Below are 141,518 nucleotides of genomic sequence, written 5' to 3' on the forward strand. Positions count from 1 at the left end.
CAGGAAAATTAGTTTCTCCTACTAGTGTCTAAACTGGAGCCAAAGCTGGAAGATGAGACACGTCAATTTTCCACTGGGTGCTTCATAGTATTTTATTGCCAGCATTGCACGAGACACACTTCCCCTGCATTATGAAATGGCATCAGAAGGATGCAGATCCCAGAAACACGGGATGTTAATTTACATCTCACAAGTATTGTCTGTCAAATGCAATGGCAGTAATTGCTTACTTTACATTTCTTAAACGTGCTAGCAATAAACTGAAAATATAATAGGATACACATATTTGGCAAGCTCTTTTCAAGGGTTTTTTATCAGTCCCACTGCTGGATTCAATTACAGGCGATTTGGACTTTTCATGCAACATCCTACTTTTTTAAAATGTCTACTTTCAAAATTAAAAATCCCAGAATAATTTGTGAAAACACTCAAGGTGTGTTTTCTTCCGATTTTTTTTCACGTAGTGTGAAATTGGATTTTTCATAAGTGGAAAATGTTGTTCTTGCTGATTAAAACATCTCCAGCATTTCTGGTTAAATGGGTATGTATTGAGCCAACGCAAAATGGAATAGATTTATTATCATCCTTCTCCTCTGGTCCATTGGAATAAAATAGCCAGTTGGTACCCAGCTGCTCTGCCCATTGCAGCTTGAGCACTGTCCAGACGGATACTTTCCCAACTTAATTCTCATAGCACCCAATGGTGAAGAGAGAAAACCAGGAGCCTGTGATTACAGGACAGCTTTTCTAAGGCTTGAAGATCTCTCACGTGTGAAAAAACTGACTTCTGGGATTCTCAAAAGCATTGTAACATCTACTGAAATAGATAACACCCCTGAGAACATTGCATTGGGCCATGTGGCAGTTTATCATAATTCCCTGAGTGTCACTCAGAGGACATCAGAAGCATTATGGTGTGCTTATCCTTCTGGTTTTCCTCCTTAGGCTTTGAGTTAAATTTCTTTCCTTAAAGATGCTCTATAATGAATGAAGCGGTTGCTGCTCATCTGAATAGATTATAGTGAAAATTAACAGTCTGAATTATCTCTCCTGGACCACCTTCCTATTTTTATCTGCTGTTGTTGGATGCAGTGGAGAAGCCAGCAGGTGAAAGTCCTGCAATGTGGTGGATTTCTCTGCTAAAAAGTTCCTGCACATCAGGAGGATTAATAGTAGGTGACGTTTTTAGCTATAAATCTAGGTTTCCAGGCTGGCTGTGCTTTGGCATGTGATCAAATGTTCCCTCTTCCTGCTCATTAATTTCTGACTAATGCCACCCCACCCACTGCCGATCCTCTTTTATAACGGGCTGTCAGTCAAGGCAGAGCTGGCGACCTACATGACAGTGAGAGTGTTTGGGCTCTGCACCCTCAGGGTCTGTGTCAGGCTGTCTTTCCAGCTATGGGAACACAGCACAGCTGTTCTCAATGCTTGTCGTGGTAGCCCTTCCATGCTTGGTCACCACCATGTGTCCCACAGAAGTTGTGCTGCTATGATAACCTGTGCTTTGAGCTGAACGTGCCTTTCCTTTACCTTTTTTCCCATCGCTGGTAGGTTATATTTTTAAAGGTCATGCAGGCACAGAGCAAAGTGTGAGCATTCTGCCTGTGGCAGCTCTGGGCTCCTGCTGGAGACATGCGATTTCTCTCTGGGAAAGGCAGGGAGAGGGCTGCAAACTTCCCTGCTAGAACCACAGCTGCTTGAGAGAGAAAATGTAGGAAGAAGAGAAGAAAAATAACAGAACATCACTGCAAAACATAACAGTCCTGCAGAGACAGTCACTTCTTGTTCAACCTTCATTTGCTGACTGATATCACTAGTGCCTCCCTGATGTGATATTTCAGTTTCCTACGGTACTCCGTGTTCATATGCCGTGTGTTTCTTTATCGTTTATCTCCACAGATGTGGACATAGAGGCAGTAAAAAGTGAAATGCCTTTGCTAAGGTCATGGAGCACATGTAGGAATTGGGAACAGGTGGTTTCTCTGATACTTTCTGCTTTGAAGCAGGACAAGGCAATGAATTTTGACCAAGGCTTTCCAGATGCTTTTAGTGGGGCCAGCACAGCAGCTCCAGCTCTGTTAGATGCTTCCCGCTTCCACTGTGCAGCTTTATGAGATGTTAAAAGAAAGGTATGAGTAAGGACAGTCCCTTAGGCAGAAAAAAACATTGTCACATGTATCTGGAAAATATAACCTTGGGACAAATGTTGCAGGGCTTACCGGTCCCACCTGAACTTCATGCTAGGCAGGACATAGGGTCCCACGTGGTGCATGGGACTCTGGGCACGGGGTGCATCCAACATACACCAAAATACTCCAATGGACAGATTTGGAGAGAAAAAGCGCTGAGATTTCAGCCTGGCAGCAGCAGCAGATTGCTGTAGCACAGGCCTGGTCCTTGAACTTAATCTCCAGTGATTTAGAAAGGTCCCCGCTTCAAGGAACTGAAAGTTTCTGGTGGGATCTTTTTGCTGCTGAATTTCAGAGACAAGGGACACTCCATCAGCCCCAACTGGGTAATCTCTGATAGTCATTGTGGACTGTGGCTGAGGAGAAGGATTCAGGTTTGCTAGGGTAGAAAGTGAGCTGTTACGGGGTGAGCAGGCTGAATTAAACCCAAAAGAATAAAATGAGCTGTTTTATTTTTGTACAAAATCTTTGAAGAATTAAGGAAAGGTCTTAATGAAAAACAAAATAACAAGGAGAATTAAAATTCAATATTCAAGGAATTAATAAGCATTGGATAAAAATGAGGAAGGTCTTTAATTTTCCTTTAAAAAAAGCACGGGTGGGTGCAAGGTGGGCCAAATGAACACATCCTAATGGGAAGGAGCCCTAATGCCTGCCCCGCTGCAGCCCTGGGCAGTGCTGGACCCACCGCTGCAGGAGGCGGAATGTTCTTCCTCCCATTTCAGCCCAAGAGGGAGGGATGCCTTTATGGCCAGCTGAATCATGAAATACACCTTGGCCTTTGCAACTAGAAAATTACCTTTAAAATTTACCCAGGTGACCCACTGGTTCCAATCTCTTGTGTACACAGCTACTGCTACTTCAGCTCCAGGGAAGGTTTGCCACTTTATGCAAGTAATGAATTGGGCTTGAAGTGTTCATTCATTGTGTCCTTTTGTCCCAGTTCCTATATGATCCAAATATTTTCATCTGCCCATATTCCATAAGGGTGCTTTCTTCCTGGACAGTATTTAGCACCTTTCTCAGGCTAGGGAAGCGATGTGCATACCTACGTAGGTAGCTACGCAGCCTTACTTTGGTAGGTACCTGAGGCTGCTTTTTTCCAGTCTGTGTTGTTTTGGAAGGGGGTTAAGATAAACCATAAATGAACTGCTCTAAAACACATAGAATAAGTATTCTTCCACAGCTATACCAGTATAACATTTATCCATAGAATGGAACATATATAAGTAGCAAAACTTTCCCAGAAGGCTGAGCCTTTGGTGTATTCCTCCCAGATGCTACCCTTCAGGTTTTTGTGGTTTGTATTTTTTTAATTCAAAGCTGACACACAAATGTTTTGGGCCACCAGTGAAACTATGATGAAAAGAAGAAGATGGAGAAACTCTGTTATCAGGCTGACCTTTCCTGGCAGAGGCTGAAAGGACTGACCCTGTGGCTTTGACCAGCTAACCTCAATGGCTTGAAACTATATTTTTTTGGCACGGATTATGGGAGTAAACCTGAGTGCAGGGAAGCCAGCAGATACTTTTCAGCTCTGATGGGAAAGCAGCATTCAGGCTTCTCATTAAGTGCAGGAATATTTTTTTGTGTAGTTTCTGTCAGATGTAAGGGAATTTGTAAAATCTAGTTCATGGATGCATGGGGCAGTACTCAGGAGATTAAAAAGAACAAAAAAAATGAGTAGCTTTCTTGCCCTTGTCCCTTGTGACTATAAAAATGTGCAAAGGAGAGCAGGGAGAGAGTTGAAAAATGCACCCAGAGTGGTGGGGATGGTCCCACTGCATCTGCCCCACAGTGCTGACATCAATGGCCATGTTACTGTCCTTTTCTTGTCTGGCTGCTGTAGCTGCACGACAGAACCAATATCTGCCTTGGGAGATCACTTCATAGGGCTTCATAGAAAAAAGACTGCAAAGACATCAACGGAGTGGGGCTTTCTGCTTTTTGGCACATTTCTGAATCTGATGCTTGGAGTTACAGGAGGGAGAGATGCGTGGCTGGAGATCTTAACCTGCCCACACTGCTGGCCTGCCTTTGATCCCCTCATACTGCACCATGAGGCTGAGGTCTACAGGCGGAACGTGAGTCTTAAAATCAGCTGCCATTCCACAGTTTGTAGATCAGGTTCCCTTTAAAACAGCGTAAGCTGTAAAGGGTTTAAAAAAGGAAAGGATCTGCCAGATTGGGCAAAGCCAGCAAAGATTTACAACCCGGTGGGTTTTTTTCATTTCCCTTTGTTCTTACATTAAATATTTTCTCTTCCAGCCACTTTCACTGGGCTACCAGCGCCAAACAAAAGGAACAGGAGCCCTCCAGGGGAAAAACCGGCAGTGGTTTGAGTCTTCCTTCACCTTACACATGCTCAGCTTAAGAAGTGATGACTTTTCCATCACGGGCCTCCTGGGTCTTTCAGTTGGATTCAGAAATTCGTGTAAAGCTCAAAGAAGAATGTGGGTCTGAAAGATCTAAAGCAAGCTGTGGAAAAACAGGAGTGAGGTGGAAGCTACCCAGCTTTCTATATTTGGAAATAAGAGTATGTGCACTCCCAGCAGCTGCAAGTAATTACAAGGGAAAAAAGGGCCTAATAGGTTCCAGCCCATCTGTGGTGCCACCAGGCTTTTGAACAGCCCAGGGTACGAATTGCAGTGGTTCCGAAATCTCATTTATAAGCCAGGGGCCAGCTGGAAATTCATGAGATGTACTGAAAATCTACAGCCATGTGCTACCAGAAGTATCGACCACCCCTTCAAGGAATTGCTGTCGGAAAGTCTTCGTTCACCCCTGGGGCAGCGACATCGGCAGTGTTTGCTGCTGCCACAGTTCTGTGCTGAGCCCGTTCTTGCATCTGTGATTAACGGATTTTAAGACAACTTTAGCAGCGTTGGGTTTGTTCCCTCTCTTGGAAAGCAAGTTTTCTGTTCCCACTGTGACCTGCCATACCTTAAAAGTTCAGGAGGCACAATACTAACAGGAAAAGGAGGAGTGTGTATTTCTGGGGGATGGCAATCTGGCATGTTGAGGTGCTGCTCGTGGGGCCAGGTCTGGGGTGACCTCATGATACCTACCATGCCAGAGACGGCCGTAAGTGTTGGGATGCCTGATGGTGTTAGGAACCCAAGACCTCTGGGGAGCCAAACCCTAGTTACAAAAGAATAGAGGAATGGCTCTGGAGTGTGTGCACATGGGGGGAGAATAAATAAATTAAATACAATACATTGTATTTGAGTAGGTTATGATGAAACCAATTGGTCTGGTTTGCCTGAAAGCAACCCCCAGCCCTGTGCAGCAGTACCCTCGGCTCCTGCTTTCGTGCTTTCCTGCCTCCCCACCCCTGTTGTGGCAAGCGATGGGCAGCATCAGTTCCAACACCACCTGGCTGCCAGCCACACATAACGCAGGGCTTTATTTTACTTAGTGTGAAGTGAACGTTTCTGGCGTTGAGGACATTACAGTGAGCTCAAACGTAGCTCATCTGCAGGGCTTGCACAGAGGGATGCTGTGCCCTCGGCCTCCATTGTTAATGCTGCTTGTGCTTTCCAGGGTGTGTTATCTGCGCGGAGCCACAGCTGACCCAAATACCGCCACCAGTTGTCCTTTTGCTCAGAGCCTATCATCATCAGAATCTGGGTGATCAGGTGCTGGAGAGAGATTTGCCAAGTGATCATCCTGGCCCCAGAGAGCCTAGTCCTGCTCTTTGGATTCTTGCTGAGCTCCCCAAATCACAACCCAACCCCTACAGCCCCTTCGAGCCTGTAGCAGGCTGGCTTCTTGGACTCCATATAGGAGCTGATGGGCATGGTGCCCACATAGGAGGAAGGCAGCCTGCGGTCCTGCTGCATAGCTGGAGCAGTGTCACAGAGCCCCTGGGCCAAGCATAAGGCTACAAGTGGCTAGAGGAGGATGCATTTAGCCATCGGAGAACTGTGGGTCATTTTAAATATAACAGAGAACAGATGTATGGCTTAAAATGAAAAGGTATGGTTTTATCTAGAAAAAGGGTAAGCCCTGGGGAAATTAACTTAGTGAAAAAGGAGGTATTTAGGACAGTCGGTGCTGGGAAGAGATCTGGAGAGGAGAATTTTCTCCCTGCCTGATGAAACTTTATACACTGCCATCTACGCAGGTAGACCCATATTTCAGGGAAGTGTTAGAGACCAGACAGATCTCCCTTCTAACTTCACTCCAGTTTCTCTCATCAGACATACAAGGCTCTAACAAAATATATTTTGGAGAAAAAGATCTCTGGTATGGCAGAACTGAAGCAAAATTACTTCAATTTTTTATGGCCTATGTTTCTAAAAATATAGAAGACTAATAGAAATCATAAAATATTCACAAAGTCAGTAATCCATGTTTACAGATAATGTTGAATTACGTCCGATTTAAATGGGAATTTAATGGATGTCTTTGAACAGAACGAGCAGGTTTCTTCTCAGAGGAGGAGGAGGTTCAGGGAACCACTAAAGCCCATCGTCATAGCCTCACCAAAGCCACCAGGCAGTCCGGAGCAGCATGTGCTGCTACATCTGCAGAGCATCTCCTGTGCGAGGAGCTGGATGCCTGCTTAGCTGGTGAGTTTGGCAGTGTGTGAATTTCCCACTATCCAGGAACATAAACCAGCACTATTCTGCACCAGCGGATAGGAGGGTCTTTGTGCCAGGGTGTCAGGCTAGATTGTGGCTTTGGGAGAGAGAAGCGGCTCTGAGGTCCCTCTCTGTCCCTGCATGGGCTGTGTAGCCCTGGGGTTGGTGTGAGATGGAAAAGGGCTGTGCTCCCATGAGGTCCCCATCAAAGGGTCCCAAGGGATGCACGCAGCTGGCTCTCTTGAAGCAAGCTCCATTTCATAGCAAAAAGCACTGACCTGGACTTGAAAACCTGGGATTTGACATCCAGTTCTGTCACGGACCTGCTGCCTATCTTTAGGTAAGTGGTTTCACTTCCCTGTGACGCAGTTTCCCACCTGCAAAACCTCCCTGACTGAGTTTTGCATCCCTTGGTGGGGGTGAAGAATTGCCCAGAAGGTACCTGTGACCTGAGAGCAGGTCACCAGCCAGCACTGCCCTGACTCAGGACACCACGGGGAAGCAGGCTGGCCTGGGACTGCAGGTATTGCTGGGGAATTGTCTCAGGAAAACTGATTAAAAAACATTTTAAAAAAAAAAAAAGGAGTAAGTCTTCTATGGTGACAGCATGGTAGCATGATTTCATTGGCTTTGGTCTCCCAAAATCCTGGTACTGGAAGTAGATATTTAGGAACATAGGCTTTACATCTGCTCAATATGCTTTTTGAAGACGTTTGCAAATCTACCTAGCTTTCAAAATGTTATGTTTTAGGATTTCTATGGTGGTCCATTAATCTAGATTGAAAGCCTGCTCTAGCTAGAGGACAGACTGGTCTGGGGATGAAATAACCTTCCTTTTTCCTTCTGAGAGCCGATATTTTCCAGAAGGCACAGGCTGTTAAGGATTTATTAGACTGTTTCTCTTTCCCTTCTCAGCTTCTAATTTCATAATCATTTTTAAACTGTTTGCTTCATAGGCTGCATTGTTTTCTCTCTGGTTATGTTTCTTTCACTCTGCACCTAGAAATGCATGAATGTGAGCTGAACTTTCCAACCCATCATACCTGAGGGAATCTGAAACGAGGTCAGACAAGTTCACCCATCCCTACAGGATAATCCTGCTGCTCTACCACATTGCTCCAAATGCTACAAGTTCCTGTTGGAGAGGATGCATACTTGCAGGACTGAGAAGAGAACTGGGGATATATTAAACAGAGACAGACCATGCACAGGAAAATCAGCAATCCTGCTGCTGGGGGTATGCGCATCGGTCATCCCCTCTCTGGGAAGGACACCGTGTTGGACCGCTCTGGTTTCCTTGCAGTAAAACTGGAAAGGACATCGCTGTAGCAAACCAGTCAGATGGGCCTTAATGATTGTCACACCGCTGCATGCCAAGGTCATTCACAAAGTCACTGGTGACAGATGGGGAAAAGCAGCTCTCCCTGCTTCAAAGGCACAGGATGCTGCCGTTGGAGCTCGTTTCTCTTCTACATGATGGGCCTCGGTGCTTGCCACCAAGCATGAAGGAAAATCTGCAAAGTAAGTCGATGTTTGTGGTTTCAGAACATGAAGAGTAATTTCCTTCACTGTTGCCAAGGCAGGACTGAAGGCAAGGAGCTGGCTCTCCCCAGCCAAGGACACCAGCCGGTGTTTGTCCCTCTTGTTCCTTTGCGACATAAGCAGTTCCCATTCCTGATGCTGGCTGTTAACTCCTTCTGGAGTGTCAAAGGACAACTGCAATATGCTAACAAGGTCCAGTCCTTCCCTTAAGAAAATAAGTAGCACTGAGGAGAGCATCATACTGCACCTGAAGCAATGCAGCAATAAGACACATGCACTGGCTGGAACAGACCTTGATGTTGGGTGCATATGCACAGAGTTAGGGCTGAGCCTGGCTCAGAGGGTCCTGGTACTTTCTGAATACTCTCTTAAAGAAGCATTTCCATCCCCTTTTGGATGTCCATCCTGGTGGCCCAGCCTGCTTAAGCCAGGCTCAGCAGCATCCACCGTTCCCCCTCTTCTGTGTTACACTTCCCCCATGCCCTCTTGGAGAGGATGGTGACACTGCTGGCAAGGACACGGGTTACTCACTTGTAACAGTGACAGGGGCTAAAAATACCCTCCAAGAAAAGCCTGTGGGGAGAGAGGCTAATGGCAGATTTGGCACAGAGACTGAGTATCTTCAACCAGTTCTTATTCACTCTTGGGAGCTGGAGAGGCCTCCCAGTCTTTCCCCCCCACGCCCCACCCCAGATATTTCCTGATGTTTTCCTCTTCTTCTTCTTCCTCCACCCTTTTGGATCTGGAGTGTTTATGAGAGGTAAGACAGTTGCCATTTGGCAAGTCAGGAATCCTTAAATGGGCCACCAAAATGCGCATTGTTCCCATCTGGCAGACATCAGTGAGATCAGGCAGGAAGTCACCCATCCTCTGCACTTCCCAAAGCATCCTGGCTTCTCCCAGAAGGGCAGGGCTGGTGAACAAGATAAACTCATGGGCATTTTGAGAAACTCAAGCAAAGTTCAGAGCTCCTTACATGCACCTAGTCTGTGTGAAGCCGGAGCTATTTTCCCCATTTTGGAGCTGATCTGCAGGCACTGATGCTCTATCTGTTCCGGTGCCTCGCCCTTCACAGGTTAAATCTTAGCACCTGGCTGTCACGGTGGGCTCAGGCACTCACAGCTCACCAAAGAATAACTTGAATGACACACTTGAACATCCAGCAGAGGAAGGATGGTGGCTGCCATTTGGTTATATGGTTGAAAAAGCAAGATTCTGGCATGGCAGCTCCACACTGTTGCTCTGAGATGAGGCGTAAGTGGGAGTACAAGTGTCATGAGGAGGAATATACAACTCTTCCCCACATAAAGAAAGCTCCTTCAGCTCTGAAATGCAGTTCTGGGTCAAGCAGCAGCAGGATTACTCATTTTAGCTTTACAATTCAGCTAAGATACAGTTCTAAACCAGTTTGGTCCAGCGTATCCTGGCTGAGAAAATTGCATCAACCAAGTTTAGACTGACTTGCTTTTTAAAAAAGGAGGAGCTGTATTGAAACACCCCTCCTATCCACCCCTCCTTAGTAGCACGTTAAAGTCACCTTTCTTCAAGCCAAATCTGTTCTCGGATCTGTCAGCGAAAGGAGACCCCCTTAGCAAACGAACTGGGTGACAGTCTTTGGAGATGATCCAACTTGCTAGCGAAGCTGAACGGAGAGCAAATTACACCCTCTCAAGCCAGGGAATGTTGTGGGTGACAGAAAAACACCCTGTTGGGGATGACAACTGTGTTTTCACAATCAAGCCAAAGCCTTGGGGTTACGGCAGGGACGGCTGAGACATCACAGTGAACCTGCAGTGAAGGAGAGCTCTGCACCCTCTGCCGCAGAGGTAACACTGGTTGAAGCTCTGGTCACAGCAAATGCACGAGGATGGCGGGTGATGTTCAGCCTAAACCACCGCACCTCCACAATCCAGCCCAGGCTGTCTGTTCATCTCACCCAGTGAGGCCAAGCCCCAAGCAGATGAAAACTGGTCCAATCCAGAAACTCCAAACTTATGTGAATATTTTGCACCTTTCATACCTCTGATGGGAAGCCTTGTACACATGGGATCCAAGTTTCTGACTCCTACTTCCATTGCTATGGTAAAGAGCATCAAAAGCTGGTGTATAGTTCAAAGCATTTGCTTTGACGCAGTCTTGAGTCTGCATGGATTTGGGTATTAAAGTCTCTTTCTTTTCAGTAATAAGTCACACTATGTTTGCAGATTTTATTAACTTGAACAAAGTAAGATAAATCTTATTTAGCTTTCATGATGTACCCACCATGCAAATGCCAACCAATCTGCATTTAAAAACAAACAAAACCTACCAAAAAAAAAGAAAGGAAGATACGTATTTTTAACTCTGATTCAATGCACAGCAGCAACCCCCCCTGTACATCATAACTAGGAGGGAGGAGTGATGCAGAGGCAGGGACAAACAGGCTTGGAGAAAAGAGCAGGGGAAAAAAAAAAGAAAAAAAAAAAAAGAGGAACTTCTTAAGCTGTTATTGCCACTGCAGTCTTCATATCTCAAACCCAGTACAAGAAACAACTGAATTACAGTAAAATAATTACTGGGCTAATGAGGGCAGACAGGCAATTGCAGTATTCCCAGAGTTTTCTTCCTTCCCTTTCCTTAAAATAATTGGTAAACAAAGTGGGTTATTTATAAATACAGACAGACCACACAACCCAAACCAGGACAGCTAAGTAGAGAGAATGGGAACAATTATTTGCCTGGGATTTGGGATTCATTTAAAGGAAAAGCTTCCTTCAAGGAAATGGTGCTGTATACCATCAAAACTATCTTCACAGCTTGCTATTAAACATCCAAGCTGCTTTAAAAATCTGCTCGGAGATGCTGAAAATATAGATTTAACTCCTAATGAGGTGTTAAGTGGCTCAGTAGTTTATTTCCTTCCCAGAGGCTAACTATCATGTCAGAAGGGAAAGGGCAGCTACCAGCCTTGATATTTCAGTGATCCCCATCAGGGCTGGAGGAATTATTATCACCTTGTTTGCCACAAGCCAATGAGCTCTCCTAGTTTCAGCAGCACAGTAGGGTGTTTTTTTTCTTATTATCATTCATTTTATAGCAGCCACTGTTATTTCTAGCTGGGGTTAAACACTACAGGAAGGATGACAAAAAAGTAGTCTGTGCTTGGGGAAGCTTGTCAGGCAATCTCAGCAAGATGAGGAGCTCCCACTGAAAGCCAGCTTGTTAGGCATTATGGGGAAAACATCCCCTAATGACATGGGATGCTAGCTACTTGCTGCTTTTTTTAAGCATCAGGTTTTCTAACTCAGCACAGGCCACCTCTAATCAATGTGTTTTTTAAGCCTCAGCTGTCAGCTGCTTTCGAGCAGAGCCTCTGAGAGCAAAGCTGGGAATGGTTTGCAGAGGCTTTTTTAGCACAGAGCAGGCTGAAGTCAGGATGAGGTAAATATTTAATTTTGTTTTGGTTGTCTTCTGTCTGTGTAGGTGCTGCTTTGCTGAGATACAGTCTATTGTGCTAAGCAGCAGGGTCTGTAGCTTTGTGTGGCTGCAGAGCTTTAGCTTCATTTCTCTGCTCGAGCTGCCCACGTGGTGGGATGAGGCTGAGTGCTAATGATTTCCATGATGAGGGCAATACAAGGTGTCAGTCTGTCTGCAAGGTGGGAAGCACTATGGAAAAGTTACTACTAAAGCATGCTGATAATAACGAAGTACAGGCAAGTCCTTGTTCTTTTGGGGTATTGCTTGGCTCACTGAAGAGCTGTGTGGGCTATGATATATGTTCTCCTTTGGTGATAAGGTAACGGGATGATTGTATCCCATCATGCTGGTACCTAATGCCCTGTGTGCTCTGAAGATGTGCAGCTGTGTACAGTCAGGTCTGCAGGTGGGATTATGAAGGGGAATGTGGAAACAGAAGCTTTCTACCTAGGGCAGGAGTCTGCCAAAAGGTGAATATTTAGATCAGAAATGTGTCTTCTTTTCTCTTTTTTTTAATTTCTCTTTCTTTCCCCCTATTGCTCACACTGCCTGTTTATAGCTGGTTTCTAGGAAATTGCCAGCATGAACGATTGCTACAGGTCTTGAGTCTTACCATGGGGTAGCTTTGGTGGGAATGGTATTAGCTTCAGAGAAAGAAAAACAGACCTCCTGGCGTCCCTGGGTTAGTAGGCTTTCTCTGTGCTGTGTTGTTTGGCTGAGCCCTGTTTTTCATCCTGTCGTACAACAGTGCCTGGCTCGGTGAAGATAACATCACGGTAACGGCTTGTCATACCTGTGTCCAATTATGTCAGTCTCGCAAAAACATCTCCAAGTGAACAAAAATAGCTTTGACAGTAGGAATTGTGGTGCTCTGTTTTGTGACTAATTTCAGTGCCTTGGTGTGATAACTTAGATGCTGTCACAGTTAAGACTACAGTGCCTTGGTGATAGATATGAAACTCAGAGCTAGGCTTATCTTAGCAATTTGTGTGTCTGAAATGGGCTTTGCCAAATGTCTCTTCCACCCTGTAGTCTAAGTAGGAGGAGATCTAACATTTTCCCTGCTCTATCATCACGGCCATTTAAAAAGTATTATTTATTTATTTTAACCCGTCTGTCCCGCAGTTCTCACTGCCTTTTGCAGCTGCAGTGTGGGGTATCTCTCCCTGAGGACAGCGCCAACAGCTCAGCTTAAAGTATCCTGGTGAAAATCCCAGCTCCTGTAACTCAGTAGGTCATGCAGGCTCTTAAAAGCCAGGTAAATGGAGACATCTGAAGAGGACTTCTTCCAGCCAAAAAAACCCCAATTGCACACACAGGACCACTCAGCCAGTAAAGCCAAAGGGACTATGCACATTCTGCAAGATGAGCAGTTGCTTGAGAGCTTTACTGCATGGAGAGTGATGTCTCATCTAATATGAGGTCTTCCAACTCATTCGGCTGCGCTGCATGATCTTGAATGACTCCACAGGTAACGGCACAGGAAGGGAAGGCTGGTGTACAGAGGGTCCCTTTGCCTTGGGCAGAAAAATGACCGCTGCCACAGAACTAGACCAAAGTTCTCCACGTTTGGACTACTCCTCATGCTCTGCAGTATGGTTGGATATGAGCAGCATGCCACATAAACATAGCTGAGGATGTTGGCATTCACTTGGTTGCTTAGATACTCAGTTATGGGGTTATAGGGTACCAGCTTCCAGGGGTATATTCCTTTTTTTAATTGCCTCTGCATTACTCAGTTGTACTCTGTCATTTATCACACTGCAGGAGATCATTTCTCAGCACCTGTGCTCCATTCTGTTGCATGTCACCTCATCTAAAATTAAACTCCAAAATAAAATAAGTATTATCCTATCTGTTGAGCATTAAGTATTGAATAGGGGTTTTAGCTGAAGAGTTAGATGCCACAGTTTACTCTAACACAGTGAAGGATAGAAAGGATAATAGGAAGACCTTGCGTAGCTAAGCTTTTTATTTAAGAAGCCTTATGGTATATAGTTTTATCTTGTTAATATAATAATCTGAGCCAGGTGGCCAAGACTTCACAGTTCAAAAATAAAAACATCGTGAGCAGTGATTCAAATGCAATACATGTCATGCCAAAAGCCAGTACAGTAATGTTTCATTTTCATGTCCATACAGAAATTTCAGTCTATGGATATTGCCTTGGAAAACTGGTGAGCTGGCAGGAGAGGGTAGTGGAGGAAGAAAATATTTGCTTTGACTCATGCAGGATAAATGCAGCATCTGGATGATATTTCTCGAAACAAATTGGTCTCCCAGTTTTCTATCCTGTCTGGCTTGACTTTACAGAATTGTCTATATGTCACATATGTAATGGAATAGTTCCAGGGGAAAGCCTGGGACGGATCAGGCTCTGTGATTCCAGGCATTGCATTTTATTCCCTAGTTTTTCAGTTGTACAAAGATGTTAATGGCGCTTCCAGCTGTAACAAAGATGCTACGAGGAAAGATTTCTGTGATGTTCCTGAGGTGCTTTGATTAGAAAGACTGGGGAAAGGACCTCAGCAGATGACTTCCAATCCCATGTTGTTAGTTTTTCATTTTTCAGATCTGCTCATTTTAAAGCGTGGTAGAGCAAGTACCTCTGAGATTTTTGTTCTGTGACCTAGGATCATCAGAAGTCTCCAAGGAAATACTTTGGCTGGGATTTTCCCAAAGGGTTCCCTCCCTGCGTGTCCTATCTTGGAAGTACAGGAGATGCATGTAGTAGGTTTGAACCTCACTGCTGGGAGAAAGGAAACATGAAAGGCTTTGTGTGATGCTGACCATTTTCAGAGATCCATCATCCCTTGCTTCTGTTGCTCCAATTCCCTGGCCACTGCCCTGCTTGCCACAGTCTGTGAGGGATCCTTCTGGGGGCTTTCTATATGGTGAGAAGACTCATTAAGGCCATACAGTCCTCAGCCCCACTCAGGAAAACATTTATTCTCAAATCTTCCAGGTAGTTTAGTTTCATTATTATTCATTACTGTCAAATAATTTCTTAAGTGAAGAAACTGAAAACCTGAAATCTCTCTAGCAGAGAGATACTTGAGGCATCTCTGTTCTTCCAAGGCTGAGGGCTCATTACAGAGGCAGTAGGCTGGGTACAGAGGTGAAGAGACAAAGCTCCGAGTGTTTAATGTCTTCATTAAAAATGAATGCATTTTATGAACGTTCTCTTCTATGTGTAATTTCACTTTGCTATGAATCCCAAGTTCTCAGCAATGTGAACCCCCTGGAGTATCATTCCCCAAGCAACACAAAGGCACAGGCTTTTATTGGACCTCCTAGGATTGTGCAGCTTATACTTTGTAGGAAACCCCACTGGGGTTGGAAGGGATAATAATTAAAAAAATAATAAAGTTTTTTAAAAAAGAATTCCTCAAGAAGAGCCTTGAAAAATATTCCATCTGGCCTTTATGTAGGAGATAACCAGGACCAAAGCCTTCTGTACAGCTGCTGCTCAGAGAAATCTCATGATTAAAAGGAAGACAGCATAGGGATTCTTCTATTAGCAGGGACTGTCCATGTATCCAGCTTCTGAATTCTCTCAGCTGGACACACTGACTAGTGTCTAGTCTGTTCTCAGTCTGACTGGTCGCTAGTCTCCCCAAGGTGCAAGCTTCTGAGCTACGTAGCTCAAGAAAAAAAGGTGCTGAAGGTGAGCAGCAGCTCTCTAGAATCACTCCTTGTACAGGCACAGCATTAGTTTAAATGCAAAAGAATAGGAAAAGATTGAGACTCCTGCTCAGATGAGCGCTAAGGTTAAATTGAGCATGGCTGATAGTCCCCAGACCTCTGAAAAGCGTGATCTGTTTTATCCCCATCATGGTTTTCATTATCAAAAAACATTCCAGGGAACAAAATGAATTTGAAGCGGTAGTTAAATTTTATTAGCTTCAACTAGTTTAGAAAGCTGGAGGCAGGGGCATTTTAAGATCAAACACACTGAATTTTTGTTTACAGTGTGGCATGAGGCAAGAAAAATGGAGGTGGTTCTTCACTGGGAATCCAAATTGGGATTTAAACTTGTGTGCATCTCATCTGCCTCTATATGAGTTCTGATTGATTCCCTCCCCCCCCCACCCCACCCCGTCCTTTCCTGACATTTTTAAGCATTAAATGTTAATGTCATTAAATGCTAATTTGACTTCAGACTCTAACAAACACAGCATGCATTTTTTTTCATGCACAGAAAGCCTCGCAAGAGTGTGGGAGTTTACTTCTTTTCCTTCAGTTTTCTCAAGTTTTGGAACCTCTGTTTCCAAAAGTGTATCCGGCACTGGGTGCATATGTACCCAGCCCGTGATGTGACCATGACAATGAAGAAGAGCATAGCTGTGGGACAAACTGTGGCTATTTTAAACCTGAAAACCTGGCCAGAGTGATGTATCATATGATGTGTGTTGACCCCTGGGCTATCCTATTCATGCAATTAGTCACAATCTGATCATTTCTTATAGATGCTACCAAATATAATGACCACAGGCCAGCAAGGATGGTTTCATTCAGTACTGAGTAGAATCTTAAGGTAACTTTAGTGTTTGAAGTCTGTCTTCTGAGGGATGGTAGATCCTATTTACTGTAGGAGATGGTGATCCATTTGGGTTACTTCTCTTCTGGGCTTTGCTCAAATGAAGAAAGGGTCCCTTTTCCTGAGGCAGAGCCAATTGTCCCTTTCTGTGCCAAAGTAGTATATCACACAATAACGATGGGGACATCATGGTGTCCGTGTTTGGACCTTGAGAATCAGGCTAAGGGAAAACATTTGGGTGCTCAATTGTGGTACTTTGTAAAAAGTAGTTGGCTGAAGTTAAACCCAACTATAATTGCTAGGACTCCTAAGCACACACACCCCTTTGCATAGTAATCATAGCAACAAAAAAGCCCTCAAACCTTTTTAGTAAGGAAACGTTCTATTGTTTCAATTTTTCTGTAATTAAAGCCTGCTCTTTGCATTAGAAAATCAAACTGCATTTACAAGATTAATAATTCCCTTGAGTTCTCTTGGCTTCCATTGTTCTGAAGAGATCGAACTTCTCCCTATTTGGCAAAAGAAGCCCACCAGTTTTTTCTCTCTTAAAATTAACCCCATACATCATGCAGAGTGATAGCAGAATAAAAGCCCAGTGATGTTGCTGGTTGAAGGCTGCCTTGCTTCTCCTTTCCCACAGAAGGCATCTCTCCTTCACTAGGGAGTCTCTCTGCTGGACCTTTTCAACAGAGCTTTGACTCGGGATTTGTGGATTTACTCGTACAGTATTAACAAACCTGTATCACCATCGCTGCAGAATCAGAAAAAAAATCTTAATTATTTGAGAGCAGAAGAATGAGGATTTTTTGCTTGGCTTTTTGATCCAGTTTAGATCACATATCATCTTTAAGTATCAAAAATAACATACGCTGTAAACTACTTCATCAGTTTAAAATGGGATGGTTATCCCAAGAGAACTGCCAAGAATGGATATGAAACTACCAGTCCCATACTATCCATCCTCTGTTCCTCTCTCTCATAGCTTCTGCAGCTCACCAAATTCTCCCCCAGCTCCTGTTTACCAAGGCAACAAGTCCAAGGTGACCATCTTCTACAAAGCTGCAGAATAATTTCTGTTGGAAGGGAGATCGTCTAGTCTGATTTCCTGGTCAAAGCTGCTCAGGGCCATGTACAGCTGAGTTCGAAGTACCTCCAAGGCTGGCGATTTCTCAGCTTCTCTGGACTCCTGCCCCAGGGCTGCACCACTCTCATGGGGATACCTGGGAGGGGGAAAGATTGCTCGGAGTTTTCTGCTGAAATTGAATACTTTTCCAGACTTTGTTTGATATTATTAAAATTAACCTAATTAGCCTTAATAATAATAACTAGGGCATGGTTAGGAGTGACAGACTTTGTCCACTTGCATCCCGGCATGAGAGCCCCTGTCTTCTATCTCAGCAATCCCAGCACTGAGTTTGAATCTTAACACAGCTTTAACATCTCAGAGGCATGGGCAAGGGGCGCATGGTTGACGGAGGGAACAAAAATCCCACAGCAGTGGGCTGGCATTGCTTTATGACTAGAACTGTGGAGAGGAGATAAAGCTGTGAGGATGCTGGGGTGCCGAGAGAAACCCTGGCACCATCCGGCGCTTCCTCGCCCAGCTCTCCCTCTGCTGCTGCTCGCTCTGAGTCCTGAACAGCTCTGAAGTGCACGGCTGGATGCCAAGAGAAAGGCAAGTAGGTGGCACAGAAGGTGGGAAATGAAGAAAATAGCTTCTCCTGGAGAATTTGTTGCTGGGTCTTAAATGCTTCTCAGTGGGCCTGACTACGACCATCTCTTGTGACAGCATCACGTGAGTCTGGGAGCTGCTAAGTGAAGCTGTAGGCAACTTAGAAGACAGCATGGAGAGCATTCGGTATCTTACCTGTGGGCAGCCCCTGTGCTTTATCCAAAGATTAAAACAGGTGAAGGTTCAATATCTGACCCTACAAAATGACTCAGCATAGTGAGGTGAACCCCTTTAGGGCTGGTTCCTTCAACAATGTAGATTGGTCAAAAATTGCAGGTTTCCCAAGCCTTTTTCCAAAAAAACCTGAAAGGTCTGGGGCTTGTTTTGTTTTTAACAGTGAACTTGGAACAATCGTTTGACATCTCAAATGTCCAAAACTTCTGGCAAGAGCACCTTTTCTAATCAAGGAAATTTTGTTTTGATATTCAATTTTTCTAAGAATTTTTTTATAAAGCTTAATTTAACACTTAAAATCAAGATTATAGTTGACTTTTTATTGAATGTTCCCATTCTGGAAAGGGAAACTGCTTGATGGAAAGGGAAACTTTTTGAACATTTTGATTTTAAAATGTGAGTTAGAGAATGCACCGAGAACTCCCTGGAGCATAGGAAGAGACCTAATTTGACCTTTATATAACCAGGTACTAGTTTTTATTGTTGTTTGGTTGGGTTTTTTTCTTTTTAGTTGGGTTTTTTTTCCTACGTGATTTAAAGTAATGACAATTTTTGTCTTGTCTTTTTTGTCGTTGGGTGGGTTTTTTTCATGCACCGTGCTCAGCCTGATCTGGGAATCTCCAGCCCTTCCTGAAATCCAAGGGGAAGAATGCCTCTGCCACTGCTGAGGGACTTGCAAACACCTCAGAGAACTTGACTCTGAGTCTTTACTTCGGCTTACAGCCCTGCGGTAAGGTGGTAGGATGTTTCTGCTGGGCAGTGCCCCCCCATCACACCTGTCAGAACCTCTGCCCAGCAAAACGAAATGAAATTCAGAACTCAATGAAGGTGAAAATACAGTGCCTTCCCTTCAAGTGATTTCTTCTCTAACAATGTTTCTTTCATGACTTGTGCTTGTGATACAGAGTCGTCATTGTGCCTTCAACAATTACCAGCTTAAATCCAAAGGGAATCTGCTAATTTGTGTCACTTTATCTAAAAGCAGCGAGGACAAAAGAATACAGACAGAGCAAAACTCCTTCCCCTTTTCTTTTCAATCTACCACAAAGACAGCGTGAGCCCTCGAGTGTTTGTCTTTGGCAGAATTAGCCCTTTCAGAACCAGATGGTATCGAGATCGATTGATGTGAACGCAGCCCAGTGGCCCTGCCAACCATCAGGGCACATGGTGCCTATCTCAAACACACCCCATGAAGGCCACGTGCTGATACCCTTCCTCACGCTGGGCAATCCCCAGCTCACCAGCTAGCTGTAATCATGCTAGAGAAAGCTGGATTTGGTGAGGGCAGTGCAGATGGCAGATGCTCATGCACAGCATGCAATGGCAGGCTCAGGTCCAAAGACTTCACAGAGCTGGGCCAGCAGCCATTAGAAACCTGCAAATCCCTATTGATATGATAGATAATGACTATATTCAAGTTCTCTAAAATAAAGGGAGACTATTCCAGGTTCTTTTTTTAACCTGCCTTTCTAAAACCCTACTATCCTATGCTATTAGGAGTAATGCCTGCAAACAATGGAACGCAATGACAAAAGCTGCGGGGGTTGGGGTGGGGGGTGGGGAGTAATAGCATAAGTGATGCCTTGGTTTGCTGAAAATCAGTCTCCCCATCCCTGTGCAGCATGAAGGTGATGGTGTACCTAATAGCAACTGCTTGCTTGGTTTGGGTAACTCCTACCTGGCAAATGTAGCAGTCTGAGAGGTGAGCTGTGGGCAGCCTGATGGCTTTGCCTTGGAGTGCTGGACGTCAGGCAGGCCAAGGGATTCAGCGTATCTGAAAGATGTCCCTGACACCTTGAAGCCCAAGGCATGGAGGTCACTGCAGTCAGCCCTATGTTAAGTATGGAGTGAGTTCACGTCCAGTTTGGGATGGTGGTACGGTATGTATATACTGAAGGAGCAACATTTGTCTTCCTGGAGGTGTTTAACCGCCACAGCTTGCGTGTGTGTGTGCATGAGGAAAAGCCAGATTCAGCAACCGGCACCTTTGGGATGGGGCCTTAGTCAGCTTAAGTGAGACATTCATCCAACCATTTATCTGAGCTTACCTTCCCCACTGAGCATCCAGCCTTTCTTCTGTCCTATCTCAGGAGTCACACTGGTGAGATACCAGCAGTCCCTGATGTCACTTGGTAGGTGGCAGGACAGGGATGCCTGGCACCTTGCAGCATCAGGAAACAAGAACTTCTCCTAAGTCACAGAAGGAGTGCCCCGTGTCCCATAATTGCCTGTCACTGTGTAGGTTAAAGGCAGGCATGGTCCATGACTAACGTGGGAAGAATGTGGCTCCTGTACCGGCTGCCAAGGGTGGGTGGGTGTGACATGGTTGTCTGCAGCATGAAATCAGAATTAATCAACTGTATGCTTCAGGACACTTGGGAGAAGGATGGAAACCTGACTTCAAGATACATAGTGAGATTGCTTTTGAAGCAGGAGGTGCTGAGAGCTGCTCCCGAACCACAGCAAAGTCTGAGAATCCATCGGAGGAAAAACAGCAGTCCCACAATATTCAAACAGTGTTTGCATAGAAATTACAGCCAACCAGTAGCTGCTGTGCTGTTTTCATACTGAGTCACACGAACAAATACACCAGGTGAATAGGAATGAAGGTCCCACAGAGCACGGGGAGCTCGTGCTACTGACATAACACTCAAGCTTGTGTAAGACAGTGACAGCTAATTCTCCTCCTGGCTCTTCAAACTTTGGGAAAGCCTCTCCAAAGCAGATGCTACTTGTCTAGAACAAGGTTTGGAGCTGTGGACATGACCTCAGCCATAACGTTCCACAGAGTAAAAAGAATGCTGGCATCTCATGTAATTTAAGCCCATATTTAGGCAGCAAACTCCACACCCCAGGCTATGCAAGCTTTATTCCCATCCAACAGTACTTCATAGTGCCTGTGGTTCCAATTGACTGTTTATCAGAGTGTATATTACTTGACATAAGCAAGGACTAGGATCTAGGCTTAAAACAGTAAGCACTCCAGGGCTGTCAGTTTTGTTTTGGGGGAACTGTTTGGGTTTTGCAGCTTGTACAACATCTGGCAGTAATTCATCAGTACTTTGGTATGGTGGCTTTAAGCATCATGTTCTTGACTGTAACTGTGTCACTGCATAACTATCTTCCTAATTGTGTTGTTAGGATTCACAGGAACAGCTAGAAACAGCCTTTGGTCTCTGCCTCATGGGTCACCTGCTGATTCCTGTTGATGTTATTGAGCTTTTCCTGCCCCACCTGCAGCTCGGTTATTCCTCAGTTTGAACGGATGCCGTGGATTTCTCTTCCTTAGGTATTTACCAAAACTCATCTTGTCGGTTTTGGCATGTCACCCTGACCTGTGAAGACTGTTTTGAATTTTGATCTCACCGAGCCAAATCCTTGCAGGCCCTCTGGCTCGGTGCCACCCACAAGCACTCTAAGTACACTCTCTTCCACACCCTCTGTCAGTAATCAGCTGTTTCTGTCCTATCCCTCAAGCCAGTTGCCCTATCAAAGAAAGGAGTGAGTCTGGTAAAACCGTGCTGGTGGGTTTTTTGGAGACCTAAGTATCTTCCAAGAACTTGCAATCCTTCTTTGTGTCAGGCTTTTTCCAGGGATCAAAGCTAGGTTTAATGGGTCCTTTATTTTTGGTTTGAAATAGCTCAGTGCTGTTCACCTCCAGGTCCTTAGGGGCTTGCTTGTCCTCCACTGGTCCAGCATCACTCAGATGCTCTGCTGCCCAGTCCCCCAGATGCTGCTGACCTGAGCTCACCTGTCTCCTCCAAGCAGCCATCCTGCAGGCCCTGGTTCTATAGGAAGACCCCTACACTGTCCTCCTTTCCTACCTCCTTTATGCTTTCATTTGGACAAACCTGGCTTTCAAATGGAGAACCACGCGAGGCAATTCCATCAACAGCGCAGGTCCGTCCACTCGTGTGTATCGGCGGAGCACCCTCTTGAACCATTCTGGGCATCCTCCCTCTGCCTTTAGTGGGATCAAACCTCCACAGAAGATGTGGTAATAACTAGGCAGCTAGGTGTCGCTTCTCAGGGAGGCTCCGCAGGGAAGTTCAAAGTCTGCCGGGAGTGGTTAAAGTCATGAAACCCTTTTAATTGTTGGTGCAGGACTTGAAATACGAGAAACAGATTTTCTCAAGAGAGTAGCGTAGAGATGCTCGTTTAAGCAAGATGCTACGGTTTGTGCAAAAAGTCTCAAACAAGACATTTACTGTTTTATAAACCAATGATGGGATCTTCCACAGAGCTCTAGCTTTACACTGAGGCTCTGTCCTCTGCAGATCTCCCCTGAGAACTTGGGGCTGAGGGAAACTTTGACTCTGGTTTATTTTCTTCTTAACAAACAGAAGTTTATACATGAAGAGGCAAAAAAGGGAAACATTGTAACATTATAACATCTTAGCACAAGTAAACAACACAGAGGCCTGACTGACCTCTCCTTACAGCTCAGAAAATTAGAAGAGTCCAAGTTTTGTCTCTCTGAATAATTTCAGGGTCTGAAGCACAACTGTTCATGTGAATGAGAAATAGAGACTGAACTCTCAAGTTTTTATAAAAAAAACCCACCACAACAACAACAACAAAAAAACCAAACTCAAGAAAAACCTCCCCCAAAAGCAAAACCCTCCAACAGCAGAAGTTGTAAGTAATCTGTAAGTCGGGGCAGAATGGCATTGGCTGCTACAGTAATTGCAGAATCACTTTGAGTTAAAAAGCTGTATGCATGAGTTCACTAATGTTGATGAAACTCTTTGAGAAGTCAAAAGTAAACACAAAAAGGTTTTTTTTTTCACATTTCTTTAAAATTTGTTAACAAGAAAATCAATTATGTGTAACTCCTCAGGTAACAGAAGATAACCAGCGAACTACAAATAAGGTATAAATGACAAATGATGCAAAATAATAATTTATTCATTGAAACAACAGAATGATCAGGAGATAGGCCTCAATATTAATCATTATTTCTGGCACTAAACATCAACGAGTTGTTATACTGCTTTTGAAATGCAAATGTTCAGAATGGGCTAGTGAAGCACACTCCCTGTGAAGTCCATGCTTCACTATAAGCGAGCTGACTTGCATCTTCAGTCCTGCCACCAAGAGGCAACACCTAAAGACATGTGAAGGGTAAGAGGTCCACATGAGAGGTGACAGTGGAGAGGCTGGCTGTCCAGCTGTTGATAAGCAAAGTGCTGGATGAAGTGCTGAATGCCATACTGAACGTCCAGCTTGTTGGCTTACTTTCCCTCTCCTTTTGCTTGGCCCCTGGGGGGCCTAAAATCTCATCACCCATATCTTTTTCAGAAAAATCCATTTGATGCTTGCTTCTGGGTGGCACCATGGAAAGGTTATGCAGGGTGAGAGCTTGGACGCCTAGCTCGCAAGTCACAAATTCTGACTCCCTGTTGCCAAATACACAAAGTGCTGATTTGCAGGCATTTTTACTAGAGGTTTGCCAGACTAGGCCTCAAAGAAAATATTAGTTGTGACACAGGTCTGCTGTATCCCATGTTTCTTATCTGGGAAGTTCAGAGATGCCACCACTGGAAGCCCACAGCAGGTGAGCTTCTGTAAATGTGGCCTTGGTGACTCTGCCTGGCATGAAGGAGGGACTGGATTGTTTAATTCCTTTCCAGCCCTGTGACCCATGGGATATACGAGTAATTAAGTGTCACCTCAGATGTGGCAGATGGGAATCAAATCCCCCTGCTGTCTAAGGAAACTGGAAACCACATCCCAAGCTCTGCTGGAGAATGTCTCCCCTAGCGTGGGTTCCTCTCATTTCCCTCTGGGATGAGCTGTCCCACCACGCACTGACGAGGCAGAATGGCAGGCCAGTGGTTGGGATCTCCTGTGGGAGGGAGAGGTCTGGGTTTCAGACCCAACACCGACCCAAATGAAGCCCTAATCCAGGCATGAGGATGAGTCACTCCTGCTCACCCTTCTGACTGTGTTACTCTGTAGGATGTGACACTGGTAACTTGGCAACCCAGCACCGGTGACATCACTTAATCTTTCTGCAACAAGACTGGCAGCCATATAAAATGCCTTACAGGAAAAAGAGTTCATGCCATAGGCACTGGATTCCTAAGAAAAAACTCATGCAATCATGTGCTCTGCTGCGCTGCTTATCATCCCCTCCCCAGGAATTTGATAGGCATGTGGGCTAATTTTACATAAATCTGACAGAGGTCAAATGTCTCAAAAATACAGAGTTCCTACAAGTGCCACAAAAACTGATGGACATGTAGAACAGAGACATCCAAACTAGTTGCCCCACTGATACTAATGGATACCCAGCATTATTGTTATACAGCAGAAAATCAACAGAGGAAAGAGACACCAGAAATCAGACTTTGTAAATCCCACCACTCCTGAAATTTCTAACTCCTACTTGTTATTACTTGTGTTTGTAAAAACACTGCATGTCTTCTGCCTCGGGCATCTGTTAGAAGTGTTACTGAAGATGTCCTCTCAGAAGGAAAATAATTATTTTAATAGCTTCTTTAAATAAAAATACTGGCACTGCAGTTAAAGAGCTGCCTTTTCAAGTCCTCGCCCGCTAAGGGCCCCGTGCAGCAGGTCTGAGAGCATTGCCCCTAGGAGCACGGCTGCTCCTCAGCCCTGAGCCCCTGGCTCCCAAAGGCGATGGAAGCAAAAGCTGGAAAAGGCGCTGCTATCACATGGTGGGCTGGCTGGTAGGAATTGCAACTGCTGTCTGAAGAGGCAGACTCTGTGGTATTTTGTTGAGCAACATCTCCTGGCTCCTTCTAGCCCTCATCATGAAACAGAGGTTTTGTTTAGAGTCTCTGCAATGTAGCTGGTGCATTTTGGAAAATGTGAAAATAGATAAATAGATTTTTTTTTAAAGACCATCTTCAAATGCTGAGAAGTGACGCCTTTAAAATGTAGTGGCCTGTAGGCTGATTCTTTGCATGAATTAAGCCAAAAGGCATTGCTCAGCAGCATCTGCACCCAGGCCGTCGTTATGGGTTCGAGCAATTCCATATCCTCCTTAAACACTGCATTTAAAGTACCACAGAACCTCCTTCCCAGGGAAGAAGTTTAGTTCTCTTCCTTCCTCTTTGGAGAACGCCTGCAGGGAAAGAAGAGTTTGAGGCCCCTGGAGCTGGAAAGTACATGATTCTACCCTGCCCTTGTGTCCCTCACGTGGCTGGCTGCTCATCCCAGTGCCACCCAGACGCCAAGGAGCCTGTGTCACTAGCTGCCTGAGGGGACACCAGGCAAGCTGGTCAGCCTAGGAGAGCTCTAGACAGTGGCAGAGCAAGTCCCAGATCAACAAATGGCTGCTGGGCAGTGACAAAACGACCGGTCTCCAGGCCGCTTGCTTCATAATGCTACCCAGAGATAGACAAAAACATTCTGCATGGTGGGTGATGGCTGCTCCCAAGGGCCCTGGGAGGTGTCCTCCTTTCTCCACCCGCTGCCGGAGCCTGCCTGGTCCTGCAAGGTCCTCCCCGGATTCGCACCCTCAGAGTGGCAAACTGCAATTTTGCCTTTGCTGAGAGGTTTTTAAGCCAGCCTTGGCAGGCAGCCAGCTGCTCCGTAGGCGGTGAGCTGCGGGATCCTGGGGAATAAGCCACCCGTGGTGTCTGGGAGCCCTCTAACCTGTTGGGGCTGACAGAGATCCAGGAAACCTGGATTTCTGGCCACTTGCCATGTTAGGTGCCGAGCAGCCCGGGGAGGCTACGTGCCAGCCAGCGAGTACCAGCAGACCATGATCGATCACTTCTTGAATAAATTTAAATATACTGAGCTTGGGGTTGGATCGAAGATAAAATCCAGTATCTACCTGGGTTTCACAAGATTTATTTTCTGTTGCCTATACTGGCTGTCAATAATTTTGCCATTGTTTTTTCAATCATTTACTGACTGCACCCCTTTTTTAGCTTTCTCATGTTAATGGATTGCCTAACACTGATGTCAAGCCAGTAACTAATCTTTTTTTTTTTTAACCTTTTAAAATATAAACCAAGCCTGTGCTTTTTCACATCTTTTGCACTTCCCCAGATACCAAGATGTGTCAAAAGTTGACTCAGAGCTCAGTAAGCTCCCTGTAGCTGTTATTTTCATAGTGCTGACAAAAAAAATAATGGTAAGGGGCTAATGGAGTGACAGACCCCCTTCTTCCCCCTGCACCTCACATTAGGATGTGCCATACTCCAGTTTAGGTGGCGGGACACCTGTTGCATCCCTCTGAGCTCTGCTTCCTCAGCTGCATCCAGTCTCACAAGTTATCTTGGTGCTGCAGGTTCAAAAAATTTTGAGTAGCTGCTGACAATAGAAAGTGCTGGGTGAGAAGGACATCTGTTATTTTCTTTCGGGAAATGCTCCTGCCTTCTCTCTGAAACACAGAAAAGCCGGTGCTGCCTGCAACATAGATGATGCCTTGGATAGATTTTGGTGCTTTTCAGCCTCCAAACTTACTTAATGAGCCTGCGTCAATTTGAAACAACCTGCTGTAGAAAGCAGAAGGGTACATTCTCCGTCGAGATAACAGCTTGTGGAGCTATTACCGTAATAATATTTTCCTTGCCAAGAATACTCATTTCAGTGGTTAATTGTTTCCAGCTCTGTGCTGGTATCATCCCAGCAGGATTAGGCCCAGCATGACTTCTGCTGCATCGGCCACTGTTACTGCAGCACAGAGAGCACTTTCCAGTAGACGTGGAAGCATTTAATCACCTAAGCAGGCACTTTCTCCACTCCAATAGTCAGCAGAGAGCCAATACCCTAATGCAGCCAGTACCCATTCCCGTAATGGTAATTTGCTAACTGTACTGCTCGGGCGAACAGAAGAGAAATGTGTGATCTGCAGCAGAGCACCTAGCGCAGATGTTAAAGCAGCAGTGCCCCTGTGCAATCGGAAAGCCTGGCGCAGCCTGCACCCACTTACGGACATCCAATTCTCTTTCCCTAAGAAGCCAAACAAATTCAACCTTTTGTTTGAGGTGAACTCAAAGAACTTCCATTAACTTGCCATGGAAAATACATGTATAAGCCACTATTACAAGCTGTTTAATTTTCATCAGAGGGCCAACCGTGAGTCTTGGTGCTGAAAAGATACATGCACCATATTCTAAAAGAAACACACATGTGCTGTCAGCATCAGGGCGCGTAGCTGGCATCTGCAAGCATACGTTGCTCTTTCTTTTGGTTTTCCTCCCCCTTCCTTTCGATTACACCCACAGATTATATTTTGGATTCATTGACATTGCAGTCGCTCCTGTGTGGGCACAGTCAAGCTCCTTCCAAATGAGCTCATTTGGCTACAGAAAGCACTGCAGGCAGCGCAGCATGGGACTCGATGCAGTAGAAACCGGGCAAATAACTTCAGTGGCTTTTAGCAACACAGGCTGTGGTGGGCTGCTGTGGCCCCCAAGGGCACACAGGGGTGATGTTCAAGCCAGCTCAGGTTCACGGGTGATACACAACCACGATTTTGTGCTGGATCGTGGCACGCTGTCGCAGGGAAAGGCTGGTAGACCAGGGACCATGGGCCAAGTAAGCAGATTGAACAGATGCAAAAGCATCGTTCTGCGGGGAGTTGCAGTTTGTCGTGCACTCTCACAATTGCTTGAGAATGAGGGTGGGGGATAAAAGGGAAAAATTAAAGGGGGGTGGGGCGGGGGCAAGGGGTTTTGTAGATGTATGAAAGCGTGCTGCCGGCAACAAGCAGGAGAAAGCCAGTGGAGGGGACTGATGCGGGTTTCAGGGGGTTTGCAGACACGCTGCTGCCCGCCCAGGGAACCTGAGGGGTGGGAAAGCTGCAGCGAGCGCCTGAGCACCCCAGACCCCGGCGCCCCTGTCGCCTGCATGGGTCCCACTGTGCCCGCGACCCCCACCCCCGAAAGCTGGTGGCCAGCAGCCCGACGGGGCGGCGCTGGGGACCGGCCCGGGCTGCCACCGCCGCCCCGCCGCCGCGGCGGGGGGGCGGTGGCAGCCCGGGCCGGTCCCCAGCGCCGCCGGGCGGGGACAGGGGCGGTCACGACGCCGGTGCCGCCCCGGGGGGGCGGTGGCGGCGGGCGGCCCCGCCTCGACCGGCCGAGGGGGCGGGAGCTCCCGCCGAGCTACTACTACCGGCGGCGGACGCGGGGCAGCGGCAGGAGCCTCCGGGGGCTGGAGCGGAGCGGTGCGGCGGAGCCCCCCGGAGCAGGAGCAGGAGCAGGAGCAGGAGCAGGAGGAGGAGGAGGAGGAGGAGGAGGAGGAGGAAGGGCACGGGGGCGCTGGGGTGTGCCTGATCCGGCGTGTGGGCTCGGGTCTGGCCGCAGGGTCCCCCTGGCGCGGAGCCGCGGGGCGTCGCCGGTGTCCCGCGGGGGTCCATGAGCGGCGGGCGGGCAGCGCCCCCCGGCCGCTCCCCCGGCTCCGGCGTTGGCGCGGCGGTGAGATGGGGGGCAGCCTGGGCTGCCACCGCTCCATCCCCCGCGACCCGGCGGATCTGTGCCACAGCCGCAAGTTCAGCGCGGCGTGCAACTTCAGCAACATCCTGGTTAACCAGGAGAGGCTCAACATCAACACGGCCACGGAGGAGGAGCTGATGACTCTGCCCGGGGTCACCCGGGTGGTGGCCCAGAACATCGTGGAGTACCGGGAGTACATCGGTGGCTTCAAGAAAGTGGAGGACCTGGCGTTGGTGAGCGGGGTGGGGGCGGCCAAGCTGGAGCAGGTGAAGTTTGAGATCTGCGTGAGCAGCAAGGGCAGCTCGGCGCAGCACTCGCCCAGCTCCCTGCGCAAGGACGTGCCCTCTGAGCATCACCTCTCCGCCACCAAGATCAACATCAACACCGCCACCCCAGCCCAGCTCATGAGCATCCGTGGCATCACCGAGAAGATCGCCAACAGCATCGTGGACTACCGGAAAGAGCACGGGCCCTTCAAAAGTATTGAGGACCTGGTGAGGATGGACTGCATCAATTCCTCCTTTCTGGACAAAATCAGGCATCAGATCTTCGCGGAGCGGTCCCGGCCCCCTTCGACCAACACCAACGGCGGCCTCAACTTCACCGCCAAGCCTCACCCCAGCCCCACTTCGCTGAGCCTCCAGAGCGAGGACTTGGACTTTCCTCCTGGAGGTCCAACCCAGATCATATCCACGCGTCCCTCTGTGGAGATGTTCGGGGGGCTGAGAGATGGCAGACCCGTCCTGAGGGTGGCTACCTGGAACCTGCAAAGCTGCTCCATCGAGAAAGCCAACAACCCGGGTGTGCGGGAGGTCGTGTGCATGACGCTGCTGGAGAACAGGTAAGAGGCAGCACCACACCTGTAGGCCCAGCTCCATGCAGGATTGTAGGATAATGATGCTCTAGAGTCCCGCTGTGATCCTAGTGGGAACTCCTGCCTTCCCAGGAATTATTAAATATTTCCCGCTTCTTGCATGGAACCCTGGTTGAGTCTTAATGCTGGGACTGTAGTGACTGTCCCTTGATAAGGCTGCTCTAGTCCTTGAAAGGTGGTGAACCTCCTGAGGAGGTATGTGTCTACACACACCTGGGGGGTGGTGGAGACCGAGCTGTTAGTCGGTCATGTTGGGCCTGTTAACGGTTGGTGAGGAACTCTTTTTCCCTCAAAAGCCTTTTGAACAAGTTGTGGAAGACTATCCTTCCTGCCAGAAGCTGGGGATAATAGCAGGGGAGGGGATGCTCAGTATGTGCCTTGTTTCTTACAGTGTTTCCCAGAGCATCTTAGTGGCACTTTGGAAAGCAGGATGGATGCGGGTGCTACATGTGCCTTCCCTCGGAGCTGCCGAGACCTGCCAGTGCCTCTTCTCCGGAAAGTCTTGTTGGGTGGTGACCCCCTTAACATCAGCATTAGGGCTCTGGTCCGCTCTCCCTCACATCTGCTCCTCAAATAAAAAAAATGCTTGAGAGCACAATCAGGATGGTTTGGGCTGTGTAACAAGCATGGAATGCCACAGCTCATCCTGCAGGGGTGACACTGCTCATTAACGAGTGGTCATGGGTCATCTGCTGAGCTGGAGGGACCATTCATCCTTGGGGTGCGAGACATGGGACAGCTGCCCAGGGAGGCTGTGCTGTCCCGGTGCCAGGCAGGCCCCTGATTTCACTGACCGGGTGGGCACGGAGCAAGGTCTGCTTGTGGTGCAGGAGAGTGGAATGGTACTTCTGGTGCTAATGGCTGGCAGCTGTATTATCTTTTTTTTTTTTTTTTTTGGTAAGGTAATCAGACAACAGTGCTGGGGATGCCTCTCTTGCTGAACTTTCTGCTTCATACAGAAATGTAAGAATGCAATAAGGATTTTGGAATAACTCTCGCCCTTTCCTTTCTGTGTGTGAAATCTGTCCCAGCTGATCTGGCATTTAGTTTACAGCATTGAGAAACTAACTTTCCTCTCTGGCTGCCATTCAAACTTCCAGCTGGAAGTGAGTAGGGGCAGGGGACTCCTGAACTTCTGCAGAAGGGATGCTACGGGGAGAGGAAGCGCTGATGAACTGTTATCTCTGGCAGTGCCGAGAGCTCTATCCTTTTCCAGCAATATGCTGAATAATGGCTCTTGTTGGTGTGGTTGCAGAAGGTCAGGCAAACGAGAAAGACGGTGACAGTGATGTGGCGTCCTGCTCTGCGGTACAGTATTTGTGGTCGGGGATACCTCTGCTGTGCACTGCTTGGGAGCCTGATGCTGCCGCATAGGAAACATCTGTCATCTCACAGCCATTGCTGTTCGGTAGCCAAAATGGAGATGCTAGCCCAGCGGGGGTATTCAGATGTTACGCTGATGGGCTTAGCATCTTTCAGTATTCCTCAACTGCTCTGCTAGTTCAGGTGCCCCATGCTTCCTCCTTTGCCACCGCTCTCATTTTTTATGGGCAGTTGGTTGTCTGGAGCAGACCTCAGGATGAAACCTGGTGGAGTCGGGCATCGGGGTGGGAGCAGAGGCAGACAGACCTGCTGAGGAAAGAAACATCTGTGATTATTGCTAGTCTCAGGATTATTGTAATAATCCAGTTTGGAAGGAAAGTGACTTTGGTGATTTATTTTTCTTTATTTACACACACATATATATATATATAAAAAATGTGAGTTTCTTTTAAGGACCTCATAAAGTAAAGTTTGTTTTATTTTTGCTGTTAAACAGCATGGTACTCTGTTTCCATCCGGTTTAGCAAAGAGGTACTTGGTTGTACCGGGTGGTGTGAAAGGTCCCTCTGACCCTTTGAAGTTTAAAAGGAGTCTGATACAAGCACTTGTTTTTGTTCTGTTTTATTGCACATATGCCTGCCATCAATCACACAGGAAAAGTACGATGCAATTGTTTTCTGGACTTGATCTTATTTGTGATAACATTAGAAGCTGGAAAGGGAGTAATGTCCATCCACAGACAAGCCTGCAAAACTTTCCTGGGAAAAGCACTGTGGGAACAGAAAAAATCAACACGATGCAGGGAAAAAGTATACGTTGGGAAAAGTCGTACTCAGCAGCTCAGGGAGGAATTTTCCCTTGCTTGTGCTAGCATTGCATTGCTGAGGTCAGCGGAGCTTTGCAGCTGTAAAACGGCCTCAGCTGAGGCCAGAAACTGCCATCTTTGTGTGTGTGAACTCCACGGTCTCCCTCCCAGCTCCGGTCATGTACCCTGGGAACTGATAAAATGCCTTGCAAACTAATCTTTGCCCAGGTAAATCAACTTCAGTTGATAATCAGCTGGAGAAATTCATCTCTTGCTTCCGCAAGCAAGAATACACCACGGCCCAGGGCTCACCAGCACTTCAGCCTCATGGGGTGTGTTTTCAGGATGCTTTGTGTGCTTGGTGGATGTCCCACATGTGGTGTTGAAGCCTCCAGCTATGACCCAAGCTGTTGTCAGGTGGATCTGAAGGCTATTTAGTCTGACAGCAGGCAGATGCTCTCATGAGCTATGCTGATGGACACCGGCTTGCTGATGCACTTTGTGCACAGCCACCCTCGTATACGTAACCATGCTCCTGCATGCCAGTCCCTCATGATCTGGGGTGGTCTCAGGAGCTGGAGTACTGCCTTGTTGCAGTACTTCTCTTGGAGGACCTGTCTAACCTAGCTTTTTAAGTCCAGGGATAAAGCACAGCAAGTCAAGAAGACTGTATTAAAACTGGGTAAAGAGCAATAAAGAATCTTAATTTGAGATCTTGGGGACTTTCATGTCAGTTGAAAGGCTGCTTTGAGGTTTGTTTTTTGTTTAGTTTTGGTTTGTTTATTTATTTTTGCCATGACCGGTTCTCAGTGAGTAGCTTTGAGGCTCTTCAGGCTCATTCAGGCATTAACAACGGGGATAACTACTGCTTATTTCCAGGTGATGGATAGAAGATGAAGGTCCTCCTTCTTCCAGCCCTGCAGAGCCTTTTGCACCGAGGGAAAAGCTGTGCAGGAAGGAAAGAGGGCAGTGCCTTCATTCAAAACAAACAAGAAGCAAGAAAATGTAGTCATGTAATCTGCTGAAGTGGGGAGGGGGGGGGCGGGGGGGAACAACCCCAAACCTACACACTCATGCCCAGAAGTGCTAAATTTCTGAAGAGCAGCAAAGGGAATGTGTACCAAATCAGTAAGCATGACTAGCACTGCTAAGCTATTTTGAAATTTGTTGCTGCAGTACAAAAATAATGAAATACAGCAAGGTCCTCACCCTCTTTCTCGTATTACAAAGTTCTATGTTTATCACAGTGTTTTGGAGTGGAGGAACGAGGTGTTTTCATTCAGAGGACTAGAGGGTAATTTTAGAAGAGATTAACATGATGAATGTGTAGGCGAGCATGATGCATGATTGGATTAAAGTATCAAATGTGGGGTGAATTTGCCCAAACTTGCGACGTTTCTTGCAGGTGTGGTTCGGCGAATCTGGGATTTGTTGGTAGGGCATCAGAACTGTCTCTGGGGCTGCAGGTCATCCCCCCTCCAGTCCCCTCCAGTTGACCTCCATTCCCCTCCAGTCCCCTCCAGTTGACCTCCATGGCCTCCCCATTCTCAGTGGAAGGAATGAAGAAACCAACAACTTCTCACCAAAAAGAATGAAGGGTTTGGGTGGAACAATCCAAAGGCAAGCTAGTTCAGGTCAAAGGCAGCAGGAGTTTTCATGGGGTGGATAAGTAGCCCCAAGTGGAGATGTTTCCTCTGGCCGAGGCTGGTGGAGGTACCTCAGAGGTATCCTGTACCCCAGGTCCGTAGGGAAGGGCACTCTTTCCGCTCCTCATCCATACCTGCCTCAGGCCTCTCCCTTCTGGCTGTGAACCAAGTTCATGACACCTCATGACTGCTCTCCCCAGCTGTTACATGCTGGGGTGACCGCATCAAGAAGCCTGACACAGGCGTGTGTAGCGCTGACTGATACACAGAGCATGTTTTAATTGCTCGAGTTTTAATTGCTTGCTTGAAAGTTCACTAGTAGCCATGGGCAGTGATCGGTTGCGCACCTTTGACAGCACGGTTTGCAGTGGGGGTTTTCCCACTGGCTTTTGTTATGCTTTATAACACTGACTGGTAACTTTGTGAAGACCTTTTAATTTATTTTTTGTCTTGTAAGCACACTTTGCAGTTTGTGTAAATGAAAATTGATACAGGGTCCAAAAGCCAGAACTTGCATTCTCAGGGGGGAAAAAAAAAAGGGGGGGGGGGGGGGCGGGGCAGGAGGGGGTGTGTGTGTGTGTGTCAGGGGTTGAGCCAGCTCTTTCCTTCCAGATGTCGAGCAGTTCAGACTGCTTTTTCCCTCTTGTGCTTGCTTTGGTCAGCTTCATGGTGCAGTTACATCTTTCAGATACAAAAAGTGTAAGTAACAAAGCCTTAACAGTTGCTGCAGCAATCACAGAGCCATAGAAGAGGCCAGGCTGGAAGGGGTCTCAAAAGACCATCTGGTCCAACATTTCATGGAAAAGAGAACCTAGATGAAATCATCGAGCACCCTGTCCAGTCGCGCTTTGAAAACCTCCAATGGTGGGGGCTTTCCTACATCCCTGGGGAGGTTGTTCCAGCGACTGACTGTTCTCCCTGTAAAAAAATTCTCTTACGTGTCTGTAGAGTAACAAGTACCAATATAAGGTTTGTACTGAGCACTAATAATTCGTCTTTTTCTCTTTTGGGCTTAGTTTCTCAGACAGAAAGCTTCCTTTAGGCACATGCCAGCCCTCCTTCCTCCCACCCTCGCTTTGTAACCGGTTAGCTGGTTTCACCTGGGTTCCGATAGAAGTGTAGAGGTCTCTCAAAGGTAAGAATTAACCTCAGCTTCCATGGCTCAGAGACCCAAATTGGTGTTCTGGGGGAAGGGTAGGTAAACCTCAGCCCAAAATTGCCTCCTGGGAGGCAGCAGGTGGACAGGGGAGCCCTCACTGTGCCACCATACTCAGGAGCTCTTCTTCCTACTCTGACATACCCCAGCTGGGTGTCCCAGGGGAGCGGTCACCCTCAGCAGATCCTCTTGTCACCTAAAAAAAAGGCAAGCTCCTGAATCGCCCTCCAGAGGAGCCTCTTATTAAAAGATGAGGAAAAAGCCATCTCATTCAGATCCCTGCACTAAGTGCTGGAGGCAGGAGAACCACGTTCCCATTACTCCCCTACAGTAAATACTGGGGTTGGGGTTTTGTTTTCCTCTCCAATCTCTTAGTCTGGACTGAGAGGTGGGGTCATTATGCGGGGTAATGATTTACTACTGGGGCTCGATGCTTTGTTTGGGAAGGGGTGCGGTGTGGTACCTTGCCTGCTGGCTTGTAGCCGTGTTTCCTGGTGGAATGACGGAAAAGGATCGCACTCCCCCAGAATGGACATCATAGTAGTGTCTCGTAGTAGTAGCAATGGTTGTACTTGCATGCTTTGGAGGCTCAGCACCAGCTCGTATTTGTTATTTCTACTGCAGCTCTCGGTGGCCTGGCAAAGCCCTGAGGTGTGTCTGTTTTATGTCTCTTGCTTTATACAGCCACTCAGTTTCTCTCCGTGGGGTTAATACTAGGCTGGAGCCTTGCCAAGAATAATTCCTCTGCAAGAAAAGATCAGGAAAGAGGGCCTGGCTTGAGTAACCTGACCGTGCTAATAAGTCTTAAACGGCAAAAGAACAAATACACCCTCTTCTTATGTAATACGGAGGAAATCCTGCCTCCTGCAACTTCAGGAAAAACTTCAGAAAAAAGGAATTGTTACATGATACCTTCTACGTGCCCCTCACAAAGGGATTTTTATGAGCCATGGAAATGCAGATGCATGTAAAGCCACCGTTAAGTTGCACTTTCTGATATCTCTGAGGACAGAAAGAATGGGGTGATGGAAGGGCTGTTGCGTTTGGGGTTTTGGGGTTGGTTTGTTGGGGTTTTTTTTGGCTTTGGGGTGGTTTATTTTGGCCTCCACCTGTATAAGATCAACAATATTTTACTTGCTGGAAACTAATGGTAGACTAAAACTGCCTTCTGCATACCATCTGGCAGGGGAAAGCAGCGAGATCTTCTGAGGTCAGACCCTGAATTACATGGTTTTCTGGTGAAATGAAACTCTACGGATTTACTCCTGTTCAGGATTTGGCCCATTCCTTTGTCTATGTGAAATCGCCTGAGGGCTGCGGAGCTCAGTGCTACACAGCATGACTGGCTTGCTGGGGGTTAGGGCTCCTCTGCAGTCCTGCTCCCATCTTGGGCAGGGATCCCAGCCACTCTCAGGACTGCTGCTGGGGGAACAGGAGATGTCAATTAATTAAATTAAGTTCAGTTTCCAAGCCTCTGCTTCATATGGGTGTGGTACTGGGACCTACTGCTTCTCCTGTAGGAGGTGGGTTGCTCACTCAGGATACTTTGCAACTCCAGAGTCTTTGCAGGAGGGATCACAAGCAGTGGGTGGACCTACAGCAAGATCATGAAGGGTGTACACCATCCCCGTGCCCAGACTCTTCGAGAAGGTGTCTGGAGCCATGTGCTCCACAGCAGATCTCGGAGGTGGATGTACTGAGCTTCTGATCCTGCCGGTCTCTGCCTATAGCTGTGGATCTGGTGAGCTTGCCACAGCCCCCACAGCTTTCCTCCCTCGGACGTGACACAGGAATGTCAGGCAGGCCCTTGAAATCACCCCTGAGTAACCTTCCCAGGGATTTTCCCATGTAAAGGGAGATCTGGGCATCTTGTTGACTTTGAACAACTGCCTCAGTGTATTCCTTGACCAGGGTGAGAGGCTGTATCTAACCAGCCATTTTTATCTGCTTTTAAGTTGAGAACGTGGCTGGAAGAACGGTACAGTTAAAAGCCAGTTTGACCATATAACATAAACCTTATTTTTCTTATTTTAAAAATCATAATTGTACCCCATCACTGTTACTTTTGCCTGACCAAAATGGAGCAGACCAATGGGTAAAACATTTGTTCATATATTATTTTTTCTCCTAACGTGTGCACTCGATACATCTGGCAGCACTTAATGACTGCATAGTTTCAATCCATGCCTGCTGGGCTATTCTGCACATTTATTTCTTGTCACTGGATTGATGTTGCAGATTGCAGGTATTTTGGTAAACCAGAGCTGCCAGTTTACTCCTGCAGATCCTTCAGGGTTTGCTGTGTTCCACGTGGCAACGATTAAATGGGTTGGCTGATGTACAGTAACACATCGGTGAATTGGTGAGTGATGCTGTACTGCCTGCTCCTGAATCGTGAGCATGAGCCATGAGACTATAACCTCATCCTGCCTTTTCAGGATCCAGACTTTTCAGAAAGCTTGTGCCACACAACTGTAGACAACAGACCAGGTATCTACACATAGGGGTCCATCCTGTAAGCAGAAGTCTTTAATGCTCTGTGATTCTTCTGTGGTTTGGGAACTTGCCGTACAGCTGCAGGAAGGACAGTTTTCTAGCTTTGGCTTTAAAAAGAGCAATAGGATTGTTCTTGAAGGCAGAAGATGCTGCTGCTGCTGTTCTTACCAGGAAAGAAAGACCAAGGGGTTACAAAAATACTCCAGGTTCCTGAGAAGATGTGAGCAGAAACTCGGTCAGTCCCTCTTAACTAGAAGAAAACACTGTCTGTGCAACAGAGTGCTGGTCTGGCTCACCATGAATACGGGTTTGCAGCTGTGTTAAACAGGGACATTTAAGAGAGAATCTGGTTTTACAGATTTAGCTGTATCCGTCTTGATGAAGCTGGGCTTCAGTGTGTTCCCTACAGCTGCATTGTTAGGAGGACCCTGCTTCTTCAGTTCCTAATTAGCGCTTCTCTGGGAGTCTTGCCCAAACAATTTCAAGGTTTGGCTGGATGAGCAGAGACAAGTTGATAGGACACAGATTACAGTGTGCATGTAACTTATTTTTAAGTCGCATTGTTCTTCATTGTCAAGCAGGTATAAACTGACAGACGGAGGCACGGCGTCCTTACGGCATAATTACAATATGCTGCAGTAATTTCTGAGCACTGTTCTATGGCGTGGTGATGGAGACAAGAACCGTGGCACGTTATTAATAACAGTGCTTAAAAATAGGAACTCAGTAGCTTCTTCCTTTTTTCTTGCTTTCCAGATTGTCTTATTTATTATTTTACAGGAGGGACTTCGCTTTGTTTGTGTAATAGCTGGCAGTCCCCAGTGATTTATCAGATGATAAAAGCACATGGTGGCTTTGCTGAGGGGAGGGTGAGATCTACCGAAGACCTCCACTCCTATGGTGGAGGTGTGTATGTGCTTTCCACCAGGCTTCGGTCCTGTCCACTCCCTCCTCTCAGGCCTGGGTGGTTCATGGAGGGTTCTGAAATGCTCTATAAGGTGCCAAGAGCAGGGTGGGCATCATATCAACAGCAAATAACTAGTGAAGGGAATATGTAGGTGTGGTAAAACAGGTGTTTTCTGTCGAGAAACTGTTCCGTCTCCCCCTTGGCATATGCAGCATATTCACATCCCAGTCAAACCGTGTGGCATTTTCAGATAGAATGTTTGGAAGTGCTTGATCGCTACTGGGGAGGATCAGCGCTGCTGACCTCCTTTCCATCCCCGCTTCTGGGGGGCTTGTGCAGGCAGGAGCCCAGCATCGGCGCCCATCTGTTACTTTCAGTGCCGGTGGTAAAATTATTAAAGGCCAGTGAGTAAGAGAAATACATTCACCCTGCTTGTGCCCCATGTGTATGCACATTCCAAAAGCTGAACTGTATATAAAAATATAATTTAAAAAAAAAAAAAAGTAATTCCTATGGAAAAATACATTGGGGATTATGTTGTCATTATGATAAGGATGGCTAGGAATACTGTGGTTACTAAATGCACTGTTTGCTGTGGAGTAAGCGCAGACACCTTGTGCAGAGTGGGTTGGAGTCCCTCTGTCCGGTGCTGTCTGGAAGGGAGCCTGGTGGCTATGCAGGCTGTCTGTCGCGCTCCGTGTCTGTCATGGGGCTGGGGGGAGCACAGTAATGCCCTCCTGCTCTCTGCGGGGAACATCCCATGGGACAAAGCTATTTCTGGGAGTAGTTCATGCCATAGGTTTATGGATATGAATGAGGAGGAGGAACTGGAAAATTTCCTTTTTCTTTGGTGTGGCTATTTTTTGCTGTGTTTTTATAGGCGTTTCAGGTAACGTGCTCGAGCCTCTGTGCAAATTTAGCTACAACAGCTGTCCAAGCCGTTCACGGCTGAACAGGTTTTTAATGGGTTACTGAACAGCTAATTGATCAACAAGAGTTTTGCTGTGTGCGGCGGCGGCAGCCTTCCTGCCCTGTATCCCTCCTGCTCACGACACCCTGCCAGTCCTGCAAAACCACCGTGCCCTTTGCTTCACAAGGCAGGGGGAAAGCATAAACCGCTCCCAGCTGCAGCGTAGGGAGGCCGCCACTTTTGCTTTCAGACCTGTCCTTTGACTCCTTTATATCTATGACTCCATTCTTCCCCTCTGCTTCCTTGTCGGTCCGTCCCTTGCCTGCCCGTGGGTGCGGAGGCACAGGCGTGTTCCCGCTGGCCGCCGAGGGCTGGCTCCAGCCTTGCTCAGGGTAAGTGCTGGTCAGTGCCCTCGCTCCCTCGCTCCGGCTCGGCTGGCGGAAAGGTTAGCCAGCTTTCTCCCAAACTGGAAGCAGCATGCTGTTGGATATGCACTGGACGTGAACATTGAAACCCTGTGTTTGGTTTTTTATCTACTCCATCTAAGCAAATAAGATTGAGTGCAGCTCCAGCTCAGTGACACTGAGTTGCAGGGTATAGTGGCAGAAGCAGCTCTAATTTGGTCTTGAAATATGAACTGTAGAATTCAAATGAGTTTGTTGCTTTTATGCGTGCAAGGTCAGTTCCATATGTTTGCTGTCAAACCTACTGCTCATAGCATATAAAAAGTTTATCTTACTCTTTTTTTTCTCCATCTATGCAGGCAAAAGTATGGAAAAGTGTGAACCCCTGTCACGGAGGATAGTCTTAGCTGGGAAGAACCCATATTACTTAATTTAAAACAGTTTGCATTTTAACCAGGGCTGCAGTTTTCCAGTGGCAGTATCATCTTAAGCTAATGTAGTTGTGGCTCTTCCGCTGGAGGCAGTGGTGGGATCCCACCTGCATGAGGACCACCTTAGGGAAGTCTTAGAGTTGTTCCCCTCTTGCAGCGTGTGGGGCTGATGGTGAGGCACATACTGGCACCACAACACATGGGAGAGGAAGTAACACTGTCGGCAGGAGATCTCCACCGTGTATAAAACATCAGAGCTGCTGCTAAATTAAGCGTTAAAATAAATGTTACTGGCAGGAAAATGCCTTTGCAACCTTTATACTGACCAGCCCAAGTTTACCTATGATTTCGGCAGCAATGGCAGTGCAGTTTTTGGTTATCTGTCTATATCTTCCTGCTAGTCCTTTGTACAGCTCCTTTCCTTATCTCCAGCTGTGTTTACACTCCTCTTTCATAACCAGTGGAGACTGCACTACCAGGCTGCCCGCTGTCCTCCGCCGCTGGCCACCCTCCTGAAAGCACAGCATTGAGCAATGAACAGCATGTGGCCCATGTGAGGGCAAAGGGGTTGGTGGCTCTGGCAGATAGCTCAGCCTTATTTCCAACATGTCTCGGAGGGATATCTTGGTAAACGTTGCCCTTTGGGCAGCAAAAAAACCCAAACCCAAAACCCACTAGGATTTCTTGTTTTAATTGCTTCAGAGTTCTCCAGTGCAAACTGGTGCCGCAGAAAAGGAAGATGTAGCTTAGAGGACAAGATAGAGGTTCAGGGATTGAACAGTCCTCAGTCAGCAGCTCATGGATTTAACAGATATGTGGATGTTTTTCATGCAGAGCTGTTGGCAGTAAAAATTCTGGAAGCGCTGTCAGTAGAGGAAAGTTGTGCTGCACAAGCAAACGCCACCGCTAAGCATGTGGTGTTTCCCATTTCTCTTTTAAACCAAAACTGCTTGGACTTGGCTGTGGTTTGACTTGCTTCTCCACCTATTTTTGACTTTTTTGTGTTTGTGTGTGCATAGAGTACAGCAGCTTTTCTGAGGAGCTCTGTGCAAGGATGATGGTGGCCCTCCATACTGCCCAGCTGTGCACTCAGATTTGGCAAAATGAAAGTGAAAGTAAGAAGATGGGCAGATTCCTGTGTAATGATTGTCCATATGTTGAAAGGAAATGGCCTCACAAATTGCCTCTGTCTTTGACCTGGCCTTTGAAGCTTGCTCTCCTAAACTGAACATGACCCCCTTCCTTGTCCTCTTTCCACTCCTACTGAACCTAAAAACTTTTCGTGGGCTTCGCTTGGCTTTTAAGTTATATTGCCACACCTTGAGTTCTTCCAGTTACTGTAAGTGCTGCTTGATTAAGCCTTTGCTTTCACACCATGAGGGTTGAATGGTATCATCTCTCCCCTGCGAGGCCAAGGACTTCAGTTTCCTTGGCTCATCCATGATATTTCCCCAAAAATCATTCTAACGCTGTCTTCTTCCAAGATGTGCTGCAGCTTTCTTTCTCCTCCACTAAAGCCTCTTGCCAAGCAGTTTGAAAATCATTAGCTTTTAAGATATCTCAAGTTTCAGACAAAACCTGCTGGAAAACTGCAGCCTTACACTGAATTTCAGGTGGTGTTAGGAATTGTGGCAAACAGAGGAGGCTCCTGCACCATTGCTTTAAAGGAAAAAAGTATTTTTTTGATTTCTGTTCCCCAGAGGCACATACCTTGTTAACTTCCTGATGTGTTGGACGTGGCATTATTTTTAACTTGCAAGAGCAGTTGTTTAAAAGGAGTTTGTATGTCCGTTAGGAGCTTAGCGGCACAAGCGCTTGGCATTTTTTTTTGCCATCTTCAGTTGAGCCTATCTGATTACACTGTATGGGTGCATGCTGCACCGACAGTTTACGGTGTCTCTTCCATATGCATCTCATCTTCCTAAAGATAGCGTCTGGAGACGTCAGCTCTATGAGGAGAGACTGATGAATTTGTATCAGAAGAATCTTTTTGTCTAGCAGCTCTTCAACACGGCGTGCTGTTCAGAATATCTCTTAAAAATAGAAAGTACTGGAGGGAGATCAGCTTTGTCACGGCAGTGTCGTTTGTCTTCAGAGCCCAGGTACAACCTGGTTTGGCTGAACCCTGGGCTTTATCGGAGAAAGCCTGAGATGCCCATGCAAGGCTCCCTGTGCTACAGTTTTTAAAGAACTTACTGGTGTGTTCTGGGGGACTGTTAGGAGTCTACAGCCAGATCAGCGCTAAACGTGGGTCCCCTCTTAGTACATAAGTGTTGTTTCTGCCACGAATTAAAGTATGGTGCTCTGAAAACTTCAGTTCTTCCAGAGCAGAGATTTGCCAGGTGACTATACTGTTGTTCTGGGGTTTGGGGAATTTTTTTCAATTTTTCCTGCTCATAAGACCTTCCCAGGGTCATTATAACCTAAAGACTCGATCAAATGTTGTTCATAAACTTTGCACCTGTATTTATTCACTGCAGGGCAATTTGATGTTATCGGGAAGTATGGGTCTTACAACAGCTTGAATCCACCATCCAAAGAAAGCACAGAGATTGTTGCTTCCATTTTTATTATTCCGAGTGCTTGGCTCAAGTTTCATCTCCCGGGTCTGCTCCTCAGAACTGGGATGCTCCTGGAAATGCTGCCAAATCCAGAAGTTTGTTCCCGTTGAGTTGGTGGTTAAATTTTGGGCAGTTTGCTTATTCCTTGTTTCCATCCTCCTGGATGCTGCATCCACTCAAACATTTCTGCATGTTTCCCTGTCACCCTATTTTTACATCCTGTTTTCCATACGGATGTTTTGCCTTACGGGTGCAATGAGTGGCAAGCCTGGTGCTTTTGCCTATAGGTATTAAATCATTGGTACGATTGTTTTTATAGATTGTTTCTGTGGCATAGCTTTAGGAGGCAGTCATGCTAACAAAACCTGTGCAAGGCACGCCTCTTCAAATAATGAAATGCTTTCTGTGGAGAAAGGATTGCTTTATTCTCAGAATAAGCAAGAAACAGGAATGAGGTCAGTGTTGTGAAAGGGTTATAATTTCTGCTCCATGGACTTTGCAGGCCTGCAGGTACGTAAGCACCTTCAAGAAGCATCACTGGAGCCGTCTTTATGTTGCTTTATGTCCGATATCGAAGCCAGTAAAGTAGCCAGCAGGACTCAGCACGCAGTGTTCTCACTTCTGCTCCCTGGGGTGCCCGCATTGCTGCCTTCACTGTTTCTCCATCAGTTTTGCGGGGTTAACCCCTGTTCAAGCTGGAGAAGGTCTGTGGCAGACCAGAGGGAGGCATGGCATTGCAGTGGCTGCCAGGGCATCAGGGCGAACTGGTGAGGAACATCTCCATGAGCATCTGCACAATCCTGTTTCATGCCCTGCACGCAGTTTGTTAAGAACTGCTTTGTCCACCTCAGAGCTTGTTACAAACCATGTGAATCATGTTGAAAGCTGCACGAGGCATAATTTTGCACCACTGTGTGCCACCCATCAAACACAATTTTCTCCTGTCATCCCTTTCTAACATACGATTGCCCTTCAGCTCCAGTTTTTGGAGATCCCTGGGTTTGGACAAGCAGGCTTTCTCGTTCCCACAGGAGACTGGTGTTTCTAAGACCGTTTTGTGTGGAAGCCTCTGACCTAAATAAGATTAAGGATCTGGACTACACAATTAGCACCCAGTGCCAGGGAAAAAAAAAAGCAAAGCTTGAGCCACCGTTCCCTGCTTTGCCAGGGCTGGTCTGTGCGTGGGGCTCTGCAGTCCTCTTGCATCCTTATGCTTTAAAGGCCATTCTTATGTCCAGACGTCTCCGAGCTTGGCAAGCAGGGGTGCTCAGTGACTGGGAAGCTTTCAAAACTCCTTCCTGCATGTCATTGTGCAGCTGGAAGCTGGGATTGCTTCCAGCTCACTGAAGACACTCCGACATTGTTCCCTTCTAATCCCCTCCTCCTCGCAGAGTATGGTTTTTCAGGAGGCTAGCATGTTCCCTTGTTGGCTTTCCACGCAGGAACACAAGCAGCGGTTCATGGGAATAATGTAACCCCGAATTAGCGATGAGCCAAGGCGGAGGGCAGCTATATGGTGTGACGGTGGTACGAGCCCTCGGCTCTACGGCACGCTAGCGAGGGTGCCCAGCTAGCCGGGCTGGCTCATGGTGATGCTCCCATTTATCTGCGTGCTGGCCCGCCATCAAGAAGCACAAATGTTCAGCGCAGTGGGGCTCTGGGGTTTCAGCAGGAAGAAGCGATGCCTCCCTCTTGACCCTGCCTGCAGTCGCTTGGGGGGGTGGGTGGTGATTTGCTTCTGGTTTGCTGTTGCTTTCCACGTGCAGGTAGCCAGGGGAAATAAAAGCAGGTTAATGGGACAGGGAGGAGGGTGTTTTCTACTGAACCAGCCTTTTTTCTTCCCAGGCCCAGGAACAAGGGGAGAGAGAGAGAACAGCTAATGAATATATAGATACATTCAAATGTCTTTACAAGGACATCTTCCAGTGCAGGGATTTGACCTTGGACATTTGGATTGCATCATTGATAAGATGGTGGCCTTGAGGTCAACTCACCTGATACCTGAAGGTGCTGCTCCAGAAGACTGTGCAGCTCTGGAGGCATTCACAGGCACAAGGAGAAAGAGCAAATGAAGGACAAAAAGCTAATTTATTCCAGCTAAGTTACTTCACCTTTTCCTGCCTTCTAGCAGGTCAGGAGCTCAGGTGAAGTGAGAACTTCTCCTGGCACACCTGGCTGTGCTGCTTTTTGCTCTGCTGCTCCTTCTGGTATTATTAGCTGTGGGTGTTTGGAATGCTAAAGGAGTTGATTTGAGGAGAGGGAAGCTGGGGCAGAGTTCAAGCTGTAGTCTGAGGCACACGGAGGTGTGATAGAGGAGCTCATATGTGCAGTTTAATAGCCTGGTTTTTCTTCAGGGTGTCTCCTGTTTATGAGAACCTGCAAAGAGCTTTAGCCGTGAGCACCAGCCAGCTCGACTGGGATCCCTAAACCAATGGTGCATGGATGTAGGAGCCCCCTTTGCAGGGTCGGGCCTAACGTTCAAGTATCTCCTGTTCTGAATGTCCACAAATGGTGAAGATAATCTCTAAAAAAACGACAGGATTAATTCAGAGCAACACTTACAAATTTTGCAGACTGTTGCGATCCATAATCTCACATTTTTTGCATTCATCCCTCAGAGCCGTGCCCTGTGGAAAAGGCTGCATGCACCGGAGAAAGGAAAGATAAGCCGGGAGGTGGGTGGGATGCTCCACAGCCAGATCCCACGCTGATACACATGGTCTGCTGTGACTTTGGGGCATGTCCTTGACTTGAAGGGCACAGCAGTCAGAGGTGTGTTGCTGCACCTTCTCCAGCTAACCCACATCCCTTTTGCCTCTCACATCCTGTAGACATGATGGGTGTTTCCCTTCTTGAAAGAGTGTTTCGGAGCGTTATTGTGCTTTGGGGTGGGGGAGGGGAGAGAGGAAAGCAAAAGCCCAACACCCTGGTTCCTCTGGCTTAGGAAAAAAGATGGTTTGCATGGCACGTGAGAGGTTTCTTCAGCATGGAGCTAGCGGTGTGGTGGTTCATGGCAATGTTGACTAATTTGTGACAGCAGTGTTTTTCTGCCAGGAGCGTGGGGGCTGATTACAGCGAAGTGTTGGCTCACCTCGTGGTGTTACCAAACTCCCTTTGTATGCTGACTTTATGCCTGTGCATGCCTGTGTCACCCCTGCTTACTCATCAGGAGAGGTTGTCTCCCCGGCACTGGCTTTCTTGCTCCGTGTCAGGGCAACGTGCATTTATTTGGGTGTTTTATGACTGAGCAGAAGTTCCACCATCGTTACCATGTATGCACACAGATAACGGCCTCTTACAAAGCTGGTAACAAGCTGAGTTGTCTTTGTCTTTCATAAAGTAGCAACTGGTGTCCCATCGCCCGGGTTTCTTTGCAGAGGCAGAAGTTGTACCGCTTGGTGCTGACTGCCCGTGTGTGCCTGCTCTCACTGCCTGGCCTGCCAGGCTTCGGTGAGTGCAAGGGCGGTGGGGATCATAGTGGTCCTCACTCTGCTCTTTGGGGCTGTGGGAAGAGAGGACCCTGCCATCCCACCCAGGGCCCTCCTTTTGCAGCGAAAGGAAGAGCATCACAGCTGAGGATCTGCTCCAGCGATTGCTTAGCCTCTTTTCTTCTCCATCCCGAGTATTAAACCGTGCTTCAGCCCTAACAGTAAACTTTTTGCCTGAACTATTTGTGCTTTCCTCTGAAGAGGAGAAGGAAAATCTCAAATTCCTCTTTCTGCTCCTTTCTTCTACCCTGCTTTTCTTTGAAAGCTGTCCTTAGCATTTTTCTGTGCAGTTGTGTCATGAGGTGTTACATAAGTTGCCATCTCCTCCCTGGGCTCTCTTAAAAGAGGAAGGCATGACTGCTGCTTCTTCTTGTTTGTAGCCTTTCGTCCCCAGGTTTCCTCATCCTCCTGTGTTACTACGTGGTCATTTGCACATGCAGTGCTGTCCGTGCAGCGCTGTCCCAAGCGGGACCACCCAGCCTTGCCTTCATTGCCTCACTGAGCATCCTGTGGGCTCAGTAATAGGTTGGCTTTGCCCTATAGTGTCACCAAAAGACTCCTCATTACCCCGCTGCTCCGTTAGGACTCACTTTTTTTTCCTTGAGCTCCTTCCCCTGAAGACGGTGCTGCTTCATGGTCTCCTTACTGAGCATGAGGTGCCAAACTGCAATCTCACACCCAGCTTTTTTCTGCTATGAGGTGCTGGTGAATGCTGCTGTGCTTGCTTCTTCCTTGTCATCATCCGTGACACAGCTGGTCTTTTCCTGAGCACTGGGGTTTGAGGCACTGGGGGGTGTGTGTGTGTGATTTTCTTTATCGTCTTATATGTATATGCCATAGTAGAGTTACCATTTGAATAGTATTGGATTGCTTAAACTAGTGAAAGATTGGTGAACATCCAAGGGGCCATAGGCAAGTCTGTTGTAGGTCAAGGTTGCTGCTGTGTTCTGGAAGCCCCAGGTGCCTGGCTGGCACCACTCCGGGGGAGTGGCCAGCTTGATGGGGGGACAGGAGCCTTCTGAGATGCCACTCCATGGGCTCCCCTTCATCAGGAGAAGGCGTGGAGGCTTTCCTTCTCGCTGGATATCCTGGCCCCCTGCACTGCAGACCAGAATCAGTCCCATTGGAGGAATGAATTAACGTGGTGCCTAGAAGCTTTAGTACTCTTACGTGTGCTGCACAGCGGTGTAAAGATGCTCTGCCTGGCCAAGGTGAATGGCAAGGGGAGTTGGTCGTTGGCTCAGAAAGGAGAATGAGTTTGGAGGCAGAGACCTGGAGTTTAGTCATGGAGAAATAAACAAGAAAACAAATGAAATCACCTTTTTGATGTGTGCAGGCTGTGAAGATATGCTAGTTATGCCCTATTAGAAGTCCGTTAAACTCTATTAACCTTTCTTACACTGCTAAGGCTTGCATAATATCAGCTGGTTTTTTCCTTCTCTTACACTAGTACAGAGGCTGTGTGGTGGGATGCTATTTTTCTCTTTTCTCTATAAAGCAAAAAAAAAAACACCCATGGGGTTTTTTTTGCCTAACCAAGGGAGATAAGAGAACTTCCTCTTATTAAATCCTGTGGCAATGCAATCCCAACCACATATTACGCGACTGAATTTAAGCACGCGGAGACATCTGCCTTTGGCAATTTTTATTTTTATTAGCGCGAGAGAGAGTCAGAGTCAGTGTTTCTGACTACATGAATCCTAGTAACCCCTAAGATGTCTGGCTGGATCTCTGCCTGCGCAGGGTTACTTCAGTTCAGGGAATTCATGCTGCCCGCGGCTTGTGGCAGGCTGCATCCACTCGCAGGCAAAGCACCTTACATCTTTGCCCTACTTGTGCTGCGTAGCACAAATAAGAAGATGGCGAGAATCATGTGTTTAACAAAATCTCCTTTTCATGGCATTTTGAAAGGCTTTAAGAAGATATTTATTTTTTTTAATCCCCAACGAGTTCACAGCCTTTTAAAATTAGAAGGATTTGGGGGTTTGCTTATAAGTTTACCTGTGTCCTCTCTACAGGAAAACCATTGGTGACAGAGCTGGAAACAGAAACGTGTTTATTGTCCCCTGTTACACATCTGGTGAAACAGATAGGACAAGTCCTCCTTGCTTTAGATCTTAAGCCTTGCTTTGGAGCTTAATGGATACTAGCAGACTGGGTAAAAAAAAAAATAAATTCCTCCATAGACACAACCCTCTGCAATTTATGTAATGGTCATTTCGATAACTTTCTATAGTAACTGTTTATGTACCTGCGTACTGGCTGTGCACTGCGACAGCTGTGGCAGTTTGCAGGTATCTGTGTTTACTGAGAGCTGTGTAATGAAATTAATGACCCTTTCCATCCTCTCCACCTGTCTGATTCCTTAGCGCTCTGCTTTCGTTTTGAATTTTTATTTATTTTAATTTGTTTTTTAAAGAGCATATGGCTTTTAAGACTAAGCTGTAGCTGTTCACAGTGTTTGGGGATTTATTTGACGTGCTTTGAGAAAGAGGCAGCCTACAACTGCTGCTGCTGCTTGACAGAGTCTTGCTGAGGAGGCGGCTGTGATGCTTCCCATTGCTAAGCTAGCACTGGTCACCCATCAGTTTTTTCCCCTGCCTCCACCACCATCATTAGCACAAACCAGCATTTGCAGATTGTAATAAAAATTATAGCTAGGAACAATTTGGGCAAATTAAAAAAAAAAAAAAAAAGGAAAAAAGAAGGGGTGTGCTCTACAGAAATCAGAGCAATGCTCCAAACAGCAAAGAGTAAACAGTGAAGTAATGAGTCGTGTGAATGCTTTCATGCACTGTTAAATGTCTACATGAGGCATTAAAATGGTCTAAGAGGAGAAGGCTATAGCTCTGTACCATCTCCATCTCTGACATCGTGTTGGATGAGTGTTGTCACTTCTCAGCAGCTTCAGGCGTATTCCCATCGCTGCGTAAGAAGCACGTGTTTCTGAGATCCTCCCGCTGGCTGCTTGTTACTCTTCCTCAACACCCAGAGCTTACCCAGGTTAATCTGGGAGCTTCTTGTCTGCCAAGTAAATTTTCTTCACTTAAATAGCTGCTGAATGCGGCTTGCTGAATGAGAGCGGTGACTGCTCAGACCGCTCGGTCCGCAGTTGCAAGAGAAAGCCAGGCTGTACGTGTTTGGGGCAGCGCCGCTTGCCGCCTCTGTAAAGCACCTGGAGATCCAAAGGGAATAGTGTATGAAGACCCTGACTTTAAAATACACATGCAGGAGAGCTGCTGCATGGTGGGGATGTGGCATGGGCAGAGGTCCACAGGGTGGTCACTTATGGCATCTGGTCGGCACTGCTGCCTGTCGGGGGAGGACGGAGCTCGGCCGTGCAGCCATCCCAGGAGGATGGAGGCAGCCAGCATGGTTGTGGTGCCGGCACTGGGAGTGGGTGCCTGGGTGGTGCTGTTGTGTTTCAGCGTGACAATGCTCTGCCTGACAATGTCCAGCCACGCCATGTTATCCCTTATCAAATTGGAGCACTTGGAGACTGGCACTGCGGTGCATTTGTTTGGTTTGTGGGTTTTTTTTATTACTCTGATAAATGCAGTGGTTGTATTTGTCATAAAGAAGTGAGAAAGTCATGACTGATGCCCTTAAGCTTGCAGGAGTTGTTCTAGAAATGACGTGGGTCCTGGGTCCATGGCTGTTCTGCCCCTTCACCCGGAGGTTCAGGAGGCTCCACTTTGATGGCAGCCTTCTTGAGCTTCCACAGTGCATTGCTGGCCCTTGCGACCGAGAAGAAACTGTGAGCTGCATTGCTGCTGTGTACAGTCCTCAGCTACAGGGAAGTCCCATTGTACAAGGGATTTTTGCAAACATTGACTGAAAGATGGTTAATCTGCTTTTGCAACAGTGCCGACTATTGCTAGCAACATAAGCTTCTGTGTATGTAACCCATATGATGCTCTTGGTTTGGAACTTGTTACTCCATATGTAAGTATTCCACAATTTAAAACTTCCAGTGATATCTTCCACAATAAGGACTTCATATTTCTCCTCTTCTGTAGAAGAAATAGATTATTTTAATGAGGTTCCTTAACTGGTGAGATTTGTTCTGAACTCCAAGTCATGAGATACTAGAACAAAAAGGCTGCTGTGACAAGTGAATGTAAAATAAATGAACTGTGCTATTTTCTAAGTACTTATTAGAACAAGGGAAAAACCTTCTGCTGTTCTTGCTTCAAGGGAATTTTTAAAATGGCACATTAATAAGCCCATGCCAGAAAATGCCACACTGGGTAGGAGCTCAGCAGAAACTCAAGTAAAGGATTAGTCGCCCTCTGCCTCCCCCATTCCTGAGGTGTGACTGCGTGACCGTGGTTTTGTGGTGGGTGAGACATCCCTTCTGTTGTACCTTTTGGTCAGATGTTTCACAACGGTGTGTGTCCTTCTATGGAGAGCGGCTTCCATCTTGACAGCAGCTTGGAGCCCAGAAAGTTTGGGAACCACCAAATGAGATGCTTGTATGGACAGTGGTGACATCCCATTATGTGAGATGAGAGCTGGGGGAAAAGCAGAGAAGCTGTTTGCCTTCTTTACAATGTGTCTTACTGTGTCCTCTGAAGAATCTGGCACAAGCTATTGTCGGGGTGGGAGGAAAAAACCTTTACTTGACCCCATGTGTCTAGTCAGATAAACCTATTCCTATGTCAACAAAGACCATTGTGGTAGAACGTATTTGCCACACAGGGTAATTCTCCTTTATGATGGGTAATAAGTTATTGCACTCTGTAACAGTATGTAATCTGGGGGAGTGGCTGCTGTGGCAGATGGTAGCCCTTCAATCCAGAAGATCCTGGAGAAACTCGGCTGAGTCAACAGAAGCTTTATGAGGTTCAAAAGGAAGCACGTAACCTCACACTGCAGGGTGAATGACCCCTTGCTGTAGTACAAGTGGACAGCTGGCTGGTTTGAGATCTTCAGAAGAGACATTAGAAGAAGCTTCCTCAATCATAAGTTGGTGCAGCACTGGAAGAGGTTATCTTGAGGCCGTGGAGACTTAGTGTTTTGGAGGTTTTCAGGTCTCAGCTGGGTGAAGCCACAGCGGACCTCATGATAGTGCCGTGTTGAGGTGGTTGTTGCATCGCACCGTCTCTTTCGACCAATGTTTCTGTGTTTGTGGTTCTGTAGTACTCCTAGAGACAGACACCCAGAATTTGGTTGATGTAGGATTCTTCTCCTTACCATGCAGTCCCTAGGAATTTTCTGGGATGTGGCAGAAAAGATGAATGGTAGCAGCCTGTGGAAATAGGCTTAGTCTGCTCTGCTATATGTTTGCGTTGCATACTTTCTTTGAGTGCTCTGTCCCTTCTGCTTAGTATAGCTGTGCTGGAAAACTCTGCCAGCAAACTGAGCGGAGGCTGGTTCGAGGACAGCCGTTGGCTGGGAGAGTGCCGACTCAGCTGGTTTTTCTGACTTTGAGAATTCAGGAAGGATTACGTTCTCTCCCGGATTACAGTTGCAGCTATGTGATGCATCCCCTGGAGGTTTAAATCAAAAACTTTCCGTGTTATTTTGATACTCAGAGCAAAGGCTATATGAGGTTGTGGCTTTTTGCTCATCAGAGGCTTAAGCTTCGTGTAGCACCCACCACACTTCGAATTCATTATTAAAGTAAAAGACAACTGGACTGATAGAAAGACTAGCTGGTCTGCCGTTTGGGTTGAAGTTATATAAATGGCACTCCAGGTGCCCCATAAGCTGAATTCCCTATTCTAATGCAGTATCTTGTGATGTTGTAGGTGAAACTGGTAGGATACTTTTGTAATTAACTCTTGGAAAGGAGGCTTTTAACTTTTTATCCTTATGTGGCAGGTGGTTTTCTTATCTAATTTGTGCTTTCTGCGGGCTCTTGCAGATGCGACCTCAGTATTGGCTGGTTGTTATTTTCCGACTACAATATGCTTTGCATTTCTGGTGACCTAAGAGTGTAGCATCAGTGTAAAAAAAAATTTTTTTATGGCTTGACATCAACTCCACTTGTGAGTAGCCTTACTCAGTTGTCTTCAGTGGTATATCTGACAGCTGAAGACTTGGGTGCATGAAAGACAGAGGAGCGCCATCTTCACTGGTATGTGAAACTCCGGTTTTCTGCCTTTGCTCCCTCTGGCCCGCTTCTTTTCACTGTTTTCCATTTCTTTACTTCACATTTTGGAAAGTGCAGTTGACCTTGGTTTTAGAAGGATGGATGGATGCTTGCATTCCTTCAAAGCTCAGGCATCAAATTGTTCCATTTTCTGTAATCTCGAAAGCAGGCTAGCCAAGTGACTGTTTTGAGGAAGTCTCATTTACTGCGGCCTTTCCTTTGCCATATTGTATAGATGCTGCAAAAAGACCCAGCTGTTGGCAGTGGATCCTGCTGCCATTCCTGTTTATGGTGCAGTAGACGGCTGTGCTGACTGATACGCTCAGCTCTGTTGATGTGTAAACTCGACATGAGGCTCAGCCTGTGCTGGAGACCTTTGCTGGAGTAGTAATGCAGGAATGTTATCTTGTCAACCCCCCCGGTTTTCCCCTTCATGGTTACAAGACCTCAGTCACCTTGGGAAAGTCTTCTCTTCGTCCTTTGATGCTTGCTCCTTGCTCTTGCAGAGCACCACAGCATCAAGGTCTTGCCACCAGCTTCATTCTAGAAGTGTGGTGGGGCTGGCTTCTGACCACACGGTGGGAAGTCCTTAAAATGGTCAGGCTGTCTGCTAATGCGGTTTCTGCTTCATTCTCTACCTTTTGTAATGATGCGCTTCATTTTATCCTTTCCGTCCAAATGTCTTTGAATTTGGGAGACAGCATAAGCTGCTTATGAAATAGCTGTAAAGTACACTTGACCAAGCACTGCTCTTGATTTCTGTAGCGTTCCTGTCCCCTCGTCGCAGTGCCTCTCCTCAACAATTTCATAGTGTCTGAGCACCTCTTGTTTATGTTCTCCTATTTTAATCCTCAATGTTCAGCCTCCTCCTCCATTTAAACAATTCCACCTTGGCATGAAGTCTTCTGCAGAAGATGCTGGTATGAAATGCACAATTGCTGTGGCACTCTGCCAGCCTCTTCCAAGCAAGCAGGAGCCAACTTTTGAGGGTCAATCTCTGTTAAGAGCGTACTATAAAAGACTTTGAAGTTCTGTATCCAGATTCAGTCAGGAAGCTTCGGCACTCTTTGCATAATGCCAGGATAAATGGTACTGTCACTCAGATGCCGCCAGCTGATTGTGGTTCTCCCACCAACAAACTGCAGCATTGCTCTTGGCCCTGTGTTTAACAAAACAAACTGGTTTCCACTGTATGTATGCCTTTGTAAGGTTTTTAACTGGGCAAACCCACTTGTCTGAGAGGAAGATGTGCATGTATGACACAGTAATATTGCATTAAGTTTCTGATGGTGAATAAGGAGGCTTGAGGAGCTTTCACACAAAAGCTTGATAGCTTATGGTTCACATACCTGACGGAGAAAGAGAAGCAAACTATTTCAAGTCATGTTTTATTGCTTCCCAAGTTCAAGTCTGTTTTGCAGGGACACAGAGGCAAATTCTTCAATTAGAGTCCCTGTTAATCACTTTGCCTTCTAAGGCCTCATAATTTTATTGCCGGCTTCGTTCTTTATGGCAGAACTAAAGTGTGGTGGTGTGCCCTTTTCCAAACATGCCCATTTGATCTAATTAAGGACTACTCAGTTTTGCCATTGCTGCAGTAGGGCAGGGTTGGATTGGAGAATGTGCCGTTTCTGGAACTAAGAAGCCCTACCCCAGCAGGGAATGATTCAGAAAATCCGGAAAAAGAGCCAAATGACAGAGACCACTTACACTATAACATAATGCCTATATTTGGAAGCTCCAAGTCACCTTTGATTTTTATGAGCTTCTAAATTTTTGCTTTTGGTCTTGTTCTCCTCCCTTGTTGGACAGATTTGAGTAATTCGGTGCAAGTTAAATAACTTGCCCATGTCCCGTTTTAATGACTCAGAAGAAATCAACGTTGCTGCAAACACAATACTCTTTGTGAGCCTCTCTGTTCCTGCAGAATTATAAGGAAACAGGCATCCTGTGAAAAATTAAAAAAAAAAATATCTTAAGACTGAACATTATACAGAGCATTTTCCCCATTTCAAAACTACTAAACATAAGGTGAACCGGTTTGAAGTGAGACATTATTACTCTTAGATAAATATAGTAAGAAATGCAACATGGAAGAAAGAAAGTACATTTTATCATGATAGAAGTTATACTAAAGGCCCACTCCCCTCCCTCCCCCTTTTCTAATATGGGCAGCTGGGTTTGGTTTGCTGTCTGTCAAAAGTGAGTTGAAACAACTTGTGTGTTTTTTGTGAGTGAATATAACTGTCATCAGATTATTGTCATGTATCGCTCGTCATCCCCCTCACCACCTTGTAGTAGTATTCTCTTCTGCTTCCTGAATTATCATATAGTGAAGTGCTTGGCACAGAAGTAATCAGTGAAGGAGTAGGTGGAAGTGGTGACAAGGAGGTCTCCTGGATCGTCACCCTGAGTTTTGCATGGTGTTGGAAGTTAAGCTGCATTGCCACTGCCTGTACCTGGTCCCTGTTAGCAGAGACAAGGCAAGGTTGCTGTGTTCAAGATACTTTAATATAGGTATTTGGTTTGCTTCTGTTTTATTCATTAGGCTATGACTCTATAATCTTCTGTTACTGGCAGTCTCAGGTCTTCTGTGGTTTCGCCTCATCCATTTGGGAACTTGGGGATTATTTTCAGATGCCTAGTCTATTTCAGACTCTCTTTTAATTTTATTTTATTTTTTTAAATCAACAAATAATGAGTTAGAACAGATTGATCCTTTTGAGCCATTTGTCTAATTAACCTTTGCCTCTCAGGAATCAGCTTTGGTTCTGTTCAATCAAGTGCAATGTATCCCAGCCTTTAATAACCAGCATTTCTTCTGAGAATCTTGGAAGTCTTCCATGACTTTTACTTTTCTAACTGCTACCACTCTGTTGGCATTGCACCTGTTTGCAGAAGGAGACTTGGGGAAGGGCAGGAAAGAATAATAAGAGGACACCAAGAGAAAAGTCTGTAGGATGGCCTATAACATTTAGCAAAGTGCTTCTAAAAAGTGCAGTTAGCTCAGGGCTCATGTCTTCAGTACTCTGCATCCCAAATTGAGAAGGGTTAGCAAACCGTTATGAACATAATCATGAATGAAAGGATTTATGCGCACATGGCATGCACCCGTAAGTGTGCCCCTTCTGCAGCTTCTCTGGCTTAAAAGTTAGAGGCAATCTTCAGAAAGGGAAACTTTATGCAAGTGGAAATGAGTAGACAATGTCCGGAGTTCTTCCCTCTTACCTGGAGAAGGAAAGAATTAGGCCTGAGACGTGATCCTCTATGTGTAGGAGGAGCTACACAGGCTCCTTCCCTGCTGTTCTTATCCTCTCTTATGATGGAACCCCCCAGAAATTGCACAAGTGTCCTGTTGAGCATCAGTGCCTCACAACCCAGGAGACACCTTTTCCAGGTAGATGGACAAGAAAAGAATGATGTTCCTTCTGCTAAAAAAAGTATAACAAAATAAAATAATTCAGTTCCTTCACTCAGACACTTTGGGAATTTTGAGCAGCTCCTCTCTTAAATTCACTGTGCGTGACCTGCTGTGCTTACTGATGTAGGAAATGTCTCTATGCACAGCAGTGTGGATTTTATCCCTTTGGAAAGAGCTTGGAACAAGTGTTCCCAAGGAGAAGGCCAAGGTGGCTTCCAGGTCTCATTATGCATGGGCATTCACATGCTTTCTGCAGCTGGCTGTGGCTTGGGTAATTTTGTGAGCATTTCTTACTCCTGTCAGAATGCTAGGAAGAAGTCTGCTGTTCTTGCAACCTCCCTTTTTGGTTTTGCAGTCATGCATTGGGAATACACAGTGTCCAGGGTTTATGAATCATCGTTCTGTTCCTGCCATGATATAGCTGTGCTGAAACCACACTATCAGCTGAACATAAATCAGGCCCTCAATGCAAAGTTCTTAGGTCCTGCAAAACGATGCACAGGGATAGGAAAGAGAGCAGCAAGGAGAGAGCTGCATGTGAGAGAGGATTGAGAGAGCATCCCTGGACCCAGGGAAGTGCTGAAATGGAAGAAGAGAGCAGAGAACTATTTCAGTTGCCTCCTGCCTGTTAGCCTGGGTAATGCTGCTGTTTCCCCCCATCTGCTCTCAGTAGTAACCATCCATAATTCATGTTTTCCCCCTTTTAGTTCCATTACAGTTTCCTTTCTCCCCGAGAAAAATACTTCAATCACTCACATAATGTAATAGGAGGCGTGAATGCAAACATCGGGGGAACAGTGTTCGCCTGGCCTGTGCTGCACCGCCAATTTGCCTGATGGATTTCAGCTTCTCTGCTCCTTCCATTTACTCCTGGTTCCCTTCGCAGCTGCAGTGCCTTGATCCGCTTTTGAGTTTCAAACCATTCTGCAGGCAAATCAATGATGACTAGACATCGAAGAACAGCTGCTTTCATCCGAACTAGAAAACTGCAAAAAAGTGGCCTAATAAAAATGTACATATATACATATAGTTATATATAAATATATATGTTTTGAAAATTACTTATAAGATTTATAATAGCTATTTAACATGCAAGTATATATAATGTCTTTATAGAAATATATATGTAAAATATATATATGCATATATATAAAGTAAATATAAATACGCGGGTTTTTTAAAAAAAAGGAAATGCAGCCCCCTAGTTTTATCTTAATTTGCACTTACTGTAGATGTATTTTTCCTGAGAATCTTCCAAATCATTTTGTTGTGTCATTAGCTGGCAGCTAGTCCCAAAGCAATATGGCATGGTATTCCCATCCAAGCCCGTCAGCTTACTTCATAAGCTCTCTGGTGGCTTCCAGCAGCCGTTAAGACGTGGCAGCGGACACGATTTTTCCTTCCATTTAAGGAGTGATTGAGAAGACGCAGATGCTTTTAGTGGAAAAGGGAGAAACTGATTTTATTTCCTTGTCAGAATTCATAGGGGTAGATGCAGAAAGTTTATGAGGCTGAAAGTCTTTAAGCATGCTTTTTTTTCTTTCTTCTGTCTGCTTTTGTTTTTGCTGGGGTTTGAATGGACAGGGTCTTGCAGGGAAAGACAACTTGGTAAATGGGATACGACAGCAAAAATGAGATGGTTTTTCACAGTGCATGCATTGATGATGGAATCACTGGGGCAAACAGTGCCAAGAAACCAAGCCTCAGGTCTCATTAGACATTAGCAGCAAGGGACAATTCCAAATGTGGAATTAAAAACAAACAAGCAAACAAAAAACCCCACAAACACCACGACACCATCCCCCAGGTGTCTCCTCCCCATTTGCTTAAGCAGCAAGTTTTTCTGTGTTTGTCACTTTTTGGCTCTTTCCCCACCCTCCAGGTACTTGCACGTGCTCAGTGCCTAAGCTTCTGCCTGGGCTTAAAACAATTAGCAAGCAGCTAATCACAGCCCTGAACCTCAGACGGTCAACAGCTGGCCGCAGCGGAGCAGTGCCACAGCCCTCCTGGTGAACACGGACCTGCGCCGGTTGCTGCCCCATCCTTGTCGTTGCTCACCCTGTCCCCTGGCAAGCGCCAAGGGAGAAGCAGGGGCTGTGGGTTGCGGTGTGAATGGCGATGAAACGGCGTGTGCCCTTTCGGTGGGAGAGCTGGGGACCGAGGTCAGGTGTGAGGAGAGTGGGCAGCTGGTGGGGAGTGCTCCCACCTAGGTGCCAAGGCCCATCAGCACAGCTCAGCTGCATTTCTTTTGTGCTTTTTTGCTTCCAACACTCGTGTTTCATGCCTATCTCTTTAAAGCAGAACTGATTTGTGAGTGAGGGAAGTTTGTGTGGATATGCAATATAGCTTTAGCACACAGATTTGATGACCCAAGGGGTCTTGTCCTGTTCTTTTTGCTAACTAACCCCAATGTGAGCCTGTCATCAAGCACTCCAGTCACGTGCATCCGTGCTCTACTCTTGGATATGTAAATCATCCACAAAACTTCGCTGTGGGCCGTAACATGGTTACGGGATCTTATCTCAAGAACAAAGAGGGAAAGTTTATGGACTGAAAGGGAGTGAGGAGGGAATGATTTAATGATATTCAAAATAACTGTTTGGAGTTGAGTGGTTTTTGCACAGGCTATTTATAATAATGTCTGTGAGCCTAGCTGAAGCGTGATTCGGTACAGCTGTATGCTGAAGACAGAGCCAGAAAACTAAGAGAAGTCAAATGACATTTCTTGATGTTGTTAACTTTAGTCAGGCTTGTGCGCTGACTAATAGAAAGCATGATTTTGGGGGGGAAAACCTCGGGCCTCAAGCAAATATGTACAAGTTTGCAAAGCAAACTGAGACTGATGCTCAGTTCAGGTCACTGCTGGATGACAGCCCCGAGTTGGTCATGACTGGCAACGAGCCCTGTGCCATCCCAGCCTGCAGGTCGGAGCCAGGCAGCGCTGGCTGTCTGGGGAGCTCTGCTCTTCCAGGCTGCGGAGGGAGGCTGGCTGCAGGAAGGAAGACCAAAGTGGTAGTAAATCTGGCTGTGCTGGCATGCCTGGAGACTCACCGTGCACCAGGTGTTTGCAGGCTAACAAGGTGTGGAGAGCTGAGGCATAGGTGCTGGGAATTCCACCTTCCAGCCAGGGTCTTGCTGCTCTACCTTTGCAGCCACCCTGCGTCACAGCACCGAGCAGCTTCTGTGGGATGCCATCGTGAAGCCAAGCGTTGGCTTAACTGCTTCACCGACTTTCTGAGCACTGAACTTAATGCTTCACATTTTCCTCATTTCCTCCTCTTTCCCATTTTCTCAAAATCACCAGGTTCTGCACTGGATGGGATCCTCAGCCGCACCCTAGATGCAGGTCACTGTGCTTGTTGATACAGGGCGCTGCTCTGGAGACCTTCTCCCTTGATAGTGGTCACCAAGTGACCGGTGTCCCTAATGGCTGGAATTCTACTGCTGTGCAGGGATGGTCCAGAAGCGGGCTGTAATCCTAAATCCTCTCTACCCCTATAGCAGAGCACCCTCCAAGCTGGTTTTGGAGGAAGCAGCTTCTCTCCCTCAGGTGAAGACCTCGGTTCATTCTGTATGGAGACATCTTGGATCTGCCTTGCATGGCAGTTGCTGTCTATCCTGTGTGCCTTGCTGCAGAACCATAGGTTTGCTGGTTTGCAGGCAGGTGACCCTGCAGTGGTTCTTAGCAAGGCCCTGGCATCCCCTGTCACAGGAGCAGCTGGGATTTTGTGGGCAATGTGACCTCAAGCTGGGAAGCGAAGCTCAATGTGAATAAAACACAATGATGGCTCATGGTGAATGGGGATGCACCAACCAGTAAGGGGCCTTATTGGCAAGTTTGCAGTATTGCAAAAGGTTGCTAAAAAGGCTTAAATTATTCCTGGCTATGTGGGATTACAGCGAGGAACCCAGTGCTACATGTTTTTAAGTAAGAAGACTTTGAGGAAAGGATTGCAATGCTACCCTGAGGCATAGAGTTGTGCTGTAGCTATAGGCGTTTGCTCAGCACTGTGACTAATCTGGAAACCAAAAGGAATTCCCTTAGAGGAGAACGCTGTGCACCACCCGCAGCCAGAAAAAGAGGGAGTCATGGGTTTCCTTGACAGCACATCATGTTTGCATATTTTTATTGCTGGAGGAGAGTCCTTCATCCTGATCACTGCATGTTTTCAAGTATTTTGAGTGTGCCTGGGGTGCCAGGATATTAATGTCAATAGCTTTGTTTAAGTAGATCATGTAAGTAATTGAGTCAGTGACTATTTTTAATAGGGCTTTAGATACAAGCAGGGCCATTTTCAGCAAGTCAGTGTAGTTACTTGTATTACGGGTTTCCTACCAGTGTACTTTAAAGCTGGCAGATAGAGCAGGTGCTCCAGGAACCAAAAGATTTTGTCAGGAAATATGATTTTTCTACAACTTTGTTCATAAGTTAGTGTTTGCATACCACAGGTGAGGATGAAAGCAGTGACGCCACGACATATAAACAGAGTACTTAAATGTTGTGTTGTAGATGGCAAGAGCTTGGGCTTCAGCTTTGGCTTTTGGTAACTCACTTTGCATTTCTGCTTTATCAGAGGTTTTTTTTCCCCTGCTCTCTCAGTTGCTGATTATATTCCCATTTACTCTGAAATCCTTTGTGAACACACAAGCTACAAACAGCATACATAGTTAGGAACTGCTTTCAGTGTTTGTAGGATTGCTGATGTAGTGCCTGAATAAGCAGCCTGATTTATTTTCAAAGCGTCAAACCTCCAAAGCAGCAGCCTTGAAAGAAGCTGCATTTCCAAGCCACCATTGTATGAGGTAGCACATACTAATGTTGCTTGGAATTGCTGGAAGAAATAGCATTAAATAACTGGCTATCAAGAGCAGTTTTCCAGGTAGTGGACTGTAATCCAGTGGGCAGAGACAGCATCTGTGATGGTGCTTCAAGGGGAGAAATATCGTGCAGCTGGCTGTATGAAGGCTGATGTTCGAATTTGCTGATTCCTTTTGACCCAGAAAAAATACTGGAGTCACCTGAGGACGAAAGAGTGAAGTACTGGGCAAACATTGACCTCTGAATATTTGTAACAGTGGAGGGAAGTCTTTTTCTCACCAAGAGTCAAACCCATGTTGATAGACATCATGTAACACTGAATTCAGATTTGCTTCTGGCCCGGCATATGCAGTATCTCTACAGGACGTAAACGTTTTGTATGGGTTTTTCACCTCTGAACAAGAGTACAGCATTCCTGTAAATATAATGAGGTAAAGCAAAAAGATTCCTGCTCCCTGTTTTATTGCTTGCTTCTGTGCAACTCTGTACACTTTGTTTTAAATAAAAGCATACCAGTTGAGGGAGTTGTTGTGGGGCTTTACTGGTGTAAATGGGAAGGAGGGTAGGTTTGTACAGAAGGATGATAATCTCTGATGAAAACAGCACTTGCATCTGGGTCAGTCTGTGTCTTTCTTCTGCGGGTGTTGAGTGTCAGATAATCCACGATTAATGTTCTAGAAATAAATCAGTCAATCGGTAGAAGCATCAGCAGCCTGGATTGATAAATTCTACCTTTTGATGATTAAGCAATGGAAAAGTCGCTGGCTTCAAAAGGAAAAAGACCAAAGTAATTTGCATAACAAAATCCACATTGTTGTACAGCTTGCCGAAGGGAATGGCAAAATGTTAGATTGCAGAAGGTACACACAGACTTGAACCGATCTTTGCAGTGACCCAGCTGGCTGTGAGCATCCCAGTTGCCTCCAGTTCAGCTGAATGCTTGTGTGCAGGCTAGTGTGTTCACCACATGGTAACAGAAAACCGTGTGCCCCCTGCTACTGTAGTGGTTGGGCTTTAATGGAATACTTTTTTCTTTTTCCTGATTATCCCGTTGTTTTCTGAAGCATCTCCACCCTCTCTGTCTTGGGAGTGGTGGCCTCTGCAGACTGGAAATGCGTGGTCTGGGGCTGTTTTATAATTCATTGGGTTTAGGCTTTTTATGACGCTTTGAAGACATCTGAAAACTAGAAATACATTAATAGAAATACATTTGTGTTTAGGGGTTAGGCTGTGAGTACCTGTAGCAGAAGGAATTGTAACAGAGTGGAAGGACAGGACTAAAGCTGCATTTTGCCAGTGGCTGTTACTGGATGGGTGTACATAATTAATGTATAAGAAGTCAATGGAGGCTCAAGAATTATGCAATGCTGTTCTGAGGTTTTCAAAGACTAATAAAACTTCTTGTAGTACATGGCAAATTATATCCTTTGGCAGACCTCTATGTTGACTGTTCGCAGAGTCTTGAATATGCGCATTTAACTACACTGGCTCTCTGCTGTGTCTGTCTACAGTCTTAAGAGTCTTTTAAACAATATTTATATGTATAGTTTGACTCTTCTACTGCTGCACAAATTTTATTGTACCCCTAGGTAAGGGAAATTACCCCCTGGAGCCCAAGGATAATATATTAAGCGACTGGTTTCAAGACTGGGTAAGGAAGGTGAGCAGTCAGAGTTGCAATAATGGTCTAGTGCACAGTAAAAAGCCCGCCAGTGTTCTGCAAGCCTGGCTTGGGGCAGCATGGTGTGGCAGCAGCTTCTGCCGTCATGGGAGGACATAGGGGATGATGCCAGGACAGGTGGGTTGAACTGCCCTGAGGAAATGAGGTTCCCCCCTCATTTCATTAACCATATAGTGAACCTAAACATTAGCTTCGTTAGGCACCAAAGCTGTAGAGAGCTAAAGTTTAGGTGGGCTGAATTGTAACCACACCATCCTAAAGCAGATGCCCGGCTCTGTAAGTGAATGTGTTGTTGATCCCTTCTACTCCCTGGCCAAGGCAGCTGCTGTGGACCGTTGATGGCAAGTGCCCAGGGATGGGGAGATGTGAGGTGTGGCCTCACCAGCGCTGCTGCCAGGGGAGCATCACCTCCTCAGACCTGCCGGCCATGCTTTGTCAGTACTCCTCAGCTTCATACCTGTCCTGTGAGCCCTGCAGCTCCCTGGGGATGCAACAAGATCCTTTCCTGAAATTCCTTAGTGTAGAAAGGATTGGGCTTTTCCACTATGTGGGGAAATGTGCAAGTAACTGAAGCAGAAGGAGAATGGATAATTTCAAATTACTCATTAAACAGATCATGGAAGTATAGATGTGTATATAAGGTTCTCTTATGTACCTTGACTTTAGCTGTGATTTTAGCTGTCTTACAGGGCAAAATCCTGTTTGAGTAACTCTCATAATCTTGAAGTGAATGAAATTCCATGTGCAGGATTTAGCTCCTAGAAGTAAACTTAGAAAAGGTTCAGTAGATGAAGAAATTTGGTTTTGATTAGCAAATGGCATTACAGGAATAATAGTTATGGATTATCTCTCTGCCCTACTTTCAAACAGTTATGCACATTTCCCTCATACCTCCCTCAATTTTCTTGAGCTGGGTTGTCTTAGTTACTGTACCTCATATATAATACAGAAAATCCCTGGGAATGACTGTTGTGGGACTCATAGAAACCTGTTGATACTGAGGAACAAGGCTGAATAGAAATGATAGAAATGTTTAGAGTCTTTCTCTGTCATTCAGAAGATCCTTCAGTGTAAATTTAAGGTATTAAAAATGTAACAATTAATGCAGTTTCTCTGTAAGGTGAATTCGGGTATGCTTGTAAGTTGGAAACCAGAAAATCTCTCGGACAGCTAATTCAAAGCGAAGAAAGTAACACTGGTTCTCTCTTGCTTTTTTGTACATTTTTTGTATCTGTACCTTTATAGACTCTTTTTTGAAGTGAGAAGTTAAAAAGAGAGCTTCAGTTCTGCTGTTACTTGTGTTTCTGTAATGCTTGCAATGGAGTGATTCATTATTTTTTCCTCTCTGTTTTTTTCTTACAGCATCAAGCTTTTGGCTGTGCAGGAGCTGGTCGATAGAGAAGCATTGGAAAAGGTATTTAAAAATATATCTTATACAACTGTCATAATACATCTAAGTTCTTAAAGTCCTTAGTGTTAGTCAGGCTTCCTAACTTTATAGGAAATCATGCAGGATAAAACAGGGCATCTTCCTAGCTACATAGTATGTGAATCAGAGGGGCAATGTTTTGTCCAAGTTGACTGCATGCTTTTGATGTTTTCTGATTTTGCAGTGGGCTCGGGGTAAGCGATGTCTCTAGACTGCCCATATTAGCTTTTGCAGAATCAGTTCCTTGCTAGCAGCTAGAATAAGTAGATGATTTGAACCAACAAAGATGACCTTCCGAAGCAGAAAGCATGTCTGAGGAGCCTCTTTTGAACATCCAGCTCAGGAGAACAGCAGGAGATGCCTTGGCAGAAGTGTGGTTTTGTTTAGTGATGAAAGGATCAAAGCGCGTGTGGTGCCTGCCAGCCTGAGCTCTCCTGCCTGCCTTGCACGGGGGTGGTCCCGCCTTTAAGCCCTGCTTTCCAGGGATCCGAGGGGCATGCCATCCACCGACCACCCCAGGGACGGCGGGGTTTACAAACAGCCCGTGCTGGGCTGTGGGGGGGCAGAGAGCAGGAGCTGTGCCGAGCCCGGGGCTTGCTGCGTCCAAGCAATGTGCTCCCACACAGGGGGAGCATCCCCCTGGTCCAGCGCCTGAGACCTCCCGTTGGCTTAGCCAAGCCACCGGTGCCTCAGCAGCCTGACGTCCCACCTGCAGAGCCCCAGCAATACCAGTAGCCTCAAAAGGCTGGAGGGTTTGTAAATAATAAAACCTGTTGTTGCCCTTCAGCCAAGGCTGTTGCAAACACAGGAGTACCCTATAGATTAAATATTTCCTGCTGCGTGAAGAACCAAATGTATTTCTTATTAGTTTATGATTTTGCTGGCCTGGAGGGTAGGACTGGACTCCCAGTGCCCATGTTGAGACCGGCGGGTTCCCTTTACTTTCTGCAGCAGCTCCTTAATCTAGATGACCAAGGAGCCAGCCGGGAGGCAGCATGGCAATAGGAGAGGCTTGGTAGGATTCAAAGAAAATGACTGGATCCGGAGCCCTGCTGGGAAAACTGCTGCCTTGTGGTGGTCACTGAGCTGGTGCTGCCCCTCTGTACCTATAGTGACCTGGCAAGGCTCGGGGAGGAAGGAGGAGACCTTCTCCTGCCTTGAGCACATCCTGCCTGTGTGATGAAAGCGCAGGTTCTGCAGCACTGCGTTAAGGGCTGCGTCTGCTAGGTGCTCTCGACATACTGGGTAAAACGAAATCCAGCAGTAGTGGGTGCTTCAGCCTCGTGCTTTGCCCCTGACTGGAGATGCGTTTCACAGAGGTCCTACGTACAACCCAGATAATTCAAGAGGGGCGTCTCTTCATTGGCTTTCATGAACTCAGATTTTGACCCAAAGAGGTGGCTTTTCTTAAAAGACAGAGACTAAGGACTAGGCAGGTGATACTGTAGTTTTCTGCATGAGTAGAAGACACAGTTCTCAACTGCTCGTTGTGCAAAACTGGTGAATATTCACAAACTGTTGTCATTTGCAGCAGTTGGTTTCTCTGGCACCTCTAGCCCTGTACACTGCTCACCTTGCTGTTGAGCTTGCAACTCCCTTCAGCACGATGCCTCCTAAAGCACAGCCTGGCATGGGTGAGTGACCTCAGCCTAGTGGGAACGGCTGTTTGAGGCATCGTCTGGAGCTCTGCAGGAAGCTCCTCAGAAAGGCTCAGCCTCAGAAAAAATGATCTTTCTAAATTGAGCTCTCTGAATATTTGATATCTGCTTTCATACAATGCCAAGCTTAAAGAATTTAAAAGGCCAGTTTAGCCCTCTGGAAAATAACAAGGTTGGAATTATGTAAGTTCAAAGACATTTGCTCTTTATTTTTTAAGTACAGGAGGGAAAAAAATAGTAGACTAGAACAAAATCCCTTGTCCTGCCTGCTTGCAGAGTCAGGTTTTGTGAACACGTGCTGGGTTGTGCATTTGTAAATCATTATGTATCTACGTTATATTGCAGGAATACAGAATATTATTAAATAATAATATTTTAATGTTCATTGCAAGACTGATTTTTTTCTGGTTTTTGAAGGGGAGTTTTCTTTAAAGTAGCTATGGACATGATAACCTGAAAGTGTTTTTCTATAGAATACTTTCTAGTCTCTCATAGATGGTTTTGAACTTTTGTAACCTTATTTCTAAAATTCAGTGCTTAGCTTTGAAAGTCTTATTATATCTTTTTGACATTTGCATGGGAACCCAGATTGAGCAGCAGCACACTGGTGAACAGCAGTGCCCCCTGAAATGGCTTAGGGGCACACACTGGTGTTTGTGCTGCAGACTAGCTCCATTAAATCAAATCACATTGAAGTTAAGGGCACGTGTAGCGAGTCTCTTGAGAACCAGGACCTTGAGACAATATCAGAAAATTATCTTGCACTGCAAAGCGCAGTTTACCATCACATATTTGAAATGGGTTGACGGTCTGGGAGACAAGGCATATGAAGCAGCAGGCTGTTAGAGCAGGATGGGAGAACCCACTTGAACTGTTGGGGTCTTGAGAAGATGGCAACCCCCTGTGGGCATGTTGCAGTAAGCTTTGCCCTCGTGTAGCAGAGTGCCACTGTGCTTCAAAAGCCTCACATCAGTTATTTACTGATTGCTTACAGCAGAGGGGTTTAATGCCATTCTGACTGTCTTGGATAATTTGTTATCTTTAAATGTTTTTCCCACCTTGGCCATCAAAAATAAATTGATCATGCCGTGAGAAGCTTTGTGTCATGCAAAGATACAATTGTGTCTTTGTTTAATTTCCTAAATCCTAATGCTCTGGCAAATTTGGCCAATGTGACCCTTTATGCCAAAGATCTACCACACCTGGCTGCATTTATGCCTGGGTTGCTGAGACAGGAGGAGTAATTGGCAGGGTTTCATTACAGCTCATCCTGGCTTGGGACAAGCTTGTGTGACCCTTGGATGCTGCTCATCAACTGGTTTGTTTCTCTGGGGTGCCACGGGCGCCTGTAAGCCCTGCAGAAGGGGTTGTTGCTTGTGGAGCTGGACCCCAGCACTGTGCTTGCTGTCATTAAGAGGAACGGAAAAGTAGTAATTTATCTCTGTGAAACAGGACTAGGTCATATAAGAACACAAATCTTTACCTGAAGAAATTTCTGGGTCAGAGACAGGCTTGTTTGCGTTTGTTTTGGCCATAGCCCATCAGACCTGTTCCAGCACGTACTCAGTGTGAGCGCTCTCACTGTCAGCTTAAAACTAAGCTTACCTTGAACCTTCAAATCGATCTGTTTCCACCCCCCAGCCTCCTCGCTGAGCTTGCCCTGGGGCTGGGGGGTTGCCTTGCTGCTGTGCCTTTCCTTCAGAAGTGCCGCTGCCGTTTGCCAAGGGCAGCGACAAATACAGATGGCAAGATGTCAGGGGACGGCTTGCGGTCCTGACAGCCTTGTCCCCACAAGGGTTCAAGGCCTCTCAGGCTTTAGAATGAAGTATCTCGGTCACGCAGGTCTGTTGGCGCTGTGTCCTGTGTGAAGCATCTCTTCCTTTTGCAGAAGCACAGCTCTGGGGGAGACCCCCAGGGACGCTCTTGCCCCAGCATGTTTTTGAGTACTTTACTGAGTCTAATTTGGGGAAGTCCTTAATTGCACATGAAGAATTCTACTTGGCAAGTGTTAATTGTATTGGGAAAGGGGAAGAAAATAATTGTCCTGAGGGACATGCTGTTTTTATAGTTTAAAAATAAATCTGTTTAAGTAATTAGCAGATTGAACTGCCTAGCCAGGTGACATTTCACATTGGTTGCTGGTTTAACATTTAAATCTGTATCCTTTTCCATAGGCAACAAGTATGCCAAAATGATTGTTCTCATTGGTGCTTGGTGCCAGTAGGATGTGCAGGAAGGGTCATCTGTATTGTAAGAAAAATAAAAATATTCTTTGCATTCTGCCAAATGTTCCCCGCTGCACTTTTCAGGCATTAACACAGGCTCTTGAGCTCATTTCTCCTTCAGAGGTAGGCTACCGAGACAAGTTAAATAATCTGTACAACAATGTTATATTTAGTAACCCCCTGACAGCTTTTTATAAGGTATGCCTGCTTTGTGAGCAAGCAACAGGAACCCATTATTTTCCTATTTGAGTATTAATAAGCAAGTGCATCTGCTGTTACTTGAGATGAGAAAGGGCTGTCCGCTTGACTCCACAGGCAGAGCGGTTTGGCTTCTCATCTAGGAAATGCAGATCATGTAACTCTGATCCACAGTTTGTGGAAGTGTGGAATTCATCTGCGAAGTGATGATTATTCTGCTTGAAGTTGGAAGTGATCTGTCTAGGCTGGCATGAGGGATATGCTGGGTGGGCTGAAGCACGGTAGGGAGTTGGGGTGAGAACTGTGGTTTGGTTCAGGGATGATTTTTCTGAAGTTGATGATAACTTGCAGCTTGAAAATCAGGGTCGGTAACATTGGTTTTGCTGTCGAGTCTGTGCCGGTGATGGCAAATTTATGCACCGTGAGCTACGTCCATCCAAGAGGTCAGTGAAAGGAAAGTGAGAAGGACAAAGCAATGACCAGTGGGCTTACATTGCCTGTACAGGGGTTTTTACCTTCACTGGAGAAGTCTTGGAGGTCACAAATCAAAAGGGATTGGAAGTCTTTCACCTGGCATTCAGAAGTAGAGGTTCTGTAGCTGTGAATCACAGGATACATTTGCTGGGCACTGGGAGAGGCAGCGACATAGCTTCCAGCCTTCTTAGTACAGGAAGGGGTCTCTTCTGTCAGCTGGCCAGACGTTACATGGGCATTTCTACTGGTGTGGACATGAAGAGTTGAGATGACAGAATGAGAAAATTCTGATCAGCCTCCTCCTCCACATAGATTTCCCCCCCACTGCCCCATATGAAGAGTTATATCTCTTTCCTCAAAGAGAACATCTTTACCCTGTGGAATAAAATGTAAAGCTTAGCACTGTTAAGCAAGCAATCCCTATGATCTGTGCTCTTTTTATTTTTTCTACCTCCCTCAGCAGTACTGATGGCTGGATTTGTCTCCCATGATGTGGAATCTGCTTCCCAGGTTTCTGCGCCCATAGGAAAGCCCAGGTATCTGTATTTGGGAGGTGTTTGCTAGATGCAACCCCTTCCCATTTGTGCAGAATATCCATACTGTGCCTGAGGAATCGAGGAGCCACAACTGGGGTGATACTGAGGAGCTGGCATTATTTTAGTAAAGGAAAATTAACAAAATTAACCTGCCCATCATTGATCAGAAGCAGCTTTTTTTCTGAGGGGAAACACAATGACAAATGTTGCCCGCTTTTCCAGGGTAGGACCCGGGAGATGAGGACAAAAGGGAATGCTTGTTTCTTTCTAGTGGCATCGCTCTAACAGTGCCATTTCAGCGGCAGTCAAAAACGGGTTTGTAAAATGCTGAGCTGCCCTGTGCGTTCCCTGCTGCAGCCTTCTACTTTCTACGCAGCACACAGAGAATTTTAACTAAAAATCTGCTTTTGTTTTCTCGATCCAGTGTACTGTTTCCTCCAGATATTATCTGAACATAAAAAGTATGACGTCAATTGAGGTTCCAGAATTTCCAGTATGAAATGCATCTGCTGGAGGTTTTTATTTATCTTTTGTCTGCTATTTGAGTAGATTGAGCCAGATCAGTGTTTAATCATGATTAAGCCCATTGTAATCTCTGCTCTTTATAAAATCCCTCTCGGAGCAGGTTGTTTATTTGTGAACGGTTACCCCTAGGAGCTCGTCGGCGTTTGGAAGAGAGGTGCTGTTTCCCTTTGCAGTGGCGAGTGTAGGCACATCACTTCTTGTTGGCAAGGATATAAATATGTTTGTGTATGCACTTGCTAGGGCGGTTGGAAGTGAGCTGTAACATGCCTTGACATGGAGCAGCTGGTCACCTGAGGCCATTTGATGGCCCGTCACCGTGTCCTCAGTGAAAACCCCCAGTGGCTGGTCGTGCAGTCAGTGCTGCCCTTGCAGGCAAGCATCGTGCCCTGTGTATAAGCTGGCATTGGCATGGGAGCTGCCATCCATGTCTCCTGGAGGAAGAGTGGTGAAGGGCTGTTGACACCCCACTTCAGGGCGAGGGTCTACCACTGCTGTTTGAGCTCTGCAGCTGCTGGGATGTATCTGTTGCCCCTGCAGCCAAAATGTCCTGCCCTGTTGCTGCCATTAGTTTTTTGGAGAGTGCAGTCACAGAGCCATCCCGGAGAGGTAGGGACGAATTGTTATCCTTGATTTATGGAGGCGTGCTGGAGTTGCAAGGAAATCACATGATCTTGGCAGAATCACCTAAGATGACCGACTCCGAGCCGAGTCAGGAAGTGAACCTCACTCTCCTGAGTCCCAGGCACTCTTCTAACGCCAAGACAGTCCTTCCTCTTTGATGTGAATTGCTTTTACTGCAGTAGGCGTGTACCCCAGAACTGCAGTTAGTTCAGCACTGAGTGTGTGCGTATTTTTAAATGCCATGAGCTCCCCGTACACTGTGAGCCGGCCCGTCTTGCAATCTTGCTTCACTTCAGAGCTGTTAAAAAATGATAAGGCAATTGGCAGTGAAAGAATTAGTTGCTGTAAATGAGTTATATTTACTGCCTGTTCTTAGAACTATCCTTTCCAGAAAGAGGTTGACTCATTTGAAACTTAAGTGCATGTGGATGTCCTCTAGAGTCAGCTAAGGAAATGGCAGTCTTGCTTTCAGAGAACAGAAAAAGGAGGTGTAGACGTGGCCACTGGCTCAGTCGGGACCTTTCATCAGTCTCTTCCAGCCCTGTTGCTGCCTTATTTTTCTGTTCCCCATTTCTAGAGAGGAGAGGTAGAGTCCAGTCTCTCACTGTCTCCTTTGCCTTTTTCACCCTTGGGATGGACTTCTGCATAATTCATCAGCTGAAGAAGGTTGCCCTGTTCCTTCAAAGCCATCATGTAGTCCATGATTGACCGCTCAGAGCAAAAGGAGATTATTACAAATTGTCAACTGATTTTGTTTTAATTCTTTTTCTTATCTTATTCCCTATTACTTACCCTTTTGCTCTCCCGCACCCTTCCTGTATTTCCCCCTATCTCTTTCCCTTGGCTTGCTTGTTTATCTGAGTGCAGGTGGGACTCTGGGGTGCAAAGTCTTTTTCGCAGACTTCACCCCCTGAGGTCAAGAAATCTCAGGGCGAAGGGAAGTATAGCTGTTATTGTGAAGGAACCATTTTTGGCTGGGTGGACCTGAAAACAGTGTTGACACCGTTTCTTGCAATACAGGAGGCTTGTTTGGGATTATCCTACCCACTAAATTGACTTGGGAACCCTGCAGCTATATAGTGTTTGCCTCTGGCTTTTCAATTCTTCTCCTCCATTCTGTCCTCTAGGAGGCATCTAGATGGCTAGAAGCTTAAGGAGATGTGTTGGTGGACCTTATAGCTCTGGCCAGCTCCGTGATGATTTCAGTATCTCTTGGTATGGGACCTTGTCTTTCCAGGCCCCTCTGCTGCAAACTACCATCAAGTGGTCAGTGGTGCTGGAAGCACAGGCCCTCATCTACTAATATCTCTGGCATCTTTGGTCTTGGCTGGAATTTTTAATCTTGAGTTGCATTGTCCGTCAATGTTCTGATGATCTGTGGACTTCGATAAACAAAACATTAGAAGCCGTGCTGTAGACATCACAGGGAGCTGTGGAGAGCACAGATTGCTCTTAAAATGTTGTCCTTTAGGAGATGCCCTCCGCCCCCCTAGAGCATGGCCGTACCTCTCTGAGAAGTGGTGGTGTGGAGATTGCTTGGTGCACTAGCTTGGCATGCTCTTGTGAGGCATCTAATCTTGTCCCTGAACAGAAGCAAACCTCACCCATTAGTAAAGTAATTCTCTGCACTTCTGGAACAAGGAGAAAGAGAAAATAATGTGTTTACAAATGCTGGTATGTGTTTAAGTTTTGTTTGTGGGTGGTAGAAGTAATAGAGGTCCTTAGTCAGTCCTTTTTCTGGCTTTCTTTGAGAAGATGGCAGATGGCAAAGCAAGTTCATAGAACAGGACCACTTCTAAGAATTATCAGCAACTTTGGGGAAGAGTGGGTTGGGTTTTTTTCCTTTTTAATAGGCCAACATAGCAGCAAGGGTGTTTTAATGTCAGCCCAAATCGTTAAGTAATGCATATGCTTTCTGTGGGGAGCCAGAGCCCATGGCATTTGTTAGAGCAGAACTTTGGTCAGGGCTGGAGGACAGTCCCGTAGACTCTGTGGAGGGTGCGGTAGTGCATGAAGACAGAAAACCATCTGTTACTCATGCAGACCTATAAGTAAAGAATGTGCAACTTCAGAGGGGAATCAGTATCAAATCAGGCTCTTTAAATTAGGGGCTAGAGGTGTGGAAAACAGTCTGAGATGTGTATGAGATTTTTTTAAAAAGGGTGAGATGACATGTCCTAATGCTAGCAGCCTGGAAGAGATCCTTCTAAAAAAAGTAATGGAATAGGATGTGAGATAGATTTAAATAACTTTACAGAAGGTGGCACAGTGTTCTGTACAGTGGCATAACCAATGCCCAAAGTAAGAATAAATATTTGAGACTGGCAGTGGTTGTGAGTCATATTTTATATTTTTCTCTTCCTTGTTTTTGTGTTCGTACCACGGGAAAGAATGCTTGCTCTAAGCAGAGATGTAAATCTGTTGGGGAAAACAGTTATACTAACAGTAGAAAAGAAATGGATGGAAGTAAAATGCCCAGTGAATAACTATTTTTGATGCAAGGCACTGTAGAGGCAGCCAAATGGGGACCTTGTAATAATGAGGGCTGTGCCTTTTTCTTGTGTCACAGCAGTTTTCTTAACACACTACTTTTATTCCTTCTCATACTGCACATCAGCACGGTCCCATCTGTCTTTACCACCATGCACATGTCAGGAGGGCACAATTTTTTAAATAAATAAAAAAACCCACCAAAAAAAAAATCCCAAGTCACTTTCCAGCACCTCTGGAAATTAGTAAATTTTTTTCATGGGAGTGGAGAGGGAGACCTAGTTATTTTACATGCTCAAGCATCTTTCCTTGATTAATAACATTCAAAGCTGTAATCTCCCTTTTCCCTTTTGGGTTTGTTTGTTCTTCTTTTGTATTAGCACATTTTTTTCCCCTCCTCTTTTCCTCTGGCTGAAGGCAATGTACGGGTAAGGAGATTTTGATCGTGGCAATTCGATACAGCTCACTGGATGGTTTCTTTTTTGTTGGTTTGTTTTTATTTGGGGTTTTTTTGGTTATTATTGTTATGAACAAGACTATTTGGGTCTAATGTTTCATAGGATGATTTCCCGTTTGCTTTCCATATTAAGGGCTAGGTTCTGATAAACTGATTTTCACCTCATGTAGTGTGAGCAGTTCCTAGGTGAGTAAGGTCGTACTGGCGGTGCTATGGTTTTACACCACACCGCAGAAATCGATTCCTGAGTTTCACATTTCATGAGAAAAGAATTGGCCTGGGAATTAAGCAGGAAAAAAAACCAAAATAATGAGGGGTTCCCAGAAAGGCACCGACTCCTGGTTGCCCGGTGCCTTATATCTAGTGCACGTGAGCATGCCGCTTTGGTCTCTGAGCATCTGCACAGTCCCTGGCCGTGCAGAGCGGTGGCAGAACAGGTCAAAGCGAAGTACATGGGCTCTGCCTAAAAGTGCAGTAGCTCACTTTGTGCAATCTCCTTGTGTCGGTCACTGCTTGAAGCAGTAGCTGTAGTAATACACTTCCAGCAGTATTTCTGAAATATCTGATGCCGCACCGCTCTGCTGATCTCAGTGATACCTTCCCTAAGCATATAGCTGTGTTCCCAGAGAGGTCTATCTCTGGTGGCAGAAGTGGCAAAATGAAGCTACTCTTCTTCCTTTGGAAATAATGAGTTGGGGGAAAAAACTTGGAAAAGCACCTGCGTATTTATAACAGACAACATTGTACTAAGTAAATAATTCAGTCTTGGAGTGGCTATGATGGTAGCACCGCTAACCAGCTGAGCAGGCTGTTTTATGACAACAAAAGTGTAGCAAAAGTGTTTGAATTCAACCATTCATCTCTCCTAAAAGCAGCTTGATGAAAAAGGTAACCTCATAGTCATGAGGCTGCTTCTTATTCTTCTTTATATCACACCGGTTCCCTTAGCATGCCATTATTGCTGCTAATGATTACACCGCCTACTTATGCAGAACAAAACACTCTTTTGCAAAGGCTTCAAGAATAGATTGCAAAGATTTGTGACCATCCCTGCCAACTTCTTGAGCCTTCAGTCTTGTATTATATTTAAAAATAAAAGAAGTCCTTAAGGGTACAAAAAGAAGTAGTCAGGAAATATCTTCTGCAAAATGAGTCTGTCCCATGAAGTACAAGGAAAAAGCTCGGCTTGTGAAAGGAAACATGAAAAATTAAAAACCCACAAAACTCCTACATGGAGGTTGGCAAATGTGGGTGCTCTTTTCCACAGGGGAAGGGCAGCACAGGTTTCTACCAAGCATCTGTGAAGACAACTTCCCATTAAACGGCAAACTGACTGAAAGATGTTGTGTGTCCCATTTTGATTGTAGGTGGCTGAGCATCCCGTAATTCTTCAGCAGTGGACCCAGCACTTAAAATGTGTTAGGGGAGTTATGGCATTTCTTCTTTCAGTTGTTTTGCTGTTCTGCACCAAAGGTTTCCGCGTCTTCCTTTTGAAGATCTATAAAAAGACATTGTTTATATAAATAATCACTTTTGTTTAGGATGAAGGTAGGAGAACACACCCGTGAATGATCTGCATTGTTGTCCTGGGAACACTAAGATTAAAGGCAAGCAGAGAATTGATTTTATGGGCTAAATCTGTTTTTTTAATCATATATTCAAAGATAAAGAAAGTAATTTCCTCTTAGATATTACAAAGAATTAAGCAGTTGGGTGGCTGTGGTGAGCTGTAACTCATCTGGGAGGGCAGTGTAGAAACTCACCGCTAAATTTTTCCAAAATAAGCACTCAAAAAAGAAAACAAATAACTTGGGAGTGCAAACTTAGGCTACTACCACTCCCCAACTGATTCTGTAAAGCCTGACTTAAAAAAATAAATATCTAATTTGATTCAAACAAGTTCGTATATGGAAACAAATCATTACATGCACAATGTTAAGCTTATCAGCATAATTATTTCCCGCACAGTCATGAAGTACAATGGGTGAGTAACACAGCAGTGGTGGGAAGAGAGGCACCTGTCCAGCTGGATTTGCATCCACGGGCTGGTTCAAAACAGGACCAGGCTGATGCAGGGGCTCAGGTACCTGACGCAGGAAGCGATGCCTTCCGTTTGAAAAGCTTTCCAATCCTGCCGTGCATCATGTAGCTGCTACCTCACCCCAGGGGTGCCTGAATGATGGAGTCCTCTGGTGCTTTGCTTTCAGGCTCCTGGTGCCTCTCTGTGGACCCAGAATTACCCCCGTCCGAAGCAGGCAGAGCGGGCTTGGACGACTTAGTTTCTAGTTATTTATGTGTGTATATATATGTGTGTGTATATGTATATATAGTTAGTTAGTTATGTATAGCTGGGCTTGAAAAATAAGCCTTTCTCATCCTGTCTCCTCGGAGGAGCTCAGTCCCAGAAGTTGCCTTTTTGAAGTGTTAAGCTTAGAAGTGGTCTTTAGTGCAAAGCCGGGAATTGGGATCGCCACGGGGCTGCCAGGCGGTGAGGCTGCAGTGCATGTTTGCTCTCCAGTCCGTAACGTGGTGCCTGGAGGAGTCATTTAGGAGCTGAGCGAGAATCTGATTACCAAAGGAAGGATTTCTGTCCGTCTGAATTGCTGGGATGCACTCTAACAAGCAGAAGCAGCACATTTTCCATAAGAAATGACTCCTGTTCAAGCTGATGAAAAAGCTGTAGGTGCCTTCAGATGGACCAGGGCTCGGGCTCCCAATATGCATGCACGTGAGTCCAACAAATGAGCTCTGTATGTCCGTCACGTGCAAAGGCACATAGAGGTGGTGACTGTGCCTATAGGTACTGTATCATTTCTGAGGATTTGGCTGCTGCTGAGGGGCTCTGCCTTGATTTCACTGCTGACAATGAGTTCATAGAGCTCTTTGAAGGATGCATTAGGTAATGTTTGTGAATAACATGGAGGATGGCAAGCATTTATTTGGACATTGGTCTGGATGGTTTGGTTCAGCTCTAGGAACAACAAACCAGTACATAAAGGATGGGAAAGTATTGCTCCAGGTCTCGATGACCCAGTGCAAAGAGGACACTCTAGCGTGGCAGAAGGGACAGATGAGTTTTCCAAGACTAGTTCTGTGGCTGTTACACTTTCAGTAGATGGGTTACTTGTCTTTTCAGCTCTAACTTCATGGTGTTGGCCAAGTATGACCCAAGAGGGAGAAGTAGAAAACTTTTTCCAACACAAATGTGCAGATATGGCTGAGACTGAAACTGATTCCCTGGAGGGGGGTGGTTCTCCTTTGAAAACACTCATAATTATCTGTCTATCAGACCCCCATCCACCTGCCAAGTTTCATTTGCCTTTATGTAATATCAATGCTTGAGCAACACAAACAGTAAATATTATGCAGTCTTTAATGAAACCTTTTTAGAAGGGACTGGTTGAATGGGTGAAAAATGTTTTGTCTTAACAGAGGGCCACACCAATTTTCTCTCATGTTATTTGTATGGTTCCTCTGAATAGTGTTCGTGCGTGCATCCCCCATGCCAGTGCATGCATATATTTCTTGTGTGTGTATTTTTTGGCTACTTTTGCAAACAGGAAAGGGATGCACTTGGGGGAAAGGCAAACAGGCAGCGAAGGCCTGAGGCCAACACTGTTGTCGGTGGGAAGTGGGATCCAACAGTGAGTCTCTGTTTCAGGCTTTAGCCATAATAACGCTTCCTTTCCCTGCTGTTATATTTGGTTATGGAAGAATCCAGATGGAACTGAAAGGTCTGGTGCTCCTCTGTGTCCCCTTCCTAGTTGCTTCTGCCTGTGGGAAGTGGATGCAGTGTTGTTCAACTGCAGAAGCACGTTGAGCATCCTGGCCATGCTGTGTCCTGCATCCCCTCTTGGCTTGCTTTGCATTGCCATGTGTGGCTGCACCAGGACAACAGTCCTGAAGCCTTTGACCTTTCCTTTGTTTGGTGTGCATCTCTGATACTCATTAAAGGCTGCTCCCTCTCACCTTTCATGCCCCTCTACTTAAAAATAAAGGAACTGTGTGTATGTGACATCTAGAAATGTAATATTTATTCCCTAGCTCTCATCTCTCCTCCTAGTTAAGAGAAATCAAAATCACCTTTGCTTCAATGAAGTTGTTGTTTACGTTTACTGCAGTGCCCTTTTGGCCTGAAAGCTTCTGCGGTAATTAACTGAAATGAACAGTTAATTGCTTTGAGTGGCTTTCTAAAGTTCAGGCAATGATTACTGCACTGAGTCGTACCATGTCATAACAGCAGGCTCACCCTGGAATCTCCTCCTCACTGTCCCTTCTCTCCTCACCCTCCTTACAGCCTCTGCTCTGACTCCAGGTCTGGTGTGAAAGCATCCTCAAACGAGGAATCACTGTCTAGTAAGAAATGTGTAATATATTAAGCCCTAAGACATTATTTTTCTGGGTCACATTTAGTTTCCTTAGGGTTTAGAGGCAGTGCACCCTCATTCTGAGCAGAGGTACTCACCTCAAGGGAGGTCGCTGGCTCGGTGTGGTCCCCAGTGCTGGTGTTACAGGAATAACGTGACACAGCACGGAACGATGTCAGCATCTGGGAGAGGTGACCCTGCTGCGCCTGGTTTGGGACTGGCTGCACAAATACAACCTGAAACAAAGATTAACCTGGGAGTCGCATCCTGAACAAGAGGTGGTGAGGTCTGCTCATGGGCTGCTGCAGGGTGCTCACTGGCATCTCTCCTAGCGGGGCAGTTACTGCACTGGAAAGGATTTAGCTTAGTGCATAAATTAGATGCTCTTGCTGGCAGTGCTTGGAGTGTCTTGGGGAGGCAGGTGGGTGTGTTAGGGAGTCTGTAACTCTGTTATAACCTCTAGCATGTGCCTGCCCAGGATACATTCTTCTCCCCGCTCCCAAGTCCAAGACCCCTTGCCTTCCACGCTCCAGTCCCTCCTCAAATGTGTTTTCCCAGCTTCTTCCAGCTGCCCTCTGTTCTTTTCCAGCATCAGTCACAAGCTCATTCCTGTACCTGTCTCCGCTTCTGGAGCGGCTGGGAGCAACAGGCACTGGCTTCTTATCAGGGTGGACAAAGGGTAATTACATCTTTGGATCCTCCCTGCTTGGGAAAGTGATGTGTTGCTGATGAGCGAAGGCGACAGGGTTTGTCCCAGTTCCTGGGGTGGTGGGCCCATGCTGGCATCTTGCAGGCCACATGGGGGCAATGGGCAGGTACCTGGCACAAGGGGGTTGACCCCTCAAGAGCACAGGCGGCTCTTTGCTTAGAGCGTGCCTGGGGCCTGGCGCTGCCGAGTTCCCGCTCGCCAGCAGCACGGCCTACCCAACAAAAACCAGCACCCAGCAAGAAAGGCGGCCGTGGCATAGGCGTAGTCCAGGGCATCCTTGTAAATAAGCGCTGGTGCTGTTGGTAGATTACTATGTGTGTGCGTTTTGACTCAGTATGTGTAGGACTTAATGAAGAAGCTGATTAACTTGCAGCCTGAAAGGCTCTAGAGAAAAAGAAAACCAGAACTTTTTCCTTAGGAGGATCTGGGGGGAGGAAAAGGTTGTTTTGACTGACTGAGATTTTAATTTTGATTTTTCTTTACACTCGAAGAACTGCTTCTCAAAGGGATTGGCATAGCTCTAACTCAACTTTGCAGAGGAGGAAGGGCATTTTTTTTATTTCCAATGTGGGCTAGGAGCTTGTCTGTATATTTTTACCGTATGAGGGAAAGTGTAATGTTGTTTGACATTGGGTTTTGTGAGCAGAACAACATGATTTGAGAAATGCCCTTCTCACTTCAGCAAAAAAACATGACCTAAGCAAGTATGCTGTCACGGCTTAAAAATCTGTGTGCCTGTAAACCCTGGAAAATGGGCACAGATTAAAGTCAGCTGCTGTAGGCCAAGTTCTCCGTTTGATGCAACCGTACCCAGAATGGGCTGATGGCTTTTTTTCTGAGCAAAGCGTGTAATCTTATTTTTCATCTTTTTGTATGAGCAAAGTTAAATCAAGACCTAAAAAAACCCCAACAAACCCAAACAACAAACAAAAAGTCAATTTGGCAGAAACAAAATATTCAAACTAGTTGACTGCAGATGCTCTTTTTAATAAGGTGATTGTTTCTGTAGGATTTGTTTAGCTCTGTTGTATACTTTATGCTGGCTGGACTTTTTAGGCAGCTGCAACCCAGAGATAAGTTAACTCTTTTTTTGGGTTACAGTTCAACCATTTTTTTTTTCTCTCATTTAAGTTATTTAAATGTTAGAAAACTCATTCACCAAATTCATGCTGTTCAAAGTCATCCGAATTACATCAGGAATGAAAAGTTGTTGCTGCTGTGATTTATTGTGTCTATTAGGGCAGCACCTGGTAATCGGTTGAGAGCAGAGCTGTGTTCCCAGGTTGTGCAGACACCCGGTGTGCCTTCTCACTTCATAAATCAGCCCAGCCCTAGTGCTGCCTGAAGGTATACAGCAGACAATAACGCGGTATGTTAAAGTGGCATCTTGAATAAGAAGCCCCATCTGATCTCTGCATTTCAGAAAACCGTTTTCAAACATGTGCCAAGCACTTTCACTTTGGGTGTGCAACCAAAATGACTCAGCCTTTCGAGGCAAAAAGGGGTTACGCGTATCTGAGAAGCTTACAGCTTCAGCCTCCAGGAACTTGCAGACAAGGCAGTTAGGAAAAGAGCAGGGTTTGGTTTTTATTTTTGAGTCAAAAGATATAATAAACGTGAGAATAGCTGTCCCATCATTTTGCTGATACCCATGTAGGAAGCACTTACATCCATGCAGTTTATCACTCTAGCACTATGAACATTGGCATGTCCTACTGCAAAGAGACACTGTCTAGGGGAGGTTACCATTCGCCTTGAAAACCTCTCTGCATTAAACTGCTGCTTGATTTGGAGGGACACACTGGATACAAGATTTTGTCTGAGGATACTCTTTCATTGTGAAAAACCTCTGTGTTTCAACGCAGGTACTCCAGCGTCAGGTATAACAAAACAAGGCACAGTGGAAGCCCCCGTTGCCCTTCTACAGCGATTTACTTTACACCAGCCCCTTTCTCCTCAGCCAGAGCTGCTGCGTGGCTGGGGTGCTGGGCTGCCAGCTCCAGGCTGCTGGTCCTGACAGCAGCTTTGCAAAAGGCTGTAGCTCTTCCTGCCTTCAAAAAAAACCCCTTTATTTTGAAACTCCTGGCAAAAAGTCTTCTATATTGCCCTTATCAAGGGGTTTCAGATTCCAGAATTTCCAGGGCATAGTTGTTGTTGTTGTTATTCTTCTCATTATTGTTGCTGGTTTTATTATTGTTGTTGTTGCTGTTATTATTTTTATTCGTAGTAGCTGTATTATTATTTCAATCCCAAGATGTTACCCAGGTGGACTTGAGGGCTTTCCGTGGTGTCCACAGTTACAGCATCCCTGCTGTGTTGGCCATTAGGGCGCAGCCTCTATAGCTCTGACCGTGTGCTTGGACACACGATGGTGTCAGAAGGATCTGCTGGATCCAGGTGCAAATGTGCAGCTGATCCTTTTGTGCATGGTGAGTCTCAAGCATGTGTCCCTGGTGTAAAGTCAGAGGAGCCTTAACCCCAAACGCCAGCTATTGAGCTTGGTTACTCTTCTTGTGTTGCACCTTGGCTTCAGTGTTGGAGTGGATCCAGCCACACCACGGGGGCTTCCTGCCCCCCGGGAGGATTCAGCAGCTGTTGGTGAAGCCCCTAGGGGGGTGGGATGCGGTGCAGTCAGCATCTTTGGAGGTGGCACAGAGCAGCCTCCTTTCCAGTCAAACAAATGGCTTTGGAGGGGAAAAAAAAAAAAAAAAAAAAAAGAGTCTGAGGGAGAAATTATTTATTCGTGGCATTTTCACTGAATTATTTTAATTTTTATTTATCTTCATGTAACTTCCAGCTGGGGGTGAGTCAGCCTGGGGTGTGACCATTTCCTTTGTGAACCTTCAGGGAGGGCAGAGAGTGCACCCTGTCCCCCCATCTCATACCAATGCCTTGCTACATGCTTTATTTTGCAATTTTTTTAAAACCCTACCAAGCTGATTTTTTTTTTTACCCCTTTCCTCTCTCTCTAGTTTTGTATGGAGCTGAACCAGCCAACGCTGCCAAACATCCGCAAGTGGAAGGGCCCTAGAGGATGTTGGAAGGGTGTTGTTTCCGAAAAACCCTCAGGCCAGCTACACAAGGTACATTAATCCCCAAGTCTGAACTGTGGCTTTGTTTTTTTTGTCCCCTTTAACCAAGGGCGTATTTTGAATGTTTAAGGCAAAACATTTTGCAAATTTTTTTTGACAGTGTTTGCATCTCTTGTGTTTTAAGCTGCTCTTATAGCTTTCAATTTGGCTGTGCGATTGATTTTTTGGAAGAATTGTTTTCCTCAGCCTGTGGCACACTTCTGCGGAGGAAGGTGTGTGTGTGTTTGGGGGAGGTATGGTGGATAAAAGCAGCATAGAAATACAGAAGAAAGGCTACATGTTAGGAGAAGGAAAGAGTCCTTGGTTTTGCCCCTGGCAGGCTGCAGTACTTCTGAATTTTTTTGTGCTGGGCACCTGAGCTTGTTCCCTAGCCCCTCGCAGGCTGGCATTCAGAAGGGCTCCCCATTTTCCTAGTTTGCAAGTGAAGACCCCGCAGAGGAGCTGTGCAGCCTGCCATCCTCATCTGAAAGAGGAGTTTATCTTATGTGTTCCCCAAAGAGCTCTGCGCAGGTGTTTAAAATGCTAGACTCCCTTTGAAATCTGCACCGTGCTGCTCTGTGCTTTTCCCTGCAGCATCTTCTGCTGTGGGAATATAGAAATGTGCTGCAGTGAGGTCCTCATTTATAAGGTGGTGACAGCTGCACCTGCTACCCATGACAGTATTCAAGGTATAGCTACATCAGGCTGGACACCACTAACGGTGCCCAAAAGCAGTTTCTCCCAAGGGATGTTTCTTTTTTTTCCCTTTAAGGGTGCTAATGAGTTTTCAGAGCAAGGTCCTCCTAGGGCTTGCTGCTGAATGGGATCATTCTGATGATGAAGTTATTGCAGTGTGGATGTTGTTGTTCGGCAGAAGCAGGAACCGAGACCTGTCATGTAATGAATAGTGCCCAGCAGTACATAGGACTGTCTCTATCTGTTCTGAGCACTGTCATTATTAAACATGTGGCTACAGTTGTCTCCCGTAATCGCTGCTCAGAATCTGCATTTCCTTAATTTGACTTTTCCAAATCAGGTTGCATCACGATTCACTGTTTTTAGACTGATGTTTTTGGAGGTGCATCTCCTTTCATTGCCCTTCTGAGTAAAATCCAAGAATGAGGAAAAAAACCCAAAAACCACCAAAGCAAAACCCACCATGTGAGCAGTGCAAGGACTGGACTCTGGCTGCCACTAGAAAGACACAGAGGGTGCGAATTGTCTGAGGTTTAATGCAATTTACATTTAATTCTGATGCAGAGTGTAAATCCCCTTCAGGACATTTTTATTCCTGGCTACAATTTTCCTTTGGAATCTCTTGTTAGGCCAGATCGTTAAAACACTGAATTTAAAAAGTTGTGTAAAGTGGTCGAAGTTGTTCCCTCTGCTCTTTTTTTCCCCTCCAAGAATTATGAATAATTGTCTCAGAGTTTCTATATCCAGAATCTTTAGTCGGTTCTCTCCTTTTTTTGTTTCCAAAAGATATTTCTTTTGGAAAAGATAAAGTATGTTTCCAAAGATAACTGTGGGCCGAGTAAATAAAAATCATCATCTGTCTTGTTTTACTGGTAGAGATGTAAGCATGAATGGTTCCCAAAAATATGGGAGACATCTGTGGCCAAGGTAAGAAGTGTGGCTGTTCCTTTTAGCTGCTGTAACAAAAATCCGGCTGTGCTGGAGAACCCTCCACTAAGCCAAGAAGTCTCTTTACCCCTTGGGTTGGTTAATGAGTCTGTCCGGTTTGAACACCGGGGACACAAATGCAATGCAGTGAAGTAACACGGTGTCACCCTGAGTACGTAGTGTCTTTGGCACCAGCTGGTCTCGGGACACTCTGCAGGGTTAAATAGTGGTGGATGGTGCTTCAGGCTGGTGCTTCCACCCGTCCGTGGGCATTTGGCCTTCAACCAAGCAATGCCTTTTGATCACCATGTGGACGCAAAGGCTGGAGCCAGGAAATACCAAACAGCTGTTGACAGCAGGCTTACTCTTCCACATCTTTTCCTATAGCAGTTTCAGACCTTAGACTTCCAGCTGGTGGAATAATTTTGTCGGTATTTTGAAGGTGAGTTATTCAAAGGAGCTAGCAAAGGATTTTAGGCAACCTTAATGTTTTCTTTCAAGGCTTATGGGAAGTCAGCAGAGCACTTGTTTATTGCAGCTGAAATAGAAAAACCCCTCTTCCTTGTGATGGATTTAATTACCATTCGCTAAGGGAAGAGGGTTTGAGTAATACCAAAGAAAATGGTGTTTGGGTGGTGGGAGGAGAGGCTGTCAGGCTTTGAATTAAATACTGCTGCTGGTGTGATTGGGGTGGGAAGCTTTCTGAAAATGCTAATTCCACATCCCAAAGTAATAAAAAAAAAACCAAAACCAAAAACAACCATGCAGGATGATAGAGCTGAAAGGAGTGAAGAGCTGAGCATGAAATGTTTGAGCTGGAAAAGAGATAGAGAAGGACTGAGAGGTCTAGACCATATTTCACACCAAGAGACTGAATGAGCTCAGGTATTTTTAGCTTGTGGGTGACAGAAGGCTGCAAGGTGGCATACGGCATGGCGGGACAGAACAAAGCATGCAGCATCGTCTACTGCAAGTCCTAGCAGTCACCCATTGAGACCACGAGGCACTGAGCTCAGGGTCAGACAAATGGGTAACAAACTACCTCATTACTGAGCACGCTCAGAAGAATCTGGTGGCTTGCCTGGACTAGGAGGGGACCGAGGACACTACCAGCCCAAACACACGCACAAGAGGCAGCATCTTTATCTGTCACCCCTGTGGCGGTCCTGAATGCACTCCACCTGTGTAAGATAATACAATTTATAAAATCCTTGGCTGGCCCGAGCAGTGCTGAAGTTCCCTGGGTGTGTGATGGCCAGCCTGCAGGCGCAAGGAGCTGTGAGGAGCAGAACAGTGTGTTTCAGCTCGGTGCACTCAGTTTGCAGTGAAGTCAGTGGAGCTGCCTGGGAAGCACACCTTCCACATCTCAGGGGGGTTTGCCCGGGGTGGGCCAAAGAAGCCTTTCCACCTGCTCTTTTTATCTCCTGCTGATAGCCCAGGATGCTGTTTCTCCTTTACACTTGTGCACAGTGAGTTGGGCTTCTTGCCCTCAGCAGGCGCTAAGCCCAGATATAAACCTGCATCATATTTTACTGCCACTGCGTGTTTTGGGAGTGATGTATGCCACTGCCAACAGAAACGGTGGTACTGAAACTTGTGGGTCAAAGTTTCAACCAGGGGGCTGCATTTGGGCAGAATGTTTTGGTTTTACCTTCTTGCTACTAGTTTTTCTTTCTCTTTTTTTTTTTTTTTTTTTTTTTTTATTAAATTCCAGGGGGTTGAATATTCTGGCTTCCTCTGGGATACAACAGCTGGCATTGAACTGAAAGATGCCTCATTTCAGGAGAATGCACAGACTAATGGCAATGGGAAGCACTCATACCCTCACCCATATCTTGCACATTTCAAGGTAATCGACCCTTGCAGGGTTCATCTTTTGTTAAAAAAAAAAAAAAAAAAAAAAAAAAAAGATAAGATGGAAAGAGACACAGTCTTCTAACAGATAAAAATTTGTAATGAGGCTTTAACCCATCTCATCACTTCAGCACTGTGTCATGACTTGATTATAGGAAGGTGCTTAGTGAGCCTTAATATGTGTGGCAGATCAGCAAAATCAGTCCTTGCCTTTGCTGCTGCGGGAGCAAACCCTACCCTAAGGGAGCATTGGGCACGTGAGGGTTAGTGGATCTTCAGTAGCATCCACACCCACTAAGAGTGTGGCAGAAGTCACCAGTCACCTTGTTCTGCTTCTACCAAATTACCACAGCAAGGACAAGGTGCATACCCAGATGAGATAGATGTATATGTAGAAGGCACAGTGCTCCTGGGAGACTCGAGCTGATCTATCTTATGTCGCTGGCATCCTGCAGTTCCCATTTTAAAGCTTTTTCACTAGGCTGAACCCATCTAAAAGAACATGTGTTTTGGAAGCTGTTCTTGTACACATGCTTAAGCGAACGTGCAAAGGGAGAGAGCCCATCTCTGCACAGGCTGTGATGGTGGGGTCTGGTAATGCTTTGAGAGAAGCCTTAATAAAATAATTACGGATAAATAAATTATTGATTATTAATATTTATTAATTAATAAGGTAAACAGGCCAATGACAGGAGTAAGTATTACTTGTGCCAAATGAGTCCCAGAGGGTAAGCAGAAGGTTGCAGGGAGTCAACAGCTCCTTTCAAGGTACATTAAGTTTCTTGGTTAGTCTCTGTGACGAGCCAGGGCTAATCACAAGAGAGTAGTAATTAGCCCATGTAATGACCATGACATTATTTGTAGCTTATTAACAACTGGTTTTGCATAAACTGATTTTCATAAGCAGCCAACTTCTTTCTGCAACTGTGGTCGAACGAAGCTGTTTGCTTATCAAACCAGTTTCCCCAGAACTGAAAGGGTATCACATTATTAAAAACAAAGCTGCAAAATGCTCTTCCTCCCAAAAACGAGACAAACCAAAGCACACCACATACACAGTGAAGCGAGTCCTAGTCACCCAGTCTTACTACCAAAAGTACTGGGAAGAGGCGCGTGGTTTTGCTTTGTGACCTTCTGTGCCCTGTCTGCATGGCATCAATTTCTCCTCCTTCCTCCCCCAGGTTGGGATGAACGAGCTAACGCTGGTTAACCTTCACCTGGCCTTGTTGTCCTCCACGGGAGAGAATACCGGCAAGAACCACGACAGCCACAAACTGGCAGCCTTTGCACAGACTTTGCAGGAGACTCTGAAAGGTAGGGCAGGTTTTTTTCCTGCCAGCTCTCACACACATGCTGGCCAGTTCATGTAGTCAAAAGGAATTTTTAAACAACTAAAATCTGTATCAGTGCGAGTTGCACAAATATCCTCGTCAGCAACTGTCTTCACCGGTATTTGTATCTGAATGGTGCACAGCGTAGCAAACGTGCTTTTCCCTTGCTCGTCATCTTATAGTCTTTCCTACTTAACACAAACAGCATGGGGGATCCTGCTGGATTTGACACTACTTTTTCAAACAAAGTTCCTTCTGTTTTACCCTAGTGTAAGAGCAAGTTCAGCCAAAAAAAAAAAAAAAAAGAAAAAAAAGAAAAAGACACGACACCAGGGTTAAGACCTATTCCAAGTGCTTTGTGGAAATTACACCTACCTGCTGTCAGAACAAAGTTTAATGGCTTTATTTCCAAAAGCAATAGGTTGTATATATTTACTTTTTGGATAATTGGAAGCACTTGGGAAAACCCAATGCAAATCAGGAGATGGCTGCTAATGAGAAAAGAGAGCAAATCCTGCTTTGGTACCTGGGTGTAGCATTCAGGATAATTTTGCTGATTTCAGGTAAGTTGCTCTGGTTTTACACCAGGATGCAGGACACCAGAATGCAGATCTGAACATGAGAATTGTAATAGGCAGCTGAATTTCCTTACTTCATTTCTGAGAATTTGTTTCTTACTTTGAAGCTTGCAAATTAAATTCAATTTCCTATGAAGCAGAGCAGCATGGTTCAGATTCTAAATGTTGCTGATCTTGTTAGAGGAACAGAAAAATCTAGCCTTTTGTTTACCGCTTAACAAAGATGCATAAGGGTTACAAGGCTATGTGTGATGATTTTCAGCTTGGCCAAGTTTAGCAAGGTTGGTCACTTGGAAGCATTAATGTCCCTCTTCTATAACACGAGGTATTTGCAGTTTTTAGGTGTGTACTATTGTTTTTCTTTTTAAGCTGCAAGAAGTCAGTCAGAGCTATTTTTACGTGCTACTGATTGAAGTATTTGTCCAAGTACCTTGAAACTGGGAAGGATGAAGGTAAACAAAAGGATTGTTTGTTTGATCCCCAAAGGCTGAACTGAGACACAGATAAATGTGTAGCTCTTCTGAAGTCAACGAAGGTGCATTTCCACTGCATCTAAATTTAGACTGTTGGCGTTAGGCCTTCCCTTTATTTCATGTTTTTATTTTCATACAATAGGCATGCTAGTGCATGCTTGCTCTTGGCTTAGCCTTTCACAAAAGAAGAGATTCAGATTCCTCCAAACTTGTGGGATGCAGGTCTTGTTTTCTAAACAAATGGTAGTGCATATATGTTACTTTGAAGTACTGAATTACCCCACCAAAATGAATGTCCTACCTAAAATTACCACCATCCTTCAATCTCTTCCCAGTCAATCCATAAAATACGGGTGATAAGAACTGATTTGTTTGTGGGTACTGCAGTGATTTGAGTTTCTGCTCCCATTTTGCTAACAGACACCTACTCTGTGATCTTCCATTCTTATGAAGAGGCACATGAACATCTGAGGAAATCTGGTCACTACCCACAGCCTGCTGTAATGCCGAGCACTGGTGTCCCCATATTTCTCCCATCAGAGCAGTGGGTGCTTGTTCCTTTCCCCCCCCTCATTCTTTCCCTTCAGCAGTACCAGAGAGATGCGGTGGCCGTTGGCTGCTCATAGCTAACTCTTTGCAGCAGCCTTTCTGCCTTCATTTAAGATCTCCACCAGTTCATCTTCAGCGTGGTGACCATGGCAGCACACAGATGCTGTTTTGGGTGTGCTGGTAGTGCTTGGACCCAGGGACCAGGGTGTTGGCTTGGTCATCTTCTCCCATCTGACTTGGCCATATTCCGTGGGTTACCCATGCACCAGGCACTAGGCTTGGACCTTTGAATGGTGGTAGGGAGCCTCACATCCTTCGCATCGTCTGCTTCTCCTTGTCTCCAGGAAGGATTTAGAGGTTTAAGGGTCTGTTTACTTTACAAGGGGACTCTTTCAGGGCATGGGAAAGTTGGGGAGAGCGTCCTACTTGGGACTGCCACGAAGCAAAGGAGCGTTTCCTGGTTGCTGCAGGAGAGCAGATTTCAACACTGCAGACTTTCTGCAGGCACTGGAAATCCCTCAGCTGCCTGCTGGCACAGCAGGGCTAAATTGTGGCAGCGCTTTGCTTTGCTGGCCGGGAGCCCCCCGCGGGCAGTGCTAAAAGTCGCTGGTGCTGCAGTGAATCTGCAGATGCGTTTGAAAACAGACCAGGCTTTTTTTTTCCTCATCTGAAGAGTTCTCTGTTGACAAGGGCAAGGTTGTTTAGAGCCCGATGGGTGTGAAGGCGAGGGATGGGGGGGGGCACCCCTGAGGGGTAATGGGACGCATGCCTGTCTGCTGCGGGCTGTATCCCACCGTGTCCCACCAGCTGGAGGCTCTGGGTCTTTGTGGGAGGTTGCAGCCTGAGTGTGGGACCTTTACAGTAAAAGTTGGGTTGGCAAGGGAGCGCTTGCTGCTCTGTCCTGTGGGAGGAGAAGGAGGGACCAGATTGCATCAGCTGAGGAGCCTCTGGGTCAGGCAGCCTCTGCTGCCCTGGTCCTGAGGAGGAACAAGCCCTGCCAGTCTCAAAATCTCAAAATCACAGCACAGCACCAGTAGCATTGCCTCTGTTTTCCTTCTCCCCCCAGCTGATTGTAACTGTGGACATTGCGACCACAGTTTTTTTATCAGTTATCCCTCATTATGGGCAAGGGCATGAATTCTTCTGGACCTTTTGCTAAGTTTGCCAAGAGCTGTTGGGGCTTGACGTCTGTCGGGGTCTCAGGAGGCAGACAAGATGCAGGATTGCTGTGCCATCACACATGGCGTGGCTGTCGCAGGAGCTGGCAGAGGCAGGAGCAGGGCTGAGAGCGCGCCAGGACAAGGAAATAAAGTTGGTGGTTATCTCGAAAATTGGTGTTGCCTGCTTTTCCTGCTGAGCGCAGGGCTGCCTGGCCTTTTCCCCGGTGATTCGCAGTCATGGGGGACCCCAGGAGTTCCTGTGAGAGAGGACCAGAAGCAACCCTTTCCCTCCCCGGTGGTAAATGGGGTTTCAGCTTCTTTGACATGCCCCAGCCTACTCCATCTGTCCACTTTACACTGCATTAGGATTCTACGCTTAGTTATTCTGCACGCAAAAGTTTAAACGGGTGAGGAATGCAGCGATTCCTTCCCTGGGCGTGCTGCAGGCTGACTCCTTCCCTCCTTCTGAGCACATGTTCAAGTGCTGGGTCTTTTAGCCTCTGTTACTTCTAATCTGTCCAGAATGGAGCAGTCAGTTAAAATTTTCACTTGTGAGAATTTTTTTCCACAGATTTTTCATATAAGGGAAATAGGCTTGAGGATTTGCTAAAAAAAGTGTCAGTATTTTAAGAATAGAATAGAATCTGTTTTGTGTGGGATCAAGATACTGCTGTTAAGATCCTTGCCTCTCTGTCGTTTGCAAGCACTGCGCCCCAAGGATGTGCTCCAGAGGTTTCTGTAACGGCCTTTCCTCACTCACTCCGGCTGAACTGAAAGCATGGAAGAAGCCGAGTGCTGCCTGGGCCATTAAGCAAGCATTAGTCCTGAAGGTCCAAGCTGGTGAGGTCACGTTTCAGGCTTCCTGGTCCTGGCAAACAGATCTTGGGATTTTGCAATGAGATGTGTGCGAAACCACCAGCTCCCAGCAAGCACTAACTATTGTCCTATTAGGCAAGCGCTGAGTTTTCTTTTGGGTTCTGATGGAGCTTAAAATAGCTCAGGTTCAGATCTGGGGTTTTTTGCTTCTTTTTAAAGGTGGGAAGGCCACTGTCAGGAACACTTTATAAACTAATACTTAAACCTCATGTCATTTACAATATGATCTGTGAATTGCAAAGGGTAGAGAAACCACAGTTTCACTATTTTTTCATCGCCTCTTTGCATCTTAATAAGCAGCATGCTTTGAAGTATTTGTTTTTGTAAGTCATACACTATCAGTCTCGCTGCTCTCCTGCCCTTTCCCAAATCATCTTTCATGCAGTGCGAGACAGGAGTGGAACAGATTTTGCTGTTGAACTTGCGCTCCCTCTCCTGGCTAGCTATTTCTGCAGCAGCAATGCAAAACGAGGAGGTTTATCGGTGAGCACTAGCTATGGTAAAGCAATCTGTCAGCCCACCCCATCTCCACCATCTACACCCACACCTCAATCCCGGGAAGGAAAAAGCTTCCAGACTCTCATCGCTACCCTGAAGTCAGTTTTGGGATAGCTTTTGGTGCATTTGCGCCTCCTTTTAACATCCTCCTCCTCCAGTACCAAGGTGTAACTCAGCAACGTCTCCGTTCAGCTATCAACGTTCTGGAGTTTGTTTTGTTTGATGAAAAATCTGGCAGTGGTTTGAGATGGGCACTGGGACATGTGCATTGTCCTCGTTCCCCAGTGCACAGCTGGGATGTCTCCATCTGCAGCTGTGGAGCTAGGAGAGCACATGTTGTGGATATGAAATTAGGGTCCAGAGTTTCTTTTCTCACTTCATTAGGGTTGGAAGGAAGATGTAACCGAGGTAATTTTCTATTCACATGAAGGTAGGATTGTTCGGTGAGCATTTCAATTCATTCCCTTCTTTTTCTTTTTTTTTTTTTTTTTTAATTCAGCCTTAGACAAAATCTAAGACATCCCAAGTTCAGCGGTATCCCTTCAGCTGGCCAGGCAAAGGAAAGCTGCTGTAGTCAGGGAGTGTCCGTGTGGTTTGTGAATTTACCTTCTGCCGTCAGGCTTGCAGGCTGCTCCACAGGCTTGTTCTTTGGGATGTCTTACATGCAGAAGGTTAGAATAAGCACTGCACTTTTGGGACTCTGGTCTATACCAGCTTAAGGCTGTGTCTTCCTGGGATCCTCACTAAAGTGTCCTTGACTTAAAGGAAATCTACAGAAAGACAATGTTAGGGCAAGTTAAAGCTCATGTGTTTCTTGCAGAAAAAGAAAAAAGTAAGCTTACAATCACAGATTTCTAAAAACCTCTAAGACCAGAACTGCTGGTCTTTGAGTTTGTTGCTATCAGTGAATAGCAAGCAAAAGAGGCCAATATAAATGAGATAATATTTAAAAACAAGCATGAAATGCATAGTGGCTCTTTTTCATTGTCATGAGGAGAAAGGCCATGAGTAAACAGCCGGTGAAAAAGCCTTTAAAGAGCATTTCTTCCAGGCGTTCAGAGTAAAGACAGCTTTGCTACTCAGTATTTCTATTTCTCCTCCCATTTATCCTCACTCCCACTTGTACTTAAGCGATGGGTGGATGTCCATTCCTCCCATCCATTTCTACTTTTCCTGTTTTCTAGGAGAAAAAGACGTAATCATCCTTGGAGATTTTAACCAGGCCCCAGACAGCAGTGACCACGACATCCTGAGGAAGGAGAAGTTCCATCACCTGGTCCCTTCCAGCACCTTCACCAACATCAGCACAAAGAACCCACAAGGGTCCAAGTCGCTGGATAACATCTGGATCAGTCGGAGCTTGAAAAAGGTTTTCACAGGTAGAGCTGCTTTTTAACGAGATCACATAACCGTTGCCTAGGTTAGTGGTGCATGTCAAATTCGGGTGACTTTACTTACCTTTATCTCTGTGATTCTTTTCCGTGCAGGCCACTGGGCTGTTGTGCGAGAAGGTCTTACAAACCCGTGGATCCCTGATAACTGGTCCTGGGGTGGGGTGGCTTCGGACCACTGCCCCGTGCTGGCTGAATTTTACCTGGAAAAGGACTGGAACAGGAAGGAGGTGACACGGAATGGGAATGGGGTGACAGTAGAACGCAACGACTCCCACGCTAAGCACGAACGATGATGTGAGCTTGGGGATGCCTCTTCTGCTCCCCAGGGCGCAGTTGGAGGCTCTGCTCGCTGGCGGCTCGGCGGCGGGGCAGGACGGCCCTCTCCCTCCTTCCCGCTCTCCTCCCCACACCTAGGAAGCAGCTGCACTTGAATTTGGGGGGCTTTGTGTTCCTCCTGGACAGTTGTGGAGTGTCTCATGGCAGTGGAGCAATCTGCAACTTTTGCTGGGGACACAGTGGCCATTTCCATGCCTGGTGATGTGGATGAGAATTGTACAGAAAATAAAGTGTACTTTTAATACTGTATGGGATCTTCGCTAAAAACGCAACCGAGCAGGGCTTTGCTGTGGGGGTGAGGGGGAGTCATGGTTATTTTCCTTTGCCTCCTTGTAAACCGAGGGAATAAGAGAGGCCCCAGAAAGAGAGAGACCATGGGAATTCTTGACAAGTTGCAAATGCCGTTCAGCACTTGCAAAAGCTGCTGGAGCTGGTCCCTACATGACCTGAAAAGAGGCCCGAGTGGTCCCTGCAGCTCAGCCTGGAGAGGCTCTGTTCCTCCACAGCCCCATGGGGACGTGGCTGCCTCTTGTCCTTCCCTGCTTCTCTCCCCATGTTCCCAGCAGGGTGCATTTTGCCCCAGAAAGGCTTCCTGCAGCTCAGCTTTGACGTTTTGTTTGGCGTGCAGCATTCAGTGTTGGTTTTTCCCTGCACGCCAGCCTTCAGGAGATAGGAAACCACTGACTGGTCTTTCTGCAGAACCTAATCCACTTCTCCGGTGCCCTTTGCTTTGCTCCCTGTTGGGGATCTCACAGGGAAAGCCCTTGCCCTCTGAGCCTGCAGCCGGCATCAGAGAGGAGATGCAGCCCTGAATCTTTGCCGAGGAGCTGGTGTTCTGAGCAGGGCTCTGCATCAAGGAGAAATAGGTCATACATCGGTGGGAAGCGTATAGGCGAGACCACATTCCTGTGATCACTGCAAAGGCTCGTGCATGAGTTGCACCAGCCTCTGCCCATTGATTTTTTTTTTTTTTAAGGGTTTTCAGTGTCTCCCTCTGGAAGACCAGGCAGCTATGCATCATTTTCCTGAGCTTCATTGCTGCATAAGCCTGGTCCGGGCACCGCAACAGGGAGTCTGACTACAGCATGCATATGGCAGGGGTGGGGTCTGCTTCTGAGGAGGTTTGTTTCTCTGTGTGTCCTGGGCAGGGAGGACTTTAGGCAGACAGTGCCAGGGATGGAGCATTAGATTTGCCACCTACATAAAATGTTTTCAAGTAGCAACTAATGAACAGAGACCTAGAAGAGGAACATATAAGGACTGGAAAAAGCAATTCAGCATCTGCAGAAGAAATCAGTTGACTGTGAAAGGTGCTGAGCTGCCTGCTAGCCTGGCACCTTCTGCTCTGGGCTGCAGATGGCCACACATTCTGCTGCTGAGCGGAAAGGAAAGCTCTCTGGCATGACTCATTGGGCAACAAAGGGAAAACTACTCCTGAGAATGATAACTGTGATGTGATAGGAGATGTGATAACTGAGGGGTTTAGAGCAAAAAAGTGTCCTATTCTTGTAAAATTTTCATTATTTTACTTTCTGAAGTAGTATCTCATTTCGGGTAGATGAATAAATGAATAAATTCACATGCAAACACACACAGCTGAATACTTCAGACAGCTTTTCTTATACACGAAAAACAAACCTGGAGGAAGGTGGAGTAGCCTGGGTGTGACTCAGACTGAGGGAGGTTTCATTGACATTTCAAGAGGTTAAGTGAATGACTAACAGTTCAGAGCATCAGACCGATAACGTATCTTTACTTGCTTAGCACTCTCTGTTGAAAATGGGATGTGCAGGCATTTGTCCCTGTCATTAAAGAAACCAGTGGTAGAGCTTGGCTCCAGCTTTCATTCCATATTCTTGCTGCTTTGTCCTTTTCCACCATGCACAATTTTTCTGCCCCTTGCTTAATCTGAGCAGCACCAGATCCCCCAAGAAACTCTCACTGAACCACTGCAAAAAATAGGTGAGGGTGCAATAGAGTTGCCTCAGTCAAATGAATATCACATGATGTGAGCAACAATGAAATTCCCAAGAACACACTCACTCCCTTGTACCATCCAGTGTTCGGTAGTGTTTCCCTACCCATAATAAATATGTTTGGAGGCTGAAATGACTTTATAGCTCTAGAAATAAAACTCAGAAGGGCCAGATCCCATTTAATCTGCTGCAGATGTAAACAAATGCAGAGGCACCAAAGCCTAGAGAAGCACCTGCAGTCTCCTGCGTGGGTGGTGGTCTGCATGCAGCAGCACTCGCAGTTGCAGGAGGGGCCCTTGCTTTGGCTGATGAGTTGCCTGTTAGCGTGGGCTGCCAGTGGGGAAAGGAGCTGAGCCCCTCCTGTGAGTCAGGTGTGAGTGTAGCAAAGATTAATGAGGCTGGTCTGTAGCCTGGAGAGGTGATTATCTGGTGAGTAGAAAGATGCCTTGGAATAAGATGGGCCCTACAGGGTCAGAAGGAGGAGGAAAGAGGAGTTTGGTACCTACAGGTGGAGCTCTGCCTTGCATGGAGCATCAGTACAAGGTACGTGCCTGGTTACATCGTGCTGGGAATCAGGAGCGTCTGACCATCTTGATGACTTCACTGGTTTTAAAAAGCTTGCTTTGCTTTTTGCGTGTGGTATCCATCCTTGGAGAATGATAAGGTACTTGTGAGTGTGATGGATTTTTGGAGATCCCAAGAGCATTTGTCATGTTACGGTGGTTCAGAAGCTGAAGTGGTGGCTGGCTTCCCCCTGGGACTGCAGGAGAAAGCCCGTATAGCAATTTTATTTGAAGACACCTGTAGTAGAAGCTAGTCTAGCCCAGCTGGCTGTGGCTGTATTGTCCTGGGAGCATCAAGGGAGGCAGAAACAATGGAAACGGCACAGAAACAGTGAGTCTTTCTTGCAAAATGCCTGATACAGGCTCTGTGCCTTGCATATTTTGGGATACTCTCAGGAGCCCAAATTTTGTGAGGCTGGGCTCTGCTTCATAAGTAATGTCACCAATGGCTACAGACTGATTTGGTCCAGGTGGTCACTTCTGGGAGGCAACTTGGCTTACCTGTGCATGGCAAAGGGTGGTGGAGTTCTCTGCTTATGTGCGTGGAGTCTGGCTGCTTTCTTACAACAAAGCACTGCCTCTTACCTCCTCCTGACACGTGCCAGCCTCAGATCTCCCCTGGCCAGGTGACATGGTGACAGCTGATGTACAGCCCATGGTCCCTGTGGTGGCTGTGGCTGGTGAGACCCTGCAGCGGTGGCTTCTGCAGGACAGCTCTGTCCTCCCACTGGTAACCTCTGAGAGGAGAGGTGGCTCCTGGTGGGGCATGGTGGGATTTTCAAGTTGAGTTTCTACCTTTTAGCACCTGCTGGAATAAAAGCTTAAAGCTCACTGAGGCTGAGGGGGGCACGCCTGGTGTTTGGTCTCCTCTCATTGTGAAGGCTTTTAAAATATGCACAGACAAATTAGTCTCCTTTCGTATTTGGTCTGATTTGCTCGCTTTAGGGCGAAGCCTCTGCTTTGTCCTGTGGGCTTTTCAGGAGGATTTATTTGGCTTTGCCATGGTGTTGCATGAAGCAGTGGTGCAAACCATCTAAACAAAGGAGTTGCAATACAGGAGGAATAATTTGGAGAGCTGCTAAGAACCTCTGAGGAGCAGGCATAGTGAAATAACTCCTGAATTTAACTGAATTTCCAGGACCCGGGTTGTGGCAGCAGCACGTTGAATGAATCCTGGTGCAGCAGGGGTGGAAGTTTGATCACAAAAAATAACCAGCCTTGGTCTTGGCACTCTTGAGCCCTTGTGGGAATCAGTGCTCAGTGTTCCTAGAAAAGGACAGAAAAGGGTCAGCCCAGAGGATTTCAAGGTTTTCCTCGATATCTAAATGCCTTTTCTTGAGAATTATTTGATTTTGGGTTTTAAAACTGGTGTCTTAAAGGAGCATGCTGGCCATGGGCAGGTGCCGGACACAATGGGAAGCAGAGCTCCTGGGGCAGCAGCTGCTGTTCCCTGGCGGCACTTCAGGTCATAAATTCAAGCACTCAGAAATTGCCTGGAAATGTCCCATATTTAGGTTATGAGCTTTTCCTTAGCTGTAGGAATCAAGGCAAAGCCATGCAAGGTATTTCCTGGCCTTTGACTTCCTGGATTTCACGCTTTCATACAGAGTTTCTAAACGGGGAAAAAATTCTTAGGAGGCTTGTGTTCATTTGTTTTTCTGAAGCAAAAGGCAAAGTTGTCCGTTGTGCAAGAAGTCACATTGACTGTGAAGCCGGGCTGTCACGGTAAGTGTAGCCTGCAACAGCTTTCCTCATCCTCAGGAGAGATGCAGCAGTGGCTCTGTGAATGCGCTGCTCTCGGGGCACGACTGAAGTCCCTTGCCAGCAGGCTGCACAGCTCTCCCTGTCACCTCTTGGCAGTTCTGGACTGTGCCCCATGTTCTGCAGAGCAGGACGTGACTGCAAGTGCAGACGGAGCCCTTGGCTCCTTACCCAGCCTGTGTCACTGCCCGGCTCCTCTGCTCCTTCACATGCCTTTGGGTTGTTCCCTCCCTCCCCTTAAAACGCCTCAGGAGATAATGAGGCTGAACAGCGTATGGCTTTGGAGCCGCTGAGAACACACCTTGGAGGAGGGAATGGCCGGTACCCTCACAGAGGTGTTGGTACAAACCTTTCTCCACTCTCAGCAACGTGTCAGCTGCCGCTGGTTACTGCTTTGGCTGTAAGTAACGTCAGGAGGCTGCAACGCTGCAGGGAGGTGCCTCTTGTGAGATGCCACACGTATATCGGATGGTATATAATATAAAAACACGTGCATGTTTAGGCAAACCCTTTTCTCATCAGGTTATAACAGAAGGTAAGATTTTTGTTTGTTTAGGTTTTTAGGTTTTGAAGTCTTAAGTCGTTCTTACCTCCGTACCTGCAAGTAAAAAAGCTCCTGCATAGAATCAAAGTAGCTAAAAGGATTTACTCCAGAGTACCCACAGGTTACACATACGCTTAGGAAATATGTATCTAGGTGACCCTTTGATGACCTGTCCTTCTGGCCATCTCATAACCCTGCCTGATGAGATGTTCTCAGCCCAAGGGATGTCCAAAGGTGTCTCTTTATGAGCTGCGTGAAAGCACTGGCCTTGTTTAAAAAGAAAATAAAATGGAATGTGCACAGACCTGAAACGCAATATTGCTCAAACCTGTGTGAAGAGACAACACGAGAAGCTCCAGCACTGAGCTCTCGGAGCACTTTCCCACCAGCCTTGAGGGAGCTGCCTTCAAGGAGGCTCTTTGTTCTCCAGACCACCCCTTCAGACCTCCTTCATCCCTTGGCACGCTGGCAGACAAGAGGGGCTGCCTCACAGCTGGGTGGTTGCTTATGCCCCCACTTGTCGTACTGCGCCAGGTTGCCGGTGTGCTCCCGCGGAGATTGCTCGCAGCGTGTGCCTGGCTGGGCACCTTGGTACTCCTGTGTACTCTCGTTTAGGGGAGCCTTAACCTGATTCTGTTATTCATTTTCCTAGTAATTTTGTGGTCATGCTACTCTTTGCACGTGATGCTTCCCCAGATGCTCAGTAAGGTGCCGGAGGAGGAGGTGCTAGGTCTCCTGCCTGCCTTCTGTGCTGCACCTGGGAGCACGTACGGAGGTCTATGTGGTGACCTGCAGGGTGGCAATACTAGTCAGCTGATACACGCCGTGCTTTTCCCTGTCTGTTACTTCTGCAACAGAGTAGTGCATCTGCTTGTAGCACTGTGCTTTGCTTTGTGCTTAGAAATAAGCCTGTCCCACCGGGCTGGGGACCTGCCGTTGCCCCGTTCTGTCTGCAGTAGGAAGGCAGCGATGCAACAGGCAGGGCTCTGGATGGGGAAGGTGTGACCAGAGCGACACTTCACCATGTTTTAACTTCAGAACAGCAGGAAGATTTCTTTTGCTCTTGGGACTGTCAAGGAGCCTCAAAGAGTCAGGGTGAGGGGTGGGGGGGAATGTGTGAGAGATTGCGAATGCACCGGCAGCAGGGGGATAGCGGCAGCATGCCAACAGACGGGCAGGAATGGTGGGGGGCTCCCCAAAGTGGTGCACATCTAGGGTATCGCCGCAGCATGGAGGGCCCTAAGGAGAAGGGTGGAGAAATGCCTGAGCAAGGACACTGGGAGTTGGAGGAGTGTGGGGCAGAGAGGGGCTGGGAAAGGAGGGAGGATGGAGATGGGAGAGCAGATGGAGAAGTGACTCATGACTGGAGGCTTCTCCACATGGTTATGTGTGTCTGGTGACAAATCTTGCCCAAACCTGGAAAAGCTTCTTTTCTGCAAGCTGTAAAGGAAGATCAAAAATACAGGGGACCTCAGCTTTAAAATATTACTGGGTGGAGAGGAAGGAGAAGAGGTTGACTCATAGATCACGTATGGATTTTTCTGGTGGGTGGGAGTGAATTGACTGACTTCCTAGGCTCAGAGATGGATGATGCTGTAGCGAATGCATTCTTGAGTTAAAAAGGAAGGTGAAGGACTGGAATGAAATAAACACAGCCTGAAAGGATAAGTGCTAGAGACCAGGGCAAAATCCAAGCAGGAGAAATAAGCAAATAAGCTGGAGGAGACAGCCTGACCAGGATTTGCTTGGGGTGTGGTGTGAGATGGAAACCAGGCCCTGGTGGATGTATGTGAGACCCTCCAAGCGCAGTTTTCAGGGCGCTGCTGGGACAGGGGCTGAACATGATCCCAACTCTGCTGTGTCAGGGCAGCTGTGCAGGGGGCTGGTGCTGGCGTGTGCCCTCTGTTTCTCCTCCAAAGCCCCACAGCATCGCCCAGGCCAGCGGAGAGGGTCCCTTTGGGTAGGTGTCCGCACCGTTCTGACCCTGTGGAGCCAGAGGAGCACCGTGGCCTGGAGCTAGCCACTCCTACATCACCAGCCACATTTCTCCCACCACCAAATTTTCTTAGCAACTTTTTCCTCTCCCAAACCATGTCTGTCCAACCCAGTCCTGCTCATTCACGTGAGCCTTGACTGTGTGGTCTCCATCCATGTTCTTTCGTGCTTCATACAGTGGCCAGAGTAGTTGTAACTTCACCCTTGGTTTCTTCATTATCTCAAGAGCTGAAATAATGCTGTACTTTGTCCTGCGTGTCCACAGACACTTCAGGAAAAGAAGCTTCCAAGTGTCTCAGAGGCACCACGCGACTGGGGAAGATACAGAATATTTCAGCAGCACCATAAAAAATGAATATAGCCAATTTTTTAATGGGAAGAGTGTGGCTGTGCCTTGAAAGGTAATTGTGGTGTCATCTTTTTTATTATTGAATCAATGTATATGAATGGGCTTAAAATGCAATATCCAGATTTTCCAGATTTAACCTAATATAGACTTCCAGTTGTTCAAAGTCCATAATCATTCAACAAAACCAAAATAGATTCTGCCCTCTTTATATTAAAGACACACAATCTCATTTTAAACTGCAAACTGAAAAGAAATCAAAGAACTTCTTAATTTGGTGTTAATATATTATGAAAACTACTAAGACACTTCTACATGAACACTTCCTTAAAAGAAAAAAATCGTTCTAGCTGTTTTCTTTTGCTTTTCTCTTGGCTTAGACAGTGCTTCTCTCAACATCTACACTGACTCATGTGCTGTCAGACTTCCATCCTGGTTTCCAGCATATATGATTTCCAGCTTTCCCTCCTCACCAGGCAGGCAGGAGCCCCACTGAGACCCTCGGTGCCCGAGTTGCTCCTGAAGCTGCTTGCAGGGCATCTAGCCTCATGAGCCTGGCACTCAAGCGCTGGAAAAGATCTCAGAATTGCAGTAGTCCCGCAGATCACCTGCAACAAATGTGGTATTTAGTCAGTACTGAAATATACCTGCCCAGCACAGCTCAAGCATTATGTTTCATGCTGCTGATGCTGTGGAGAGGGTAACTGGGATGCACTGGGCAAGGGAGAACTGTGGTGATTCAGGAGCCTGAAGAGGGGGGAGATTTCAGGCTGAGTTTTCTGAACTAGCTAGCAAGGGAGGGGGAATGTAATGCAATAATAAACTGTCTTGCAAGGCACATCAGCTAATGACTTTTAAAGTATTTCCATTAAAAAGAACCCACAATTCTTAAATGTTATCCTTATACGTGAGGGAGCTGAACCATAAGGAGATGAGAGGACTCCCTGGAGATAAGCAAGCATATTTTATAATGAGAGGGGACAAGAAACCCTGAAATGAATCAGCAGGGGGAGGCAGGGGGTGGACCAAAATGTTAAAGCAGAACATTTGCAGTTGCTTTTTCCCACATGGATGGTGCTGAGATACCCATTGCAGCAAAGTGGCTCCAATGATGCCTCAGACCATATCCTGGAAGAAGGGAGGGTGTGTAGTTTTCTCATGAGCAGCCAGGCCTTCTGACCGAGCAGAGGGAGTTTCACCCAGTGTAAGCCTTCAACAGATCCTTCATGACTCCAACCCCGAGCGATGTTTTTCAAAACTGCATCAGAAAGCCACCTCTTCCATGCACAGCTTGTGATGTCTGCCCAGCCATAGAGCCAATGCCATCAAAAGAGACGTAACGCTCTCATGCAACATGATATAACACTTCAGTACTCGTCTCTGCCACTCTTTGATTTACCTTTATTTGCAAAAGTTGTATAAAATGCCTTTTAAAACTTGTCTGGTGAAACAGGGAGGCTTTTCCAATGTTAACCAGGTTTCTGTATAGGAATAATGTAGAAGTAGTAAGACTTGGATACACAGCAAAGCAACTAAGCCAGACTGCTAGGAAAGGCTGTCATCGCATCATTGACATCGTGAAACTAGCAGTGACATCAGCTCACGTGCGCTGCTGTCCATACGCTTTATTACAGAACTTCAGTATCATGAATTAGTAACCAGCCTCTTCACAGGGGGGGAACAAATCGGGAAAATTTACAAAAGCTACGCTTCAAAATTTGAAACACTTTTTACAAAGGAGAAGGGACAAAGGTGGTGCTGAGAACAGAAGCTGACAGCTTCATCAATTGCTACTGTATTACTTGACAGTGAGCACTTCCAGACTCCAACCTTACACAAGGCAAATCTGTTTCTAGAACAACGAAGGACAGAAGTTTAATGGCACCTACTGCTTTGAAGAAAATGGGACGTGGGTCTTCAAGTAAAGTAAAAAGGCCTGTAGTAGTACGTAGGGCTACAAAATGGTAAGAGTCAACTGGCTGTTGGACGAAGGGCTGTAAGCATGGCCTTTTGTGGCAAAGCAGGGTGACGAGCACAGCCTCCTGGTTTCAAGGACACATTGTGCATGTACACTTAGATTATAAGACTTTATTACTGGGGGACAAGGAAAAGCACTTTGCTTACATAGAAGTCACTGGAGGAAGGCAGGGGTCTCTACTGTAAGAAAAAGATCAGTTCAAAGTTGTCCCTTTCGTAAAGGACTGGCCCTTTTGCGTACCCCTTGGTCAGCAAAGTAAGCCAGATTCTTCCGTGGTGTAGCCCAAATGATCTCTGCCCAACTTCCTCCGAAGCCAGCTTTTGACTGCAGTCTTTGACTCACCCTCAGCCACGTGTGATTTTCTTGCTGCTTCTGGCAAAGGAACCAAAACCTGGAGCACACGAGTATGTGACTACAAATGGTTCCTGTCAGGCTGCTGGACCACTGTGCCTGCTCGGAGCAGCTCTAACACAAAAACCAAAGCTGGGCAGGCAAAGTCACCAGTGTTCAAACTAGCCAGCCTGAAGGGGGGCAGGCGAGAAAAAGGGCTTTTATTTCAGCATACAGAGGCTGAATCGCTTTCAGCTCCTGAACAATACTGGCAATCCAAAATTAAGGCTGCTGCAGGTCCCTGCCTTGAATGTAACCAAATTTAGTAAATTTATGCTTGTTGTGCACTTTTTTTTTAAGTACTCAGCCAGAAAGCTGCTGCAAATGCACCTGCAGTACTATCTGAAAGGCAGCTGCTTTTATGGGGTTATCCAAAAACCTTCAGACCTCTTAACCAGCTGAGAGCTTTTCCTCACAGATTTTCTTATAGATCAGAAAATGTGTGCTCAAGACTTTGCCGTCATGTTTGGTAATGCCCTGGGTGTAAAATAAGGTGGGAGGTTATTCCATTCATTTCATTAAAGAACAGGATAAGTGGGGAGGGAGGGATACCAGGGCTCAAGTCCACGCAGATGTGGTGTGGAGGAAACCTTGGCTCCCTCTAGTCCCCTTACCCAATACTAGGATTGTTACCCTGGCCGAGGCTCTCGCTAGTTTCTGCCCAGCCTCTCCTACCATAGCTGCTTCCCAGGAGTTTAGAGGAGCCCTGGTAAAATGTTTTCTACTAAAACAAAACCCTTGGTCAGAATACTTATAGGTGCAAAACTCAATTTGCCTAGGTAATTCCATAATAGTCTGGAATCAGAATATGCAGTTTATGTAGTAAGTCCTCCCACACCATCTAAGCTGTTTATGACGCGGCTAGCCATGCCTTGCAGTAAGGTGCTTTCTCTTCTTGCTTCTGGATCTAGCACCAGCAGTTATAACAGAGGTAAGGTCGCTTCAGAGCAGTGCAGCACATCTCCTGGAATGCAGGAATAGGGCACTTGTGAGTCGTCTTTTCCCCCTACTCACATCTTGTTTCTTCAATGAGCTCTTCAAGATCTTGCTTGCTGTAGCATGGAGGTACTGCTTGAAAAGTTGACTTAAAAGTAGGCTCAGGTGACCCAGAGAAGAAGTGGGTGTTGCCTGCTGTGCTGAATCATGTCCCTGTGTTCCTGAATTTATTTAAAACACATAAGTCATGAAATCACAGTTCTGCCCGATCCTTCTTCCAAAACGCTGCCGTGTTGGTACTTCCTAGACATGCTATGCTTGTTCTCAAAGGAGGGAGACCCTTCCCAGAATTCAGCTTCCTGAAATATATACTTTACAGATAAAGATGTAGAACAATGTAACTTTTTGAGGGGATAAAGGGAGATAACTTTGACAGTCATTAAAACAGCAATACTTTTTTTTTTTTTTTAAATGTTAAGTCTCCCAGTAAAAAAGAAAACAACAACAAAACATTTTATAACATTACAGAGCTCTGACCCTATGGCACAAAGACCTGCTTCTGTGCCCTGTGTTTTTAAACTTTCTTTTTTCATCGCAATGATGAACAAACAGGAACAAGTTACACAGACAGTGATGCAGCATAATCTACAGCAGTTCTATTGCTCTGAACTGTGAAACCTATGACCAAAGACAGGGCAAACACAAGTGAACTAAGGGGGAATTTCTCCTCTTTCTCCTTTCTTCCTCCACCTCTAAACCTGGGTGAGAAAAGGCAGTATGTTACAAAAGACAGTGTCAAGCACTATACCTAGCATACAGAACAGAGCAGATGATTGGACAGATCACTCCAAAGGAATTCCTAAGCCAAATTTTAAGAAATGCACAAACCCTTAAAAATAATAATCAGTATACAATCACAATGCACAAAGAACATAAAGGGGCTTTTTCTGAATACCACATATTCTGGCCACCCTTCCCTCCTGTCCCACCCCTCATAAGTCATTTTGCAAGCTCTGCAAAGTCCAGTTCTACATCCTCACAGAGTAAGTGAATGGTGGGCTAATACTGTTAATTTATGAGATCCTGGAGCTCCTCATCAGTCAGTTCATTGACTTCCATGATCTTTTCCAAGTGCTCCATATACCGGGCATGGTCTTGCAAAAAGTGCGGTACTCTCATGTTCTCAATCACAGCTAATCCTTTCAAGCGATCCACATCCTCATAGGAGATCTGTAAGGAAGGAGATGCGTTAATTTTCCACTATAGTCCTGTTACTTCTCCGCTGTGGCTCTAAATCCTCTCTTGTAGGTGAGAAAAGATATCAGAGCAGGGGGATTTAAAAGCTTGTGAGAATCCTTTGAAAACATGAGTAACCATGTGCCTCAGTGGAAGATGCAAAAAAATGTAATTTTAGCAAATGCCTCCATACTTCCTGATTCTGCTTTTGATTCAGTCAGTGAACAGACTCGTAGGAAGCTGAATAAGAATGACCTACAGCAGTTGCAGGAAAGAGAGAGAAAGGATGGAGCACATGTGATTCTCAGAGTCTTTTCTCAAAGAGGTGGGAAGATTGATATGAGAATGGACGAAACACTGTGCCAAAGACTGGGGAACTAGAAAGGGAGTGTGGGACAGGCATGGCACAGGAAGCAGGCAGGCTCCAGCTTTGGGAAAGGAATGCTGCCAGCTGAACTTAACTCTGATGTTTTCATTTTCGCTAGCAAATGTGCTTATGCAAAGCTAAATTAAAGTGCACTTCTGGTAACTAACTACAGCACGGGCAACCCTTAAGCATCCCAATTTCTTTTTGTTTGTTTGTTTGTTTCCCATTCAATAGCAGGGTGGAGACTGGTTTTGCCTCTTGGCATCAGAGCCTTCTGGGTATAGGTATGAAACTCTCCAACATTTTCCAGCTACTACAGGGCCTATTACATTTTATTCTAATGAAATCCAAGATTTTTCTCTTTAGCCTTATGATTCTACAAGCTAGGACTTAAAGTCTTGAGCTTGCAGTAGCTCAAGATGCTGTGAATAATGGTCCAGAAAGGATGAATACTTGGCTGTGCGATAGCTATGTAAGCTCCCTGCACAAAGCAGGACTCCTTGGGGCTATCCAGTGTGATGAAAATTCTGTGGTAGCTGCTTTGTCTACAAGCTACATGTTCTGGATACCCTACAGAAAGAAGCATATGTACTGGCAAAACCCACAAGCCTGGCTGTGCTTGCTAACTGGTACATCCTATTTCCTCACAGCAGGTTTGTGCCAGGTGGCTCGAGAGCTGAGCCTGCTCCTTCCAACCTTTTTACCCCACATTTCTTCTAAGGAGCTGAGTGCTGCACAGTCAGGGTTCCCTGGAAACAGCCTGCTCTCTTAGCAGGTGATGGTTTCTATTCAGAAAAGATTAAAGTGAGCATGAATGATCCACCCATGTGTAAGAAAGATAGGACAGTGTAATGCTAAACCTGATCCATAAAGGCAGTCAGAGATAGGTGCATTATCACTGTTGATAATGGGAACAAAGTCCACAAAAAGAAGGGATCTTCGTCTGTGTACATGTGCTTTTCTAGCCGTCATGACAAGATGCATCCTGATTAACAAAATGAACACACACCCATGCCCAGGTTTACTCAAGTCACTAAGGTACTGCTGTTTGAATATGGTGTGGCATTATGCCTGATTAATGTATTTAGAAGTAGTTACAGAGGAGCTATACAAAATCTTAGCATCTCCTCTCAGTCTGGAGACACAGCACCAAATGAGATTAAATATTGACCTTCCCTCCTGTCCCAAGTTGAAATTCCACCTCTTTTGCTCCCAAACAAAGGAAAGCAAAAGGACCCTCTCCCCCTTGTATTTATGTTCAGGGGTTTCTGTTACAGCTGCAACCAAGAAACAAGTATCTGTGATCTGAGGTATGCTTTGAATGGGATGTATTTCCTCAGTCCCTGCAATTGCTAAAGAATGACAAAAGCTGACATTCTGAGATCAAAAACATAACCTCATCCTACTGTGGCAACAGGTTGTCCTCATTACCACATGCAGCTAAAAATCATTGTACTAGGTAAAAAAGACTGAGGCTAAACCAGGCTAACTTAGGCTCTTTGTAATGTGTTCATGTTCTTGGGAAACACAATAGAAGGTGACATATTGCTGCTTTTGCTTTTTAAAACTCTGGTTACGCCATATCGAAATGCACCCAATACCTGCATTCTATTTCTCTTTATTATTACTTGCATGCAGTTCCTACATGAATGTTTTACAGTGCTTCCCATATTTGATTCTTTCCTGTAGAATTTTAAAACTGCTCCTTCTAAAAAGCATCTTTGCTCAGGCTTCAAGCTCTTTCCTTAGTTACTTCTAGGTATGCCAAACAGCTTGCACGTGTTCTGTTTCCATGCACCGCTCTCTTCTACACTGTAAGTAATGTCAGAAGCACCAGCAAGGCACAGCTGCCTCCACCAGTCAGATCAAGCTCAGTGGTGCAGTTGACATTCTGGAGGGAAGGGATGCCATCCAGAGGGACCTTGAGAGGTGGGCCCATGCGAACCTCGTGAACTTCTACAAGGCCAAGTGCAAGGTCCTGCACCTGGTTCAGGGCAACTCCCAGCATCAATACAGGCTGGGTGGAGAATGGATTGAGAGCAGCCCTGAGGAGAGGGACTTGGGGGTACTGGTGGATGAAAAGTTCAACATGGCCCAACAATGTGCGCTTGCAGCCCAGAAAGCCAACCCTATCCTGGGCTGCATCCAAAGAAGCATAGCCAGCAGGTTGAGGGAGGTGATTCTCCTCTTCTACTCTGCTCTTGTGAGACCTCACCTGGAGTGCTGTGTTCAGCTCTGGGGCCACCACATAAAGACACAGACCTGCTGGAGCAAGTCCAGAGGAGGGCCACAAAGATGATCAGGGGGCTGGAGCACCTCTCCTGCGAAGACAGGCTGAGGGTTGGGGTTGTTCAGCCTGGAGAAGATAAAAGTTCTGGGGAGGCCTTATAGCAGCTTCTGGTACCTAAAGGGGGCCTACAGGAAAGCTGGAGAGGGACTTTTTACAAGGGACCATAGAGTTCGGACAAGGGGTAATGTCTTTAAACAAAAGGAGGGTATTTTTAGATTAGATACTAGGAAGAAATTCTTTACTGTGAGGGTGGTGAGGCACTGGCACAGGTTGCCCAGAGAAGCTGTGGGTGCCCCATCCCTGGCAGTGTTCAAGGCCAGGCTGGATGGGGCTTGGAGCAACCTGGGCTAGTGGAAGGTGTCCCTGCCCATGGCAGGGGGTTGGAACTAGATGATCTTTATGGTCCCTTCCAACCCAAACCATTCTATAGTTCTATTTCTAGCACTCAGATGAGCACAGAAGACAAAGTTCAGCACGGTTCTGTCTTAAATACATTCACATGAGAAAGCAGTGCTCTGGTTTTACAACTGTGTTAACTACCCACTAAAGCACAGAAGCAATTTGTTGTCAGTATTATAGTTGACTGCTTTCACTTCCTATTATGTTCATACCTTTATTATATTTGCAATGAAAATATGCATGCTGAGAAAGTTGAGCTCACTTGTTACAATACAACACTGAAAATCTTTCAAAAGGCAATGAAATTTTCACACTAAATGCTGAGTTTCCCTATGTTTATAAATGCTGTGCTTTTAATTCTAACTTGGAAGACATGGCAGCTGAGCTTAATACTCCCTTTGGAACAACCTGATCCTCCTATTCTAACCTAAACAAACAAATAAATCACCATTTAGAGTAGTGATAAACTCTTAATAACCACAGGATAGATCTCAGTGTAAGTTTCCTATTTCTCTACATTCACAGAACCTGTTTTTCCTGAGAGTAGATTGGAGATATTGGAGCAGGTCCAGTGAAGGGTCACCAAGATGATTAAGGCACTGGAGCATCTCTCCTATGAGGAAAGGCTGAGAAGCTGGGACTGTTCAGCCTGGGGAAGGGAAAGCTCAGGGGGATTTTACCAATGTGTATAAACACCTGATGGGAAGGAATGACAAGGAAGTCAGGCTCTTCTCAGCAGTGCCCACTGGCAGGGCATGAGGCAATCCACACACAAAACTGTGACCAAACACAAACCACTTTTTGATGGTAGTAAAACACTGGCACAGGCTGCCCAGAGAGGTTGTAGAATCTCCATCAGTGGAGATATTCAAAGCCCCACTGGACATGATCCTGTGCAACCTACTCTAGCTCACCCTGCTGAAGCATGGGTGTTAGACTAGATGATCTTGAGAGGTCCTTGCAGACCTCAACCAATCTGTGATGCTGAGAGCAGATACTGCTCTTATACACAAATTTCCAGTTTGATTGCAGATGTGTGCAGCAAAAACATTCAGAGCAGACTTTAAGATCCCTTGATTTTATAAGTTGTAAAGTCAAGCACTTATAAATTATCATACTGCTAGAATTAAATTGCTTTGTAGACCCTTAATGTGGATGCCTTGCCATGTGGATTATGGTGGGATCTGTAATTATATGAGGAATGACTTATATGTTTTTGAGGTGGCTTGACAATTCTTCAGGCTCCCTGAAGAGAGAAATGCATAAAGCAGCACAGGAACAGTATGTGTTCAGTAATTTAGCAGGCAGAAGCTGTGTGAAGTTAAGCAGGCTTAAAGCACAAGGAAGTTTTGGAGAATAAAGTTGCAGAGACTTATCTGACAGTGAGATTTTATTTTCAAAGCCTCCTAACTTGGTTCAGTTACCTAAATAGCTCTGCTCACCAGTATGGATATTTCTGACACTAAAGGCAAAACTTCTTAAATGTGGATCAAACCCCTCTGTTATAACATGCCACTTCCCTTTATCACCCATTGATTGCCAAGTAGGCAGAAATATTGGTATACCAGCTCTAAAGGCAAGTGTAACAACGTCAATTTGAATCCTAGTTTATGTGAGTATGAGCCCTGCTTTATAAACTGTGGAAACTTAGCAATCCAAGGATTTGGTTTAGGAAGTGTGACAAAGTTTCTGCACTTCTTAGTATAATTTTGAGAACAAAAAAGCAATGACAGTTAGAATGGACATAAAATATGTACTGTCAATATAGAAATACCATGTATTTTAGGGAAAAAAAAAAACCCACCCGGTTTTTTTAAGAACATCAGAGGTGCCATCAGTGAGAGAAATTTGAGATGAAAAACTCTGTGGTGGAAGGGGATGCATTAGCATCAAATGGTTATTTTTGTTTTCTGCTAGGACCACCACCCTATCTAGCACCTGCCCCGCTTGCCCAAGGCAGTCCCTTGTACTGCAAGTCAGATAGTAGTACCCTGTAAAGGGAGGAAAGGAAAGTCTGTGAAAAAACATGATCATAAAATCTTAATCTGATAAGTGAGGAATGAGGAAAAACTGGTAGAAATTTTTAGGACCTCAAAATATTTGTAACTTGCACTGTGTCATACAAGGTGCTGTACAGAACAGAGGTCTAGATCAAAGTAAACCACAGCGCAATGACTCATAGCTCTTTACAGGCAGGCTTGCTGAAACAATAAAACTGTACCCTTTGGTAAGAATGAGACCACTCACCTTCCCCAGGGCTGTCAGAAGATGGAAATCAATGGACTCCCTGTATCTCAGGATTCGGAGGATGCCATCCAAGTATACCTGATCCTTATTGAAGCAGCCTAAAAGGAATCAAGATACGCTGGACTCTGTCAGGGTTTGTTCAAGGCATATTCTCAGAAGCCATTATGAGCAGAACAATTCTATTTTTAAAAACTGGGTATTTATATCCCAGACTTTGAAAACCTTCCCAAAAACTAACTAAGAGGCTAAACCCACTAGCCAAAGAAATCAAACACAGAAGATGGCATCTCTGAATATCCACAGCAGCATTACACCTTTTGTAATAAACGTAAAAGAAGGTCAAACTGAGTACGAACTTTTTTATGGCTTCGCAATTTACATTCCCATTTCCAAAAAAACCCTCCATTACGGATTCCATTTGAAAGTCTCACAGATGTGCATTTTCAGCCTTCTTTTCGATAGCAGAAATCATGCTGCCTCATTTCAGAAAGTGCAATCCCATTTCTCCCTTTTGCAAAGGTTTTACTGTGTGAAATGATGAAGGGGCTCTGTGCATGTTCTGAAAACCTCTCTGAAGTACAAAAATAGAGAAGACATGCAGGGAACCCACCTGGTTGTGATGTGTCAGTCCACCCTCTCTTGGCTCGTACGCAGTAATCCCACCTAGTATTGGGGTCCTTGACAAATTTCCCCACGTCCTGGAAAAGCTGACTGAAGGACATTTGGCTAGCCTGATACACTGTGTAGTAGAGCAGGGCAGCTCTCCAAAGAAAAGGGTCTTTGCGGAACAGGACACTGTGAATGCTCGCTAGCCCCTCTTCTGTAGGGTTGATTGGTTTTAACCCATGTTTTCTACGTCCGTTCCAGTTGCACCAAGGCTGGCTGTTGTTGTTAAAACCCCGAAAATAATGAGTTCCTGAAAAGAAAGGAATATGAGACTTAGAACAGTAGCATCTAATGATTGAAAAAAAATTACAAAATATGGAAGGAGATGCACATTTCAGAACTCTGAACAGACAGAATTGAGCACTGGGAAAAGTGCCAGCTCTAGCCTTGTCTACAACAGAGAACTTTGTCAGAGGTAGATATATGGTACAACTGTTCACCTGCTGACTGCAAGTAGGACTCCCAAAAATGCCTACGGAATACAAATGTCAGCAGGACTGGAGTTCCCAAATCCATGGAAAGGAATTTTCAAGTGTGTCTTACATGCTGAATGTCTCTAGCATAGGCTAGGCATTGCAGCGAACAGAAGGAAGGAGAACCAAAGGGGGCAGAAATGTTGCCTCTTGAAGGTGGTTAAACAGCCCTGCTGCTGCCTTGGAAGAGGCTATGTGCCTTTACAATGTGAGTAACAGTGGTTCGAGACAACTGCAGGGCTTATTCTTCAGTTGAATTTCAGGCATTAGCCAAGTTTAACCAGTTTTAATGTAATTCATTAAAACGGATTCACTGAAAAGTTTTAGAAATTTTCCACAGGGCTGGGCCAACCGTGTTAATGCAAAATAAAGGCAACCTTACAACAGTTTAGGATTTGCCGGGTAAATTCTTCATACCTAAAGCATGCTACATTTGCAAGCAGTGCAGCATAACAGAAGCAGATTTGCAAAGTGAAATGGTTGGTGCTGAGGCTGAACAGTTGCCCTATTTTTATTTCCCTATTTTTTACTCCAGACTAGCTCTGAATTGCTCTCATGAGCAAAATGTCCCTGAGCAGTGACAACACAGAAGGTACGCCCTGGAGCACAGCCTCTGGGCTAGCATCATCTGAAAGGATTATACTTTGCCTGCTCCAAGATTCCTTTGGCATGTGAATCTCAGTGCAGCAAGTGGAAGCAGCTGTAGACTCACTTCAAAAGCTCGCTCCTGATCTGACCTAAAATGCTAATGTACATGAACCCTTGGAATCCTTTTACTGCATGCTGCAGTGATAAATATGTTTCTTCTTCCCTTCAGCACACCTACAGCACAGGTTCTTTAGACAGGAACGCTTCCTCCTTCCGTGTATGTACAGTGCCTGGCCCATCATTGCAAAATAAATAAGAACGCATGCAAGTACTCCCCTGTGCCTGAAGAACTGATGTCATGCTCATACCAATTTCATGTCTCAGCATCCCTTCCAGCCAGTGCTCTCGCGCAGTGGAGATATTGATAGTGAGAGTGGGGCGGCCATTCACCACTGTCATTGAGGCTCGAGATAGCAGGTCCTCCGTGAGATGGACCACAATCTGAAGATGAGAGAGTTCAGATAGCAAAGAGCTCTCTTCTCACTCCTGTTCCTACTTTTTGCTTTGGCCCTTTCATGATTTCATTTCTCTTTGGTGCCTTGCCCTTCACAGCTCTTCCTTGCTACCCGCAATCACCTATGAGAGACAATTCTGACTCCACAGAGCTACCCTAGACCCCTGTGCTGCTGACAAAACCTCAGACTTCAGTGGGACCCAGCAGGAGGGTTAAGATAGACAGACATGAGACGGAAAAAAATTTATATGGTAACACTGACTAGATCTGGGGGGCGGGGAGCAATCTTATGCAGAGTAAATTCGAGAAAATTCCATTTTTTTAACTGTGTCTAATTATCTTACTATTACTGAGAACTGAAAAATATAGATAAGCACACGTAAACTGACTAGGTATCTATACACTTAACTGTCTGAAACATTTTTAGTTGCAATTCTAAAGCCACATGAATGACGGGGGAAGCACTGTGTAGTTTGTTTCCTGATACATGATGCAGACTTGAAATATTATTAGAATACTGATATCGTTTTGTTTGGGTTTAACCAGGAATGTAGTTCTAGTTTTCCTGTTTTCTCTTGGAAAACTGGTCATCAAAACAAAAACTGCCAGAAAAGGAAATTAATGCATATTGATATATTTTGTTATTTGAGTTCAAAAAGACTTTTTAAACAAGTGACTGGGAGGGAAAAGGGAAACTCTTCGTTGAAGATTAAGCACTTTTCCCTCTTCATGTAATGGCTAAAGAAACAGAAGAGTACAAGGGAGAGTACCTACAAGAGACATAGGGGGTTTTTTTAATATCAAAGTTAACGAAAAAGGATCAAAGGCAAGAACGTGACATTTCCCTGTATTCAAAACCTATTGTTCAGCTTCAAGTTCAACAGCAAACTATCAGTCCTATAAAACTCTTACTTAAGATGCTGGAAAGATAGGTAAATCCCAAATTTAGATTTAAAGCAAAGGTGCCACTTAGCTTTAACATCTCGCCAACAGGAGACAGTATTTTCATAATATTTTAGACCATACTAAGCATGATGTATTAACCCTATTTTTGCAGAAAAAGCATTTCATTAAGAAGGACATGAGATATTTGATGAGGGTCTAGGATCCTGCTTCCATGAAGATAAACCAAGACAAAAACAAACACAAAGGGAGATAAAAGCATGGCTGAGGCCAAAAATACAATTCTTTTCTGCTTGCCCCAAACTGCAGTTTTATAACCTCACTCTCAGAAACACAGATAAAGTCTGGTACCAGTGTTAAATTACAGTCTTCCAAAAAGGTGTGATGAGTTTAATGGTTTCTTCTAATAATATGATGTTTACTAATTAAACACAGTTTCTGGGAAACTAATTTTCATGTCTTGATCTCCCATTCCAGACTCTTCTTGTTCACTGTCAGTGATCTCATCCAAGTCTTGGACTGTGTCAGCTAGTGTTTTCATTTGGAATAAATCTATTTTTATACATTCAATTTCATCTGACTCTTGCAAGCAATTCTATGTAACTCAGTCAAACTGGACTTTTAAAATCCTGCATATAGGAAATCACACTTTTGCACAGGACTCTAAAAGATTAGATGGTTAAAGTCAGGAAAAAACAGCATTTGAACCAACTCAACAAGCCAACCTCTTTCAGACGTTTTTATTCACTTATGTCACTTTAATTTGTGTTTCTTATAAATCAGTCTCTTGGGCTGCTGCTTATTTTTCTTGGCCTTTTCTTAACTCTTTCCTTTGGTGTAAATAATTTGATACAAGAGAACAGATGGCAGAACTGATGAATAAATGGAAATGCGCTAGTCTCCAAGTAGCTGAAAAAAGGAGGGAAGGAAGGGTGTCGGTTTAGGGTACTCCCAAAAGAGGTGAATTTAAGAACAAGCATCTATGAATCAGGAAACACATTCAGAGAGATGGCTGAAGCATTCACAAGGAATTTGCATCATTTCAATTGTTCAAAAATTAAACTAGGCACAACCATGAGAAAAATGTCATGTAAGGAATATCGTTGTTATGGAGGAAAGGTCTCCCGAGTGGTCTCTCAAGTCCATCCATGTGTAATTTCTAAGATACAGGCAAATGTTTCCTTCCTGATCCAGTGTACAACTTACCTCACCAAGACAGCCTTCTTTCACCATATATTTCCTGACGTGATTCCAGATGCGACTTTTGGTCAGCAAGCTGCCTCCAGTGGCCTGTTCAAATTTTTCGTAGCTTCCGTATTTCTGCAATGTCCGCTGCATAATGTTAATGGACTATAAAATACAAAAGCATAGCAAATACGAATGCAGTAAGACCCCCGTGTCAGACTAGCATGTGTCTTCTTTCTCTCCCTCTCAATCACTCTCTCTTTTTAACTTAATTTATTTTAAGTTAATAACTTTTTAATTTAATCTTTCTTCTTATTTTAACATATTGGGAGTTGCTATCAAACTGCAGTCATTAGATACAGGCTGACATACTCCGTAATCAATTTATACCGTCTTCAGACATACATTAATGTCAAAGTACTGAAAAAAGATTCCGATCAACTCATCTTGGACCTACATACACCAGCATGACACAGATGTTTATCAGTCTAGTGAAATAATAGCCATTTTCCCCTTTAATTCTGGGAATGTTGTACAACCGCTTTGTAAATCAGACGTAACAGGTCACAAGGACATTTGCAGTTTAAGTTGTCAGCATGTTTATTTTTTTTTGGTTTTCCAAAGAATTTTACAAAGATCAGCTATCACTGTCATCTTGCTTCATTTCTTGTTATTTTCTAATTCAGGAATGCTGAACCGTGATTAGCAGATGTGTAACTATAATTTTAATAATAATATTTCTACCAAAAACATCTTCTTACAAAGAAATGCTCTGTACCATGGCTTTCAGCAAGGAGGAGAGAGAACAGGAACTTTATTCACAGAACTTCCATTTGAATCACAGTATTTCTTTATAACCCCCCAAAATGAAGGAGGCATGTTTCATTACACAAACAAAGTGGTATCAATTCTTTTACGTATTGCTGCTAGAAGTCCCGTGTGGGTGGAAAGCAGAGCACGATGCCTGTAACGTGATCTGAACACTGCGTGTTGAAGATGTTACTAGTGGGGTGTGAAATGCTCATCCCCAGTAATCTACTTCCCAACGGGTCATTTCATACCCTTGAAAGAATATACGGCATAGAATAAATTCTTGCCCCGCTACAGGGAAGGGCTTTTTTCATAGATAGAGCAGGAGCTCCCAAGAATCTCCTAAGAGAAAAAATATTACCTTAAAGAATGAATGTTCTTGCTAATACCACTAATGATGAAAGCGGAAATCTTGCAGACTGAATCTCTTTTTACATTGTACACTTACATCCACGCATGAAGCTGATAACATGCTTGTTATTTGCAGCGATGTGATTCTGACATTGTCAGATTGGCTTATTTTCCACAAAAGTAGGATTCATTTTGTATCTCTCACAGCTACTAAAAAACCTGTTCTAATTTTTTTCAGGTTGAAACTAAGCAACCCTGAGTAATTGCTACTGAAAGCCATAAATGCAAGCTAAATGTATTCTTAAAGTCCTGTAGCTCTTTGACGAGAGAAAGATCACTTACCTGAATGCACCTAATGTTTAGTATTTCTTTGTCTGCCTCCAATGCTTGTTATTAAATTTGAAGGGCCTCCTGGTTATATCTGAATTTCTTTTTCAAGAATGAAGAAAGCAGCATAATTTTCTACCTTAGCACAGATTATGGAAAAAAGGGGGATTAGTTTAATGAAAGCTGTTGTTTTGGGAAGCAAAGAATTTACTTACTGTGTGCCACTGTTGTGGTTTCTATTCCCACTGCACCTGAGTCTCCACATTAAGTTTTTATTTAGGTGAGAGCAAAAAGCATGTGCCATTCGCATAATAGCAAATCAGAAAGTGAAGCGTGAACAGAGATCTGTTACTGGTTACTCCAAAATCTATACCACCAGGAACAGCAGGACTGCAATACATTACCCACAGAACTGGGCCAAAAAGTCAGTGTGCGTGGCCTTACAAGAACGACTCTGGTAGAAACAGGGTCACCATAAAACCACCCAGCGCTGTTACATGAACCCTGACTCCTCTCACTGCCTCCTGTGTGGCCAAAACTCCCTTAGCCACCACGGTAATCCAGCAGTAGGTTCAGGCTTGACAGGACTTATACTGGACCCACTGGGGACCTGGTGACATTTAGCTGGTTCCCAGGATCTGACCCGTTTGGGCAGCTGTGTCCCTGCACTTGCTGAAGCTAGCATGAGTAAGAAGAGTGTATGGTATGAAGAAAGGCACCGCAGAGGACCACGCTATCTTTTCTTTTTCCAGTTTTCTTTAAAAGATCAGGTGTCAGGCTGTCTGAAGAGAGGTATCATAAAAAGAGGAATGCTGTGCCACCACCTGAGCCATGGCAAATGGTTTGGCTTTGCCTCTCCCTGTTACAACACTGCAATGAGCACAGACGGCAGCACAGCTCCACATTGTATGTTACGCAGCCCCTCTGAGGCACTGAAAGTGGGTGACCAAAGCAGTGAAATCGGTAACTCCCAGGAGAATCAACAGGCACCTTTGCAGACCTTTGGCTTGATTGCTTGCAAAGAAAATAAATCCTACTGCTCCTAAAGACAGGAGGCATTGGGACTGCTGCTGTGAAAACTGCAGCATCATTCTGCAACTTAAAAACAAATCGTATTTTTCAGGATTCATGTATTTAAAATAGAGGATACACCCTCATCTGGTGCAAAACGGGTAGCTCCAGCATCATGTTGCTGACCCACTGCTGTAGGTATTTGACAGGGGTTCAGTGCTGTTACCTCCATTACCTTATTGCACAGAAATATGAGTAAGGACAACTACACATCTGTACTGGTGACCTACGAGGTAAATGGGGTTTTGGTTCCCAGCAACTTCCCCATACATTAGGTCTTTCTTGTACAAATGCATAGGTGTGGCAAGGCCTAAAAGATTATAAAAAGATATTGGGGAGGTCTTTCTATGCCAGTAAATAATATCTTTTCTTGTGTCAATTCTTAATATCGCTTGTCATTTAAAAATGACCTCAGATAAATGAAACGAGGTTAGTGTCTAAGTATTAAAAGAAGCAATACATGAGTCCCTCATGCAAAGCCTAATGTTTCTGGAAACTAATAATAATTGTTTCTAGCAAAACTTTTGACCAAGGGCTAGATGTAAAGAACAAATCAGAGCAAAACCTACTTCTTGTTTAATAGCTTGTATATTTTCCCAAAGCCTTTTTTCTGCTTTTTTTTAATTACATGTGAGTTTTTAACTTCTAAAAATATTGGCTGATGTATAAGTTTCTCAGTGTCTGTAAAGGCTGGGGTATTTTCCTGCCTCACACAAAATCCTTGGTTAAAGAAGCAACCCAAAAATTCCTGCCCCTTGTCCCAGGAAGTTAATTCTCAGCCAGCAGCCTGAGTAACTCATGATAACAGTTCTTCATTTTCCTCTGCAAGGTGCCAAATCCTTAAGATATTTGTTACCTACTAGTTGTTTGGTGTATCTGATTTCTCTGAGCATTTAATTAACTTTATTTGCTCACTCTGAAAGCAGCTGTCTCTGAATTAATCTTCTGGCATGAAATTTGTCTTCACAACTTGTTGATATTAAATTTAAATTAAGTTTATTAGATTAAACACATTAAGTACCCACTTAAATTCTTGGATGCTTAAATCCTTTGAATGTACACCAGTGACTTCCATTCCTAGAGAGACCTGCTGCCCAGCAGCACCATGTTTTGTCTCCTGAATCTGTTCCTTCTGTTCCTCTTCCCCCTGTCTCTTCCCATGGCCAATTCTATCCCTCAGTTATAAATTCTGAGGAAAAAATCATGATAATTAATAGCATTTTAGAAAAATCACAGCGGTATGAAGAATTAAGATGCAACAGGGCTTGCCAGAGAACCTCAATCCCTGGAGCAGGTACGCTACATGGCATCCCCCAGACCCTCACTTTCTGAGATAAGTCTTCTTATGTTCAAATATATGGTTGTATAGAACAGCAGTTCCCCTCAAATGTTTTCAATCACGTGATTTAAAACACACCAGGTCCTGTGGGTGGAATAGTTTGGCTTTAAATTCTCTGAAAGTTATTTACTGCAGGAACTGAATCAGGGATGGATTTATTTCCAGAAGCCACCAGGATTTGGTCCTTTCCTTTTTAAGGCACCTTTCAGAAAGCACCCAGCACTTGGGCTGCATCTCTCTGCAAGTAAATTGGGCAAGACCAGGATATTGGCTCAAGCTCTGGAAGGGGTCTACCCATGGACCTGAATGGCTTGGTAGGCCCCCAGGCACAGTGTCACCTCAGGTGAACCGGCACTCCTCTCTCAGGCAACATTTGGCCATAGCCAAAGGATCATGTGGTTGTTGGGCTCCCAGCAGAAGCGGGCCACTGCATTTTGATGCCCATCCTGCCTCTCAGCAAACCAAATGTTAAGGTCCGACAACAAAGCAAAGCCTTTCGCTGGAGAAGAACAGGCATGTGAAATTCACAGACTGGAGGAAGCCAATAAAGGTAGCAAAGGATAAGAAGCAGACTTGAAGAACAGCAAAGATACTTTACATACTTTTTGAAAAGAATAGGACAAACCTAGAGTGGTGATCAAAGTCGAGTAGGGGTAGATGAGATGTTTGATGACACAAAGGACTGCCAAAACTGTTTCAGAGCAAGGGTGTTTTCAGAGCACATTTCTTCTCAATGTGAAAGCTCAAAAAAATAAGGGTGTTTGAGAAGGGCTTGTAAACTTTATTAACCAGTTCTCTGTTTTGACGCTGTTTATAAACACACCACTATGAGATGCAGCACTACATAGGTTTATTTGGTGGTGTTATCTCAGAGGACTCTCCTAGCTTCGTCAGAGTGCAGGGTATTTTTTCAAACCACCTTATCACAGCAATGTGAAAACGAGCACTGAATGCACATCAAGCTTCCCGTTTGGCAGCCTAACAGCAGGCTCCCTGGAGCTGAGACCCGTGTGTGCCAAGGCAGGCAGCACAACTAGCCCAAGTTCTAGCTCCTCCTGCCCGTCTGCCCGCACCCTTCTGCACTCCTCCTGGGCTGCTCAAGGCTTTTCCTAAAACGCCACCAGACACTTGAATCAACAGCACAATATGAGTAGCAGGTTTTCAGAAATACACCCCCAGAAGCACAGACCGCACTGGCCTCTCCCAGTTCAACCCGATGCATGGCTTGCAGCTGCAAGGGGAAGGGTACTGAAGGGTGCTGCCACTGCCTTACGTGCCATGCTGAGTAACCCATACCCTGGCAGTTCAGCCACCTCCAGACAGATGTTGCAAGCCTAAATTCATGCATATTGAGAAAGCCATTAAGCTTAAGCCTCCTCATTGCTGAAAACAGCCTCTTGGTTAGGAAATTACTAACAGTGCTCAGCACTATCAGCTCTCCCATGACTGTTTCAAGCAAAACAGAAGAAGTCCCGATAATTCTTTCCAAGTGGGCAGGTGTGACTCTGGAAGCACTGAAACAACAGGTTGAGTCATTACACACCTGCTGGTTTTGACACTTCTGGCCACAACCAATCCAGTTGGTGGTGGCTCCTGAAGGGAAAAGGTTTGGGATATTTTTAGATCCCAGGCACCAAATACAACACTGAACCCTTCATTTGGGGTTCTGCACCTGCCTCTGAGGTGAGATGACTCAAAGTCAGGTGTTGCAAGAAGTTACTGGGAAAGGGAAAATCCAGACCAGCATGCCAGCTCTTGCCTATTCCAGCATCCAACTGTGAGCTTATTTTCCAGCCTCTGGGCCAGTAGAACACTTATAGTGCCACAGTTCCTAAGGCCAAACTGTAAACTCTTCAGCAACAGGTAAAAGAACAGAAGAAAAGGAGGACAACGTGGCTGTACGAGGTTACTGGTTAGGAGAAGTAATTCCTTTTGATTATTACCTGAAAGGTCTCATTTAACCCCTCTTATTACTACCAAAGAGTGCCAATAGAAGTAGTGGTCCCAAGTCCCCTTGCACAGCAAACTCTGCTGATGCTCAAGAAAGTTAACGACACAGAAGCACTAACAAGAGCAAGACAATGCTCTGTTTAGTTGACAGGTTTAGGTTGTGGTGGTGTTGGCATTTTTAAACAAATTACTTACAGCCAAGTAGGTCTCTGAATCCCAAGTCACCCGTGTGCAGCAACACAGCTTAGTTACCTGAGAGTTATTGTAGATACATATGCTGGTAAGCCACTTTTGAATTATTTGAGACAACCAAATTAGAAAATGGGCTCAGTGACATAGGCGTCAGCCCCCTGCATTCAGTCAGGTCATCCTACATTCAGAAGCAGCTCTGCTACAAAAGGGCTGCAGTCTCTGTTGAGATTTGTAAGCCAGACAAGGCTTGCAGGCACCATTGTGTTCCTCACTGCATAGCTTAAGTCACTAGGGGCAAAAGCTCCCTAGGTGCATCTTCAGGTAACACAAAGATGTACCAGATGGAACTTGTTAGTCTAATCAACAGCCATAAAATGGTGGCTGCCCTCCTTTTTGGGTCAAGTGGAAAGCTGGGAGAAAGGTAAGAGCAGATTTTTGAGGACAGACTACTTAGGCTGTGGTATTTCAGTGTTCGCAGTGTTTTTTCTTTTGCGTGTTTGTTCTTGGTGTGATAAAGAACATGTTTAAGTAATTAAAAGCTTGTAGAAATATTTTTAATTAAAAACTTTTTAAATACTTTGTAAGGAATTAAAAATTAATACTCATTTGGTTTTTGTATGAAACTGTCTTGAAATAGGCCTGTGGTCTATAGACTCTTCTAGTGGAAGACAGAGTTTGCGTAGGACCCTGAAAACTTATGCTGCTGGAATGGCTTGATGTGCTTTTTGTCATATATTAACATACTTTATCTATAATCTTATTTTGGAGGGAATTTTTTAGTAGTGGAGAACAAGCTGTTTTACAATTAATTGCTCTTAGTAGCCAGTGACATGCTCTTGAATCTTCAACATGCCTAAACTGTGATGTCACCTGAATGTTGCAAAGAATTACTCAGTGTTGAATGTCATGTTTTTAGCTCTTCCTGCTCCACCTATTTTTCCAACATCTAATAAATTTGCTAATTGTAGGGTACTTGATTTAATGACTTAAAAGTTGTATAATACAAACACTTCAATGTGGCACAACTGATTTATTTATTTATTAACTAAAAAAAAATTATATTTTTATGAGTACAAGGGAAAAGGATGTACAACTCCTTCACAGGAAAATCAACCAAATGATTTTTTTTAAATAGATATGTATATACAAATAGGTTTCCTGCCTTCATGTACAGTTCAAACAAACAGGTGTTAACACGCAGGTTACTTGAAGTTGCAACTTCCTTGATGATTTTAGTTCACCAAATTGCAACGGTTAAGTCATCTGCTCTGCAAACACTACGGACGATTACTTCTAGCTAAGTATTGCCACTTCTATCATCTTTGCAAAAATAACAAATACTCTAAGTGTAAAGAGAACTTAACAATGAAGGATGAGTAGTTTGAGCCAGAAGGAGTGCTAATATGAAAGCTTTCATAGCACTTAGAGCGTGCAGTTGCTGCGCTGACCTTGAAACACAGGAATGAGAGAATTAATTTATGTAATATTAGATATGTCAATCAATGTGAAAAGCTGCAAGTCTGCATAATATTTTTTATTCTCAAGCTCTCTTCCCTAAAGCCACACATTGTGTGACTCATGAAAGAACTTAATTATAAAGAAAGCAAGATAAAGTAGAAGAGAGAAAAAAAGAAACACAACAAAGTACGAGAAGAGACGCTAAAAACATTATTTTCAAGTGTATTAATAATTCAAAAATGTTTACTCTTTGTCTGTGAAAAGTCAATCAATAGAAGTGTTGGGCTGTGCCCAAGGTTTAAAATCTTTATCTGACTAGAGGACTGGGAGGTAAAGTGGGTGCTTACAAGCCTGTGTGTTCCCCATTGCAGCATTGCTGTGTTACTGGTTTGGAAATCCACAGTTTTCTTTGCCTTAAATAAATAAATACATAAATAAGTGGGGCAGGGTGTGATTCATCTTCTAGATATGTTGCTGTAATGCTGTATTAACCAATTCCACAGACATGCACAAAAGCAGAAAGGGCAACAAGAAAACACAATCTGTTTTAAAGTCCTAGCAGGCTATGCACAGCTGTGGGTAAAAATATTTTTTACATTATTAAAAATCCTCTATAATTCTGAAATGTCGGGTTTGGAGCTCAATTCACTGAAATATCCTAAAAGTCCCCTATAAAATTGGTGAGTTCTGTCAGTAAAAAGCTGGTTTTACAGAGATATTAGTCATAGAAGAGCAAGCAAATCTAAGTTGCTATAAGCACCTTTTACAGAATAAAACAGGAATAATTATGTTCACAGAAAGCAAAGCTTCCTAAAATAAGTGCAGCAACAAACGAAAGCCAAAAATGTTTTAGAAAACAAAACTGAATTTATCCTTGTTGCAGGATAAAGGATAACTACATGCAGTTGTACACTGAAGACCCAAATCTTTATACTGTAACTGTAAATACTTTTTTTGCAACTGAAGTCATCTTTCCTGAACTTCATACTTCCTATAAGATACCTATCTGTTTCTTCTGACAATAAAATCTGCATAGAGGAAAAAAAAATACTGAGAAAAAGCAAGTGCTCATACAATATGTGCTGACTAAAATTTTGATTAATGCTGCTTTTTCTGGATAGCAAATTTGCATGCAGTGAAATTCAAATCTGCATGGAGATGAAAAATTTTAAAGCCAGTTGCAGATAAAAAAAGAGAGTGTGCCACCTGCTGGGCTTGGAGCTGTGTTAAAGCTGTTTTTTCAGTCATTTATATGAAGTGCAATATATTGTTCAGTATTTTTAGGAACAGAACTCTGAAGAAATACTTTTCTTCCTAAGAGCTTCTAAATCTTATGAAAAGATTTACATCCTCCTTGGTAAGTTTCAGACATATCATACTTCATTGAATATTAAATCCTTCCCTGCTTTTCATAGAGGTGTTATAAAGCCTTTATTTTCCCACGGTTTGAAGATAAAGGGGAAAAAAGTTACAAATTGGGGTAAAACTGAGGAATCATTCACTATTAAAAAATTCATTATTTAAGTGTGGGGGGTTTTGTTTAAAGTAAATCAATGACAGGCCTCCTCTGTAAAATAATCATGCATAAAATGATTTTTAAGGCTTTGCTAACTCACCCTGAAAGGGATCACTTGTATTAAATTCAGTTTGGCAAATTAGTTATTGTTGATTTGCTCTAATCTATGATTAATGTTGCTAATATTGCTATGAAAAATAAAGAAAACTTGCTAAAAAGTGCTAGTCAAGGAGTAGTTTTATTTGGTGTCAGTATGATTTAGTTTAGAAATGTGGAAGCTGATTTTGAGAACAGAACAGCTGTTCTCGTAATGAAAATAAACTCCTCATGAAAACCCAACTACTGAGTTTTTAAAATATCTATATATTTTAATATGAAAAGCAGACCAAACCTTACAATCCAATGACTTAATGGGTAATAACACCCATGTGCATTTTTTGATTTGGAGGGAAAAAAAACCCCACAAAACCAAAAAAACAGATACTTCAGAAGTCAAGGGTCAGTTATTCTAATCCATGGTACTTTAATTCATGTATCCTTTTCACCAGGAATTGAGATGGTGTGGTGTATGTGTATGTCAGTGAAATATTCATAACACAAATAAATGAAACTTATGGAATAGCAGGATTTCTTCTCAAGTTAAGTATCACTTGAAACGACATATTTTATTTAAAAAAGCTTATGGGATCTCTCTAAACCATTTTAAAATAGCAAAAGTGGGAACAGGACTGCTTCTGTTATTATATAGATAAGCACTGGGTTTTGTCACTTAGGTCAAAGTTGAAACCAGGTTTTTGTTCTGGTTGGGTTCTGGTATTTGTGACTCAAAGGCAGGTAGGAAGAAAGGGTAGTTACACAGAATGGGAACATCTGTAGCTATGTTAGCAGTGTGGCTGCATAGTATATAAAAAACAAAGGGGGTGGGGGCTGTCTTTTTAAATTTTACCTCTCTCCGGAATGGAATTTTTCTGCTGCTTGATAAAGCCTGATGTATATGCAAATATCCTTTCAAAGTTAATTAAAACAGGGAACATCAACATATGCTTATTCAATAACCATGACCTCAAATAACTGCTATTCCCTCCCAATTCCTGTGTCACCAAGAGGATTGGCAGGATTTCTACACTGCTTTTTTCCTCTGTTTATTAAAGCCTACGTAGGCGTTGTATTTTTCCTGTATTTGACGCTGCTTCATTGCCTAAAATTAAATTCTTAAATAACTTATAAGGAAGAGTGCCTTTATCCTATAGAATCTGGTAAATATTAGGAAGGCTTTTGTTTTTTAATCACAAATATTTTCTTTTGGTTCTACTATTGTATTCTCATCTTTGATGCGCTTTTCAAACAGTAGGGGAGGATGATAAGGACAAACAACTTGATACAAACAAAGCCAAACACCATCTTAATAGGCGTAGAAAAAAATAAACAGTGGAAAAGGAGGGAAAAAAGTAACTATACCTGCTTAAGAAATCTGTCAGATGCATGGCTGTGCTTAGCTAACACGTTTGGCAGAGCAGGGTTTGCATATTCAAACTGAGGATTGTATGTGAAATCTGAGTTGAAGAATTTCATCTTCTCTTTCTCCACGTTGGAAGGCTTGATTGCAGTCAGTAAACAGAGTTTTCGGCTGGAGCCATCACCTTCTTTTCCATGGCTTTTTGAGGACTGTGACTGTTTTGGCTTTGTTAGATTAAAATGCCTCATAGTTCTACTTCTGGGTCGAGATGGCAGTCCTATGCTGCTCCCTGCAACTGAAATACTGTTTGTAAACTTCATGCTGGGAGACACTGGGCTAGTGACAATGATGGAGGGCTGTCTGTTTGTGTGGTACCACCCGCCGCTGAGCAAGGGTAGTGGGACTTTGATTCGGCGGTGCTCATTGCCTCGCAAGGTGGTAGAAGACTTTGTAGTTTTTCTGTGTTTCTTGTGGTGAGCAGATGACTGCTTTTGAGCGTGGTGTTTTTTCTCCTCTTTGCTCTGCAGAAGGACATTGTAGCTACTGGTTCCTGTCGTGAAAATGTCCTTAAGGATCCCAGATGGTGGGTGCTGGAGGCTGTTTTCATTATTAATGTTCAGCTTATGTTCTTCTGGACTCAGGACTGATTTCTTGGAAAGCTCTGTCTTACGCCAGTGAAGTTTTTCTGCATTGAGGATGGGGTGGGGTGGGGTGTGGGTGGGAAAAGAAAAAAGGAAAAGCTGAGGACAAATGTGATTGTTTCATACAGCAATACTAATCTTAAGGACTCAAAACTGCAACATCAATGAAACACAGAACTTGTTTTAACTGCAGTCACATCAAGTTAATCTTGACTTCTAGACATATGGGAGAATTGTGTGTATATATCACTTTTGAACAACTAGACTGGGACTTGCAAGATCCAGCTAAGCAAGTATTTTATGGTTGCATCTCCATGCATGAGTGCACCGTTTGCAGCTAAGAACTAGCCTGTTTAAAACAAGACCCTGTGGAGGACTTTATGAATGTGTACTGTCGTATCAACAAATCTGATTGACCTGTATCATGCAAGGAAGGCTTTCTGTATGGGTAAAGAATAACCTAAAAAAAAGGAAACTGTATAGGAGTATGTGAGCAGTATTTACAGTGCAGTCCCACAGGGATCTGTGCTGTGATATAAGCAGTCTGGTATGGTCTCATCTGCAAAATCTGATTCACAGAATTTACTCTCAGAAAAGAAGAGAACATCAGAATGGGCCTGCCACTGTGAACAATTTACACCACCATATGAATAGTAGTATAAGAAGACTTCAGTTTCACATATTCCTTCTTAATACAGACAGTAAGCTATATATAAAGAGGAGAAACCAGATAGTTACAAACACACCTCTGAGTATCCTTAAGACAACGCTGTCATTTCATCTAGTCAAAGTTGCTAGCTTTAAGAAAACACTTGAGAAGAAAATGAATGCAAGAAGCAAATAATGTTCCTTTAATGAATGAATCCTCCTTTCTTGCTCTTAACACCTAAGCATAGCTTTCAGGGGAGGTCCCTGGTGCAGAGCAGCTGCAAGGAAAAGTGATTGAGGACTGAAACTGTAATTTGAGCTGGCTTGTTGGAGAGAAGTGACCTCTCTTCACTGGTTCTAACCATCCCCTTCTCTTGCCAACCAGTTCATCCTAGAACATTAGGTGAGCAGAAAGTAAGCACACAAATAAATGCTGTCACAGAGAAATGCTTCCTACTTCTGCACCTAAAATGAAAGGATTCACAGAACAGGAGATCGGCCGGAGCTTGATTAAAGCCTGCAAAAGGGATTTGAGCTTCAGCCCACAGTAATACATAGCTGAGCTGTAATTACTTTACATACAGTAATTATATTCTGAATGGGACATTAGCAAGAGATCATTAAATGCCTCCAAGGGGAAAAAATTTGATGTAGTTTAATTTCAGCTTTGTTTTCACAATAAAATTAGGTTTTGCTCCCAACATAAGCACCATGACAACTTATTTCATGCTGTTGGACCTCTGTGAGTTCCATGTCAATCTGTGCTCCTCAGTTCTCCTGAAGATGCTTCCTAAAAAACAAAAAGACTGAGGTCCTATTTGCATGAACATACAATGGAAAATATGCAGCCTGGGTGTTTCCTCTACTGGGAAGAGAAAGACAAAAGCATTAGATTTATTTTGTTCTACTAAAGCATGTGTAACTTATGCAAGCTCAGTTTTGTTTCACAGTAAATTTGCAAATTCCCTTTCTGCTCTTGGTGCAGGAACACGCTCCTTGGCATTCCTGTTCAAATTCTGTCAGATCATTCTTATCGCATACGTGACAACCTGCCTACGTGGCTTCTCTTGCTTGTTGTGATGAGAAACTGTAGTTCCCACCACAAGGAAAACAACATCAGAACAACTACCATAAAATGTGTTGCATTTTTTTGGACAACAGAATAGGATGACCACTCTCACATATTTCTTGGCAAATATTTGAGATTGACTTCAGACCTGTACCGTTACTTTTTACAAGGATAAATGAAAAGCAAGGTTTCCAGAATGTCTGAACCCATTTCTGAGCATGTGAATTTGCTTATGTAGACAAAATTGAAGTTGAAAATTACACAGCTACTTGTTAAAATACAGACAAGATAATAATGTAATGCTAGTGGCAGTAATGCTTCATCTTCTCTACTGATCAATTATCAAAAGCCACAAAGAGCAGAGATGCCATAAATTGCTACTACACAGAGAATAATTTGAATTAATACCACACATGTATGTAAGAAGCGATAAATAGAAAAGAAAAAAAACCCACCAGAAACAGAATTTAAATAACTCAAAATTACCTTAATCCCCTCCAAGATTTTGTGTTAATCCAATACCAAAAACTTATGAGAGTAAGCTTTCAGAGCTAAGTAGTACAGTTAGCCAGTAATAAGTGTATTTATATCTAGTTAATTTCTGAAAATCACGAGTCAATTCTACTGCAAGTGTCACAAATGATGGTTGAGTGCTGAATATACACTGGCAGGTTTCACATACACATGGCTGATATCAAAAATAGTTGTCCCCAATTCTGTAGTTACTTTGTATGTGCCATCTCATAGAAAAGTGATTTTTCAGCTGCCAAACAAAGTCTGGCTGTCCTTAGTTTTCTTCTGATTAAAGAATAATACTGTTTGATGCATATTTGTGTTGGAAACCTAGAATAAACAGATAATCCAGCAGATTTAGAAGATTATATTAGATAACACTTCAGTTTTCACAGAAGTCATTTAACTGCTGATCTAAATGTTTTGATTGGCCCTGTGACCACCACTATTTTACAAAATAAATTAGAAAATAATATTTGAGACATCAAAATCATGTTGCAAAACGCCAAATTTTAAAGTTCTTTCTCTAGTACATTTGTTTAATCTGTAATAGTTATAATTTTAAACTCACAGCTGTAAGTTAGACAGCATCAATCAAATTAAAATATGTCTTCTAGGTAACTTGACTTACTAAACTGTATGTAAGAGTTTCCAAGAATTAGCAGTGTCTGGCGATTGAAACAGAGGTCTAGTATCCTCACTATAAAACCAATTCATTGCACAGCCTGTGTTCTGAAAACACACTTCAGTGTACTGAGATACCATACTGCTATAAAGCAGCCAGTCAGAGAATGGATTATCAACTCACATTAATTACACAGATTGCTAGCAGTGATCTCCATCGTTTAAACTCTGGGTACCATAGAACAGACATCAATAGATTACTTCTTAAAGGTATAGAAAAGGCAAACTGAAAATCACCATGCTATGGCATAACTCTATCCTGCGTATCACGCTACATATCATACAGATTTTATCTTTTGTGTCTCATCCACATGTGCTCTGAGAAGTACAAATTTGAACTTCCTGACTTTACATTTTTCAGTTTTTGCAGCAGCAAACTTTCAAAGAACATATGCCCAAGCCTCCAGTTACCTTTGAGAGCCTAACACATGTAATTTATGTACAAAGATCCCCTGCGTTACTCTCGCTTTCAAACACTCAGTCACAAAGCCCCAAGCCTTTCAACAATTTAAAAAATCCACAACAAAACTAGCACAGCCTCCCCCCAAAAGATTTCCCATCATTATTTATATTTTGTTATTCTCAGCAACAACACTGTAATAAAAAAGCATAGGTCCTAGAGACATGGGTGAATTTCTAAATGAAACAATCTGACAGGTTTGGAGCGGAAGGTGATGTAGAAAGAAGCAAGAAGGAGGGGGCAAAAGAGCTGCCTGTCCCCATTTTGACATCATTAGGGTACCAAAGGGCAGAAACCCCTCCTGTTCAATGGAAACTTGGTCTGTCCTGGGCCAGAGTAGAGCTCTGCCGCTCTTTGGAGCTGCTGTGTTTGGTTTCTGCTGCCCTGTAAGGTGGGTTAGCAGGGCAGCCCGCCAGAGGCAACCCCACCATGTGTCTACAGGCTCTCCCCACAGGAGCAGGCTGTGCCCTAGCCAAAATCCCATTGCTTTCAAGATACCTGCTAGAATTGGCAGGACTGGCCTCACTTCGTTGTGCAGATACAAATGTACTACATGTCACAGCACAATACAAAATGCCACAGGCTTGGTTTTGCCAACAGGGGAGTTTTACCCCAGTGTAACTTCATTTATATGCGTGTAGCTATTCCACTATCACAGCAGTACTGGAGAAGGGATGTACCCCAAGACTGCTAACAGAGGATACGTGGGAACCACAAATCTAATTATAAATCTGCACTAATGAAATGCTTTCCATGTCTAAATTGCACCCCAGTCACTAGCTTTGAGTCTTGTAGCACCGCAGACACTGCCTAATCTTGTCAGAGATTATTAGTTAGGAAAAAGATGTTATATTCAGGAGCTAGGTTATATTATTGGTTTCCATCCTTTAGAAATTGACACATTGAGCTAATCTTTTATATGTTAATCATATGTGTGGTAAAATGTAAGAACTCTTCCAGACTTTGGAGACTGTTGTAGAAAAATCTTCCTTTAGGTTACTGGGTAGCTACTATCCAGGCAGCTTCTTAAACACCTGTTCCACAGGTGGAATGAGGTTAATGACAGATATTTGTGGGCACAGATCTCTCTCTGTCCAGCTAGCCTTGATCTAAAAAAGAGAGCTCCTGCGGTTTTCAAGCAGCTGTCACTCAGGTTATATATGCATAATGGACAAATCCTTTCCAAACCACAGGTATGATTCTTAAGGTGCTTAGCAAAGATGTTCTTGGGAGTAGTTCCTCCTACTCTATAATGGTCTGAGCCACTGCTTTTAGTGACCATTTAATTCACCATTACCATCTTAGAATATGCTTGATTTTCTTTTTATTCACAATCAGAAACCACTCCCAATAGCTTGACTTGAGTTTCTGAATTTAGAGAAATGCAAATAATGGCTGTGATCTGTCTACAAGTAAGAAAACAGTGAAGTTTGAAACTAAGAAATGAGAAGAAAGCATACAGATGTGACAAGTAAGATTCCTCCTTTGACACATTTTGCAAATTACAAAAAAATGTGTACATTACAAAAAAATATTCATCTTTGATATTCAGGTAATATGAACAGATTAACAACTACCTGTCATTATGAGCTCTAGACTGTATGGTTTGTGTGCACAGAGGGGTGTGTAAATAATATTCTGCATAAAACAGGCAACAGAGCATGTTGTATATGAACCTGTGACATTCCACTGTCTCAGCTACTTCAGGCTGATGTCTGTGGTGTAACAGAATCTGATCAGAATCCTGTAGTCTATTTCCTCACCACTATAAACACCCTTAAAGTTTGCAAACACTCAAGCTTTGAACAGGAAGCATCAGGCAACCTGAATTACACAGCACTGGAAGTACCATCTATAATGACTGAAAATGGTTTTGCTGTAGAATTAGCCAGTGATCTGTAAAAAGACTAACGCTGAGCTATTTTCTATTTTCTCTGCATGTTGATTATTAACTAGAGCCTGTATGATGTTGGGAACTTTGACATTTAATCTAAGGCGCTTTTTTTTTTCCAAAAAAAATTACCCACCTATTTACTTTCCTCCTGTAACAATATTATTTGTCATTCAGCTTTAATTCTAAGCTCCAAAACCAAGCGCAAGTTTCAACTATGAGCCAGTTTCTGTGTCTGATTCATTAACTGCCAATGTCTGTAAATAACTCTGAAAGATCCAGCACTTATAGGACTCATTGGCATGATTTTGGACTTTACAGTTTGGTTTTTTCTTTGTTAAAATTACAAGATATGTAAGATGCACCGTTTCTACTCAAAAAACACAAAAAGTATGGACTGACTGGCAAGCAGTTTCTTGCATGTTTCCACACTGTGATACGGTCTTATGTAACTGACTCCAAATTCAGGTTCTTCAAATTAAATTATGTGAGTGCAGTAATAATCAGCAAAAGTGAAGACCTGGACCTAATGAAATCAAGTAACAAACTGCCACTGACTTAATAGACTCAGGACATCATCACAAAACACTGATTTACAGATAGACCTGCCCAGGATGAAACTCCCATCCAAGCAGATCTCTAGCTTGTTCTACTGCAGCACAGGTGTGTTCAGGAATATTTGATGGAGAAGCATGGACCCAAAATAACGACCTTTCCTTTTAAGAAATCTCCATCCTTTATTATTACAGTTGCTGTTGTACATGTCTAGGGATGCTCCAATTCCATGAACTTTATTTCTTGTCCCATTACCAGAAATAAGACCCTACTCATATCTGTGGGCAGATGGAGTGGCATATAAATTACGCAGAGAAAGAGCACTTGTAAGAAATCTTAATAATGATTGTAACAGTATTGTGTGAGGGGACGCTAAGCCATCTCTCCACCAGATCTCTTCTACATAGATTTCCCTGTAGTAACAGTGGCTTGAAGCAGCTGAAATAATGACACATGAAAAGACGTCAAATTTAAACAAGGTAAACATCGGCGTGAAAAAACTGTTTTGCAGCAGCTGTATTGTAGGTTTTCCTACATACCACATACAGGCAGCACTGGGGAGGGCAGTTCTGTGTGGTAACCAACACTTTTCCATATTACCCTTATACAGCCGTAATACAGGTCTTTATACACATGCATGACAAAGGCTTGTTAACTTCCCAGAAAACACGGCCAAGAGGCGAGCCAAAGAGCCAGAGACACCAGATATAATTAGGAAGAGTTTTATTAGCGTTCTCAGCCGCATCTTCGGCCCCTCGCCCCACCGACGGCGGGCGGGTGTCGCCCCCTCGCCGGGCAGGGGCCGGGCCCGGCCACCGGCGGAGCTGCGGTCGCCTCCCTGCCGGGCAGGTAGGGACGAGGCGCCGTCCCTCGTCCCCGCGGCGCCGTACGCTCACGGGAGCCCCGTGGCGCCGCCCCGGGCGTCGCTTTCCCCGCGGGGGAGCCGGTGCCAGCGGGCCGCTGCCTCAGCGGGCCGGGGGCGCCTGAGGGGCCGCGCGAAAGCGGCCCCACCTTGCCCCCTCCCGCCGCCCCAAGCCCCTCGCCAAGCCGGCGACGCCCCAGCCGCCCCCGAGGCGCAGCCGGTGCCCGGTCCCGCCTCAGGCCGCGTCCCCGGGGGCGGTACTCACCGGTGACACGGATGGACTCCAGCATCGTGCTCCGCCAGGCAGTCGCCGCCGCTCTTGCCCCGCCGGCTTCCCCCTGCGCGGCGGGCCCGGCCGGGGCGGGCCGCAGGCTCCCGCCTCCTGGGCGGGGAGCCCCGGGAGGAGGCGGGGAGAAGGGCAGCGAGCGGCGCCGGAGGCGGCGAGGGCCGTGCCCGGGCCCCGACGCCTCACGGCAGCCCGCCTGGCCCCGCCGCGGCGGAGGCTGAGGGAGCCCCGGCCCGGCGCCCGCCCGGGCCCCGCAGACCACAAGTCCCGGCGGGCAGCGGGCCGCCCGGCGCTGGCGTGGCCGGGGCGGGGGCCGCGCTGCATCCCGGGGGCTGTAGTGCAGGGGCGGGCGGCGGGGCGGGCGCCCAGCTGCCCCCGCAGGCACCGCCGGGAGCACCGCGGCGGCGCGGCCGGGCCCGGCCTCAGGCGCCGGCGGGGTGGCAGGAGCCTGGGGGGTGTCGCTTGCGCTGAATCCATGGGTCACTGCCAGCTGTCACCTTTGGCGTGACTGGTAACAGCGGGGTGATCGATGCTCATCTGCTGGGCCTGAGGCAGGCGGAGGAAGGGCTGCAGGGGCCAGGGGTGCTCAGCAGGGGCCGGGGGCCGCAGGGGCCAGGGGTGCTCAGCAGGGACTGTTTCTCCCCGGGAGGGCACAAGGAGCTGTTGTCTCATGCTAAAGAGAACGGAGGAACTGGATCAGAGGCAACAGTTGGGGGCAGTAACTCATTTTAGTAATCAACAAGGTTACCGTACGCTGCTAATCAACAGAATTTAAAGCAGAAGATAGACTTTATATTGCACCTTCTGTTCTTGTTGTGCAACCTCTTGCTTTGCTTGTGAAACCTTCCGCTCCTTGAAATCTAACCTGCATCTTTTAGAATGCCTGTTGAACAGCAAATAGAAACAAGTTATTCTACCTTAGCAATTACAGTTGTGTAATCATTTAACGTAGGTATGGTGTAGGAAGATTTTGTACTCTTCATGCAGACTTAAGGGCATCACTGAAGCCAGATTGCACAAGAACAGATTTGAGTGTGTTAATGCCTTGATTCTTCTAAATGGTAAATACTTAATGGAGAAAGCAATTGAATTGCAAGTGACTCAACAGTGCAATAGTGCTCAACGTACATTATGTGAATGTAGTGATATGCCAGGGAGAGGAGAGCTGGGAAGTTGTGCGCTGCTTTGGTTGAATAGCTTAAATGTCTGCCACCTTCCCTCCTATCAATAAATTCATACCTGCGATGCACTGTACACAGACTCCCTCCATAACATTGTCCTGTAAGGTATAAGACCTAGCTGTACCATGACTTTGCAGGGATGGAAATTCCACCAGATCACAGATTGTCGGTACTTCTGAGAACCTCTTTCTGAGTCCTACCTGGAAAAGTTTACTGAACTTCATGAATCCTTGTAGACACCTGTACGTATGCAATCATGCGACTAGGCGGATGTAGATGAGATAGTTCTGTCTGCTTTCATGTCACTCTTCACAGGCAATATTTTTTTTAAAAAAAAAAAGCTTAAAGAACATATTTTCATTTTATTTACTACTGCCTCACACAGAGTCAAAGACAGGCATTCTTAAAGACTAGCTATGAAAAGACTGAAGTGTCATTTTTCTCAGTTTGCTAATGAAGAGCTAGTGCTGAAACACACTTCTACCTAGCTGACAGATTTGATATCTCTTTTAACTTGAATTCTTTGAGGAACAGAGAAGATACGTGCTCTGCCAACATTGTCTAAGTTTAACCAAAAATATCCTTTAAAGGACTTTGCAAACGGTGTAGTTTCTGGAACCCTCAGGCTTGTCTCCAAATCTCAAATTGCAGGAACTGAATAAACACTTCTAAATTTAGAGAGACAAAGCTATCACTAATGGGTTACTGTTTGCTTGTGATACATGGCAATTACAAAAAAACCTCAAAACCAGAACAGCAAATCAGTTCAAATGCTGCAAATAATCAGCACAGCAGATGAAGGAACAATAGAGGGCTGCTGCAATGTAAAGTCAATGTACCATTTTACCATAACTCCCCAGTGGTTTTGCTGTCTAGACCATAAATTCTCCTGTAACAAGGTGGTACTTTAAATATGCTTGGAAGCCAGAGGAATTAAATGGGTAACTCCAGCTTTTGATGTGTATTCTACACATCTATCCCCTCTCCTTGCTCACTCCAGTGGATGCCTTCTCTCCATGTTTCTAATCTGCCTGCTTCTTCCTGGTGTCTGTAAGTCCTTTTTCGCCAAGCGCTTGGGCATTTGGTCGCCATTGAAACTGCTGCCTCTGCTTTTTGTTTTCTTTTCCTAATAGTCTTTTTCCTTTGGAGGATGGCTTGAAGGTTTTGTTAGATCATGCTAGTGCCTGGCTCTAGCAAGAGGATGCCAAAGGCAGTAGCAGAAGGCGCAGAGGAGGGATGCTAAAAGGCCACCTGCCCTTGTTTTCTGCTTTGGCTCTGAGCAAGATTTGTCACATTTGTTGATTAAAAGCATAACATGGAAAGCTCAGTGAAGAAAGACATTACTAAGTATCTCAATATGACAAGAATGCTGTATATATGTTTAATGTACCTCTAGCAGTTCTGACCTTAAAAGCATTTTAGCTTGCAAGTCTGTCCAGACAGACAGTGGGAAAAAGTCAAGCTACTCTGTCATGAAAAAAATCCTGGAAGCTATTGGTGCAACTGGCACGGATCCTATTGTAGCAAGGTGAGAGGACATGGGGACAAATGGTAAGGTTTAGATGAGCCACATGGTGGAATGCAGCTTAAATAATACAGTTCCACAATGCAAATAGGTCTGTATCTTGGTATCACGTATCCATTGTTAGGAGACAGAATTAAAGCTGACATGCATCTTGTCTTTCAGCTTCAACATAACATTACTTCCAGAGACAATTTCAGATTTACCTGGTCATGTCTTCAGAGATGATTTCATATTCACCTCGTTAAAAATACTGCAATCTCTTGCATGCAGAAGAATATAGGAATATTAGCATTAATAAGGTCTTCCACATGTACAGTCTGGAAGAGCAGTGATACATTTTATTCATCTCTACATCTGTCGCAAGCTAACACTGCAAAATTCACACACACACACACATATAAATATATATGTGTATATCTGCATTTGGATTTTAAATATGCATATACATATATATACACACACTTTTTTTAACATTGGTTTTATTTGGTTCCTCCCCCATATTCACACAAACATCTTTCTTCCGCTTCTCTGTGCTGACAAGAAAGAATCCTTGAGGAACTGGGAAAGCTGAGAATGAGAGTCCTTAACTAACTCTGCATAATTTGGCACGGCCTCAGGGCTATCACAGGGCAAGGTTAGCCTCCTGTCCCCGACTTAATGACTCATAGCTAGCTGAGTATCTTCTGACCATACAGTTTCATTGACTATGTGACTCCAACTGACCGTCCTTCCAGACCTATTTTTTCTAGGGGCTCCTTCAGAAATGTCTGACATTGCTGTCTGATTCCAGCTGGGCCCCATGTTTCTAGTACACAGAAAAGGCAGCACATGCTTGTGGGAGCTGCTTACTCATAGTCTTGCTCAATGGGACTGCTATTTTAAGATGCCTTGAAGAGCACAACTTGATACAGCTCCAGTATTCAAATTGATTTATCCACTGAATTTGTTCCTGCTTTATGTTAAGGAGGCTCAATACCATAAACCCTGACCAACACAGGGAAACAAAATGCAGGCAAAAGTTGCAGTACAGTTCAGAGAAGTCAAAGCAGTATAAGATCCTCATGATGTGAACCTACAAACGTATCTGACATCCATTATCACATGGGGAAAAAAATCAGAGAGGTCTATTGTACACTTACAAATGCCCTTATACCTACCAAGATAAAAGAGGCTGCATTTCTATGGCAAAGAACTGCTTTATATAAATACATTAGTCTCAGTAAAGCATACACCTGCTCACAGTATGAACTGATGGACTGATACACCCCTCTTGACCTGTCTAACAGTCTGCACAGTTCTGCAGCAGTGTCTTGTCGCTACAGGGGTCCCTCTGGGAATGGCAGGGTGTTGCTTTCGGCAGTGGCAGGCAGGACTGGCAGGCAGCCATCCTGCAGGAACTGCAAACACCTGCAGATGAGTCACAGGTACCCTGCTGTGGCAACACAAATAGCAGGTAAGGCTAACAACAGTCTGCCCCCAAATAATGAGATATTTTTAAATGTTCGTATTTTGCCTTTGGACCTTTTGAAGTCTGCCTCCTTTCGAACTGTTTTGCGGTGCTAGGGTAATTCCAATTGAAAGCAAATGTTGTCATAGCAATGCATCACCCTTTTTGGCTGGTCAGGCAGGGGCTTCACTTGTTTCTTAACCAACCTGAGAAAACTACAATGTTCCTCTTCCTTTTGCCATTCATTTCCTTATCCCTTCCTCTTCCACACCGCCTACCTGATCCCCTATTTTTTGTTGGTCCAGGCTGTACAGCAGACTTAGAAAATGAAAAGGGGATATCTAAAAAACACAAACCACTGCCTTAGCAGCTTTTTACAAGCTGCAACTTGTGCAGTAATAGGTCTGACTGCATGGTGCTTTGGAGAAGGAGCCCTCACCTGCATGCGTGGGCTAGCGCTCTCCTAGAGCTGGTGTGCCAGGGCTGGGAGCAGGGGACCCTTCGCAGTTGACCTCAGTAGGCAAAAGTCCCAGCAGCTGGGGAAAAAGCAGTAACCTGCTTCTTCATCAGAGCATTTAATTTCATGGACATCTAGATCCTCTCACTTAGGACAGGATCTGTAGAGCAGAAGGGGCTTTGCCTGGCCTGGAGACGGTGGTCTTCTATCAAGTCCTGTTTTCAAGGAAAAGCACTGGACCTAATGGGAGGCAGAACCCCAGGTGTAAGCCTCCTCTCTTTTCCAAGTATGTGCCTGGCACTGCTACCTAGCTTTACCTTGCAGGTTCCTGCATAGTTTGTGGGGTTAGATGGAACTATAAAACAGCTGGGACTACTTTATTTACTCCATAGTGAATAAACCCTATCAAATAGTACCAGTGACAAATTCAGCTGATGGAAGTAGTGTTCAAGCTTGGAAGAAGCATAAGCCAAGACAAAGTTCTTTTCAGACTTTATTCTCCTCCATCTCATGCATGGTTTTAGATATTCCCTGGGTATCCGGGTACCAGTTTATCATAGAGTCCCAGAGTTGGAGCTCCAGAGCCTCTGAGTGGGAGGCAGTGCACAGCACACCTGGTCTTTCCTCCCTACAGATCCACTGAGTTCAGAAGACATTTTGGGATGAGACATAGAAGACAAGCTGCCCATACCAAGCCACTTGCAAACCGTTGTCAGGGAGCAGCAGCTCTCTTCACGGCTCAAGACCTCCACCATCTCATTGTACACTTTGATTCCAGGCAGCCAAAGCCCCTGGAGATGTGGAGAGACATGTTCGGGGCTCTGACAATCCTCACCACCACTGGAATGACAAGGGAAAAATTATTTACAATAACCTCTTGGCCATTTCTATTCCCTTTGCCTTCTTTCATGCTTTATTGCAAGGTGAGGCAACCCTCCATTGTATTCCACCCAGACATTCAGTGACACTGTACTTGTACTATAGACTGCTACTTTATGTTCTACTGCATCAGATGTTTCTGTCCCTCTCATTAACAGTGAGTCATGATCTTATTTTCCTATTCCTTTAGTTAATCGATTTTCCATGTCATAACAGTTTTTAAGCAAAAGCAGACTGAAAGATTAGGGATATTTACTTGTGTCTCAGTGTAGTTATATATGTAGTTTCTACTGAAGCTGAGATGACTGTATTACCAGTGTCCCTCATGGGTATGTGTGTGGAAAAGATCATCACCGTTACATTTTAATTGCATTTGTTCAAATGTCAGTAGAAATTCTCTCTCTAAACCCAGCTGCTTCTTATTTCAGATGTGCTTTTTTTTTTTTTTTTTTTTTCCCCACAAATACTGAAAGATTTCCAAAGGAAAACACTAAGCAGTCTAAAATCCTATCTACGTAACACCCTCTGGTGTAGACATGCTCATACTGCAGAAAATATTTCATGTTACTGTATAGATTTCTTTCAGAGGAATGAAAAGTAATGTGGAAAAAAAATAATATCCTGAACTCATGTAAAAACCATTTCATATTCTTAGGTCTTTCCTTGTTTAGTAAAGCTATTAGGCTATGCTTAACGTGGAGCACCTACTTCAGTTTTAAAAACTTTAACGTAAATTTGTAGGTAACATTCTTGGCCTTCCTTTGCATCATTTATGACTTATTTTGTGTGTCCTATAGTTTTTATTTATTTAAAATATAAGGATAAGATGGCAAGAATGAGGTCAGAAAATTATCACCTGTTGAGCTTACAGCATACTGAGTCTTGAAAAAAAGAAACTAGTGCTGATCGAAAACATTTTTGATGAAGTGGTTTTTTTGACAAGAATCTCCTAATTTCTCCATCTTTCAGAAAATTAATTATTTTTATTACAAATAATGTTTATTTATTGATTAAATAAATAAAATTAATATTTTTTTTCAAGAATATAAAATGTGATAGAATTTCGCTGGTGAAATTGCTGATGTGTGTGTTTGCATTATGCTGCAGAGTTGCAAGAAGTCTCAGGTACCATAAATTAACATCATGGTCTAAAATAACGTAATGGCACTTAAGTACTCTCAGGCCCTTTCTATGTCAGAATTTCTATGTCAGCAAATAGTACAGCTGTACGTATACATAAAGAAAGAAAAGCAGGTGTTTTATAACTGAGACACAAAAGAAGGAATTCCCTTTCTCTTGTGTAAATCAGTCAGGAGATCTAAATGAAAGGTCCTGAGAAACTTAGAAACTTTCCGTGATTTAGTGATACAAATGCAATATTATACTAGAGAAAACTGTGAACACAATAAATCTTTTCAGAGTGCATGACAGGCAAATGTTTCTTAACTCCCACAGCCTTGTAAAAAATGCAGAGCTCGACCATCCAGAGTTTTTTTCTGAAACTGAGTTCACTTGACAGCCATCTCTTATTGTCTATGAAATAAGAGTTTTCTCTCATTCCTTGTTTCACTATTTTTCCATTAGAATGTATTTTCTCTTCTCGCTTTTCCTCCTGATTGCTGTTATCCTCCCTTGTTATTTGCCATTCTCCACTCTTTTTTTTTATTCTTTCTCCCTGTAATGCTTTTGCTTTTCCCTCCAGCTTCAATTTATGTGATTTTCCCTCAATCACTCCTCATATAAGACAGCTCTAACAGCAGTTAATAGTAATCCATCCTTGTCATCACACAGTAATGTAGTGTAGAACAGAAATGATGGTGTGTTTTTCCAACCTTTAATATAAATGGTGTCTTCAGTGAGCCTGCATTTTCTTGAGAACCTCCCATATTTTTAAATGAGAAGTGAGGGAGCAAAAATAATTCATACTGTTTGAAATAAATTCTGTACATTCTGAAAATGTAGTATATTTCCCCCAGCAAATGTTAAAGGATTTCTCCCCCAGCTACACTTACCAAGGCAGAGTAATAAATGCAGCTTTTTAGTACGATAAAGCACAGTCCCAGCTGAAAGTTTAGACTATATTGGCTGTGGGGTCTCACATTCTTTTAGCCTGGTTGAGCTGGTTATCAATTCCCTACTCGGGCTACTAGAAGAGAGACCTGTGGTCTGAGCATTTTTAATTTAAATCCATGTCCCACATTGGGTTACTGACTCACGAAACCTGTCTTATTCCTGACATAAATATATTCTTTTACTGGATAATGTCAGCCTAAGTTGCATCTATGATTATCATAGGAGCTGACAAAAGCAGTATAATCACCTTTGGCTTGGCACAAAGAACAGACCCTAAATGCTGCTCATCAAAACCTGTCCGATTATGTAGTATTTGCAATAGAAAACATAGTTTAATCCAACTGCTGTGTTTTTCCATACTGTGGACCAGCCCTTCTATTCATTGTTTGGGGGCAAAACTGCCTTTTCCCAAACCAAATCTCTGGCATGCTAGGATACTCAAAAGGATCTGAGGGCATAATTTTCTCTTCAGTTCAGAATCACTGAGGAAAGGATGGATATTATATTTCTTACTGCTCTTCTGTAGTGCAGATTCCCTTATAACAAGGGTCCTGGTGTGGGGCTTGTGAAGAGGGGAATTTCTTACAGCCTGGCTCCATCTTAGACACCCAGACACAGAGAGTCAGACCTGCACCATGCATCCTCCAGGATCCACTGGAGGCAAAAAGGTGGTGGGCTCAGGGAAGGGATGCCAACGTTGGTGGCGCAGTCCTCAAGAAGCTCTGCAAGGGCTGTCTCCTTGCCTCTTCCCCATGGTTAAATCCTTTGCCTGAAGTCACTGGGAAAAATGAATTCTAATGGTACTACGGTCTAGAAATAATGATGTACAACACTGTGTACTAGACTATACATTTGCTTCTCCTCACTATGGCATCCTATGCAATCATACTAACTGTGAAATGAGTAACAGAATCATGGCAGTTCTCCAACTGATTAGCAGAAGAGTGAATATTCTGTTAAAAAATGCACTTTGAAGGTAAATCTAAACTACAAGGAACACTACAACGTACTGCATTATAATGCACTGTATTATTGTGCAATAGATTGAATTTGCTTGCAAGGGCAAGATAGATGAGCATCAACTTTCACTTTTAATTACTTAATTGTGAATAAAAGGAAATTACAAGTTGGAAAATGGTGTTTTTCTCTAAATGACAGGATTACTGAGATTTTTCTGTGAGTCTAAGGAAGTATCTTGCTTATCTTTCCTTTGGAATCAGAATCATGGACTCAGTCTCTCTGCAGAAAGTTTTAGGCAACATTCTCTGAGGATTACAGAATGGAGCTGTACAGCGGACTACATTGGGATCAGCATTTTCGCCTTCAATATTTTACATTTACGATTGTATTGATATTGTAAGGAAGCCAGAGCTACATAAACTTTGGCTAGTGCTCTCCTTATTAGTTAAAAAGTGCTCCATTCTTGTTAAAGTGCTAATGCAAACTTCTATAATGTGCTGAAAATGAAAATACATCCCTGAAAACAGTCAATAGGCTCTAAAAATTTTTGAAGGAATACTTGGGAAAGTAAAAATTTTTCCTTGCCATGTTAAAAGACAAATGACTGGCTTCCATGCCTATGCTGTCAATTCCCATGAAAACTGCAAGCCAGCAAAAGCTGTTCCTCAAGTGCTTTGTATTGTGTTATTTATCGTTACAGAAAGGATTACTTTTCGTTAGCTTACCCCTGGCATGAAGAATTCTTAAACCATATCACGTGGAGTAAGCAGACAGTGAAGGGTGTGATTCATAATTTTTGAATGCAAAAGGCTGGCACGTTATACAATGCTCTTCCACAGGCAGAGCTGGCTCATGGTGCTGCTGGTTTCAACATGGCATTCCTTTCTTTCCCTCTCTTTTTCTTTATGCTTTCAGATTGTGAAACATCAGTTGATTTTTTTTTCCCCATAAATTGAAAATAGTTTTATTAATTTATTAAGAAAAACATAACTCTGGAAATCCAATTGCTGTGGGCTGTACCCCCCACAATTAGACAGACAGTGGATTTTGTAGCCATTTTATAGCACCATTCTTAAAAAAGACTGACTATTTTTTGGCTCTTTGGAGTGCTAAAAGGATAAGATATATTTACTGTCCATTGCTTTTCTTGAAGACAGATAACCCCTTGAGAAGATGAGAAATCAAGTATTCAATTTATTTCTAGCAGGGCCACATAGAGTCTGGATCAAAATGATGAGGAAATTAGTGGCTCTGCAGAGACAAAAAAGGAAAGGACATTTATCATATGCACGTTGCATTGATGCTTTAAGCAGTTATACACACCTAGGAATTTCAATTTCATTTTTCAGAATATACTTTTTAGAAACATTTTTACAAGAAATTTACTCTACAGAAAAAAAGCATTATTATTTCCCTCTTTAAATGTTAAATAGCAGATGAGATTATTATGTGCACTAACAGTGCAGCTAACACCATTTTGGTTGGCCCCTAGGCTGAGCATCATGAACTATCTCATGTCATTTGAAAGACAACAGCAATGGATGGAGCCATGTTTGGAAATGCACCAACAATAGCTGAGGCTGCACTGTATAAATGTCATAGATCCACATGTAAAAGCAGAAAGCATGTTTAAATTGCAGTAATTCTGTAATATTTAAAGGGCTCAAATTGTGCATGATTTTTTGTCCTTTGGGATGGCAGGAGAAAGAACAGATTTGATGGTAATTCTTTTTATTTTCTGCCGATGACTTTGAGGTCCATATTGGCTATTTTGTCTTCTGGCATCTGCCCGCATTGATTCTCTACTGCTCCATTAAAGGAATGTTTCCGTTATTTCCCGGTGATAGCTGTACCTAGCTCCTCTTGAAGGAAGCAATGCCTGTGCCTTCTTACCAGTGTACAGGTTGGTTCATGGACTATGAATGAGTGATAAGTCCCATCAGGTTAAGTCCCAGTTTTCAGCCTGGTGTGCCAGCAAGTTCTGACACTGGATCTCGGGCTGCTCCAACCCACAATTATCCGAGAACAGTGCAAGGACATTTGTTGGCCAGGGTGTCCAATCTTGAAGATTTCTTCAGAAAAAAGATTATTTTGTGTTATATCTTTAGATTCTGCTGAATGTTGGTGCTATGCTGTTTGCAAATAAGGCATTGGAAAGATTTGCTCATGGGGGACAATTAGAAGAGTACAATTTGTTTAGCAAGGCAGAGTAGGGGTTGGAAGAAGAAATCACTGCTGCTTATAAATAATCCAAGAGGCGAGAAGCACAGCAGTAGGTAAGAAAGGCATTCACACAATTTGCACACATGCAAAAAGGTATAAAGGGAGGCGATATGTATGGATAAGACTGGAAATTTGACAAGGCCTAGTCATTTGGGCAGTCAGGCCTATAGCAGCCTCATAGGGGGAACAGCAGAGGGAAAACCCAAGCTGTGTTTGCCACCGCATTCAACACAGTTATGGGGTTTT

The 141,518-nt window shown here is 44.8% G+C and overlaps 2 protein-coding genes and 1 long non-coding RNA gene across 6 annotated transcripts in view; 2 read left to right on the top strand and 1 right to left on the bottom strand.

Annotated features, from left to right (window-relative positions):
* The window catches only part of LOC129736064 (uncharacterized), an 18,056-nt gene extending 5,838 nt beyond the window's left edge, over positions 1 to 12,218 (top strand). The window contains exons 2-3 of one of the 2 annotated variants that reach the window (XR_008732236.1): positions 4,461 to 7,118; positions 7,782 to 12,218. This is a non-coding gene — a long non-coding RNA (uncharacterized LOC129736064). The remainder of the gene's footprint in view (positions 1 to 4,460; positions 7,119 to 7,781) is intronic. The other variant, XR_008732237.1, reaches the window with a different exon arrangement.
* A 16,204-nt stretch (positions 12,219 to 28,422) lies between these two features.
* Positions 28,423 to 91,340, top strand: EEPD1 (endonuclease/exonuclease/phosphatase family domain containing 1). 2 transcript variants are annotated; one of them, XM_005442443.3, is made up of 7 exons: positions 28,424 to 29,481; positions 63,022 to 63,073; positions 80,321 to 80,431; positions 83,757 to 83,891; positions 85,078 to 85,210; positions 90,546 to 90,740; positions 90,849 to 91,340. In XM_005442443.3, the coding sequence occupies exons 1-7, from the start codon at positions 28,628 to 28,630 to the stop codon at positions 91,046 to 91,048; spliced, it is 1,680 nt and encodes a 559-aa protein (XP_005442500.1). In that variant the 5' UTR covers positions 28,424 to 28,627; the 3' UTR covers positions 91,049 to 91,340. The 2 variants fall into 2 exon arrangements, with proteins under 2 accessions (XP_027665794.1, XP_005442500.1); XM_027809993.2 differs by lacking the exon at positions 80,321 to 80,431 and having other exon boundaries at positions 28,423 to 29,481.
* Positions 91,341 to 100,349: 9,009 nt separating this feature from the next.
* On the bottom strand, positions 100,350 to 130,802 carry MATCAP2 (microtubule associated tyrosine carboxypeptidase 2). Of its 2 annotated transcripts, XM_055709280.1 has the most exons (7): positions 130,507 to 130,802; positions 122,921 to 123,603; positions 112,470 to 112,613; positions 110,215 to 110,347; positions 108,730 to 109,035; positions 108,120 to 108,217; positions 100,350 to 102,810 (listed from the first exon to the last, which is right to left on the bottom strand). In XM_055709280.1, the coding sequence occupies exons 1-7, from the start codon at positions 130,529 to 130,531 to the stop codon at positions 102,649 to 102,651; spliced, it is 1,551 nt and encodes a 516-aa protein (XP_055565255.1). In that variant the 5' UTR covers positions 130,532 to 130,802; the 3' UTR covers positions 100,350 to 102,648. The 2 variants fall into 2 exon arrangements, with proteins under 2 accessions (XP_055565255.1, XP_027665802.1); XM_027810001.2 differs by lacking the exons at positions 122,921 to 123,603; positions 130,507 to 130,802 and adding an exon at positions 114,152 to 114,300.
* Positions 130,803 to 141,518: the final 10,716 nt, after the last annotated feature.

The sequence above is a fragment of the Falco cherrug genome, chromosome 4, assembly GCF_023634085.1.
Source record: "Falco cherrug isolate bFalChe1 chromosome 4, bFalChe1.pri, whole genome shotgun sequence".
Lineage (NCBI taxonomy): Eukaryota > Metazoa > Chordata > Aves > Falconiformes > Falconidae > Falco > Falco cherrug.

What these genes read in the sequence shown, in the direction of transcription:
- EEPD1 (XM_005442443.3), top strand. Translation starts at nt 28,628, where the DNA reads ATGGGGGGCAGCCTGGGCTGCCACCGCTCCATCCCCCGCGACCCGGCG. An exon ending in ATGACGCTGCTGGAGAACAG is followed by an intron (nt 29,482 to 63,021) that starts GTAAGAGGCAGC and finishes TTTTTCTTACAG; the next exon opens with CATCAAGCTTTTGGCTGTGC. An exon ending in CTTGAAAAAGGTTTTCACAG is followed by an intron (nt 90,741 to 90,848) that starts GTAGAGCTGCTT and finishes TTTTCCGTGCAG; the next exon opens with GCCACTGGGCTGTTGTGCGA.
- MATCAP2 (XM_055709280.1), bottom strand. Translation starts at nt 130,531, where the DNA reads ATGCTGGAGTCCATCCGTGTCACCG. An exon ending in GACTGACACATCACAACCAG is followed by an intron (nt 108,218 to 108,729) that starts GTGGGTTCCCTG and finishes GATTCCTTTTAG; the next exon opens with GCTGCTTCAATAAGGATCAG. An exon ending in TTCTGACAGCCCTGGGGAAG is followed by an intron (nt 102,811 to 108,119) that starts GTGAGTGGTCTC and finishes CCTTCCTTACAG; the next exon opens with ATCTCCTATGAGGATGTGGA.